Raw genomic sequence first — 124,587 nt, 5'->3', positions numbered from 1 at the left:
CATTTTGGACTTTTTTCTCTCACCTACCCAAGTGTAACAAGTAATTTCAGCTGGAACACCTTTACGTTCACATTTCACTCGGTTCATGTGAAAGTCCAATATGAAATTTTACTTTCATGATCATTTCGGTCTGGTCGAAAGAATTTTTTTTTTATCAACTATGCCTGTGTTCAGTAATATTCTGCTTACCAAAAATCACTGTTCTAAACAGAGTCTAGGGATTTTTCTGACTACTGTATTACCTGAAGATACTAACAGATATTTGAGCAATCTTAGCAATTAGCAAACAAATGAAGCTGTATCAAATAAAAGCTTCCTGGCACAAATGGAAGCCACGAGTGCCACTCAGCTTTCAGAAATTATGCATATAAAATGTCGATAATTTCACACGAGCAAACAGCATAAAGCCATTCACTGGTAAAACAGCACAGAAAACATCACAGAATCATAGAACAGTTAAGTTGGAAGGGACCTTAAAGATCATCTAGTTCTAACTCCCCTGTCATCAATCAAAGCTAACCTAGTCTTGCTGTCACTATAAAACAGTCAGCTTCAAGATAAAATCTAAATCAGATTTTCAGACGAAATAGGAATTCTAGGAGCATCCGGAATTGACCTAAATAACTTCAGTGTAAGCAACAAAACACTGCCACCCAGTGAGCCGAAGGAAAATCTGCTAGTATGTCGTTCAAGTAACTGCATCGTGAATGGCAGCATAAAATTTGGCTGGTGTACTTCCTACAGTCTAATTGTGCTTTTTCCAGTTAAAGAGTCTCCTGCTCATTTTCTAAAAAGGCACCACTTCAATACATTTTCTTTTAAAATAATTTGCTTTTCCTATATTAAAAATAAGGTCTATGTCAGTTTATGCTGTGGGGATCACAATGCACTCTGCTTTGGCTACTGTATCGACCAACCAGTTGGGTTACCTTGCATGCAGTTTTGAGGATCTCACAACCTTGTAATAACCAACCCTACAGTATATTTCACTCTTTACAAATTCAATTCCAATGTGGGGAAGGGAGGGCCCTACCAAGTGCCAGTTCTACAAGTTTCCTTCTTGTATCATCCTGCAGATTTCAAGATCAAGTTTTTCTGAGGCAGGTAACAAAAAGCCTGGTGACTACTTTTTAAGTAGTCTGAAAGCCTCTGTGTATGTGTAGTCTTCCATAGCAGAAAGAAACAATATTTGTTGCAAAGAAAGCATATATGGTTTGTAGAAAAAAAATTTATATTGTTTTGGTTTTCAGAACTGGAAGACATGTTGGCTTTGAATAAATGTATAGTAGCTCTACTGAGGCAAATGAAAGCTGCATCTGCATGTCTGTAGACAGAATGCAATCTTTAATGTCTAGCATAAATTGTGGTTTCATTTTGTGGGCTTAACATCTCCTTTGAGGCACTTGTGTTCACTGCCAGCTGTTAATGTCCCGCACAATTAAATTTCTAGGGATTGAAAAGCCCCAATATGAACATCTTAAACTTGCACAGGAGCCAATAAGTAGAGAAGACATATTTTTATTATGATTATTTGACAGCCTTTACCAAAGCTGACATCTCTCCCTTAAAAATATTCCAGTTATTCCAAACATTGTTTATGTCATTTCACACAAAACTAAATTTGATCTCTTCTTTGCCAGACCCAGACTGGCGTCTTGGAATGCATTTTTAACAGGTAAAACTTCATCAACAACAAACCTGCCAACCTTCTTTAGAAGGTTTCTTCCTTAAAAACTTTTAAAGTCAGTAGATTCCAAGGGATGGATTCCATTTAATCAGAAAACAGTTGTAACAGGTGCTGTTTTCAGACCTGCTGCATTACAGAATTAGCTTTTATGGATGATCCTGTTATCGTTTTTCCCGAGCTACTGAAATGCAGAAAAGACTACATTTAGGAAGAAGACATTGCTTTATCCAATTGTGTGCAGAATCGGACACTCGAGGGAAGTTCCCCAAACAAAGTGCAAACTTAGACAGAAAGCTTAGCATTATTTATACACTCAAATTTACATAATCTGTTAGTTTGGCATACACCTCACATTGACCACCCCTATCCACTATATTAACATATTGCTAATGTTGTAAAACTATACTACACATGCATGGGGGGGTCTGGGGTGGACGTCGGTAGTCATTTGAGTGGATGCCCCTACTCATTTTGAAGTTAATTCCAGGATACCCCACAACTGTTATTCTCGCCAGATGCTTTGTGGGTATTCTGTAAGTATCCTGGTCTTCCTTAATCGCTAAAGTCTATATGGCCATTTTCTAAGATAAGTTCCTTTTACAAAAGTTCCTGTTACAAAATTCCATCCTTGACATCCTGAGTGTTCAAAGTTACAATAGCTAAAGCGTGTGTACATTGAATTTGAACTCTGTCGGTATCAATCCTGCACTTACTGATACATTTCTTACGGGAGTTGCTATTTTTGTTGCTCTTTCCCCACTGGCACTGCTGGTGACACTGCTTTTGAAGCCATTTCCTTTTCTGCTGATGCTACAGATTCTCCGGAGGGAATGCAATTGCTGTGGTCATTGCTAATGGCCCCGAATGGGTACTTCTTTTGTTACCCAAAGTACTTCTATTTTTATTCTCTGATATACCCATCCGGGCCCTGGAAAAAAATCATTGACAGACCGCACGCAGGTAAGTGCTTCATGGCTCTGTGTGACAACAAACGGCAGCGAGATGGTGAGATGGTGCTGCTGCTGCAGCCACCCCGGGCACTGCCTCAGCTCCAGACCCTGCCCCCGGACTGGAGTAGGTCCTCCCACCTATCCCTCCTCCACCGTCAGAAAGGGGGGTGTGTGTCCGTGTGTTACACGATCGACTGCACCCGGCAGAGCTTTGCCTCTTCTCGGCACCGTGACAGAGGTGTGCAATCGGTGTGAGGGGGATGGGGCCCACTACACCAGGGAAAATGGAGGAAAGCTCCCGAAGCCCCGGTCCCTCAGGGGCAGGCCCTCCCTCACCGACGAAGCCCCGGTCCCTCAGGGGCAGGCCCTGCCTCACCGAAAGGATCGGATCAACAGATGCAGAGGAGTCAGAGGAAAGGGGAGAGCGGGGACGCCCCTGCCCCACCGCACCTTTGAGGCGCCGCTGCCCGCTCCGCAGGAACCTCGGCAGCGCCACCGCCCGCGGCAGCTGCCTCCACGGGGCCGAAGCAGTGCGTGCCTCCTCCCGGCCCCGCCTCTGCGTTAACCCCCCTGAACTCCGCCGTGGGGCCGGCACTTGGCGGCACCGGCGCTCCAGCCCGGGCCCGCCGCGCCGTGAGGGAACTGCCAGAGCGGGCGGCGGGAGGGGCGGTGCAGCGCAGCGGCTGTCCTGGCGGGGGCGCTGCCGCCCGCCGCCCCCTCCCCCCCCCCCCCGGAGTCCAGTCACCCGCCTCCGCCTCCATTTCCCAGCGCGCGGCGCGGCGGCGGGGCAGGAAGTCCCGTGCGCCTGAGTCAGGGGAGGAGGGGGAGCCGCTGCCGGGCGCTGGTCATGGCGCTGGAGACCCTGTCCCCGGACTGGGAATTCGACCGCCTCGACGACGGCTCGCAGAGTGAGCGCTGGCGGAAGGCGGGGCGGGAGGGCCGGGGCCAGCGCCAGCGCTAGGCCGGCGGGGCTGCGGCGGGAACCGCTACAGCGTGGGGGGAGGCGCGGGCTGAGGAGACCCTGGTCCCCTCCCGGCCCCGGCCCCCTCCCGGCCCCTCACGTCGCTGTATCCCCGCTGGGAACGGGCGGGAGGAGGAGGCAGCCGTGGGAGCTGAGCGGCGCCACCCTCCCGGCTTCCCTCACGGACCCTGCCCGGTGAGGGGAGCCGGGTGTTCGCCGCGTCCCTTGCCCCGGCCGCCCGCCCCGCGCGCATCGTCCTCCGGTTGGGCCCGCGGGGGTAGAGTGCCGTGGTGGCCTTTTTTCCGGCTACCACCCAAGTTGTCGGGGATTGTTTGGGGTGGGAGAGAGGCTTTTCCAACCCATCATCTTTTAACCCCCCTGGGGGGTCGCCTCCGGTGCCCCGGTGTGGCAGGGGTGGGGGGTGGGGTGGGGTGGGGGGGTGGCAGTCTTGTGTGACCTTCCCTTGCACGAACCAGGCAGGGGGAACAGAGGTTCTCGTCGTGGGGACGGTGTTTCTTTCCTTCCTGATCATTTCTCGTGGCTCACAAATTTTTGCAATTGCTTCCTCAGTTAGCCAGAGAAGTCATACCGGGATAAGTTAGTTATCTGCAGCTTCCATTGGTAGAGGTTTGCTGGCACGGAGTTGGGTGGTCACTTGCAGTTTCACCTTTAAAAAACAATTAAGTAAGACCTTGTGATACTGAAGTCTTTGATAGTGGGTTTGTGTGCCCATCAAAATCCACGCTTTTCTCAGCCTGTGGAGGTGACCTACTTTCTAAACAGGGAATGTGTATGGTTGTCACACTGTAATACACACTGTAAATTGAACTCTGCCAAAATAATTACACCAGGTGTTGCTGTGAAAATATGTCACTTATGGACCAACTGTTTCACATATAATGTTATCCCAAGGGATGATACTGTTTATACCATAGTAATTTAATTTGGATTTCAGTGGAAACTGAAGCTGGCCAGAGCCAAGGTTTTTACCAGTTCTCCAGCTGTAGAATGGAAAATGTACCTTTTACTGAAAATGCCAGATCTCTGCTAGTTTGACCATGACATTAAGTGCAGCTGTGAGAACTTTACATGACATAGTATGCTTCGTTACCACCATCTTGACAGTGAACAAACAGGCCGATCTGTTGAGAACAGCACACAGTGTTGTCCTAGAGAAAAGCCAAAGAAAAATCCTGTGACTTGAAAAACATTTTTTGTTGTTATTACTGTCTACTTTCATTTTATACCTATATCACTAACCTTTAGCGATTATAATGTCCTCAACCGAGGACACAAGATACTAAGTAAGTTTGTTGCATTTCTGTCTTAGGTATTTATGGACATGGCACTTGCAAATCCTGCTGTGGCATTAAGTCCATTGACTATTGATATTGCTCATTTTATGGAAGAAGATTGAGTTGGGGAATCTGTACTGCTGAGTAGATCTCTCTCATTGTTCGAATTATAATGTTTTTATCACCTGAGGAGAAACTAAATCAAACCTTATTGTAAATGCATTCTACCCTTTGAAGTATGTCTGCTGCTCTAAAGAAAAACTATCTGATTTCTGTGATTTCTTTTTCTTTCTCTGTGTGAGCCAGTTTGTTTAGGAAAATTTTTCTGCATCTTCCCCCATCTCCAAGTCCTTCTTTTAATCAGTTCAGCCATACCTGACTCTGGCTAGCTAGAAGCTTTCACTCTCTTGTCTGTCTAAAATAGTGAGAAATTATCCACGCTTGTCTCTTATTTTGTATATAATCAGTACAAGGTGGCAAATTGATGGCTAACAATAGTTACATATTGGAAATATTTAACATCAGTTAAGTTGAGCTATAGCATTGTTCAAACCCAACATTTGGCTGCTGGAAAGGGGACGGTTTGTGGGTCTCTAGCACAGCACTGCTGCAAGATTTTGTTTGAGAAATGCTGCCTGTTTCATGGGGAGTTGATTTGAACAGCAGTGCTAATTTACTACTGTTGTATGACTTGGAATCTTCTGTTCTTCTGATAAAGCCCCAGTATCTCCCATCAGTTTTGCTGCTTAGTTTGTCTATTACGTGAAGGGAGGAGATGGGATTAGGGGTATACTGCAGCATAACTCTATAATGGTAAGTCTCTATACTCTGCGTTTTCTAGCAGTAAAGTACTGAAGCTGACATGGTGGCTAGTTAAACTTCATTCTGCAGGGCTCTGCATCCATCAGTGTTTTACTAGTTTTCTGCAGCAGAGCTTCCAGAAGATGCACTGGAAGGAACTTAAAAGATGAGATGAATTTAGTAGAATGGAATAATACAATGATACAACTCAAGGGCTGCACATCAGTGTCTGGAGTGCATACTGCTGATGGAGAGGTTTTTTTTGTTCACTTGCTGCTTATCCATTTACATGAAATTCAGTATCCTTATCTTGACAGTGCCTGTGCACTGTCTAGGCTGCAGGTACAGGTAGAGGCCAACAGCACTAATGCAGAACTTGGTGTGGGAGAATTTACCGACCCTCTTGGACAGGCTTTTCAGTCTGTGTGCCCTTATGGTTGGCATTGCTGCTGGCTTCAAAGTAGTAGCTTAGAATTAGACAGAACTTCACTGCAGTCATTTTGCCTTCTCAGTCTCAGCCTACCTGTGCATAGTCCTCATCTTTTCCGTACTAATTTTTCCCCTTATGCCCGGTTCAGTGTCTCAGTAAAATATTTTCTTTCTCCAAAAAATGTCTAAGTGATAATTGATTTGGCAGTGCTCTCCCACTGAAGTACCCGTCAACTACCATTTGGCAGTTACTGGCAGTGTGGATGGGTAAGAGGTTAAATGTGCAGAATAAAAGAATCTAAGTGTGTTTAACTTTCTAGAGCAGCCTGCTTCCTGAAATGTGGAATGAGAGTGTCTAAAGCTATGTGAGAATTGAATTCTTGTTCAGAAAAAATTCAGTTGTTCGGCTGACTTACATTCTCTAACTTTTTTAGGTAATCCTTTTTTTGCCAAATAGCAGAAGGTCACAAGCTATTAGATTTGTTATCTAATTATGGGGAAGACACCTTAGTCTTCACACAAGAAAGGATTGTGCTTCCTTACTGAGTATTGAAGGCTTGAGCTGTAATCATTCACTCTGTAGTTTAGATTATGCAACTAAGTCAGTAATTGTATATAATTTGGGGAGGAGGGGGGGAGTGTTTTAATGTGGGAAGACGAAAGATCAGGATAGAGTGAATGAAACTTTTGTGCACTGATTGTCTTTAGACTTTCTTTGCTAATTAATACTACTATTCTTGGTGTTTGACTAGGTGGATGTTACCTTTCGAACCTACTTGCCCCAAATGATAACAGGACAGCTCTGCATTTCAGTATTCAGGTGCCAAGCAGAAGAAAAGTTCTGCTTGAAGATGGTGAATTTGCAAGTGGAGGGAATGATTAAAAGCCATAAACTTCCCATGTAATGCCTAAGTAACTTACTGAGAGGTAGCAGGGAAAGAGTAGGAGGATTGCTACTAATTCAGCTGCTGCTCAGGCTAAATGATTAGACCCTTTGCCTCAAAGTTCTAGTATAATTGTTTATGTACTGGTTCAGCTGATGGGTAGAATCATCTGTTCTAATTTCTACAGTTGTTTCTTTGCTCAGCATCTTTATGTGATTATTAGGTTTGTTAAGATTTTAGTTTGAAAATATATGTTTAAAAAATAATTTTCTGCAAACCACTTAAATATTTGGTATTCTTTAAGTAGTATTTGGATTTATTTTAAACTGATACTAAGTTGTAGGATTGTTTTTAAACAAATAAGAACTTTATGTTAAAGATGTGATTGTCTAAAGGAAAAATGCTGCAGCAAAATGAGGAATACAGTACTGGAGCTAAACAGCAACAGGTTAAATATTTTTGTGATAAATTTTTGAAATTGTAGTTTACTGAACAGTCTATAAAACTGTACGAATGTTATCAATTCTCAGAAATTCATGCTGAAGTGCAGTTGAAGAATTACGGAAAATTTCTTGAGGAATATACATCTCAGCTGAAGAGAACTGAAGATGCTTTGGATGACTCTGTTGGAGATGTTTGGGACTTCAGTCTTGATCCCATTGCATTAAAGGTCTTCATATATTTCATATGCATTGCAACTGTTATTTTCCTAGTTTCTCCTTCCCTTCAAAACCTGAGAAGTAAAAGCTTGATGCATTTGTGCTCTTAAAATTTTGACTTCTGTGTTTGAGAAACCTATCCAGTAGTATTTTAATTATCAAATAATTAAAAAATTGGTGTGTATCATAAGAGAAGTTGTTTTCATATTATTCTTTTCCAGTCTTTTGGATACTAGTGGAAGTTAAGGGAACTTAAGAGTTCTTCATGTGTTGGGAAGGCGAATTTCAGCAAACTTCTTCCCTATGGGTGTTGGGGTTCCAGAAGAGCTTACGAATAGTTGTATAACTGTAGAGCAAACTATGTGTGTATTTATAGTTGTCTTTTGACGTAATGGCCTTGGTACAGTATTTTCTGTCCTCCAGAGGGTGGCTATTTCCTTGATCGTAAGTTCTCTGTCCTCTGTGGAACATTATGGTTTTTCTCTGAATTTGCAGACGTCATTTAAAAGCACTTTTGTTACCATATGGAACTTGTCTGCACTGAAGATGCACTCTTTAGCAAGCATCTGTCTGAATAATTGGAATAAATTACGTGTAGGGCCACCACAGTGCTGGATATGTATGAACTAGTCAATATCATGGCTGACTTCAGTACAAAATGTCAGTGCCTGTATACAAATAATACAGTATGCATCCTGTTTCCTGCATTTGGGATTCTTAATTGATGTTTTAGGTTTCCTTTCTACATACTCCATAACAACCATGCTTTTGCTTTCCAAGTTTTGTAAGTAAATTGTTGGAAATGCTGTATAGTGTACCTAGTTATTTGCCTTTCTGCCTGGAGTGAAAGGAAAGGTATTTCCATCTAAATGTGAAGAGTGAAGGTTTTCTGCAGCATAGCTTACCTGTAATGGGCAATTATTGCTCTTTTATTACGGACCCTATCTGAGATTAAACTGGGGGGTGGAATACTTACCTAGTTGGATAAATGTATTTTTGACCAATATTTTCTAAAGTTGTTTGTTTGTTGGTTTTGGTTGTTTTTGGTTTTGGTTTTTTTTTTCTTCTTTTATTTTAGCTTTTGCCATATGAACAGTCTTCCCTGCTGGAGCTCATAAAGACAGAAAACAAGGTAAATGCTTTATACTTAAAAGAAAAAACAAAATAGAATTATTCTAGCTAAAACCAAGCCCTCTGAATGTGAATCTATTTGTAATCTCTGTGGTTTTCCCCCCCCCCCCTTTGAATCTAGGTTCTAAACAAAGTAATAACTGTGTATGCTGCTCTTTGCTGTGAAATCAAGAAGTTAAAATATGAGGTAAATTCAGCTGTCTTTTGTTAATATGTATGAAAATGTTTGCAGATTGTCACATGATACATAGATTTATTCTTTAGCAGTAAAGAAACAAGATATGTCTAAATAACTTTTGTAGCATGATTTCATATATCCTCTTTATTAAAAAACAATTTTCTGCTTTTGTTGTTAGGCAGAAACTAAATTTTATAATGGCCTCTTGTTTTATGGAGAAGGAGGTAAGTAGCTCCCTTTTACAGTAAAAGTTTGTAGTTTTACATAGTTGCTTCAGGTTATCTTAAATGCTACAATAAGTGTAATTTTATTATACAGGTACATGCTTTATTTGTATATTTGACTGATAACCACAAAGTCCATTATTCGGTGTTCATATGGATATATCTTAGTGTCCTGTAATTGTCCTGAGTTAGCTTAAGGTAATGCTAAGATTGATCTGTAAAACCCCATTACCTGCAGTATGTATTGTTACATTAACGGGAAGTTTTATTGCAGTCTTATTTACATGAGAAGTAGGGAGTACAGGCTGTTGAGGTTGTATTAAATGTATAACGTACAGCTTATATACTTTAGCAGCTATTTTTCAAAGTATGACATTGAAAACCTGTTTTTCACATGTAAATACACCCTAAACCAATTTATTTTCTACTGGGACAAGATTTTACATTGGTTGTAGTAAAATAATAGATCTGCAGTTCGATAGTAATAAAACAATGAAACCATTAACAAATAACTTGGACCAAGTCCTGCCTACTTTAACACACTGCAGCTTCTCTTGGAACAACTATGATTGCGTAAGTAATGTCACCTGCCTGTCAAGTGCAGGTAGTAGTACTTGCACTACTATTTAGATCATGACATAATACAGGGGCATAAGTGATTCAATTGACAAATCATGAAACCCTGCTTTAGGTGAAAGCTGGGTTTTGTCATGAAGTTAAATTAGCAACTCCTCTGAAGGACTGGTCTTAAGCTTCCACCTTAAAGGACTTCAGTCTGGGAATAAGTGCAGATCTTGGTCCTGAGGACTGGATATGTTAATGGGTTTAGAGATGTAACACCTAACTTTGTTTCCTATTTCAGAAATTTGAGAGGAAGGGAAGGCCTTTTCATAGTAGTCTTGTAAAGGAGCTTTTTTTTAAAGTTTTTCAAGACCCTTGACTGAGACAGACATATTGAGGAATATGAAACCTTTGAGCTAGGCACTGTTTATCATTCTTTTAGTGCTATATAAGATGACTGTTGTGGTTCAGTTAAGGAATATGAAGTGTGGGGTTGTGTGGTTTGGGTTTTTTTTTTCTTAGCAGATTCTCACTTCTTGTCAGACATGGTTTTAAATATCTTAAAAGAAAGTGATATGCTGCCAAAATGATACTAGGGGATCCCTGAAAAGTTCTCTGTGTCTAGCATGAAAAAAGTCAGACTGCTGCAGATTAGTGTGTTACAGCAGCAGTTTGTTCCTGATGGATGGTCTGCAGGGAATGATTGAGAATGGCAGGAGCTGAGAGGTCAGCCTTCTGTGAGTTAGGTAGAGATGCAGAAATTGTTCTCTGCTTCCGTATCCCTCCTTGTAGCACCTGCTTTGATAACAGCAAGCTTGCTTGCTTACTTAAAACAGCTGGCAAAGTTACTGACTGAAGGATGGCTGAAACTTAAACAAATACTCTACTGCCCTTTTCCCTCTGTATAAAGTAACATTTTTTTCCACCTTGTCCCTGAAGTGGCTAGGGCTCATCTTTAAATGGTTAATGTTGATAGGTTTTTTTTAAATTTAAAATAATGAACATTACATAAAATGTGTAAAGGGGAAGCATGGAACATTTAGAATGTCCCAGAGCTCCATCTCACAGAAGTATGGAGACTCTATTTTATTTTCTGGTGACCGCTCTAAAAGAACATATTCTATGAAGCAGTATGTTTACCTGCAGTTCTTAAGCAGCTAAACCTGCAATTGTAATCCATTTTTGCTCAGAGTGACCCAGTAAAAAAATTTCAGGTGTAGAGCATTAATAAGACTGTTTTGTCCGGTGGTATTACGACTGCCCCAGCTGACAGAAACAGTTTGGCATTGGCAATATTACTGTATTTCGTAGTGTGCTGTTAGTGTACTTTGTTATACAAAGTGCTTTGAAGCTATGGTGGTGAGCCGTTTCTTTTTGTACAGGATGATACGTAGGAAAAAGAAAATCAGTTTCTTGAGGAAATCATATGCTACACAACTTTTTTGTCTGACTAATCTTGTAGTATATTCTTTCAATAAATAATTACCAGTGGATGTTTCTTGCAATACAAATACCTAGTACTGTCACAGAAACTTCTTAAAATGGAAAATTTTATATGAAGTTACATTATATATATGCCTTTAAATAATGCCATTTTGTATTATTTTTTTTTCAGATGATTGAGACTCCCACTCCCCTCTCCCTGCTTTGTATCTAACTTATAAACAATGTAACTTTATATGAGAAAGAAACTTCAAAAATAAGTCCAGCTTAGGAAAGCAAAATTAAAAAGTTTTTAAAGCTCCATCAGTATGCTTATAATATTGTGTTCCACTTGTATGACAAAGAAATGGCTTGGAGGGCAAGCTTCAATGGTAATTTAACAGGTATAACGCAGGCTTTTGAAAGCGGTGACAAGTGTTTTGTCTTTTAAGCCACAGATTCCAGCATGGTGGAGGGAGATTGCCAAATACAGATGGGAAGATTTGTTTCTTTCTTGCAGGTATGGTATGTTTTGATTTTTTTTGGACAGCAGTTCTAATCTTGATTTTACTTGCGAAGTAGATTTAACCATCTGCAGTATCCTGCTTGCATCTTGCTGAAAGGCATTGCAGTCATTTGATATGTTACTATGTTTTGCCTGCAGACCTGTCACAACCAGCTGATGTATCACACATTGTTTTGGGTTTTTTTTATGCTTGTCTAAAACTCTGGAAGTCTAATGAGAGGAAATTACAGTTTGTCTAATTGTTGATTAAATATATTAGAAAATGTCAGTAAGAAGATAATTGAGGTTGTTTCATTTGATAGTAAAGATACCTGTTTTTATAATTTTGATTAGCAAGTTTTAGTTTTCATGGACACTGGGAATTGGGAATGGATTAATTGTTTATACATCTTTTTTTTTTTTTTTTTTTTTTTTTAGCTTGTAGAAGAAAGTAAAATTAAAACATGTCCCCAGAAAAAAATTGCTTGTGCCTCACTCAAACTTTCAGGGAAGAACACTTCTCTCCTACACAGTTTGGTTGTTATCAGGGTCCTTTTACATGAAAACAGGACCTGTGTTTGTTCTAAGGATTTCCTGTCCTTTTGGGTTTCAGTCTACTGTAGGATTTTTTTTTGTCTTTAGCATAGCTTAAGTGACTGTCCTGTCCCCAAAAATGTTCCTATTTTTATGCAGTATTTCTTGTAGTAAAATGTATGTGTTGAAGTAGAGAACATACAGGAAGCTTCCAGAATGTGTAAAGAAATTCTAGTTGAACAAAGGTTAAAATTCCTGTTCTTGCTGTATAGTAGCATGGCAGTAGTCATTTACTGAGCCGTAGGCTGAATGGTATAGGAAGCTGTTTTTCAGTCTTTTTTACCCTAACAGCTGCACTTGGGCATGGTATCTGGAAGGAGTGGGGGTTGAGGTGTCCCCATTTTTCAAGCTTTTTGTCCTATCAGTTTGTCAGTTTCATCCTTCATTCTCTATTTCTTTCTGAGCAGATGTTTGAGACATTTTACTAATTCTGAAATAGGGCTACTTACACTTGTGGTTTTCCAGACATTATACAGGTCCTTTCCCCTCTACAGATGCCCTGTCTGGGTGGAAGGTGACATCAGGGTGACTGGCTGTATGGATATCTATGTACATTGCAAATCCGCTCTGTATAACAAGTTTATGTTTGTTTATGGGGTATATGCTGATGTGTATAGTTGCAGGGTAAACAGTGCACACAAAAATAGCAGTATTGCTTGTAGCCAGCTTAGCATGCTAGGATGGCTTGCTGATTATTGAGCAACTTTGGAAAGAAGGGAGATGCAGGATGTTGCCCTGGAGGGAGTATTACTCTGCTAAGAGGTGTGTATTGCTTTTCATAAAGCTATGGGGAAAACTTTTTCCTCATTGAGTTTGTTGTTTTTCAACTGTTGTATTCTCCTGAACCCACTCAGTAGTAGTCTATATCCATAGACTTGAAGTGCTGTTCTGGTCAATGTTATAAGCAGATCCTCAAGGGCCATTCATGAAAATATGAATGAAGATGACAAAAGAGGTGAAATGTTGGTTTCATAGAGCTGAAGTCCATTGTTGGTTTATTGGCTTTTCTGAGTTGGGGATTTCTTGATTAACTAGGTGTAACAGCCTCAAATTTGCTATGTCAAAACATTTTTTTAAAAAAATAATGCTGTGAAACACTAGTTAAATACTCTTGACCCTGCAGAAGACAGTGATAATAAAATTACAATCTTGTCTGTGTTATGTAGCTGCTAAAGTGCATGTGCCATTAAACTGGACTAGTTCCTGGAGGTTTTGAAATGGCAGCTGCTTGCCCCTTCCCCAGGAAACATGATCTCATTTGTCTATTAATCCATTCCCCTGGATTCTGTTGCCTTGTTTCAGCTGCATTTATTAGAGCAATACAAGTATAAGAAGTAATGACACTTACGTTTTGTGTAAACTGGTGACTAATAGAAGGCAGAAGCCCAAATAAGATCTATTTTTGATGGAGAGGAAGATGGAATTCAGCTGTTAGCCAGCCTTCTGGCAGGAATGGCATGCTGGCTGGTTAGCCGGTGTGGGCTGTCTGTTATGAAGCCATCTGTGTGCTGACTGGCTCTTCTCATCACGCACTGATTTTTCCCTGATGAGGTTTTAGGGTGCAATAATGAGCAAATATTATTGCAGTTAAGGGCAACTCAGATTTGTTCATCCTGTTGCTCAAGGAATACCTTGTTAAAATCCAGTATAGATATTAAGGTAGTCCTTTATGTGGTCAGAGTTGACCTGTTCTAACTCATTTTGTACTATGTAATTGAGCTTAAGTTCTGTTTTAGTCAAGCATACCTCTGAAAAGTATTACCTTTATTATTTTTTTTAAAGCAGTATTCTGTGGGTTATCACACTCACAGTAGGTACAGGCTTCTGTGTTAACTTCTAATTTGAATTCAGCTATCACCAGTTCCCAGAGCATGACCCTTGAATCTAGTGGGAAAAGGCACAGCCTTTTCCATTAGGGCTATTTCCTCTGAAGGTACTTGGGCACTGTTGTCAAGTCACTTCTTACTGTCTTTGATAAATTAAATCAATGCTATAAATAGTCCAAGTTGTACTGGAAGCTTGTGTTCAGTAGCTTCTTAGCTTAGTCCCAGATTCTTTTTTTGGAGCTGTTAGTAGTATTTTTTCCACCATGCTGTAGGTCTGTCCAATGACTTGGATTAGGGATATTGCTGGAGCTTGGGCTGCAAGCTCAGTGATTTATGTTCAGTTTTTTGGGTGTCATGACAGCTTATGTATGAGGAAGGTCTATACATACATATGCATTTTATTTTCTTGTATTTCAGGAGCTGTCTTGCTTTGTTACCCGGTGTTACGAAGTGGTGGTGAATGTAGTGCATCAGTTGGCTGTTCTCTATACAAGCAACAAGTAATTATTCCCTAAAATACTATATTGGTTTTATGTAGTTAAGCAAATACATAAAATATGAATGTTCTCTCTAAGATATGTTCATTTTTGGACTATGGTTGTCTAGAGATATGGAGAGTGTTTTGCTGTGCAAGTTTAGACTTCATAAGCTGTTACAGAAGTGGATCTGTTTTATTTTCAGAAAAGGCAGTGCTTCTATATAATGAGATGCGAGTTTCTTTTTTTGTCATTTTTTGATAGGATTGATGCTTCAGAGGCACTTAGTCTTTTCGATTAAGATTAGTCTTTCATCCTTGCCATGTTTGAAAGAAAGATTCCTCCTGTTGACTGATACAGTGGATACCAGTAGCTTTAGAAGCTTAAAAATCGGATAATTTCCACGGTCTATTTTAAATATGTAAATGTTAGTATATATTTCTCATGGAACAACCATAGTTTTAACACCTGAAGTTGAGCCTTAGTAAGGACTGTTTTGTTTAGCTCCTCTGAAAACTGAGGAGAGTTTAGCTCTGAATAGAGTTGTTGAGTTGAGCTCTGAATATAACTGCAAGGCTCTTGATTCCTCCCCTCCACCCCAGATAAGATAGCATCATTCTTCTCAGTTTTGTTTGTTAGACTTTCTGTATGGTGCTGGATGTGTAGCTTGGACATGGATTTTATTAAATATGTGAAGTGATTTTGTACTTTTGGGCTACAAGGCTGTACATATCAAGGCTACTTGCTGTTAGCATAACTGAATTGGGAATTGCCAATACACCTGTGCACTGAATCCAAGCAGTGGTTTGAACCAGTCACACATGCTGTACATTTAAAAATGCAATATTAAATTTCATGATAGCATACACATTTCACATAGCATATACTTTTAATCAGATTTTGAGGTTCTTTTGTTTTCTGGAGTTACTATTTTAATGAAGAAAAATGTACCCCAAAAACCAAAGAACACGCTGTGATGCAGAATCCATAAATATGCTCCATTCTAAGGATCAAAAAGGCATTAACATTTTTTATTTTATTTACAGGAATGCACCTAACATTATAGAGACATCTGGAGTTCATTTTCAGGTGGGAATAATTTGGAACCCTTTTGCTTATGTTAATATATGTTAATCTTGATCATTAATCCTGAGAAAAGCAGCAAGAAAGTGAGTTTTGAGTACAACTTTCAATCGGGAATCTCCTTTAAAGGTTTTATTTTTTCTGGCATTTTATGTGGAAAGGTCTGTCATCTCCATGTCTGTCATATTGTAGCTTTCTTAGCTGAAAAGTGTTTGCATGCTCCCTTACTGTGTGCAGTATGTACTTCTGCATGTAGACAATTTGAAAAATCCTACATTCAATGTTAAATAGATCAGTGAACTTAGTGATGCCTGTACGCAAACTGATGTTCCTTGTGTCACTACAGGAAATACTAAATCTTAAAGCTACCAAACCAAGAAATCTCTGATTTAACTCTCTAGCTGATGTCTTGTTGGCTGATAATATATTGAAGGGAACTGAAATTTTATATGCCACACATGACTGCAATAAACTTTTCAATAACTATCGTCCTTTTCTTTTTTCTTTTTTTTTTTCTAATTAAAACAGGCAATGTATGAGCATCTGGGAGAGTTGCTCACAGTCTTAATCACTCTGGATGAAATAATTGACAATCACGCCACTCTGAAAGATCACTGGACCATGTATAAGAGGTGTGTCTCTGAAGGTGTGAAAAATACCCCTACAAGATAACAGCATGTGTGTATGTGTTTGTGCCAACAATGTCAGTGTGGGAACGTGGATTTTTGGTAGCCCCGAGCGTTTTCCAGAAATCTTAATGAAGAGCAGGGCTAAGCTCCCACTGTGTCCTTACAGCATCACCAGTAAGTTTTTAAAGTGCTGAATGTTACATTTACAATTCACGGTAAGCATCTTGACAGAGTTGGTGGGGTTTGAAATATATTCAGTAAGATCTAATTTTATACAGAACTGGTCTAAGACTATCCCTATCTCTGTTGATCATGGGGCTGGGCATACAGATTTAAGTAAGAACTCTATCTTAAAAGCTAGAGAGTCAACAATTTTAAAGGTAGTTAAATTAGTGGTACAATAACTGTTTCATTGAATACCTAAATAAATGGGAGTTATTCAAATGCACATGCCTTATACAGTCCTAGTGGGTTTTGTTTTGGTTTGTTTTTTTTTTATTTATTTTGGAGTTGCTGCTGGGCACAGATATGGGCAGTTAAAATCTGTTCTCAAAATAGTACAGGATATGATAAAACTGTCGGTGTGTTTTAATTAAATGTTTGTATGTATGTGTTCCATACCTACTCCTGTAGGCTGCTAAAATCTGTCCATCACAACCCTTCTAAGTTTGGGATTCAAGAAGATAAACTGAAGCCGTTTGAAAAGCTGTTGTTAAAACTGGAATGCCAGTTACTTGATGGAATCATATTTCAGGTAATAAAATTAATGTTCCCCAGTATGACAGGGGAAACTATTACATTAAAGCGACAGTCTTTTTCAAATGGTTGGTTTATTTGTATTTGTTTTGTTTTGCTCCAGATACAGTGATAACGTGAATTTGGCTCTTGGATCTGTGCGTGGGGCCTGAGGGCAGGGGTGGGGAAAAAGGCTTTATTGTAAGATCCTTCCTTGCTCTTCTCATGTGCTAGAGCTGTGCCAGGCTTTGAATGGTAGCAGTCAAGAAACACAGACAGCTTGGCATGAGGACTGTGTATTATCAGGGAGTCTGTTTTTCACCAGAAATGTTAATAGTGGGCAGACTTACGTAGCATAAATATATAGCAAAATACGTTAAGTGTGACCCCTTGTGACATATTTTGTCTCATTCCTAGCATATGAGAGAGGTAGCTGAGATTAGCCACTATTTCTGTGGTGTATCCCCCTGAAACATGCAAGAAAACGGGGGGATGAGAAGGACTGTTACTTTTTTGATACATTTAACTTAAATGGGTTCCTACAAGATGCCATCTTTTTTTAGATAAGCCTGTATGTGAGACACTGAAATCAGATGTTGTTGCATAGCAGGCAGAGGACTGCATTGCTGAACCTGGTCACAGCAGAGTCAATTGAACAACAGTACTGTTGCTCAGTTCTTACATCTTAAATGGCATAGGGAAAAAGGTTTTGTTCTGTAAAAGCCTTCAAAAGGGAATTTGTAGAATAGCCAAACTGTGCTTAATTATTTATTCTTTCAAACGTTACTACCAGCTATTCATTTTTCATTGTACGTTTCTTTAATGTTGCGTTAGTACAAAACCCTCATTATATGTTGACTGTTGTGTGGGTTTGGTAATTTTTTTTTAAACCGCTACCAGTGGTGCAGGGTTTTATGCTACAGGCTCATGAACCCTATGCTATAAGCAACTTGCATGATAATCTTGTTTAGTTGATGGATAGTTAGTAACATATTATAATGTAGTAATGCAAATACCTATCCGGTTTCTTTAAAATTCCCCCTTAATAGAAATGTAAAGTAAATAAAATGTTTTTTTTTAATATTATGTGTAAGAGAGGTTTTTAACGTTTTCTGTTACTATACTAAAATAATTTAAGCATAGTTAAAAATATTTATGTTGTGAAGTTTAGGACTAACTACAGGTTAGTCTTAAATCAGTGTGCTCTTACAGTATTATTCTCTTACAAAATCGGTATTCTTTCAAGGTCAAAAATTATTATTTTTTTTCCCCTTTTTGCTCAGGCCTGTATAGAGCAACAATTTGATTCTGTAAATGGTGGAGTGTCAGTGTCGAAGAACAGCACGTTTGCCGAAGAATTTGCTTATATTCTTCGCACAGCTTTTGCAAATGTAGAAGCCAAACTTGGTAATGCAAGCTCATGCTTCTCCTGCCAGCTTCAGTTTCTAAAACTGTTTGCCTGGGAGTAGGCTTAAAACCGGTGTGTTTCTGCAGGTGAACCTTCAGAAATTGACCAGAGAGATAAATATGTAGGCATCTGTGGCCTCTTTGTACTGCATTTTCAGATTTTTCGGACCATAGACAAGAAATTTTACAAGTCATTGTTGGATGTCTGCAAAAAGGTGAATGCTTTATTCTTTTGTCAGTAATTAAGGGGGAGAGGAAATCTTCAGTAATGAAGTAGATAGTTTTCTAGTTGTGTAGCATAGACTTGGGAAAAGAAAGAACACATGATTTACCAAAACAAGGCAGAAAGCAAAGTTAAGATATTTCAACTTTTCAGAATTCCATACCCGCCCCTCCATTTTCTTTTAAAGATGGTTTAAAACCTGTGGACTCATGTCCACAAGATAAAATAACTTGAAATTACCGTTTAAAAATGTTTCTTCTCAAATTAAGGTGGCACTGAAGACAAAAATAATTGTTTGAGTTGTGAGTATTGTGGGGCTGAATAAATGCTGTAGGTTTTGACGTTGGATGTAAGTACGTATTTTGAAAGACCTCTAAGGCCAAAGGTGATTGGAATTTTTTTCATATCAGGTGCTATTAAGGAATTATTAAATTCTCTAATACAGTTTAAAATCACCAAAAGTGTAATAACTTTGCTTCTGGTGTCCTTAGTGGGTTTATAGGGGAGAAACCTTTTTTCACGTTAATTTAATACTTTGTAGAAACTAGGTATGCAGAAATAAACTGAATTGGGTGTTAGGGTTCAAAAGAGGCATAAGAAACATGCGTGGTGCATAGTACTTGTTGTAGTTACTTATGTTTACTGCTACTTTGTAGTATTTTCACCCCTCCCCCCCTTTTTTTGTTTTGTACCCACACCCCCAGGTACCAGCCATCACATTAACTGCTAACATTATCTGGTTTGCTGACAACTTCCTGATTCAGAAGATACCAACTGCTGCCAAACTTCTGGACAAGAAAAGTATTCATACAGTTAAAACACAAAGGGAGAACTTTCTACAGCAGAAGGCACAGTCACTTACCAAGTAAGCTTCCTAAATACTGCTTCATGATGCTGTTTGGCAAATAGTTTATAAGCGTACTAGTGTGTGTAGTGTGGCTCAGTGGTGTTAAGCAACTTTTCTCCTGCACTGCAGCAGTATGTGTGTGTTAGTGTCGCTGAAAAAGTGTTGGTCAAAACAGCTTTCTTTCATGTCATGCTTTCAGAAGAATGTGTGTTATGTCACCAAAATAAGAATGTTTCTGGCAAATCTAAATATTTGATTGTTTCAGTTCTTTATTTCCATACTTTCAACTTTTTTTTTGTTTTTGTTCGCGTTTTTTTGTTTAAATAAGCTAGTGTCTAGTAACCTGAGCTGCTTTGTTTTGTATTAGGGCTCTATGCTTTTTATGTGTTTATGGAGGTAAGTCGCTAGTAGGCTTATAGAACAGTTTTTCTTTGCTTGGTGATGATACTTTCTTTGTAAGCATTTATTTTGTTCATGACTGTTTTAATTGCTTGTTTAATGGTCTTTGAAATTATCTGTATTTGAAAACGCTTCTCTTGTTTTGTGTTCTGCATGTAGTTTTCCGGTCAATTCTCTAAGTTCTTTCTAAAATGCGTTTAAAAACTAGTTGAAATTTTTTTTAGTTGTCAACTTGAGGCTATTTCCCTATTGTTGTCAACTTGAGGCCCAATTGTCCTACTGCTTGTACTTTCGAGGAGAGACCGATACCCACCTTGCTACAATCTCCTTCCAGGCAGTTGTAGAGAGCAATAAGGTCTCCCCTTGGCCTCCTTTTCTCTAGGTTGAACAACCCGAGTTCCCTCACCTGTTCCTCATAAGACTTGGAGGTGCAGTTTTAAGGATATTGCAATAAAATCCAGATGATTTGCATCTGCTGATTTGAATTCTGCCAGTAACTTTTTCTTGGTTTCTTACAAATTCTGTACTGCCTTTAATAATTGGACTGTTGCCTTAAATATGAGTACTCTTTAAAGTGTATTTTTTGGTGTCATAATCAATGAACTAAATAAGTTCCTGCTGTAACTGCTACGATAAGTACTGTTGTACTGGCACAATTCTGTAGCATGGAATAAATAGCAATTTTAAAAGTGAACTCTAGTTAAACATTTAATTACAACTAGTGTGATCCAAGCAGAATAACTTCTGGAGAATGCCGTTATTTAAGAGCAGTCCAGTCTGGCATTGATGTAATGACAAGTTATATTTATGTGTGTATATATATGTATGTGACAGAAATCCAGACTTGGAGGGAAAAAATTAACATAATGTGTAGGACTTTTTTTGTCTAGTGTTTAGAAGCATTTTCTGGGAGTTTTATTTACTAGTGTCATCTAAAGAAGCATAGTATACATACTGCTAAGAGGGCCATTTATTCTCTTGAAAGATAGATGGTTTTGACTCTTCAGGGTATGCTTGTACAGTTATAATTGGCAGAGTAACTAATCCTTACCTGTAAAGAATTCAAGTGTAAATGAGTATGAGGCTCTGATACTTTTGGGAATGGCGAGTTACTGTTTTGGGGACTTGAAGATATAACATATTTCCCTTGTAAGAATTTAAGCTTTGGAAAGAGAAAAGAAAATCCTCATACTCTTTTGTGAAGCAAGCGACGTGTTTTGTTTCCTTTTCCAGAGATATGCAGTCATATTATGTTTTTGTGAGCTCGTGGATGACAAAAATGGAATCTATCTTGTCAAAGGAGCAACGCATGGATAAGTTTGCTGAAGATCTTTCTAACCGTTGCAATGTCTTCATCCAGGTGTGCAGTCTTTTAATGTAGTGATGCAGCAAACTGGTGTTTTGGTGCAAGTTGTTGAACATAAAAAAATCAGATGTTTTGTGATTATCGGTGTGTTATTTTACAATGTGGGAATTCTTCTAAGGCTTTTAATGCCCAGGAGATATTATTTTAAGTAAATCTGTAAAAGGTCTTTCCATAAGGCATATATGGAAAGTGAGTATGACTAAATATTCAGTGGCTAAAATTTTTAACTTTTCTCTTGAGTTAGGAAATCAGAAAGGCTTAGTTTCCTCCTGTAGTAAAGGTTTTGGGTTTTTTTCCTTTTGAGTTGGTTGTGAGGTACATAAGTTGGACTGAACCAGTGTCTAATTTAGTTTTATTTAGCACAGTACATACTTCCAGTAAAGGTTTGTGTTGTTTCATTGTGCTTTGCCTAGTGATGGTACTTTGCAAGAATCTTACTACGTTCCGAGGCAGCTGCTTTTCTTTTGGCCTACTAACAGCATGTAGTCTTAATGTAAGATGCATCTTATTTCTGAATTTATTTTTTTGCTAGTTTTTATATGTATCTATCTGCCTGACAGAAATCTGTTGAGAATAGGTGCGTGATAGAAACATTATCCTGAATATTCCATATCTCAAGAATTGCATGTACTAGGATCTGTGGCTTTTATACTTCAGTTATTTGTGGTGGGCTTAAATTTTTTGCTATGTAGCAAATTGAGTTTCCTACACCACTTGCTGTCTTTTCCTAGTCTCTTTTTATTGTTACTACTTTTCCTTTGAAATAAGTTGAGTAACTTTTCATCATGCTGTACGTAATCAACCTTGTGTTTAAAATCTTAGCATACGTTGATTTAGAAATAAATGGTTGCTTTTTTTATTGTGGGATGGGCAGTTCTATTTAGAAAGTGTAGAAGTGTGTAAATACTGTCAGTGTATTTATTTCACGGAATCTGGAAGGTTTAGACTACTTTTGTGACAGGCTGTTTGGGGGATGGGAATTGTTTGGTGGGTTGGTTTACCATAGGTCTGAAATTATTAGACCTTTGAGGCTGTGTGAATAATTCACTGATCTGTATTTAATTTGAGTGGCTCTAGAAGAGGTTAATGATCAGGTGATCTAATGACTCGTAGGCAGTTTCATAATATGTGTCCAATAAAAGGGTCTCATTCAGCTTTGGGATCCCAAACTTTAAGTGGAGTGGTAGGTTGTGTAGTGTGAAGAGGCGGAAGTTGCTATCTGTCATGTAGGAAAGAAAACAGTGAGGATTTTTTTGATTGACATGTCGTGAAAATAGTCTTTTCTCCCACACCCCCAACCCCTCATTTTATTTTTAGGGTTTTCTTTATGCGTACAGTCTTAGCACCATCATTAAAACTACAATGAATCTCTACATGTCAATGCAAAAACCTATGACCAAAACCTCGGTGAAAGCTCTGTGCAGACTTGTGGAACTTCTGAAGGTAGGTCACTGGATGAAATTTTTTAATTTTATGTAGGCCTTTATAGAGGACATTGATCAAACATCACATATTAAATAAATATTAAAAAAACCCCACCTTAACCAAAACCCACTGGCTGGGAAGTGTTTTTGCATGCATGGCTTCTTGCTCAAGAGTGGATTTGGTTAGAGAACATATTTGTGAGGCTAGAACTGATTTGTATGTAACTTCTGTGACACTAACTAAGGAAGCCAGTTAGAATGATTGAGGTTGGAAGGGACCTCCGGAGGTTGTCTGGTTCCGCCTCCCCCTGCTGAAGCAGGGCTGCCTAGAGATGGTTGCCCAGATCTGTGTCCAGATGATTTTTGAGTATCTCCAAGGATGGAGATGGCACAATTTCCCTGGGCAATCAACCTGTGCAGTGGTCAGTTACCCTCACAGAAGGTGTTTCCTGATGTTCAGAGGGAACCTCCTGTGTTTGTTTGTGCCCATTGCCTCTTGTCCTGTCTCTGGGCACCTCCAAAAAGAGCCTGGCTCAGTTGTCTTTGAATCCTCCCTTCAGGTGTTTATATACATTGATAAGATCCCCCACTAAGCCTTTGCTTCTCCAGGCTGAACAGTACCAGCTCTCTCAGCCTCTCCTCGTATGTGAGATGTTCCAGTCCCTTAATTATCTTCCTGGCCTCTCTCCAGTGTGTCCATGTCTCTCTTGTATTGAGGAGCCTGGAACTGGACACAGCACTCCAGGTGTGGCCTTATCAGTGCTGAGTAGAGAGGAAGAATCACCTCCCTCGACCTGCCGGCAATACTTTTGTCTAGTGCAGACAAAGATACCACTAGCCTTCTTTTGTAGCACACTGCTGGCTCACCTTCAACTTGGTGTCCAGCAGTTTCTTGCTTTTCTGCCAAGGTGCTTACCAGCTGGATGACTCCCAGTATATATCGGTGTATGGGATTGTTCCTCCCCAGGTGCAGGACTGCACGCTTCTAGTACATTTCCCAAAAGGAAGATACTCTGTTTTGAGATAATCTCAGAAAGCAATGGTGAACAGAACTGGACTATTTTAAAAAGCAAACCAAAAAAGCCAACAAAATTTGTATCAGTCCTAAAACTTTTTGACGCTCCTGAATAGTTTGATTTTTCTCAGTTTCTAAGGTTTAATTAAAATTGCTACTAACAGTAATCACGAAGTAGAAAGAATCTCTGTTTGCAGTGCTGATGAGTCACCCATCATAAAGCCAAATTCTAAAGACGACGATTTTGGTAACTACATGAACTGTTGTGTTTTGGGGTTGACTTTAGGCAATAGAACATATGTTTTACCGAAGAAGTATGGTTGTGGCAGATTCTGTGACACACATCACTCAGCATCTGCAGTATCAGGCTCTTCACTCTATTTCTGTAGCCAAGGTATGTAATTCAAGTTCTAATAATTAATCATCCTATCTAAGTGTCTAAAAAACGTGTTAATTTAAAATGTGAAGTATTTTTATTTACTTTTGCAAAATCTGTAGTGAGTCAATTACAATGTCATAGTCAACCTCTTTCCAGTAGGTCAGAGCTTTGCCCTAAAAACTGTACAGCATAGATGGTTATCTGTCTTTGACCAAGAATAGCTCCTCTCTTCCCTTAAACTGCTGCATCTCTTGTCGTGTTCCTCTTGTGTTCTTTTTAGTTTTTATTTCTAGTGATTTTCATAAGCTGACCTTTTGTTACTTTTTTTCTGATGCACATTCTTAAAGCAATCTGTTATAAGTCTAAGAACGGCCTGTTAGTTATGTAATCTTTGTCTGTTTGGTGAAATAGCAGTGGTTAATACATGATGGCTTACCGGAGACTAATGCAGACATAAGTTCATTGTTTTGCTGTGGGGTAAAATATCTTATGATGATGAGACACTGTAATAGCTCTGTATTATGTGTCTCTATAAATGAGATCAGTTTACTACCTGTTTTGCTTACCAAATCTTCAATTTCTGAAATCAGGGCAGATGGGAAAATGAGATTTTAGTATATCTGTTCTGATGTATTACTGATTGTTTTATTCCTTCATCACATTCAGCAGCAGAATTATAAAGGACATGCTATTGATATCAGTGCAGCTATTAAATTTTCCTTTTATTTGGCTGTAATCTCAATTTTATTTATCTGGCATCTCCATGTTTTCTAGCATAAGAAAAAACCCAAGTTGTACTTCCCGAGTGAGTTATATATCAGGAGTAGCGTGAACTGAAGAAGTTCCAAGCTTCAAGCTACTAAGAAAAACTGTTTATCTTCAAATAAACAGTTCACATATGTTTAGATAACTTTCATAACATTTTCAAATTATATCTGTAATTACATTGCAAATTATTTCTAAGTGCATAGAAATATGCCATAACTTGTGTATTAAGGGCTGACAAAGAGAACACATCTGTGAACAATACTTAGTATTTTGATGACTACTCAGAAAATATGTAAAAGGCAGATGCTGGTAAATAGAAGGGTTCATTAGTACTAATCTTTTTTTATCTGCACCATTTCTAAGTGGTGTAAGGTCTAAGGCATATACCTAACACAGATTTAGCATGTAAGGTTAGGAGCTTCATGTTGAGCATACTTTCTTAGAACTGGGAGAGGTTTTCTTTAACTCTTCCATGAACCTGTACATCTTCTGAGTTATGCTGCTACTCACAAATGTGTCTGACCTCAGCTTCTTAGCCAGAAGACTTGGTTCCCTTCATTTGTTCATGCAAAAGTGTTTGCACTTAATCTTTCTGATAACTTGCTTTTCTACAAACTCTTATTTATCATTATTACCATGTTTATACGTCTTCTGGCAATTCAGTTGTAAACTGGATTTTGTTACCAACAACACAGGGATTAAAAATAATTCAAAACATGCAGCTTGCACAGTATTTGTCTACTGCATGACCTGAGCAATGTTCATGCTGAACTGCATGTATTCCAAGTGTATAGATGGGTAATACCACTGAATTGACAGAGTAAGTGAATCTGGATTAATTTAGCTCTGTTCACAAAACATGCTTTCCAAAAATACTCAATTTATGACAAATCCATAAGCTTTGGAAAGAACAAGTAAGCTATTGTTTTTGGGCTTAGGTAACTTTTCTCTGAATTTCTGTGTCTCTCTGTCAAGAAAAGAGTCATTTCTGATAAAAAGTACAGTGAGCAACGCCTGGATGTCCTCTCTGCTTTGGTGTTAGCTGAGAACACCCTCAATGGGCCAAGTACAAAACAGAGGCGACTAATTGTTTCCCTTGCACTAAGTGTGGGAACACAGATGGTAAGTGCTGTGATTATTCCAGACCTTTACTTGCTTGGTATAGTATCTTATAAAGAAATATAATCTTGTCTTCTTTTGTCCCTCCCCCCCCCCCCCCCCCCCCCCCCGGCTTCATTTGCACAGAAAACTTTTAAAGATGAAGAACTCCTTCCCCTTCAGTTAGTTCTGAAAAAACTAGACTTGATCAGTGAACTTACAGAGCGGTAAGCAGTGGCACATAATACATAGAAGGCAGGGTAGCTGCCTGTCACTGGGGGAGCTGGATCTTCACTGTGTGATTTTCAAAATCTGGTAGCTGCATGCCGGTGGTTATTTTTGCATGTATTGTAGACCAGGGATGGACAAAAAGAATTCCAGAGCTAAGCCTGAAGCTTGCTGGTGTTTGGGCAAGTCATGTTTTACTTAACTGTTGCCAATTAGGTAATCAACTTCTCTGAGTGTTTAGAAATTCTGTCACGTTCTTGGATGACTTAGCTTTATATTAAGCTAAAGTCTTCCTCTTAACCCAAACCCAAAAGTTATGGGTTAATACCAGTCTGTCTGGGAGATCAGTCTGTTAGTTCGCATGTGACACCATGTTTTACTGCTGCTGTAGTTTCAGTGGACCCTCAAGTCATGTTGGCCATCTGAAAGCCAGGGGGTTATCTGGGTTCCATTGCATACAAACACCTTCAGCAGATGACCCATGGGATAAATTTCTGGGATGAGTGAGCATTGTACACAGGTTGTATCAGGAGAGGCTTGTTTCTGTTCTTTGACTTACAGGAGAAACTTGGAATATATGTTTGACCTCTAGGCTACTAATTGCATGGTTTAATTCTTTCAGAGAAAGAGTAAACCTCTTTTCTAAAGCAGGTACCTTTTTTTAATAAGTAGCCTAGTGGAAAATAAGAAATAAAAAGTTCTTTATTAAAAGAACTTTCTTTTGGAGGACAATGCATCTGGAACAATAAAGTCACCATGTAAAGCTTAGGCTCAAAAAGCAGTTGTCGTTAGTTTCAACACACTAAAATGAATACCACTGTGATAAAAGAATGGCTTCTTGCAATTCTGTGACTAATATGTCATCTCTTATTCTAGAGTTCGAGCACAATGTGACTGTTGTTTCTTATACTGGCATCGAGCAGTCTTTCCAATCTATTTAGATGATGTGTATGAAAATGCAGTTGATTCTGCTAGACTGCATGTAAGTAATAATGTTAGCAACTTAGTTTAACAAGCCACTGTAGTGGGAAGGATTCAGAGGAGAGGACGAAGCTTAGACTGAAACTCTTAAGGGGAAAAGCTCAACAAACAAAAAAAAGTAAAACCCAGGCAAAAGTCACTGAGGCAGAAATTTCTCCTTAGTCTGGAGGATGTAAAAGCAATCTTTGTTGTAAGTCTAATTAAAGTATATCTGTTGATTGCTCTAAAAATCTTAAGTTGCTCTTCTTGATACTGGGTCTGTGTGTCTCTTTGTTCTTCTCTTCATTCATTCTGAATTGAAATTAACACCTTTTGCTAGACTTGAACATTAAATGCCTTTGTTCCACATTGTGGTTACATATTTCTAAAGCACATATCACTAAGTTCAGTGATGCTGTGTGGGATAGTTGTCCTGTAACTTTTATCCACCCCTCATCTCTTTCCCCCCTCTTTGAAGGATGAAGTGTTTGCTGCAGAAATGAATCATGCTTTGGCATACTAATCCTAATAAAAATCAATCATCTGTTCCAGTGTTGTGTGTGCCACGGTCAATTACAGTACTAAAATGAGTATAGTGCAAGGAGTTTCAGATGAAATGACTAATAATTATGACCTTCCAGCAAATGGATTAGTAGCAACTAAATACTTCAGATGAACACATTAAGGACAAGGAGACTTCAATGGGGTTTACAAAGTCTATTTTTAATAGAAGTGGGAAGACTACTGATTTTGATTTGTTTGTTGGCTTTAAACGCTATTTGAGATGCTTGTCATCTTGAGATGCTGTCAATCTGTTGGTTAAGCATAATAGTTTCTTTTTTCAGTATATGTTTAGTGCACTGCGGGACTGTGTACCTGCTATGATGCATGCAAGACACTTGGAATCTTACGAGGTGCTTCTGGAATGCTATGACAAAGAAATCATGGAACTGCTCAATGAGGTAATTTGTTGTGAATAGAAATTAAAGGCAACACTGTGCTTGGAATATCTTACAGGCCAGCATCTATTGTACCAAACTTAATATGATCTGTAAAAATAGCACAAAGACCTTTGAGATTGAAGTATTTTAGTAAGTGAGAAAGTGTTCACTGATGATTTTGGTTATTTAAGACCTGTTGTTAATGGTATCTGTGTTGGCTGGGAACACGAAAATACTGCAGTCTAAATTGTGTAAGTTGCAAAACCTCAGTTACCAGATTTGTCTATGCAGACAGAGGAGTGCTTTTTGTCAGATTAGCTTCTGCTTGTATGAATGCCTAAAATAAATGCTACTATTCTTAGCGTGTGTTGATGGCTTTTAGTAGTGAAGGCTTTGTAAATGTAGTTGGCTTTTTTAGTGAATTATTATCTAGAATTATGAAGGATGTTTGACAGAGAGAAAATGTGAATTCAGATTTTCCAAGTCCTAGGTTTTAACCTTTGAACCACTCTTTGACTAGTTTAAAACCAAACATTACATATTCTGCAGAAAATCAGGTGATTTGCTTATTGCAAGAGTCTTCCTTACTGAGTTAGGTCTTATTATTATCTAGACAGAGAACCCTAAGCCTAGTTCCCCTTAAGATGAGAAGTGAGAATACTAAAGTTTAAATTGTGTTAAACTCCTATGTAGAAGTTTTAATCATGTACAGAATGGCATTAGGTAGCTAAACCTTTACTTTTTCTGAGCTGTATAGCTTTTTCTTCCTATTGTGTACTAGAACAAGAACACGGGAAATAAATATCCTTCTGTTTTCTAAGTATTGATTTACTTTGATTTGTGTGACCTTGCTAAAGCAAAGCAGTCTTCATTAGTCTGATCAGTCTTTTGAGACTTTAACAGAGATGTTAGTGCTGCTAACAGAGTATTGTAAATGGACACTGAAAATCACGTTTTTATTATTATTTATTTCCCTGAATAGCACTTGCTGGACAAGTTATGTAAAGAGATAGAAAAAGACCTGCGCTTATCAGTTCATACACACCTGAAGCTGGATGACAGAAACCCCTTCAGAGTTGGTATGAAGGATCTAGCTCACTTCTTCTTTCTGAACCCAATACGTTTTTTCAATCGATTCATTGACATAAAAGGTGAGGAGTTACACATTTTCTTGATTCCGTTACTTTCATCTCTGTTACACTTTGGCTTAGTGTATCTTTTCACTTCTTTCCGTGCTTCCCTAACTAAGTAGTAGTATTTTAGTTCATCCTTCTATGTGTTTGCAGCTTATGTAACTCACTATTTGGACAAGACCTTCTACAACTTAACAACTGTAGCTCTTCATGACTGGGCCACCTACAGTGAAATGAGAAACCTAGCAACTCAGCGCTATGGTTTAAGTATGACTGAAGCCCATCTTCCCAGCCAGACTCTGGAACAGGTACAGTGCCCACAGGATATGAATATAATCTGTTCCATTACATTGTCATACTAGCTAGCTATTCAAAGGGCTTTGTCATTGAAGTAACAGTACCCAAGAGTAGAGAACTGTTTGGGAAAAGTGACCTTTAATTTCTGGTTGACTTCTGAGACAGGATCTTTAACAACCTTTGGAGATAACGCCAGCATCGGTCAATTTAATGTTGGATTTGTATCATTCATTTTTTTAACGTAAGACTTAATAAAATGAAATTGGGTATACAAAGTCAGAGGATGTTTTCTTGAAAATTTAGTATCAGCAATGTAGCAAGCAGTACATCTGGAATACAGCTGTCACAAGTCTGGAATGACCTTTGGTTGGTAGGTCTTTTCCCTGGTTTATTACTTGCTTCTCGGCAGGTTCTTCAGTGATCATCAAGAGGAACTGTTTCACAGGCTGCTCATCAAAGACTTTGGGACATCTGTGCTTAGCTTAATAGGAGAGTGACTCAGAGCCTCCTAGAAACTGCTAAACATGGTTACATATAGAGTAAAGTTGTAGTTTCATCAAGTTAATTGTGGAGGCGTTCACTGTTACAGGGTTGGTGCAAAGGAAACACAACTTGCATATTTCTGAAGACTTTCCTTCAAGAGTTTTAGTATCTTCAATATTTTTGGCAGTTAGCTTCATTCCCTCCTTTGGGTTAGCACATTGGTGAGAGCTCTTAAAAATACAGCCTTTTTTTTTTTTTTTTTTTTTTTTTTAACATTCATGATGGCAGTGCCTTCCTAAGTTGAAAGAGGTTGTAGAATTAAGAACTGTAGCTGCCTTTTGGTATAAAAGTGCTGTGGATTTGTTTCTATTTCTGGCTTTGGCTTTCTCTTGGCAATATTTGGCCATCATATTGTTATAAAGAATTAAATCATTTCACACCATCGGTTTCATAACATTCATTCTGGTGCGAGCTTTACTTCAAAACAAAGACACCCTATGCTTCATTCCCTGCCAGCCCCAGCAAAATCCTGATAAAAACCTTGGCACAACTGAAAATAGAGAGGATGCTATTTATTGTATACACTCTATGCACAGTGATACCAAAGGGACTCCTTAAAGCAAAACAATTGTAAAATTTGTGTTGTAAATACAAAACTTCAGTCTTCTAGACAGGTTGGTCAAAACGGTGTCAGAAGGTAGCTACAGAAGGTGTTCTGTGACAATCTGTGTGTCTGTAGAAATCTGCAAGGCAAGATTCCATTTTCTGGAACCTGAGGACAACCAGATCTCCATTTTTTTTTTTTTTTATTTTTTTTTTTTTTGTCAATTGGGGCTTGTAGAATAGACTGGACGGTTCCTTACTTTTGGGGGAAGCTGGAAAAAACAGGCAGAGGTATAAATGTTAAAACATGAGCTGAGCCTTTTTTCTCATCTAAGCATTACAAAAATTGTTGAAAGAGTCTTCATTTTGTGAATCGAAAGCATTACTTTCTAAAATGCTTTCAAATAGCTACAGAAATAGTATTTGTGTGCCTTAGTAGTTAGGCATGCTGGTAGTTCTTGAGAATTGGTATTATAGTAATTCTCAATAGATAATATTGTTTCAGGGACTGGATGTTCTGGAAATCATGAGAAATATTCATGTTTTTGTATCTCGCTACCTCTACAATCTGAATAATCAGGTAAGGTATATCCCGTTCTTTTTTTTCTGGATTTGGGTCTGATTTGAAGGCATTGAGAAATGTGGAGTATACATGTTAAGAAAACCCCAAACTGAACATACGTAATACTAAGCTGTGAAATAGCTGTTGCAGCTCTAGAAGAACATCTTTGGAGATGCTATAGATATGTTTCAGAGTATGATCTCTAAGCATATGTGGAGCATGGTGTCCCAGTAGGATCATTCCGTGTCAGATATTCCAGTGAAGCTTGGAGAAGGCAGCAAGGATAATTGGCTGCTATATAAGGACATACTAAGTACGTGATTTTTCAACTTGAAAAAAAGAGTATCTGAAAATGGGTTATTAAAGAGATGAAGCAGTGAATGAGATGGAGAGCAAGTACAGGGAACAATCCTTTGTGGTTTCTCACAATGTGAGAATGAGAGGCCCACTAGGAAAACAAGCAGCTTCCTTAAAGAAGAGGAAGTACTTGTGTTCGGAGCACATAATTCAGTAGTGGAGCTCATTGCCATGGTATATAGCAGGGCCAAAAGTACAAACAAGTGCCAAAAGAGTTTAGACCAGTTAATGTAGGATGTAGTTTTAATAAATACAAGACTTGGGGTGCAACATCTGCCTTGGAATTGTTGAATCACCCACTTTGCAGAAATTGGAAGAACCTACCAGATAAAGTTTATTGTATGCATGCTGTGTTTTCTTGGTGGTTTCCCTATCACTTGTTATTAGCTGCTCTCAGAAATAGACTATGGATTACCTACACTGGTAATTTATCACGGAATCAGTTTTGGGTAAATAACTTTCTTTTTCTTGCATGCCACCTCCCCCCCACCCCCGTCTCCCAGATCTTCGTTGAAAGAACAAGTAATAACAAACACTTGAACACAATCAATATCCGACACATTGCTAATTCGATTCGAACTCATGGAACAGGAATCATGAACACAACAGTGAGTATCTTTTGCACTGCTGTTGGATTATTTTTTTTTTTAATAGCACACAAAAGTCTCCAACCTCTTGCATCTCCTAATAGTTTATTTGGTTGTGCAGTTTTAATAATGTGATAATAATGTTCTGTGTGTATTAATAAAGCAAATCAGTTCTTGGACATGATACAAATCAGTATCGCAATCTCTTGGGACTTAACGCCACTTCCAGCTGTTACATAAAAGTTAATGAAGAGATCTAAACACATCAAAGAAGATATAGGTGTTCTGGTGGGACTCCAAATTTCATTAAAGATTATACTACTTAACTGGCACAGTAAAATATTTTGATTTCTAAGATGCCTGCTTAGATTAGCATGCTCTAAGTTCTCCTCATTGACACGAGGTAGACAGATAGTTTTGCCGCGGTTAAAGCAAATCTTGAAGAAATGCAGTAAGTTCCTCTTGTAATCATTAAGTTTAAGAAGCATCAGCTTTTCAACTTGTAAAATAAAAGCTACAGATTTCTCATCATTTATTGGAGGACTGTGACTTCTTACTGCAATTGTTTTGATGATGTCTGTAGCGTAGATGGTCATTTTAACCAGCCAAAGGCATTTACCTCTTTGCAAGGTAGATAAGGGCCCTTCCTGTGGCCTGCCTGCTGCAGCATGAATGTGTCATGGTTCTCAAGTTTGGATATGGTGCCAAAGGTATTTTCAGGCTGGGGCTTCTTTCTACGTCTGCTGTTTTCTTTTTCCTGTTCTTCTGGCCCTATTAAAAAAAACCAACAAACCCAACAACAACAATAAAAAACCAAACAAACCCCAAAACCCCCACACCAAACAAAAATAACCCAACTTGCTGAAATATTGAACCCACTGTCAAGTAATTTAAAAGTGGAAATTATTAGGAAAATAAGGTTTTTGTGGTTTGTTGCGCTATTGGAAATAACTTTGCACTATTCTTCTGAGAGTAGGGACTTCAGTTACTAAAAAAAAATGCAGTTACTTACATTATTTCATGGTGATGTAGATCTGTTCACTTCTGATTTTGAGTAAAGTTATTTATGCAGACATGAGATGTAACTGAGATGTGTAGGGTGGAAGTGTGCTTCTGCCTTATGAGAAAGTGTTTCAGAAAACTTTGAGGAAGTGAAAAGGTTTGTCAGGAGGTTATGCAGATTCCGCAGCTTGACTGAGGAAGTTGAGCTGCTTTGCTCTTTTCAACCTGAAAAGTTTGTATTGCTTCAAAAGGTCAGTTACAAGATATTCCAAACATAAACTAATGGCTTTGTAGGGCAGGTCATTGAACTGAAATAGCAAGCTTGTCCCTTGGTCCTTCTGCCCTTCCTGAAAGAGAGCAGGCCTTCCAGGAGAAGGGTTTTCTTAACTTTTTCATTTCACTGGTTTAAAAGAGTAAAGTAGAGAATAACAAATAGAAGTAAACTGAGTAGAGGGTTTCATATTCCATATGAATACAAATTACTCGGGAATCTACTGAAAACGGGTTGCTAGATATGCTTGTTACTTTGCTAACTTTCCTGATTTGACTAGGGTTTTTTTTCCCTTCTAGGTAAACTTCACTTACCAATTTTTGAGGAAAAAGTTTTATATTTTTAGCCAGTTCATGTATGATGAACATATCAAATCCAGACTTATCAAAGACATCAGATTCTTCAGGGAAGTCAAGGATCAAAATGATCACAAGGTATAGTAATTCTTGAAGGATTGAGAGTAACTTGGCTGAAAAGTGCTACTTTCACGTGACTGAAGGTGTACCAAACCATAACAATCCTATTATTTAAATGTGTATTTCCAGAAAAAATGACAGCTTTTGTCCTAGCAAAATGCAGTGTTAAAAATGTCTGTATTCAGAATGGCTTTGTTTCATTCTGGCTGCTCTGTAAATAGGAGGTTGGCTAAAATAATTTTCTCAGTGACCTGAAAACAATGATTTGATGGAGCCATAGTCTATTGGAGGTTCTAAACTTTTGGTCCAAATCACGCTTCACAGTTGTTGTTAGTTTGGAATAATAAGATTATACAAGTTTAATCCAAAATGATGTAAACATGTAACACATATTCCAGTATGTGAAGTTTTGTGGTCTAGGGTCTGATTTTTTCCATGCTGGAAAATAGATTTCTCAAAAATGTGAGACAGTGTATTTAGTAAAATAGACTGTCAGCTTCTTTGTATGTCAAGTACTTATTTCTTTTAGGAATACTTTTTCATTCACAGTTAACACTTGTATTTCACTTCTCAGCTTGCAAAAGTGAATTAATATAGAGAGGCAGGTGTATAATGTAAAAAAAAAAAACAAACAAAAAAAACCCCAAAAAACAACAAACCACAAAAAACCCAACTGTAGATGTTAGGTAGGAATATGTTACAAATAGAACTGCATTGACATGGTGGAAAAAAAAATTAAGGATAGGTAATTATTCTTACAAATTATTCTAAAATATTTTTCTAGTATCCCTTTGAAAGAGCAGATAAATTCAACCGCGGCATCAGAAAACTTGGAATAGCCCCGGATGGACAGAGCTATCTTGACCAGTTCAGACAACTCATAAGTCAAATCGGTACGAAATCCTATCTAAGACAATGTTATAAATGTTATGAAATAGAAGAGATCTTCATTGTCTAGTAACTGAACTTTTAGCTCAGGCTAAAACTAGATTTAACACCAGTTGGATGGAAAGTACTTCATTTGTATGCCATGCAAAATAAATGCTCTCATTTAACTACACAGAAATGGCCCTTGCATATCTTAATCTAAAATATAGCTACAGCTTGCACATATGCCTGTTTCCTTTTAAGTTTTTCTTTTCTTTGTGACAGAACTGACTTTTACCCAGATTGAGTGTATTTCCCAGTAAAAAAACCAGTATTCTTAAGTTCATTTTTTTCAGAAAATAGCCATATATCCAGCTGAAGTAGCTTTGAGTGATGCATAATACTACAGTGGTATTTGCAGCCATTGATGCTGTGGATGTGCAGGACTGATCTGAACTTGGAAATATTTAATGTGCCCAGTGGAAACAGTTTGTACTATTTGGCCCTTATCCTATCATAAAAGTGAACACAATCCTGCTAGGTGATGCATTTATGATTTACTTCTCTACATAGACTTTTGATACCAGGGTTCAATGTAACTTTTTTAACTTGGCTTTCAGAACAGTTTCTTTGTGAGAACTACATGGCAACTTTAATTTACACTTCAGAGCTTGTAGGAGTTATGAAAAGTGTGTGTATTTATGTAATTATGAATTGCTTCCTTGTTTTTTCTTGTTTTTAAAGGCAACGCTATGGGTTATGTACGAATGATAAGGTCTGGTGGACTTCACTGCTGTAGCAGTGCGATCAGGTACTTCCACAAATATTTCATTTTTCTGTTTTCTTCTTCTCATTCCTTTGCTCCTTATTCATGCTCATATTCTCTAGGTTCTTACCCAGCCCCCATAAATCTTGAAAAAGTCTATATTTATGCCTTCATTGAAGTGGAATTAGCAAAAACAATGCTGGAATTCAGAATTGTACAATCATTGCCATAAACCACTAAAAATAAAATAAATTCTATCCAAAAATGCTGCAAAAGAGTTGATAGAATTTACATGTAAGTCATTAGTCTTTAAGTCAGTAATTCCTGATGTTTATCACTTCAGGGGTGCATTAAGGAAAAATATTACAAGCCTTGAGGAAGTTGGAAAAAAAACATTTCTTTGATACTTCTTCCTGTCTATAGATGATTGTGTTTTATATAAGGTCATTAAAACATGGTGACTTTACATTGCAAAGGAATAGTTGGTTTTCTTGCCAATAACAGTAAACTTACAGTTATGAAAGGCAGTGAGTGCTAGAGAGAGGTGATGGTAGCCTGGTAAAAGAAGTATAAGTGTTATGTATGTTTAGAAGTGAATTTAATAGTGCCTGGATGAGAATGGCATGGCAGGTATAACTTCAAGTAGTTCAAGCCTAGCAGACTAAATTAACTAAATTATAAATTACGGTAGATACTTCAGTGAACATAGGCAGTTGAGCATAATCCTGACAAACAGTAAGTTTTCAGGTTCGTTCCTGATCTGGAAGATATTGTGAACTTTGAAGAGCTGGTGAAAGAAGAAGGACTCTCAGAAGAAACACAAAAAGCAGCGAGGTACCCTAACATCATACTTTTGAGGTCTGGGGTATGGATGGGATGAAAGAATTGTAATTTTCAAGTTACGAATGCTGCTGTTAGGAGCGTGTATGTGTGTGTTTTAAAAGTTCAAGTAACTTTATACAAAAGTATTTGCTACTTTTCAAATCAGAGAAAATAGAGGGAGTTGTTTTAAAAATGCAAAGTGCATTTATACTAATAGACTGTTAGAACCTGGTTTCTTGATAAACTCCTTGTGGTTTAAAGGCTTACAAGCTTTCCTCAGCATGTGCCTGACATATACTCTTAGAATGTTCAGGGCCTTAGGGGGAAAAAAGATGCAAATATTCTATTCGTAGACCTTTTGTGAGAAAATTAAGTCAAGAAACATGATTCAAGGTGGCAACAGAGGTAGGGTGTAACCTTGGATACTCTAGGTCAAATACGGGATTGTGGGTGTAGCCGAAGGGTGACCTAAGGCGTGATAAAGCAAAGAAACTTCTAGCAGAAACAGAGTAACACACTGCTTATCCTTCACAGGCAGTTGGACTCTGTTCTCAGTGACCTCACACGTAACTTTGCAGAAGGAACGGAGTACTTCAAAATGCTGGTGGATGTATTTGCTCCTGAATTTCGCAGTCCAAAGAATATGCATTTGCGGAACTTCTATATAATTGTTCCCCCACTGGTTAGTACTTGTGTTGTGTGTACCAGTACTTAGTTTTTTACAAAATGTATTAGATCAGGTTTGTGTCTAAATGTTTTGTATTAGGCTGTTGACGAGCATATTCTGCTTTCTTCCCTGATGGAGTGGGATCATTTGGGGCATGGCTCTGTTGATAGTTGTCCAAAGCCATGTTTTTCTTTATTTACATCAATTCAGGTACTAGCACTCAAAAGGTAACTTTAAAAACTTCTCCTGTTTGAATCAAATTTGGAGAAGCCAAGATGAAAAAGAGGAATAAAAACAACAAGGATGAAGGGAGTTTAAAATTATGTTCTTCAGCTTTCTCGTGTGTGCTCTTTATCACGTTAGGTATCTTTAGGGTCTTTTTAATGCCGTGTTCTAATGCCATAAAATTGGGGCCTTCTCTGTTGCAGTTGGACCTGCTTTTGCTAATAAGCTTGGTTTCAAAGGAGGTAATGCACACTTGAGTGGAGCAGAAATTCTGGGCATTTGGAGGCAGTTCAGTTTGAAGACCTAAATGATCTAAACATTCATGTGTAACATCCCATTTTAGAAACTAATTTTGGAAAGTCAGTGAGCCATAAACTTCAAACTGTGAGAGGACAGGTGTGTCATGGTGACAGAAGCGAGGGAAGGTGAAGGCTCGTGACAAATACTTTTGTTCTTTTTCCTTTCCATTTGTGGAGTTTTTTCTGACAAGTACAGCATTGGGAATATACCATCCATTTCAGGTTTTAAAAGGCATTTCATGTAGTTAGATGTTTGTGAAGTTGTTAATAGACACCCATTTCCATGTCTCAAGAGTAGTTATTGCATACAAACACATACCCATCGCTCGTTGTTACTGCTTGGATCTATTGTTCAACATCATTGTAAATGTGAGACTATTGCAATAGCTTTACTGTTTTCAAAATAGAGTGAAATAATGTACTGTAGCTTTAAAACACTAATATCTTTAAGCTTTCCAGGAACTTGGACTATTTTAGTTATCCTTCACTTGTTTACATGTTTACCTCTAGTAATCACCAAGAGAATGCAAGGTAATAGTATGCAAATGTTTTCCAAAGCTTAACTGACTTTCTTACCAAAAAATCTAGGAAAAGGACATATTGTCATGCAAATATGCCTAATGGGTGTGGAATTCTCTTCATAGGTAACAGCGTGTATGTGAATACCTCTTAAAATTTGTGAGTCTTGATGATTCTGAGACAGCTTTTCACTCTTTCAGACCCTCAATTTTGTAGAGCATTCAATCAGTTGCAAGGAGAAATTAAATAAGAAGAACAAAAGTGGAGCAGCTTTCACTGATGATGGGTTTGCCATGGGTGAGTTTCAGCACACTGACTAGCTTTTGGGTAAGCCAACATAACTGATATTTGCAAGAAAAGTTTTATTTCGATTTTGTGTGTTCCCATAATTAACAATTCCATAATCAAAATTTGGGTTGTCTTGGCTTCAGCACAATGGATTTGGGGGCTATTGGTGTGGTCAGAGTCTCCTGAGCATGGAGTGTGGCTGAGTATGGGAGCACACAGTTTTGTCATATGTCGGTGCTCCCCGGTTTCTTTCAAAGCTTGCACATCTTGGCAGATAAGAAGGTATGCAAGTCTTTGGGTAAGTTGTGAGGTTTTCCAGAGTTGAAGCTTGTTCTTTATTGTGACTTTTTTCCTGTTAGATTTAACTGTAAATCAATTGCCATTCAAACTTTATTTGTGTGGGAGTTACCAACTTGGGCTGAACCATTAAAGATACTCATAAAATGTTTTACAAATCGCATGTTGACTTTGGTATGTGGTTTGTTAATGACTATAGGTGTGGCTTACATTCTGAAGCTTTTGGATCAGTACCAGGAGTTCGATTCTCTGCACTGGTTCCAGTCTGTTAGAGAGAAGTATGTGAAGGAAATAAGAGCAGTAGCTAAGCAACAGAATGTGCAGTCCACTAATCAAGATGAAAAACTACTACAGACTATGAACCTTACTCACAAGCGACTGGAAGTTTGTTTACAGGTATAACATGGGTCTAGTTACGTTTTTTGTATTGAGTTCTGTGCTTATCCGTCACAATCGAGGGATCTGTTTTCTGGTGGAACTTATCAAGAGCAAAAACCATAGGGCATTGTCTTACAGCAGCAAGGCAAAAAGAGTGTAAAGACTTGAGGTCTGTGATCTGGAGGGGCTGTCATAAGTATTTATGATATTTGAGTGACGCAGGAACTTGACCTGGTTGATTGGAAGTCTTTGTCCCATGGAGTCTGAAGTCTAATGCAACTAAAACCTAAATGCTTAAAAAGAGGAGAGTATAACTTTTTGGCTAAATTCTTTCTAGCAAAGTTTTTGCATAACACTGTAAGCCCCAAAGAGTTGCTTCGGTGTTAATTCTGAGCTGCTAAGTTGAATGACATACTAGCTGTCAAATAGAGGGAAGATGCATTTGAATTTCGAAGCATAGCATTTCAGATTTCATCAGTGTGTAAATGCCTTCTCTCTTTCCCTCTGTTCTTGATTTGACAAGGCTATGGGGCAAATCTGTAGCTGACTATTTAGAAATAGCCCATGATTACATTCTGCAAACGCAAATCTGTTGTTGAAATAGATAAAGCCCTGTATGTCCTCATGACTGCCATGAGTGTTCACTGTGTTGGGTCCTATGCTGTTAAAAGCCCCACGTCACTGAGCCTTGTTCAGGAGCTGCTCAAGCTTGTCATTAAATTACTGGCTTTGCATGACTGTCCGTGGGCAAGTTGCTCCAAATTCTCACTGCTGCTACAAACCTCATTTTCAGCTTCAGTAGATTAGTGACAGATTTGCTGCACTGATGCTGCTTTGCTTAAATTATCCTTTAATGTTTTTGGATGACATTTGCTTTGTAAAATGCCTGTGAACAAGGTATGAATGGAGGAAGATTTTCAAAAGCTTTGAAACGATTTAGGTGTTGAAATCTTGTTGCCTTAAGACGCTTCTGAAAAATCCCATTTATATCTGCCCACAGAATCATTCTTGTGATATGCTGACACTGCTCTTCTCTATCTTTTCCCTTAGGAATTTGAACTCCTATATTTCTCCCTAAGTAGTGCAAGAATATTTTTCAGAGCAGATAAAACCGCAGCAGAAGAAAACCAGGAAAAGAAAGAAAAAGAAGGTGAGTGAATGCTAGATGTAGAACACTGGCTCATGAGGGAAGGTACTTTTCTTGCTTTTTTTTCCATAGCTGCTTTCCCACTACTGTGCTGATTGAGTATTCCAGAAAGAGTTTTATGGGGTCAGGGGTCATTGAGTAGTCAAGAACAGCTCACAGAGGCTTTCTTTGGAATGGGTGCATTTCAAGCTGGGCTTGGGGCAGGGGAAACCCAAAAAAACCCAACACCACAAAAAAGGCAACCAACCCCAAAAAATCTGAGACAGGGAGAATTGCTCACGTGCCATAATAGGAATTTCAGTAACTTCAGCACCATACTTACCTGCTCAACTACAGATTTTGACAATGACAGGCTTTTTCTACACAACCTTAGCTGGTGTGAAGTAAACTGGTGTTTTTCACCTGTTGTTTACCAGCTGTTTTTTCAAATTATGCAGGCAGATAATGCAGATACTATACGTGACTTTCAGATATTTATGGTATGTTTTGGTCTACCATTGAATTATCTTCAAAGGGTAAAATCTAATCTGTGATGTGGTCTGTTGACTAGGTAACATGGGTATTTTGCATTTTATGTCCATGCTTATATATTCTCCCTCGTGAATTCTGGAAGATTCTCCTGAGTCTAGGAAAATTCTTTTCAAAGAATTGAGAACGCTTCTAAGGATTAAGGTATAGAAATGCAGTTCAGTCACAGGTTACTTAAAAACTCGGGTAGCAGTACATTAAAAATGGAATTGGTAAATAATTTTCCACTGTAGTTCGGACAAAAGCACAAGTGACCTGTGAGAGATCAGTCACTGGTGCCAGAGATCAGTTTTCTTCTGCACTAGGAAAACAGTTTGAGAGAAAGAAGTCCTTTAGCATGAATTTATATTTGATCATATTCAGTGCAGTTACTCAAATAATTGTTCAACTAAAAAAAAAACCCAAAAAACAAACAAAAAAACCCCAGCCAAACAAAAAAAAACAACCCCCCAGAAAACCCCCCAAAACCAACCACAAGCATTGCGGTGAGTAAGAATATACGTATTACCATGGCTTCTTCAGGAGAGCATTCTGTAGAACATCAGTTACTTAATTATATTTTAGGTTAAATATTCACTGTTGTGATATGTGGTCACTTCTTTGAAAAATGTGTTTTGTGGTGAGAAAAGCTTGAAATGCATGCCAGGGTGAAAGGTTTTGAGTAGGGTAATATCTTTGCTTTCTACTGTAATACTGGGGCAAAATGTATGAGCATGCATATGTAATCTTTACACAAATTCTACTGATTGAAGAAACTTTTCGCCCCAAATGCAGATTTCTTCACAGGGTCAGGACCCTTTGTGCTGCAAGGTCAGTTTGTATATGCTGACCGTGGTATACTGTATCAAGTGTTTTATGATATCAGTGTAATAAAATATATGTTAAGACATTATTACTGCCTTCAATAAAGTGTTAACCATGATCCATGTCTTTATTTTTTTATTTTTGTAGAAGAATCTGTTAAAGCAAGCAATGGAGATCTTCCCAACTCTACGCCTGCGGATCCTGTTGTGAAATGATATGGCTGGTATGGGTGATGATTACTTACTCAAATAATTCATGTTCTTGTTGTTATCAGTAACGCTGTAGGGGTAAAAGCTCTAGACTTAATGTACTTGCTCTGTTAAACCCAAGAGAAAATGTACAGTAGTATACTAGCATCTAGTGAGGCTAGGTCTGTGTTTGTATATCCTGTAGGAACTTCTGTTTTTCAGGAGTTGACGTTATTTCCAGCACTTTCTTTAGATTGAAAATAGTTATATAAAATGTTGACCTTGGAGGCCATTACTTTGAAGTACAGATATAAAAGACTTACTAATTTTTAGATGCATTCTTGCATCTCTAACATAGCATTAAACAAAAAACCCCAAACTCTTAGGCCATTGGTGTGGTATTTGAACTGGTGCATCTCTTCAAGCACTTCAGACATCTTTAATCAAGATACTGTGCGTTATCTATTGTCAAAAAATAATTTGGATATGTTTTTATGCAGTCCTGTTGTATTCAGTGCAGTCACAGATTACACTGTAGGATTTAACAGTGTATGTTGTGAATGTGTGTTAAAGCTGTTACACAAAATGGAAATCCTTATTAATGTCTTATGCCATAAACCCTTATTATTACTATAGCTAGTATTTGCGTTGTGGGAACTTAGGATCCTGTCAGACATCTATTTTCCCCTGCTGTTCCCCCCCACCCTGCCCTGCTCCACCCCACCCCACCCCCATCAGAGAATGGGAAAACCAGAAAAGTTAACATAATAAATTACTTTTCATTTCATACCGAAGGTCTGATTTGCATCCACAGAAGCAAGGAAATCCAGAGCCAAGACAGAACCACAATCAGCTCTTCCTTTTATGACCAGACACTGTGTGATGGGTGTCTGTAGCTATTAAGTGATCTTACAGTTCATTAATATGTTGTGCCTAATTGCAAGTTTCAGCCTCAATTCCGTATTTCCTAGCCTTTGTAGGTCTGTTGTGCTGTTTGTGTTGTTCATGCAGTCTTACATGCCTGACGATTAACAATAATTGCACTGCAGGCTCAGAAGCTGCTGAACACTGTGAGAACTCTGTATAAATCCAACATCTGTCAATGCCTGCAAGTAGAGGTTCTATATTGTGCAAGAGTTACTCAGATTCCTAACTTAAGTAGCTAGACTTAGCTTAAAAGTAAACACCACTTTCATTGGAAGATATAGGTGTATTTTAATCTCCAAGAACATAAAACATTTCTAGGTTTTACTAACTAGAATAAACTACTGTAGTCAGTCCAACTGAGAATTACTTTTGGGGAGCGTTTTTTTTGTTTGTTTGTTTTGGCACACTCAACTGTAGTTTTAGATCATACTTGTCAGCTTCTTTCCTCTCTTCTAATGACAAAAAAAGGTAATTTTTAATGGTTCAAATTGTTCCACCCACCCTTGTCACTGATTAAGACAATTCCTGATACACTTCTGATTTGCCCTTTCCTGCCAGTCACTTCAACATTCAGAAAGCTAGGACAAATGTTTTGTTGCAACTGGAAAGACCAGACTGATACGAAAGTCCTTTTTGTTGGTTCTGAAAACACGACACACAAGCTTTATGGACTGTTTAATTCAGCTGGGCTCATTAAAGTTTTTAGTTTAATTTCATTATAACTGCAGAGGCTGCCCTAAAGAATGCTGCATTACTTGATTTCTATTTTTGCCTTTTTATTTTGAAACAGGTATTTTTTTGTAATTTGTGTACTTTCTTTTTTGACCAAATTGTGCCCGCACTGAACACTCAGCAGTGCTGCCGAGATCTGCATTCTTGCTGCTGCTGCTGGCTTCCACACTGTTGCAATCGGCAGTCGCAGTGTATGTATTTCCATGTTCCTTGTCTCAGCTGAAGTCGTGCGAGTTCTTGGCTCGGAGTGGCCAAGTACTGCACTTCCTCACAGCGACTGCAGAATCACATCAAGATGGTGTTGGCTTCCCCCAGCATGGGTTTGCTAGGTAGCTCTGTACGGCCAGGACGTTACCCATGCTGTAATAAAATCTGCTCTAGTGTTTTCCCCTTCTCCTCTTTTTTTGGAAAGACGCTATCTTGGATAGGTGATACTTTGCAGTTGAACATAAAGTGAATTGTGCATTTTCCTAATGTATGGCGGCTAACAAATTCACGTGGTTCTGGTGATGGAAATTCCACAGGAAAGACGTAAGCCTATTTTTATAGAACTGTGTTTAATCTGGGAGACCTGACTGTATACTATATGTGGCAAAAATATATACATGCACACAAATATGTACAGCGATAATAGAGCTATTCTTGCTAATACAGGATCGTAGTTTTATTTCCTTCTTTCTTTTTGTCATGTAGCAGCATATACATGCAGAAAGCTTTTCTCATCTGACATACAAGCTGGGTCCTGGATTTGGATGTCACACACCCCTCTGTCAGCGAGAGTCACACTAAATTCTTCTTTCCCCACAAGGATCTGGAAGGGGTGCAAAATTCTTGCTGTGGTGCTACTACTATTGTCATTGCTTTTACCCTCCAGTTCCGATTACAGGAACAAAATGGACCCCAACTAGTTGTCTACAGATGAGCTGATGGAGCTAAAACAAAAAGTGCCCCAAACTAAACTGACAGTGCTCACTGAAAATCCCAAGGTGATAAAAGGAAAGTGAGGATGATGAGTTTGCTTCAGGGACATAAAACGGATCTCTAGGCTTTTCCTTCAGGACAGGGGCAAAATAGGCTGAGGGCCAGTCTCTCTCCCCAGGAAGGCAGCTGCCACCACAGCTCTCACGCGTTCAGCCTTGTGACAAGGCTTGCTGCGCGTGGGAGCGGTAGCAGCTGCCCTTCCGGAGGTCTTGCAACCTGCTTCTGATGTGGTGCTGCGCCCTTTTGTGCCAGAAGCCATGGGCTGCCTTCCCCTTCCTCCTCGCGGCACTGAGGGAGGGGGCGCAGGGCACAGCCAATGCCCAACGTACCGTCGGCCCCGAGGTGCTTGCCTCGGCTGGTGACAAGTGATGGCCCTGGCAGCACCCAGCGGGTTTGTGCCTCGCGGGGAAGCGAAGGGTGGGTGCTGAAGGGCAGATTCCGGAGGTCCTACTGTGGTCTGTAATCAGAAGTACATCTGAGGTTTCATCTGATGTCCATCACCAACAGCTGTCTTCAGCTTCTCAGGTATAAAGGACCAAATGTAACATTTTGTTTCCTAACCCATTGTACAAAAGGGTATTTTGTTACCTCAGGCTCTTTTGGTTTGTGAGAACATTATGTACATAAAACTGTGTTAATAAATGCAATTTTGAGAACTTCATTCTTGGTGTCTTCAGTAACAGCAGTTCAGCAGGTCTTGTTGTTTTTGGTAAGACAGCTTCAACTTTTATTTATTAAGTTTTTGTGTCAGTTACTAACAGTTTTCTGCTACGGTTCTTCTAAACATTCAGCAACCAGCTAAATGGAATTTATTCCCCGTCAGACACTTGCAGACTAGGATCCTTCAGGTGCTGCTTACAGAAAATCTAGTTTCCTAGTAAGTGAAGTTTGAGGAATTTCAGCCATTTGTTCCAGTTAGCTTATCTTGATTAACACAAACTATGCCACAGATTACACACCTGCCCCCCCAACTGCTGTTTATTTTTGTTTGTTCTTGCGAAGTACAGTTTCTCACATTTTCAGGTTAAACTGGAGGGGAAAAAACTAAACTTACTAGCCAAATATAGTATCTAATTTTAGGAATAGTACTATGAGACTAGTCAATACATTGTGTAGATTTATAATTAGCATTTTATTGCTCAGTTTCTTAAAACCAAAGATTGCTGGTAGATTCAGCTGCTGCATGTCACCGTAATGTTAAAAATGCAAATAGTTCTTATTATAAAATACTTACTTGTCCTACAATTATGATCTCTGGCAACTTCAACTTTTAAGAAACCTAACCACAGAAAAACCGCACACAACTAACACGCCACATCTGCTGACTACTTCTGATGTTTGCATGTCAGTGGTATTGAGAATAATAAATCAAGGAGGTACATTATGTCCATTATTTAATTACAGAACAGGGTGAGCGTGGTCTTCATGAAGGTACGAGTAGGCACTTAGATTTGTTTTGTAAGCTTATTCTAGATGCAATATAAAAATAGATTATATTAATAGGAAAAATTTACTGTTTAACAAACTTTTGTAAATAGGCTAGCACAAAAGATAATATCTTGTTACGCTTAAACTAGACTAAAAATAACTTCATCTGAAAATAAAGTAAATAGTGCATTTTTAACCTTCATTCAGATGCACAGGATCATGCAAACTATGAAAACTGACTGTGGTAGGAAATATGAGGCCTGATACTTGTTAAAGGAGCTGACAGCTTGCACCCAATTCAGTGGAACTGTAAATCTGAAGAAGTGCCATTAACCTTTTGTGGCTGACAGCTGTGCTGTCCTAACCGCCAGCAGGCAAGGGGCTACTGCTGACACAAGATTGTCCGCTTCCCCGATGCACCTACACACCACACAGTCACAAACGCAAAAAGCCCGAAAGGCCAAGTCCTGCTGCTGCTCCACTGTGAAGCCAGAGGAAACCACTGTGAAGACGCCACGGTTGTTCCGGCAGGAGAACAGAAGCTGGCCCCCTGCGTGCGCCGGGGATGGAAACCCAGAGATTCTTGCAAAACCACTCCCTGGTTTTCCAGCTCCCACACAGGCTGCAGGAGGCGACAAGGGTTTTTCTTACGCTTCCGATTCCTCCCCTTCTTCACGCATGGCTCCATCCTCTTCTGACTGATCGTTCAGAAGCACGAACTTCCCATCATTTGTTAACGGCACAGACTTCATTAGCTGAGCTAATGCTTCTGGGTCCTGAAGAAAAACAAAAGACAGTCCAGCAGGCTGCAGCAATATTTGAGGAGCACACAGTTTTCCCAGTACTTCTTGTTAAGGTTTGCAACTTTTTTTTATTACAACCTTTAGACTAAAGGCTTGAAACAAATAACCCCTGTTGGTCCCGTAAAACCACCCCTTGGGTATATAAAAAAGTAATTGATTTTAAGCCTTTATTTTGCTGCTCTCATCTGGCACTGATGTAATTAGCAAAAAACAAGGAGAAAAGTAACTGTCTAAATAAATCATTTATTATACCTGTGCTTAGTGCCAGTAACTAAAAGCTCATTCCCCTGACTTGTTCTGAAATCTTCGCAGCAAAAATATACAGCAAATGTCAGTGTATTAGTGTCACATCTTTACATAAATAAAATTTATCTACAAGGGGCTAAGTAACTTTGCGTTAATTTTAAGTGGGAAAACGCAGTGGTTTTTGTCCCCAAGAGAGGAAGGACTAAGAGTTTCTAAAAGTGAAATAGCAACGTGTGTGATTTACACTTCATCCCAAAGAGTTTATTTGGGTTTTTTTGAAAATCTTGCTCACAGCTTCCTTTCAAACATTAACAACTGGATCTGTATAGTCCCGAGTTTGATTTGAAGTGGTGAATTTGATCTCAGATCCAGCTACTGCAAAGTCAGTCTGGTTTTGCATAACCAATCCAGGGGCTGTGTTAATCATGGCTGCAAAACTTTGTCGTTGGGAGGCACAGCAGTTCTTTTTTTCTTACGCACACAAGGTACCTGGATGATGCAATCAAAAGCAGAGTATGAATATCAGAACATAGACATGGAGAATGAAACAAACTTACCTTCTGTGCCTCAATGATTTCTTTTCCCAAGCTAATGGCATAGCAAATCTAAAAAAAAAATAATATATATATATATATGTGGAGTTCAGGTTTGGTTTGGGTTTTGTTACTTAATTGGGACTTAAACACAGAAGTGTCAGTGCAAACTTAGTCTTAAATACAGGTCTAAGAGCAGAGGTGAAATACCAACTCACTGTGCTAACTAACTCCATAAAAATACAACTATCTTACGTTCTGCTTCAAGGTTCACTTAGGCTCGTAAATTTTTGTACTCAACTCAGTTTTGTTCACCAAACTGTAGTTCCAAACCTGGGGGATCTTTTCCAGTGCATCTAAGAGTGTTACAGTTTTTTTAAGCCAAAAGTTTTCCAGCACATTCCTTATTTCTTATAGTATGTTATTGTCACATGCAGCAGGGACCCAGCACATTACCACAGTAGGGCCGTCCATGTCTCAGCTGACATTCATTTTTGTTAGTGCTGGTGCTAGACACACACTTTCCCCCGTCTCTTAATGCTGGTATTAACGATCACATCCTTTCCTCCTTGTATATATATGCTGCTGCCTTACCTGTAAATTCAGTCCTTTTTAGATACAAGCCATCAAAGGCTTGCATGCTAAGGCCTGTTCTCTTGGCAAGAAATTGAGCTACTCCTGCTCCTGTAGCACTGCTTCCCAGATGTGTAAGCCAAGAAGCCCAAGACCTGTTTGCTAAATGAAGTATTTTATCAAATGTTACACAAACCTTTTCCCCTTCTGTGTTGCTCTCAAAAACATATGCGCTCATGGATTCTTCTCCCGGTGCCTCGCTGAGATGGACCACAAAGCCAATCAGTCGCCTGTTATCCTGATGAGCAGCAAACTGTGTCACAGTGGTGAGTTCAAACTGGAAAAGCGTAATAAAGAATCTGCTTGTTTTAACCAGTGTATGGTTAAGCTGGTCAAGAGCTCAAGTGCATGCAACTGAGTATTCAATGCTGGGCAGAAAACCAGATACAAACGTTACTTACGCTTGTTCGTGTAACTTGGGTTTGAGGATCTATTAACCTGCAATTATGTGTAGGGGGGGGAAAAGAAAGTATTTTAGAGTGATTCTTAGTAATTTCAAGGAGCGTTATAATAGTAAGGCAATTGCGAGAGCAGTTTTACAGATGAGGAGACATGCACAGAATCAAAATGCTTCATCTGATTTCAAGTTGGTCAATGAAAACGTTCAACTCTCGACCCTGTCTCTCTGCTGCTGACGCATACAGGTCATGATACCTTTCTGCATCACAACGTGGTAAGCAGCCTGTGCGCATGGACCAACACATATGGACACCAGTGCGCTCCAACTAAAGTGAATGTCTTGTATCAACATATTCTACAGCGATAATACTGACAACAGGACAGCAATGGCTCTCTTGCTGTTACTACATGTAAGGAAAGACAACCTTCCAAAGCATTTTTTTGGCATCTTTTTTTGTATCTTGTGGGGCCTTATAGCCCCACTGCATCCCCTAAATTTCAGTAGGATGTTCTTACAACTTAGTCAGGAGGATGCTTTCTAGGTACTAGAGTAAGAAGAGAGACATTTTTACTAAATAAAGTGAATCCTGGGACCTTACTCCCTCCTCAAAGGGTGTAACGAAACCAAAAATACTTTACTAATCGCAAGCTGTATGAAGAGAACAGAATGTTGACCAGGTGATGGTTTTACAGTACCTCAGGTTCTTGCTGGTGACCATGAGGTGGGATTCAGTCATACGGAATATGTTGTGAATAGCACGAGCAGCTAACACTTGTCTCATAGCTTCATAAATCACCTCACTCGTGTCGTCTGACTGAACAGCCATAGATCCTAAAAACCGAACTACGAACATCTGCTGCAGGAGTGAATCTGGAAGACAAAAAGGCATAACTTCCTTCACTGTGCTACTTCAATTTTTCAGTAGGTGACGTTATCAATGAACTTATTTTCTTCACTTTGGAAATTCAACAGTAAACAGAGCCAGGCAGCGCTCTGACCCAGTTTTACAGTGCTTGAACTGGCAGCCAGTGTGGAGAAAAAAAAAGAAAAATCAAAGTTGCTTGGAAGCTTTAAAAGTATAACTGTTCCTTTGTGCCTCATTGGATTAGCTAGTAAAATTCACTTGCCTGTCTTTTTATCAGGTGCACATAAACGGTGATAAATTTGATTGTGCACAAGCCTCAGCTTCCATCAAATTAACTCTTATCTTTAAACTTTGTACATTTCTCACTTTCTTCTATGTCCTGATCTTCCACATGGCTGACTCCGGTGAGGTTTTCATTAAATCCTTCCTTGCTCGCTATCACCACAAACTCCTATTTACAACTAAGTAGCCATTATGCGACAAAGCCATCATTTGTTCGCGCTCCCGGTACAGCTGGCGGTAAGCAAGGTGAAGCAGGGTAAGTCCTGCTGAATGTGACGGTTCAAAGGCCACAACAGCTGTGTCTACGTTGCACAGGCACCACAAAGAGGGTTAAGCGTCAGTCCCCTTGTGCAGTACGAGGCGCAGGGCGGTCACCTAAGCACTGTACGCTCTTCTGCGTGCTGCACAGTGCAGCAGGGTGCTGCTGCTGCCGCCGCCAGCGTGGAGCTGCCCGCTTCTCGCAGCCTCTCTGCTGTCAGGCCGCTTGCAGCCATCCTACCTCGCGATGGGACAGCACATGCAAGTGAGAGTGTTCAAACTGGTCAGTCTTGCTTTGGTTCTGTGAGCAGCTTCCTGACAGGGGCTGTAGGTTCCAGGCAGCGGCTGTAACTGGCACAGGGGAAGAGGGAACAGTCAGGGTCTAAGCCCTGCATGTGCCAGTAGAGGAAGGTCAGAACTGCTGACTTGTACTAGCTTGTCACTGGGAGGAGGGGAAGGGGGCAGCAGTAAGAAACTCTCCCTTTGTTGAAAGAGACATGTTGCTGCTGCTAGCTAGCTACGTGCTGGGCCTCTGTGAGATTTAGATTGTGGATTTCAGAGTGCACATGGGTAAGAAAAGGCTACTAAGCAGTACCAAACTTGAGCAGAATTATAATAGTCCCATCAAACCCTTTCTAAAGAAATCAACAGATACTTTATAAAAAAAAAAAAAAAAGAAAGACTAAAATCAAACATACCAAATCTTTCTGCCTTTAAACATTTGACATAAATCTAATCTGGACTACAGCTTGGAGCATCAAGAAAGAAAAGTGTTTGTTTTCACACGTAGTTAGCTTCTGACTGGCTTCTGAAAGCTAACTACCTTCAGCACTACCATGGATCTGTTACTGCTGCTCCATGGTGTCAGGTGCTTTCACGAAGAGACAATGAATAGCTGCCAGCTGAATTAGGCCTAAAATCATGACTAATTTTATCTGGAAAAAGGAAGCACTGACCTTCCTCCTCATCTCTGCTGCTGTCTTCAGATTCCCCAAACGGGTTTGCACGCCTATGAAATAAGAATAAAAACTAATTAGCGATTCTGGTCATCACACACACATGCTGCAGTACTAATTGTCTCCCCTGAAATCACTCAAAGTAATCCATCACTGTTGTCTCTGGCCGTACCTGCCACCTCTGTTCTGGTCCAGGAATTCTGTGGCAGGCAGTACGATATCAAATTGAATCGGTGTTCCAGGAGCAATGAGTTGTGTGGAGTCTTGAATGCCAGCCAATTCATTAGGAATTACTTTATTGTTTTCTGTATTCTTCACATTCTGGCTAAAGTGAAAATGGAAAAGAATGTTTCAATCAATCAATGACATCCTATCTTTGCTGTGGGAGACAAGATTATTCAAAAATCCAAAGCAGGATTGAGCCACTATACACAAATATGGAATATTTTCCTATTTACCCATTACTGAGAACTCTAATAAAATCTCAGGTTTATTTTTTTTGTATCTAAAATTATTTTGGAAAAATGTAAATGCTGGTATATTAAAAGTGAAGGCAGGTAACTCTGTGGGGGGGCTGACTTTCAGCCACAGGTTGCTCTTAGCCTCCCTTCTCTCTAATGGCCACATTTACAGCTGCATTATCAGTGCAAACAGCAGAGACCTGACTTGTGCCTATGGGTGTAAATGGCAATCCTGACATCTTTTTCAGATCTTACTTGGCCGCAGGTTACAATGTGATAGTTAAAAAGAAGTGTTACACAGGTCAGATTTCTTCCTGCCACTTTTCTTAAAGAGAATGAAATTCTGTGTTTCCCGCAGCTACAGAGGTCACAACTACACCCATCGCTACATATGGTACACCGGGTTTACTAGCAGCATCCTTCTACTTCTAGAAAATTTCCTGGTTGCATACAGATGTAAAAGTGACTTTGGAGATTAGTTGTCAATGAAATAGGTATTTCCTTTGCCCAGTGAAATAGACAGCAATACTCCTCTATTTATAAAACTGTAATCAAAGTGAAACAGTTGTACTGTGAATAAAAGTTGAAAGAAATAGACTGGCATTCCCCATGGCTATATGGAATCTTTGGAATCTGTAAGCAATCATAATAAAGGGAATCATAAACCATAGTAAAGGCACTGGCCTGACAGGCAAAAGATCTGGGAAAACTTGAATTTATACAAGTAAACGTCTGAGTATGAATTTACAATTTTGTGACAAAACTTGCAGAGAAGTCCCTTCATGGTGAAGTCAGTGTGACACAGACTTGCCCTATTTTATTTATCACACTGCTTCTTAAAGCAGGATTTCAGTCCAGCACTGGGCTTGAAAGCCAACGATGATGGTGTAAGTCTGAAGAGTTCCCATTGAGCAAGATGCTAGGATCATGCGGACACAAAGAAATGATACATAAAACACTTATTTTGCATATAAGCATATCCTAAAACACTATTAAAAATATTTGAAGGAGGGAGCTTTATTGATTGACCTGAACAAGCACAAAAGAACAACAGTAATTATTCTGACAGCAGCGTAAGGCATATTCCTGTGACAGACTGACAGGAAATGCTTGAGGTAATATGCAAGAATATACTCACTTCTATGTATACTGGGGACTCTGCTGTATTATCTGCATTACAAGTCATTCCCTTACAGCAAAGCACTTGGAAATAAAGCATTGTGTTTGTTCCCAAAGAAACAGCGAAATCCCAACACCAACCACAAGAAGCTTCAAAGCTGTGATGTGGAGCAATAAGCACTACCCTCAACACTTGCGTTTCTTACAGCTTTCAACAGGAAACACCAGAAGTAGAGGAATTTGCTGGAGAACACAGGCCTGTAAAGCCAGGGCCTTGACAGGGCTTTCTCCCTTGGTCACTGCTGCCCTGTAAAAAAAGCAGGACTGAGCACACAGCCCCTAGCCCGTGCAAGTGAGAATGCTACCTGGGGTAATGAACTTCGTGTTTTTTCCCAAAGCTGGTAATGGGAGTCACTGCTTGTAGGGCTGTCTGATTTAACTTGATTGCAGCTGCCTACAAAAACAAGACAGAACAGCTCTTCTACACACTTACTTTACATTGCCACATAAAGAACAATGTGATAGCAAGTTGGAAGGAATGAACTGAAAGACAGAAACAAGCTCCTACCTCTGGATTGTCAGTGAGATAGATCTGTCTGGAGATGTTGTTGATGGCACATATCCACTGGAAGGTAAAAATGCAATTGAACTCTTCAAGTTCACTTGTATACAAGAATAACAACTTTAAGAAAATATTTTTACCTCCTCGTATTCTTTCTTGCTTTCTGCTTGAAGGGTTATACCCCTGAAATATAAACAGCGTATCAGTGCTAATAGCGGACACCAGGACTGTTTGACTCCAGGTCTTACAATAACATCACCAAGCTTTGTATCTATTAACCATGAAAGGAACAAAACCCACAAATAGGCTGCAGCTAAAGGATAGCGCATCTGCCGTTCAGGCAGTCGTGGGGGAGGACGGGAAGGAACGTGCTTTTAATTTGGAAACACCCTTCTGGAAACCCAGAAAGGCTTACTATTACAGCAAACATGTTTTACATGAAACAGCATCTGAAAGGGCAGGTGTGACTGGCTGTCCTCAAATAAAACCTGTCTCATACGCTTTGCCTGTAGGAGTAGTGATCTGAAAGCAGTATCTTCTGTCTTCACAGTCTACAGCCATAACAGAGCAGTTGTCCAGGTCCTGAATCAATCCTCCAGCTACTGCTCCCCTTGGCTGACACATCAAGTTGCCACCTTGAGTGAAGAAATACAGTCTTTCCCAAGTTGTAGTCACCAGACCTGTTTTACTAAGGAGAAGATGCAGTGATAAAGACTCATTACTATTTAGAAATTACTCCAAACATACGAAACTGCAAACATATTCTGATGCTAATCTAAACCTTACGTCCGACCCTAGAATTTTTTTTCTTATGATGAGTCTCTGTTAAGAAGTAAAAGCAGCACCTATTCCTAGCAGAGACTAATCCTTACAGAAAGCTGAAAAGTTAAACTGCTTTGAAACAACCCAAATTAAAAACATTCGCTGCAGTATCTCCTTGTTAAGGAATGAAAATTATTGGTATTGAGTGACTGACATGAAATACTATTAAGCTAGACCAAAAAAAAAAAAAAAAGGTATTTTCAAGCTGAAGAGCAGCATGAACAATTTCAGTCAAAGAATCATCATTTTAAAAAGTATCTTCTGCAAGTAGTATCTCACAGAGTCCATCTCCTCCCTAGCTATGGAGTCCTATTACATTGTAATCCAGCTCTGAGAATGCATGCCTTGAGAAATTAATAAATGTCCACTCACAACAACAAAAGAATTACTAGTCAAATAGAAACGAACTGATATTTAATCAATCCCATAAACAGGGTTACTATATGCCACAAATGTACATAGCTCCTGCAGAGGTTGATGGAAGGTATTACTTGGAAAATTTGCAGAAGTAACTCTACGTATAGTATACATTCAAAGTTATGCGTTTGCATTACACAAATAAAAGCTTTATGGACAAAGGAGATTGTTTATGAAAACATGTACTAGCTACAAAGTATAGCTGTTTCTTTTTGTAAACACTATGTTTTCTTTAGCCTTAAGAACTGGGAACAATCTGAACCCAGCCCCATCAGTTTCTAACTTTAGCCACTTGAACACAGGAAATCATCCCTGTAAGTGAATTCAATCAGAAGTAAACTTCTGTTTTCAGGAAAATAGTCTTAAATGCCTCTGATTTGGTTTAAGCTTCTAAAACACATTTCCAAAGATGACAAAGACACTTAGGAGCTGAGGAGTACAGCTACCATAGTCATTCAGGAGCCTCAAACACCTTACTGAGGAGTCTTTACGACCTAAAAAACATGTAGCAACTAGTCAGCAACTAAACAAACCAGTAGGTAGCAACAGTCTTACTTTCTAAGATTAAGGTAGCCAGCCTTCTGGATGAGATTTCTATTGATAGCAGGTGAAGTTACATCAGAATCTGGGATGTAAACAGATTCATTAACTGCAATTAAGTCCTGCTGGGATACCCTCATTTTTTCAGCTTCAGCATCCAGCTCTCCCTGTATGCTGGGAAAAAAAACCAAACAACAAACAATATAAGAATAAACCCAAAGCCACCATTAGTCAATTTATACCAGGATATAGCTAACACCTGTAAGCCAGAATGAATAAAAATACTAGTTGACATTACACTGGAGAGTCATTCAAAGGCAGAAGTTCATTTTTAGGACTTTACAGGAAATATCATGTAAGACTGCATGTCCAAGGCTTTCTCTAAGGACTAGATAAATCACTGCAGTTAGGAATGAATAGAAGGAAGAAGCATACAACAGGGAACTATACTCCCAGAAAATGTCACCTGAGCCTAAAGAGACAAGATGCACATACTCTGCCTTTGGCAGGCGGGCAGCAAAATTGCAGCCAGGATTTCCCCTTGCCCTTTATTTTGCAAGCCCAGCTAGAAGACATTATTCTCCGTATGTCTCATACAGTAGCTATGCTTTCTTTTCTTGCAATTTGTACTAAACAGTTATCTTTTCCTCAAACAATATAGAGATCAGAATTATAAGCTTGTTTTTTAAAACCAAAATGATCACACAAGAAATGCTTAAGTGTTGAGAGGGAAATGTTTGTATGAATTTACAGTGCTGAACATATACAGCTGTTGCCCCAGGATAGCAACACAGCTCAAAGTAGGCTTTACTATACTGTATCTTGGCTTTCACAAAACTTTTTCTAAATGCTGCAACTGTAACATGTAGGAATTCCTGCCAGGAGACCACTGCCATGGACTTTCAACAGCAAGTTTTCCATGAATTCAGAACAACACAGTAACAAAATCTGTTGTTCAAGTCCCATTTTAGCTTTACGTTCCTTTATAATACTGTCTTCCACTTCGGTGTGATTCAGAAAACATCCTTGGTGCAGGCTGGCAAAACTGAGCTCTTTTTGAACATACCTGTAAAATCCAGTTTGCTTAAAGTGGTAACTGTGAAGGGGTATCTGAGTGCAAAATTGAACTCAGAAAGTAAGTGATAATTTGTTGCAGAAGCATCACACATATATATACAGACACATGTGGCATATGGGGGAAACAGAGCAGCTATTTCACTAGAACAAGCAAGCAGAGAGGCCACAGTCGGTCATCATATGACAGTGAAATATCGTCTTTTTTTTTCAGCTCTGCTGTCAGACAATCATTGGGAACCACATAATTTTCAAAGGTTCCCACTGACCACTTGACAAGCCCACTGATAAACCTGCCTTGTTTCCATCAACATCAGTGTTTCATTTGTAGACTCTTGTGATCAATACACACCAACGCAATGGGCATAATCAGAAAGCAACAAACAGCCTCCCATTTTGAAAATGTGTCGTAATTAATTAAAAAAACACTATTAAATATATACTATAGATAGATAGATATACACCATACATAAAAGGGCTTAGATCTCCATGTCAGCTGCAAGCACTATTTGGCACATCTGTTGACAAGGAAGTAGAAGATGGTTTTAGACCACCTGCTTGCACTTGCCCTTCTGAGAACCTGAGGTCTGGTTACACGTTCTGTGAACTGAGGTCCTGAGGGAGCTAGCCAATGTTCCTGCAAGGCTGGTCTCTATCGATAATCTTCAACAGTTCGCTGCAGCAGGGAAGGTTCCTAATGACTGAAAAAAGGTAAGTGTCACACCTGCCTTTGAGACAGGTAAGAAAAATAATCTGGGGAACTAAAAGCCAGTCAGCCATATGTCAGTCCCTGGGAAAGTTACAGGGTGAATTCTCCAGCCATTTCCAAACACACAAAGGACAAGAAGGCAACTGGGAACAGCCAGCACAGATTTAAATCATGCCCGACCATCCTGATCCTGATCATGACCTTCTGCAATGCAATGACTATCTTGGTGGACTGGAGAAGAGCAGTGGATGCTGTTTCACTTGGCTTCAGCAAGCCCTATCACATGGTCTCCCATAGTATGCTTATAGCCAAACTGGTGAAATACAAACTGGAGAAGTCTACTACAAGATGGGTAGAAAACATGTCTGGGCTACTGAGCACAAAGGGTTGTAACCAGTGAAACAAAGGCCAACTGGCACCCAGCTATTAGTGATGTCCCTCATCAGTCAGTTCATCGTCACCACCCACAGGCACACCCAGCTGGAAAGGCTGACTGGCAGATAGGGCAGAGTGCGGGCTGCTGTTCGCAGGGACGCTGGCGTGCTGCAGAAACGGGCAGGCAGGAACCTCACGAAGTTCAGCAAAGACAAATCCAAAGTCCTGCCTGGGACGGAACAACTCCCTGCAACTGTAAAGGACGGGAGGCATCTGGACAGAAAGCAACTTTCAGCAAAGGACCTGGGGGTCCTAGAGGACAAGCTGAACTTGAGCCAGCACCATGTCCTTGAGGCAGAATTAGGACAGTCACATCCTGGCCTGCAGGAGCAAGAGTACAGCCAGCGGGTCAGAGGAAGTAATTATTCTCGTCTGTTCAGCACTTGTGAGATTCCAGCAGGAGTACTGTGTCCGCTTTTGGTGCTCAGCACACGGAAGACAGAAACAAAGTCAATGGAAGAGCTACCAAGATGGCTAGTGGGCCAGAACACGGGACATGAGAAGAAGCTGCGAGAATTGCTTTTCAGCTTCGTGGGATGAAGGCTAAGGAGGGGATCTTAGTGCTTAACCACCTGACTGGAGGGTATACAGCAGATGGAGCTTGAGCCTTCTTGGAGGTGTGTAGTGAAAGGATGAGGGACTGGACACAAGCTGTAACCAGATGCTGTGTGTGCCATGTGTGAGAGACAGAGATGCTCAAAATTTGCCTGGCCACAGTGCTGAGCACTCTGCTGGAACTGACCCTGCTCTCAGCAGGAGAGTGGACTACATGACCCCTCGAGGTCCACACGGCAGCAGCTGTTCTTTGACTTTCAGAGAAACAATACCAGCAAATATTTGATTTCTTTATTAACTTTTCCAGGCCTGAGGAGTTATTAACTGTATCCAGGCTACTAGGAAAACTCATGGGGTGGAAACATAAGAGTACTTGTCAATGCATACCTTAGAAAGTCCTTAACACCTGCGCCTATAGAATAAGCAATTTTCTCCCTACTTCCTGCCCCAGTGGTTAAACCTTTTGAAGAACATGGGCACATAACCCAGGCTGTAACAGCAGGACGAGAGATCCATGTCGTCCACTACCTTGTCTTTCACAGTGGCAAAAAGCCTGTGGAAAAGGACAAGGCAAGTACACAAATACATATGATTCTTCCCTTTTCTCCTCCCCAGTCTTTTGTTGGTGTTTTCCTGTAACTGCTGAAGTAATCTAGAGACACAGTGCCGCATTTAAGTCAGCACTAAGCAGTATCTGGCTGGCCAGATGAAGAATGACTCTTGCATCATGCTGCTAGTCTGTTTCATATTACTTCCAGCTTTTCCACATCTTTGGAAAGTTGAGACTTCCTAAGCTCCCATATAATTTCCAGAATGAGACCAGCTGCGTGCATCTTACCACCTAGCCAAGTCATATGAGAGGCCGAGTTATAAAGGCTGAGTAATACCATCAGATCTGAATTAAATTAAGCCGTATTTTGCAAGCTAGTGCCTTTCAACATAATCATTAAATGTCAGAGTAAGAATTATTTAAATTTCATTTTGAAATAAAGTGGAACAGTACTGTGAGTTTTTACATAAGTGCTACTTCAATGAATCTTTTAATCAGTCATTGTTGTTGCACCACAAATTCCTTGCATCAAAACTGCCCTTGCATCTTCATGGTTCCTGAGATTGGATTCCACTCCCTAAGGCTATTTCTCCTGTCTCCAGAGTAGAAAGCAGAGAAAAGCTGATAATTCTGAAGTTATATGCATTTGTGGCAATGAGACCAACTGGTTACTGAGAATATTTTCATGATCTGTCTTATGTGTTTTCACACTGTTAGCAATATTCACTGTATAAATGAAAATATTTCCAAATATGAAGACTCAGTGTCACAATCCACTTAAACAGATGCAAGACTACATCACTGCTGAAATTCTGCAGGTGCACAATGGGTCTCATCAGCTTATTATTCCAAGAAAACAAATCTGATAAATAAAACACTTTTAGCTTGATTAGCAAGCAGATCTGACTCACTGAAGCCTTGTGATCCCCAGCACTAAAGGAGGAATGGAGTGGGCAGCATGGTTTTCAGTGGCTGTATAATCTTAAGTCATGAAACTGTGTCCTGTGTCAGTAATTGCTAAGCTGCACAGTGTCATTCAACTTTTTGCAAGCTTCTCTTTTTGTTTTTTTTCCAAAGCCATCACACTCCTGCACTAATTACATTTGACTTGTACTTTCAAGCTCTGCTGTGTGACAGACCTAAAATACAAAAACCAGACTCAGCAGAACAAGTAAGCATCCTGGTTTTGCTTCCATTTAGTACTGTGCACTATCCGGAATTCAAATTCATCAGACTTTGGAAAACAAGGAGTTATTCTATGGTGAGGATCCAGTGGCAGGATCCTCACTGTGCCTGTAAGACACAAGCAAGATGCTCTCTGCTTATTAAGTAAAGGGCACTATTTCAAAGGGAGTTAAAAATCTGTCCTCCAGTTTATACAACTGCTGTGTAGACGGCAGGGGGATTTATTTCAGAAGTGAGTGTGAAAAGATAAATAAGTAAGGTACAGGAAGTAAAGAATCATTTAGTAAAAGAACTTACTATACAGGGAAATTAATTACAACACTGTTCTCAAATTAACAATTTATTTAAAATGCCACCAGTCAGAATAAGTAATGATTTGGCTACAGTCTGATATGAAAGGTATGAAGCAATAAAGTGAAGGACTCGGTCTAGTGTTCCAGCTGATTTAAGATCAATTATTAATGTTCTCTCTGATTACATTTTAAATGTAAAGTTTACATTTACAGGGACTTAATTATAAAGCAAATGCCAATCTTCACGACAAGTAGAGGACAGGGTGTGGGGGTCACTGTGTGTGTATATAAGAAAAAATAATCACAAAATTAAGAATACAGAAGTGGGGCAGTTTAATGAAATAAAGCCTTAGTTAGCCAAAGCAGGCAGAACTCAGTAAACTGATACAGCCTATACTGAATGCAATGAATATGTTCTCTAGGGGAGGAGTTTGCCTTACGTAGCTACAACATCAAACACTACAGGACCTAAATCCTTACTTGAGAAGTTAATGGATTATTGTTACAGTATTATTACAGAAGATCCAGTAAGTATAAATACCTCTAATTCAGAATGCAGTTTACCTCTATTATATTAATTTTGTTAACGCACTTCAAGCCCAAATTCCATGCTTTTGAGTCCAAGAAGAGACATAGGGATATAAGCATGTGAACACTTTGTAGTATATAGTTCTTGACTATCCTGTAAAAATACTCTCTGCAGTTCACTGACAGCATTTTCCTTTACATGCATAAACATACCTCCTTTCCACCTGCTGCTTTAACAAAACATGCCCAATGACAAAAGGGAAAGTATTGCATTACCTTTGAACCATGTCTGAAACAGATGACAAAAAGCTGTCCATTCTTTTGGAAAACATTTCTGCTCCTTTCTTAAAAAAGTTGATCTGAAAAATACCAAAAGATGGACAATGGAAGCTGTCTTGTTTTTGGCAGACAAGTAACAGATTGTGGGAACTGTGTTAACAGCAATTCCGTTATCAACTGATGCATCTGGCTGGCGATCACATGGTCAAAACAGCTGCATTTCCTTTCTTTGTGTTTCTCATTTTTGCAGTCTTCCACCCTTTCACACACCCTTTTCACACACACAGAAGCTACTGGCTGCTGACAGGTACGTTCCAATGAACTTGCTGAATGACTGAAATAAGGGAACAGGTAGCCTTCTCCCATAACAGCACTGTGCAGAATCGGGTCTAGTGATGCCACGAGCATGCATGGAATGCCACCACATTAAAAGGAATGGGACACAAATCATCCATTAGATTTAGCAGTCCAACCTGGACTACCAACTCCAATTTGGAAATTTTTGAACTGCTACAGCAAAATCAGTCAGGAAAGAGATGAAGCATAGCTGTGCTAGCAGAAGCCTCCAGCACAATCAGTTATATCAACTACAGATTTACCATGGATTTTATTCTGCTGCAGGAACTAAAAAAAGCTACTAAGGCCAAAGTGCGCATTTTGTGACAGAAGACGAATTCACTTAGCTGGTATGGCTCAGCAGACACGCAACAGCAGCAAAGCACTCAGTGCAGGCTTGACCTTGGATTACCTGCTGTGGGGTACACAGTCATCATTAGGATCTACTGGCAACTGTGTGAAACACAGACACGCTAGTGCATGTGTGCAATTAATTAGCTTTAAAATAATAAATCAAAAAATGGTGAACTACTCTGGAAAGAAGCGTAAAAGCAAATTCCTGGCTGTTAAGCAATTTATTAGCTATTTCATCCCATTTTACTTGTGATTCCACTCTTTTTCTCTAACCCTGGGACATGGGATTCCTCTTACTTTTAATTCAGATTTCTGCAACCATGTTAACGACCACAGACTCCCTTTACAAACAAAGGAGAGGAAGCATGCTCTCTTAAAGAATGATTCACCTATTTACTTCAGAAGCCTAGTTCAGGAGGGAAAAGCTCGAAATTCCACTGATGATAGACTGATATGCCTAGCTTAGACATTGATGTCAGTTTTCAGTCAAATAAACCTGCTATTAGCCACTGCGTCCAAAAATTCCTTATGGCCTGCTCATTCATTAGAAATGTGAAACATGACACATTTTGAGTAATTAATACAGAAAATATATACTTACGCTGAAGATTAACAGTATTTAAGCATCAGTATCAACTGGCTTCTGGCTACTCAGTCATTCCCATGACAACCTAAGACTTTCCTGTATAAAGCACTAAGATATGGCAGTTTTGCCAGATAAAATACAGGGAAAGAAAGTTCTGTTTGGCTTCCAGTAAAGGAAACTGACACAGCTCTTTCATTAGGATAACAACAGCAGAGAAGCAGTGTGAACTCCCATGGTGGGGAAAGTGACTAAATTCTCATTTAATACCTGTTCTATATGGGGTCCATGATCTGCAAAAGACACAGGACAATGGAGATGACAATCCACACTACAAAGATCCGTATTTTCTGTTTTCACAGCCCAATTCTCATTTTCCCAACACTTTCTTTCATCAGTGTCAAAGCACAACAGGCCCTTAAAATCTGTGGCAATGAGAATCAAGTGCTGTGAAAATACTAGTTTGCTGATCCTCCTGACATTCTGGAGAGTTAGATTAACAGTATTACTACTGCATTTTACAGACCTGAGAAATGCTCTATCAAATTGCTAGCAGAATAAAGATTAGAAACAGGATTTGCCAGCCTTATGCTCAATCCACTCCATTGTTCTGCCCTTCCAGTTCTCTAGTGCATGCTCTGTTCCCTATCGTGTACACTCCTCATCAGTATGCTGAACACTATGTGCCAGGAAGGGAACTGCTACATAAGAGAGTTTGTGCAGAGTAAACAGTGGAAGTAAATGCTGCTCCACTGATAGCTTAGCTGTGAAAAAATTAACCCCAGGCTGATTTTGCATATAAATGTACTGGAATTTTTTTTTCATTGATGTCTTTCCTGAATATCTAAACTACGCAACTACATCTAAACTACTCAACTAACAGTTGATTTATTCTAACAAAACTGATTCTAACAAAACTGTTGTTAGAATCTAAGCAAGCTGAATAAAAGTATTTCCTTTCCCTGTTATCATTTGTCAGTTCTCAAAAAAAAATAATAATCCAGAGCTACAACGTTTTCCTTTTCCCAGGGACATGTCTAAGTGATATAGATGTGTTACTGTCCATACCTGTCCTCGTGTATATCCTAGCATGGGTTCCATCATTGCCACTCTCTTCCTGTATTGCAGAGCATTCAGGGCACAGTAATACTGCAGAGATGAAAGGTGCTGCTTTCTTCTTGCATTTGCCACTTCTTTTGCCACTTCTGCCTTAAGCTGAATAAAATTGATCATGGTGTTACTATGCACAAGGATATATTTACATTTACTGATTATTTTCAAATTATCTTTAAAACAACTCTCATTACAGAACTTCTTCACATTAAAGCGAAAGATGAGAAACGAAGAAAGCAAATCCAAAACCCAAAGCAAGTACTTCAAGCCCTTCTCTGGCAAGGTACTAAAGCATTTGGGGAGCCCCTGTGACTACAAACTATGTAAGTACCACAACTAAAATTCTGTATCTGATCTCAATGCAAGAAGTCTACTTGCAGCTGAGATCACAACACAAGCCTGCAAGTGCAGAATTCAGAGATGAATAATTCATAATATGCTGTATCACATTCCGTTCTGTAATGCATTTCCTTTAATGGCCATCTTGTAGAACTGATGCACCCTTAGGATAGGGCCAATCACACTCTTTTTGGCATACAGGGATATATTTGGGAACAGTGGTCCAGTGGGCAAAGAAGAAGAAATGTAAAACAATCCCACCAACAGAGTTACGTGTACTGTAAGTGGAATGACAATCCATACAGAGAAATTTAGGAAGAAGGTAAATGCGAGTAAATGGAATGCTTTATAAACAGCAGACACAAGGCTTCATGACAGTTCACAATGAATTGTACCCATTGATACAGCATCATCACATCAGCTGTACAACAGTAGGCCTATACAGATCTATTTATAGTCATTTGGATTGCCCAAGAGCTCCCCTGCATCTGAAGGGCTCTAGTTCAGCACAATACTTGATCACTTGCCTAACTTGGGGAAAACAGGTATAACTTTGCTGAATTCATGTTTAAAAGCTTTGTGTCTGCTCGGAAACGAAATCACAAGCACTCTTGAGCTACTGTGAATTTAACTGAGGAACTCTCCAAAGTTCATAAGTGAACAATGATGCAGACAAAACGGCTGATGAAAACTTTTCCTTTTCCCTTTCATGTTCATTACCTTTTCATTTTCTTTCCTTTTCGGTAACCTGCTATACTTTGCCATGGACACGTCATGTTCTGTAGACAAGGAATATTATTTTTTTTAGAAATGTGATGTGTGTGTGCGTAGATTAAAAATGTCTTATGTGATATAACAGGTGCACACCATTAGAAACAAACAAAACAGGGAAACATACCATTGCTAGCAAGGCCAAAAAGATCCTTCAACGTGCTTACTTCTGGAAAAGAGAAATCAAATATTCAAAGTAAAACCAGCTGTAAAGACTTTGTTCAACTGAGACCGTTTATGGCATATTTAATGCCTAAGTCACTAAGTCCTTTCACAGCAGAGATGCATGTTGTGCCTGTCTTGATAATGATAAACCAGATCAGCTGCTAGAGAAATGAACAGGCAGATAGCAAATGAAAAATTGAGTGTGTTTACTTTCTTAATAAAGTTATCACTATGAAAAAGATTCCTATCTGCCAGTGTAGTTTACCCAAAGAAGCACCATTTCAGTATGCTTGTTATGACAAAAGGCCCAGCACTATCATAAAAGACCGGCAGTTCTGAACAACTTCCTGACAATGCTTATGTGATACTGAGAAATCCAAGTCCCAGAGACGTAAGTAAGCCCCTTTACTGTACATGAACCTTCATCAATGTGGAACATTTTTTGCTAAATTTCTCTGTGAAAAGAAATACATATCTAACACATCTGACTGCTGGCTATAATGCTTACCATAACAAACACTGGTCATGAGTTTCTGAAGCTAAACAGGCGACTTAACTCTGTGCTGGGTGCAAGCTACTCTCAAGTGTGCATATCTATGTATGCTGCAACTGGCAAAACCCTTCTCAAAAAGCTACAAAGCAAGCACATTCACAAGAACAGACATTATGCAACAGTGAAAAGGGGAAACTGTAGGATGTCATCATGGTCTCTGATTACTTGCAACAACCTACTCATTGATCAGCTTCGCACCACCTTTGTCTCCCTGGAACACTTCCTCATGACTGATGCAGAAAGACAGAAATTCTTCCCAGGTGTGACTATCTTTAACCTAGAAGTTTCTATAGTGTTCAAGACACAGACATAGGAAGATCAAAAGTAAAAACAACAACATGGTCAATCTTCCTTGCTTCATCCTACAATGAAATGTCAGTATGGCCAGGCCTCTACTAAAAACTGTTCTACAGCCTCTTGTCAGAGAAAAATGGAGGTTGTGATGGATGGATAGAAAAAAAAACAACTTTGACATCCAGAGGCGTTGAAGAAAATTTCATTTTTTGTGATGAAGTAGTTGAGACTTTGATTGCAGGCTTCACTTGCATTTTCTTCTTATGTCTTCTTTTATGAACCAGGCAGCAGAACCCATAAAGATGGAAGCAGAATCACTGTATCAATGAAGCCACATTAAAGAGGGGGGAAATTGTTTATAGATCTTACCTTCCAAATCCTGCATTATATTTGACATTGTATGATAAACAAGATATCCATTAAAATAAACACCTTGATGTCTTCACTTCAAATGAGATGCTACCATATGAGGAACCTAAACCAGTCATTATTGTGCTGTAGTTGTTTTGTTTCCCATCAAAATGATGTCTTTAAAAGTACATAAACAGGACTGAGATTAGCTAGATTAAAAGTGGGTTTAAAAAAAAAAAAATTCTGCAGTAAAAACTCTTATTTCTTTTGCATGAGTAGGTTAAGATATCGTTGACCTTGAATGTGACCTTGTTTCTTCTGAAATTAACACCAAACATTTGCATTATTGCTTTGCTGTTTAATGAATGTCGAAGTTTGTACAATCAGGTTACTTGGAACTACCTTTGCATGGCAAGGATTTAAAGACTGACTCCTTGAAAGGGAGGGAAAATACTATACTCTGAAGTTAAAAAAACATTTTTGCTTGTTTTTTTACAAACAAACAAATCCAATCTTCTGAAGCTGCATAAATACTACTTGCAAGTCAGATTAACTGCTAAACTTCGCTTCTTCAGGCAATCATAATATCAACGATTTCAGTGAAATTACACTAATGTAAAAGCAAAGTGACCCAGCAAAGAACAAAGCCGTGTATTTTCAAACTTGCACCATATGGTGCATAAAATGTGATGTGATGAACTTGCACTGTTTATGTCTGAGTAAAAGCATGCACCTGTCAATGAAATTCTGTAGCAGGCAATAAAAAAAAAAATCCACAAAAAAAAACTTTTCTGTGAATCATCAAAGAACAAACTATTACATGGCACTATGTCTCCCCTTACTATAAAATAAGCAAGAAGGAACACATGAGGAAAATTAAAGCTTAAAATAAAATTTACCTGTGAGATCCTTTTCCCGAAATTGTATTATTGGGAGAACCATTGTATCTGCAAGCTGTTTTGCCAGTTCAGAATGAAGAATATTGAGCTGAAACAGAGAATAGAGCAATACTCTAAAACACAGTGTAAATAAAAAAATTAAAAATAACAGCACTCTGTAGCCTGCCATTTGTGCCCAGCAGACAAAAAAAGGGTATAATAAAATGTCGATTTTATTATAAAAATAAAAGAAAGGGTACTTCAGTGTGCTTCAGTGCTTAAAATACATTTCTCAAGATATCAGAGACAGACGGGGATTTTCCCCTAAATGCTTAATTCCTGCCTGGTGTTTTCCAAGGATCCAAGAACTTCTTGGTTCCTGCATACTGTTATTAGGGCAGTTCACTTGACCATTAATTCTAATGCTTAACAAATCAGGATTTAATCTTAATTAGCTTTATTAACCAGTTTTTGTTAGTGTCTACATCACAGAGTTACAGTACCACCACCATGACTAGAATCTCTTTCCATTCACAAGGGTTATCCAGGACACAATCACAACAGGGAGCAACCACGGCGAAAGGTCCCATTCAAATGTTTTACCTTTAGAGCAGTTTCCCATTCCTGTTTTTGTAAGCATCTCTCTAAAATTCAGCACATGGAGACCTATTTTTAAAGCACTCATGTGACACTGTTTAGGATGAAGGCAAGGCTCTACACACCAGCAGTGGCATGCTAAGAATATTAGATGGGTTCAGGTAGGACAAGTAACAATCACACTGCCAGAGCGCCTGATACTACAAACCAGGAGCGCACCACATGCTGACATATTCTGCCCATTTGCTCACAGTAACCTGGAGGCCTCTAGGTGAGGTTATGCATGTAAGGATGAAGTACTTCCCATGAGTAGATACAAAACTAAACAAGTACAACTCAATCGTGTAGAACAGATAACTGAGGAACAGGTACAAGGGGTAGCTAACACACAGAAAAGGAGGCTGAGGAATGGAGTAGGTTCTTGTGAAGGAAAATGTGACTGACAGAACTGAACAGAGAGCCTCGCGGCTCTCTGCTCCCAAATGGGATGTCCTCTTGCACCCGGGAAGGAGAAAGTTCTGGTTTTGATTCATTCATAGTTGCAGACAAGTACAAGACTTGTGACAACAAACATAACTTTCAAGTATCCCCTGAGAGCACATGTGCAGTAGGAGAAGTCTAATCGAAAAGTTACCCTTTGGGATTCCTCTCACTGTAGTTAAGTTATCCATGTGCTCTAAAATTTTTAACTTGTTTTTTGCCCCACAAAACTCTCCTCTCCAAAACAGCAGACCTCAATCCACCCTTCTGCCTTATGAATGGAAGCCAAAAGTAGACTAACAAGAACAGCACCTTTCTGATGGCACAGCCCTGCTCACAACAGAAAGTGCAATGTCACAAATGATACTTAAGCAATAAGGACCTAGATACCAAGATTATATTGAGGTGTTATATGGGCAGGTCTAACAAAAGCATTTAGAAAGATCCCCAGTACTTAGCAGCAACCTACAGGGAGTAGAAGTGTTCAGCACACACAGCTGTAGTACCCCACCTGCCTTCAGCAGGCATTTCTGCCACCTCCCCCAGACACCTCTGGGTTATGCATGATCTCACAGCAACTAAACTGCAACTTTACTAATTTATAGCTGCCCTGCATCCATCCCTGGCAAGTTTTGGCTCAAACTGCAGTGTATAAATGGAAATGTCATTCTTAAATGAAATCTAATAAAAAATGGCCCCTACCTAGATGACAAGTCCTGCTTCAGCTTCTTTTCTAATTCTCCTACTTAGAAAATTCAGCTTTGCTCTGAGGACAGCATGTGGGATGAAGCCACAGAAACAGCTCTAACCATTATGAAAGGCTGATATTACCATAAATGATTCTACAAAACCCAGGCACAATCTAGCCTTCAGTGGAAAGGCTCAGAATCAAAAGGACAAAGCCCAAAAGAAAAAAACACTAATATTCTATAATGTAAAAATAGAATATTGGCAATTCAAATTACCTCGTCCACAACTTTTGAAAAGTAATGAAGAGTGGATATCACTTCTTCATCTCCTTTACCTAAGGCAAAATGCTGGAAACAGAAACACACATTTGGTCCATAAATCAATAAAGGTGAGTATAAAATACGTGTTTTACTACAAAGGTAACGAATGCTCCTACAAAATGCAATAAATGATAAAAATAAATGGAAAAACAGTAACTCATTAGTATTCTTTTACCCTTTTACCCTGCTCCTCTTGTTTTAAATGAATGGATTTTAGACAACATATAATTAATGCTTATTAAACTAATTTTAAAGTCATAGTCATACCATAGGAACAAACTGGCTTGCATCTTCATAAATTTATTAACTCACATTTTGCATTTTATTTCTTTTAAAGAACAGCCTTCACATGAAAACAAGTAAAGCAAATGAACTTGTGGACACCATAATATTTACACAGACTTCTTCACAAGTGCTGAGGCTGAAAAGAAATCCGAGTCGTATGTTGAACATACCTGCTTTTCATAAGCAAGGAGCTGCTTCGAAAGCTGCTGTGTGGCAAGACACATTTCATTCTACAAACAAAAGTGACATGTCAATAGAAATAATGAAAGGTCTTTAGCTCTGCTGTTACTACTACTTTGTTACCAGCTTCTTGACTGAATCTGCAACTACTTACACAAACATTCAGCTGTATGTAAACAACTAGTCCCAAAATACCTGCATAGGGAAGCAGTAACAACAGGTATGCTTCAGACCTAATCAACACACAGTTTCAATTTAACTGCTTTGAACAGAGGTAGGATTTGGGGTTTAGTTTTGGGTTTGGGTTCCCCCCCGCCACCAAAACAACAAAGCCAGAACAACCTCAAACATGTAAGCTGTCATACCAGGATAAGAATGTTTCATATTGGTACATCATCTTTCCCCAAAATGTACAGCAATGAAGAAAACCAGCAGATGAGTCTGTATATCATGCATTCAGGCTCAAGGAACGTACTGATGTAAATACAGTGCTTTAAGTTGATACAGAAGCACAAACCAGCACACAGATCTGTACTCTCATGACTAAACTGGACAGCGAAAGTACACACATCCTCAAGATGTGCTTATGCAAAGCAAGACTTGTAGTGAGGGTATTTAATTTTGCTTGACAGCTGGAAACAACAGACAACCATTTGGATACGTCAATCTTTAATCAATGTATTCCTAACACTTGTATATCAACTATTCTGTCCCCGATTTGTTAATAATGACTTACAACTGGAACAAAAGCAAAAGAGGATGGGGGGAACTGGGATCTGTCTTAACCCTCATCAAATCCTTCTCCTCCTCAGTAATGCAGAAAAGTAATCACTTTTAATTTAATTTAACTTCAAACCTTAACATAATCTGTTCCTCTCTCCAAACATGCAAGTTTGTAAAACTCAGAGCAACATCTGAACTGCTTTAATAGCACCCCTTATGCTGGGGCTGGTACAGAAAACCATTAAAACTGGGACAGAGTTTGTGTGCTCTCTTATTGTCCCTTGTCATCCTGAGCAAGCAGATCATGGCACAGTTAACCATCTGGGCCAGAGATTCTGAAGCACCATTTACTTTGGCCTGATTCCATCTCTGACTGACATACTGCATTACAGCCTTGTGCTTCTGCACCACCTTGGCATGCCAGGAAGGAGGGTTAATCAGGATAGCAAGGCCCAAACATTTAGCCAGAGTCTTAAGCGTGCCCAAGTGTTTAGAGAGAACAGACAGAGCCATGGTCTAGGTCACAGCAGCTGTATGTGAACACATGGCAGGAAAAGCTGAGTGAACGACTTCTGACCATCTTAAAACACTATGGTGGTAATACTCACTGGTGGCTGGAGATGGGAGAGCAGAGGCTTTCCAAGGTATAAACAAGGGCTCAGAACTGAGTTAATCTGGATCCAAACTCAGATCATGCGCACCCCATGATTCTTCTCACCTCACGGTGATGGATTAGTCTTGTCTCAGACCAATTAGTAATAAGCATTACACTTTCATGCAGTAACAACACCAAGGATTTGCAGGTTGGTTATGCAGACTGTGTACTTTTTAATATGAAAAAGCTTTACACAAACACTTGGCATTTAAGTATTTCCTGAGCCAGTGGATTGAAAAGGATGTTGTTCCTTATAATACATTAACAAACCTTGTTAAGGGCTTAGGCAAGGACAGGAATGAGCCTTAACTATCTGCCCCCAGGCTCTAAGAACACCTGAAAGACTTTGCCACTTTCAAAGTGGGAGCTAGCAAGCAATGACTTGATGACAGGAAGGATGAGACTCCTTGCATGTGGACAGATGACATTAAACAGGTTGGTTTGTATGTGTGTGGGTAGTGTCCAAAGTTGAATTTAAGAATACAAGAAGCAGCAGAGGTTCTTAGACCCGGGATCTTTTTCATAAACACAACCTCAAAATTAGAGCTAAGAATTGCAAGATTAAGTCCTCAGACAGCAACTGTGATACCACCTTTCAGTTGTACAGCTGGGTCAGGGTGAGAGAAATCTTTTGAAATAAACAAAGTGTTAGAAACATGCCTCTTTTTTCCCTTTTTGTTTCAGTTCACTTATTCCTGCAAAGCCTGCAGCTGTGGTCTGTTCTGAGTCTGTAAAATAAATCCTTCTGCCTTAAACTTGCCGACACTAAAAGAAACTTCAGAACAATGGGTTGATACCAAAGGCATCCTTTTCCTTTCTGTTAGCCATTCTCAAAACTTGTTTTTTAGAGACTACCAGATCCTCAATTTCCTCACCCAATATCCAAAGAGTAACATACAGCATCATTACTTATCTGTGTGAGACAGTATGAAGATAGGCAATACAAAGAAGCACCGCCCAGTGATCACCACTCCCCAATAGCAGTTTCCAGTATATGACAGGATAATGGAGGGACACATATGAGGGTCTCAAAGGGACTTAAGTTAACAACATCATAGCAAGTATATGATCAGGTGACAACAGTCACATACAGACCTCAAGCAGACATGCATGGCATGCTACTCCAGCTACAGAACAAATTGATGGAAGGGCCTGACAGAAAATTTACTTTGGAATTTTGGGCTGATTTTGGGACAACAGTTCCACACATCACTGATATCCCACTGATGCCAGCAGGTCACATTTTTCATTTATAGACTCGGTTCTTTGCATCAGAACACCACAAACTTGTTGGTCAATCTCTGCCCATGTGGAAGAGTTAATCCTGGGTCCTTCATCCTCCCTCCCAACCTCTGCCAGACTTTGTTCCCATTAGAGGTACAAAATCATTTGTTCTATCGCTAGGAAAAAACAAACCAAAAGAAAAACCACACACCAATCAGTTGTAAATAAATCAAATTAAGCTAGCAAACTGAAACACAGCTACATTGCGTAAGGAACAGGAAGCAGGCAAAGTGCTCTGCTGACCTAGTGGTAATACTGCATTGCTAAGCACACTAATCTGGGGAAGTTTGGTTTAATCCTCCTCCTATGTCTTCCTAATCAGGCTTCTCCAACCACCCCCATCCCTGCCCGGCTGCTAATCAGTCTCAAGACTTAGAAGTTATTTGCATTGCTTCAGTTGACAGATCCACTACATCCAGGCAAATTATTTTAACAGGTTTTAATCTATTTCAAAGACATTTTCCCATGGAATACAGCAACATTCACTCCCCTTACCCTGAAGTATCTGAAATTCAGTACACCACAGCAAAAGAAAAGCCACGATACAATCCTGACTGCCTGCTTCACATCTCTTCCACATTACCTTGACATTTCAGAATTCATCAAGCATTTATGGAGTGGGAGAGCTATTGAAGAGATGATTTATCAGGCAGAAACTCAAAATACTGAACAGAAATCCAAGTATTCTAAATGAAGGCAAAATTAACCTGTACTGGGCATCACAAATACATTCATTTTCATCAGATGGCTTTACTTAGCAGGCAAAACATCACTGCAGCATTAATGTAGAAAAGTATACTAGAAGGAAGGCTGTATGCAAACAGGTATCAAGCAATCAGTTATGATTACAGATATGTAGACTTTTTTTTCTTTTTTAACATCAGCTGGCATACTAAGGCATGCTAGCCCTAGGCATAGATTTTAATAAAGTTTGCTAACACCAGTGCACATAGATAAGGTAATAAAAGCGGTGTCCTGAATCTAGCATTAATCTACTAGAAATGAAAAATCAACAGATTAAAAAAATCATTGTTTAATTCTCAAGTTATTTCAGTACCTTGCCTTTAAATAAGTCAGCAAGAAAATGTCCAACTTATTTTCTGATCTAGCGCCAGAGCAAAGGCATGTGATTTTTCTGGGCTGATTCCACCTTCTTCATTATCACCTTTATTCACCAAGCTGTACATATAATCAGAAGAGTATGATTTTTTCATACCCATTTGTAACAAAATCTCTGCTGTTAACCATTTACCAGTGAGGCAGTCTATCCCTTTTTAGGGTCTCTTTTTGTATTTTTCCACAATAAACTCTGAGGGCTAATACACTGAAGTCCAAAGATATTTCTGTAGACAGTCATCTAACAGACTACGGATTTGAGGGCATGTAAAAGATTAAGCTGAGCTATAAATTAACTTCTAAAGACAGAGAACTACTCCAGCGTGTCCAGTTCCAATCCCAATATAATGAAGCTTTCTGCAAAGCTACTTTCCTACTCCAGCTAATGCTGGCATTTTTAAAACTGCAAGTAACCAACAGACAGAACTGCCAAAGGATTCTGCATGTAAACAAGTAAAATACTGCTAAAGGTATTTATTCACGTACCCTGTACCCTGTACGTGCAGAATGACATGTAATAAAATGTGGCTTGCATCTGGGAAAGCTTAATGCCTCATAAATGAGGAAAAAAAAAAACAACCCAGGTAGGTGGTTGAAGGAAGAGGTCTGTGAGGCATTTACAGCCTTCTATTCCTTTCAGAACTAGGGAACAAATTCACCTTCAAAACTAGGCACAGCAAAGAAAGAACTGGGTCTTGATACAACAGTTTTATGCAGCATGTGCATATCATCTTCCTACAAAACAGAATTTTCCATCAATCTAGTAAATGCAACAGCCCTACAGGCTTCGGTTTGCATATTAAATGACTTGGAAATGTGAATCTAAGGCTGAAAGAAGCTAAGCCTCACATGGGTGCTCAGGCTGCCCAGCACTTTATAAGATCAAGCTAACATACAGCTTGCCCTGCTGCTGATTCACAGCATGGCACTCAGTCCTCACAAATGTGAATGGTTCAGCAAAGGATCAACCAATAGCTTCAAGAAATAGAAGACACGAGTCAGAACTCTGCTGTAAAACGGCAAAAGCAGCTACAGTAGGATGGCTACTTCAGTAGAGTAAGAATCTTCAGTTTCTTGCAAAATTACTATCAGCAGGGCATCCATACATCTACACCTCCTTGTAGGACTCAAAGCTCCAGGTATCGCTTAGTGCAAAGTTAACCTGCTTCCAGGTATGGTGACAACTCCAACTTCACAGGCAGTATTAAAAACAACTCCCATGGTTTTGTAAATACATTCTTATGTGATAAGGCTCTGCTTACCTCTGTTAGCAACATATGGTGAATATGCCTCAGGAAGTACAGAGGCATATGATGCAAACTTACAATGAATATGAAACAATAATATATATGCTATTTCACAGAAGTCAGTGCTGACAACTGTAGTAAGTGTTTCTCCTATCTAATACTTTGTTGAAGCTTCTTTATGTGGAACTTAAAATTTACAAAACGCTCATTTAAACTTTAATGTTTCAAAAGGTTTGGGGAAAAAAAAGTCTTACCATTTGAAAAGACAACACAATGTTCCCTCAGACACAAAAAGCAAGCAATTAAAAGAAAAACTACCAGTGCTTACTTGTCAGTTCAAGCACAACTAATTTAAGAATTCAGAACACCTGGGGTTTGCTATGCAACATAATAAATATGAAAATACATGCATGCCCTAGACAGCCTGACACTTACCTACTGAGTTATAACCTAGTGAAGTCAATACATTGAAAGATGAAACAAGCAGCACTGCTGAAAAATGCTGACATGAGGTGTCATGAATTTGGGGACAGAAGTAACACTAGTATAAAGCACTACCTAAAATAGCCCTGGACAGATTCAAGCTGTCCTGATACACATAATGTGGTACATATAACCCAGGACTATCCCATAACCGTCAAGAATTTCCTTAAGAGTCTGGACATAAAAAGGCAGTGGGCCCCTGAGGTTGTTGCCATTTTGCCCATGTGACTCTGGAATCACAAGACAACTGCTCACAGAGACACAGATGCTGACAATTCCCATGCTGTTCTCTCTCTGGATGTACTGGTAAATGCAACATGGGTTTCTTTTTATTCCTCTTCTGCCATCACCACTCTTAGTACCCAGACAGATTTGTCAGGAATAATGAGATTGAAACCTCTTCCCAATGACAAAATACTGAACCTTATTTTCCTCTAACGTACTTAACTGTTTATCCCTTCTAATAGTAGAGACACAACAGTCTCCAGAGTTTCTAAATGGCATTTTGTTTCAAGTGAAGATCCCAGCTGAGCCATTTCTAATATTATGATGAAGAACTGGAGATAACAGTAAAGCTCTGAAAATAGTTTACTATGGCAGTGGGAAGTCAGGAACAGAAACTGGGCATACTTTGCTCATACACCGCTCCAAGAGCCGCAGCGTGCAGCTTAAGCAAATGAAGTTCTAATAGTTCCTGCTAGCTGCATTATGTATTGCTCAGGTAATAGAATGTCCAGAATGATGAACACAACATTCACAGAAATCAGACAGCAACAATGCCAGATTCAGCACCAGGACTTGCTTGCAAGGACTACAGGAATAAACTCTGCAAGGAAGACTTCCTCTATAAGACCACAGACATGAAAACTACTTCAGGGTACCGCAGCACAGATGGGAGAATCACAGCAGGAAGTACAGTTATGTATGCACACAGATGTGGTTTATTTGATGAAGAAATACATAAATGCTTCACTATATTTACACACATGGCCTTGCCAGATCAGCTAAACCTCACTCCTTGACCACAGCTCATACACTTGGTTCCTGTGACTTCTTAATGACCGCATCATGCACTGCATCTGCCTTGTAGCACTGCAGTCTGTTTTTCACTGAAGAACTGCATGTGAGAAATAGTCACCACCCCATCACACCTGGTGTGGGTGCTCAAAGAGGTAAAAGCACTGTCCTGGTCCTGCACAGCAACCAGGGACTTGACACATTGAGGGCCTTGCAGCCAAAGGCAATCTGCCAGCAGTGCATCACCCAGCTGCAGCCTAGTGTTATCGGGTCTTCCACATCAAGTGGCTCCAGGTGCCTAGGCAGTGTATCCACTGCTACACCCTGCAATGCCTCCGCCCTGCAACAAGATGCTGCAGATCCATCCTTCCACTCTTGGGACAAAGGTTTGTCATTTCAAAGGTCTGCCTACGTTGTTTACTGAAGCCCATCCCAACTGATGCACCATCCCAACGACTGTCCTACTGTCATCAGAAAAGTTAAAGGCATGCAAAATGGTCCTGCTTGAATACATGTTAAGTCTGAAAAGTTAGGTTCCCAGCACCTAGCAGAAACCTGTAGCTTAAAAAAAAAGACGGGAGAACAAAAGGCACATTCAAAAAGTTCTCTACTTTCGTAAGTGTTTTAAAAAGCTCTGGGCAACTATTTCTCTTTCTCACATTCCTTTCAAACATGCTGATCCAAGAGTTTAGAGCAGCTTGAGCTGTCCATTTACAAACTTACTGCTCTGCACATGAAGCAGTGTTCTGGGACAAATATATGCATATATCCACATGGATAACTTGCAGCATGCAGTTGGTACTAATTGCTACTCCCCTGAGACTTCACACTGCATCCTTTCAGAACCATCAACCCTGTTATTTGATCACAAGCTGCAGTGGCTTGAATGACACTAAAAACTGAGTTTTCATCAAAACGAACACCAAACTTCTAGTAAACTACTAAAAAAAATATTGAAAATATGGTTGAGATCTGGGAAATTTTAAATTCAGAAGGTAGTTAGGAAGAAAACAAGATTAACATTTTTAAACTGTCTTAACTCTTTTGAGGGGACAAAAGCCCCAATTTTTCAATACTGTGGACTGGTAGAACCCACTGCTGTTTTGTCTGACTGCCATGACTGTGATTCCAGCCATTTTTACGGTCACTGCTTCAAAGTAGGTCAGTAATTGTAATACCTATTTTACAGATAAGGAAACCAGAGCAGGGAATGACAATGACTTGCAAAGACAAAATTCAAGTCAGGAAAACAAAAAGGCAAACTCAGAACCTGGCTTCTCAATACTCTCAACTTCTACACTCTCTCTACTAAATCACATTCCCTCTTAAAATGCGTTGGTAGCACTTCCTAATATGCTGCTATTGAAAGTGTCTCCTAACAAGAGCAAAAGTTGATTTTCTCTCAAGTTGTGATTAGGTCACACAGAAATATTACACACAGATTCTTCTTAACTGTCCATTCATGTTTAGTGGACAACTCAGTTTCACACTTCTCTTTCTACAGCAATTGCAATCATAAAATTTTGTAGTAAGGTGTGTGCCTCAATTTTTGAGGGTGAATCCAGTCAGAAAGTATGTTCTCCTTTGAAATATTCAGAAATGGCACCTGGAAAGAACATATTAATATATGCAAAGTTCAGTAAAATTAGGCAGAAATCAATGTTAGCCTATACAACACCTCCATTCTCTTGGGAATTAACCACCATATATGGCTGAATTAAAAACTTCCATTATTTTTTATTTTTTAAAAAATAACAGAATTTTGCCCCAATTTCAGTGTATTATTTCAAGTCTCATGCAAAAATATCAAGAACTTGTAAAGTATATATAGGAAAGAAGAACCACAAAAGGTTTCTTTTCCACTTATATAATATGATCTACTTATGCTTTACTGCAGTGTCTTTTTTTGCCACTACTGGATTCTAAGATCATAAACCCAAACTGAAGTCACAACACACAGAGATTCCCAAGGAATTAAACAGCAGGAGCAGCAACATGAAGAACACTAAATATTGAGCCAGTGTACTTGGTAAAGTCCCTAACATCAGCCACCAAACATGAATTTTCCTAAGGCAATGGCAGCATAGGGTGGTGCCCGCCTCCACATCCTTACAAATTTTGACTGCTTTGCACCTCCCATCTCAAAACAGCATCAAACTCTCATGAGGTTTTTCAAGGAACACATCCCATTTTTACAAGTGACTGAGTATTTAGTGCAAACTAAAGCAGGAAGCAAGTGGCCAAGAAATGCTGGGAAAATGAAGTAGACTCAGTAGCACTGCAAAGTACAGACGGGTAAATGCGCTGAGACAGTGAGAAGAAAGAGGAAATGTCCTAACTGTGGGGCAACAGAAATGGAGAAGGCCAAAAACTGAGACAAAGAGGCCAAAAAACAGCAGACAAAGCATTTTTTCATGAATCACAGGCCAGAGTAAGCTATCCCTAAAATGCCATCCTAAAAAGGCATCAGCAGGGGAAAGTGACATGTGGTCCACAAGCTGGACACTTCATATTGATTATGGTCAAACCAAACCCTCCTGACTTCCTTCTTTCATCCATTTCAATCCAACCTGCTCTTTGGTCTCAGATTTCTACCATCCAGCATGCCCAGACTCTTGCTACTCTTCAAGCTCTGTGACTCTGATTTCATGTCACCCCTTCAGCCCCTGACTATGCACTGTACTGTTTTCTAAGCATCAAGCATCTAAGCTGTGCTGTAAGCCTCTGATTGCGCTGCATTTGCACAGGATCCAGGACACGAAGACTTTGAAGCTCTCCAAAGCTGCATCTTCCAGGTGTAGGTAGCTAGATCCCAGGCAGATGGCTCTTTCAAGGCATATTATCAGTCACCCAAAAGAGCAATCCCACCAAATTAACACACTTCTAGTATTATAGCTGAACTGATTCCTGATAACATAAGAATCAGGTACTGAGTCTTCCAATAAATTCAAAATACCTGCAATCTCATCTCTCTGTCTCCTCGGATTTACCAGTTCAATAGAAGAAATGTTTTTTCTAAGGAACTCAGGTATGTAACCTACATAAATACTAGCAAAGTTCCATGAGATACTGTGCATGTCTTTAAAGACCTAGATAGGGTACTTTGAAATATCTAGTTTTATGCACATGGGAATCCTAGATTCACTGAAAATCTCTCTGATTTAGAATAGTATTTTACAAAGCACTGGATGTAATTTACCTTACAAGTTTTACTTTCAAAGGGATTTAGTCATCTAGGTCATGTAAGTACTTTATAAAAAGTGTTATTTTTTTCTGCTCCTGCTCCCATATTTTTCACACTGACTACCTTAGGTACTCAACTTCAGTATGATTCAAAGTGTACATTCTCTTTGTAATGAAGGGACATAGTCCGTTCCTTCCAAATGGTGAGTCGCAGCATCAAAGTCAGATGCCTAAAGTCAGTGTGAATACTTACTTATCTGTGTATTGTGTCTACGTTCAGGCAAGTGATTTTGTCAAGGCTGGCCTTCCAATGTACCATAAGTCAAGGACATAAAACAATTTTTATTTCATTAATTGTTTGGAGACAGACAAAGCAGGGAGTTTTTGCATGCATATCACCTTTCTGAACATCAAAGCAGGAAGAGGCTGAGATACCAGATGGAAAACATCTGCAACTCATCTTAAACCACAACAGGTGCAGTTACTTGGCAACTTTCATGTACATAACAGCATCATAATAGCAATTTATCTTCTACTCCACATCAAACAAAAGAAACACAAATAAAAAATTACCTGAGCACCATAGACTCGCTGCATTGCCTGAAGCAACTGGTTTGTATATTCAGTAAGGGTTCCTGCATCTTCTTCGAAGACACTAAGCAAAGACCGAGTCTTCAATAAAAGAAAAAAAAGCAAATGGTTTTAGTCCCAAGTGAAAATATTAAAAAGAATCATAAATGATTGTAAGTAGATGGTAGCAAAAAACACAAATCAGAAATAAGCCTTTAACACTGCATGATTCTCTTTATTCAGAATCTCAAAATATGTAGAAATTAGTCCTCCTATTATGGATAGGTAAACTGAGGCAGAAGGAAGCAAAGTGATAAAATGCTATGGCCAAATTCTGACTCCCTGTTTCTTGCTTTAACTAATAGACATTCCTTCCAAAATAATCAGGAATGTAAAAAATCCTGAATATCTGCCTGCTGACTACAGTAATCCAAACCACGTTAAGGACTGGGTCAAACACCACTGCTTGCTCACTTTACTTCTCTAATGTCAGACTGCATTAAAAGCACCCCTTTCCATGAGACAATTTACAGAGTATTATTCACTCTCAACTGTCTTGAGCAACTCTTAAAGGGCCACTGCCAAAGCCAGCTGATGTAATCGACCCAAACAATTGAGCGTTCATCTACAAAAACAGGCATGGAAGTAATACACCCACTCAGAGATACCCTGTACTTTCTCCATTCTGCTAGCCCACCCTTGTCAGCAAATGGGGTGAAAAAAAAGAGCATAATGATTTGTGTTATCTTAAAGACATGAATTCCTTTGGTTTGTTTTGGTGAATCGTCAGGCACAAAGAATTACATTGCTGACACAGCTCCTGAGACAGGACACAAAGATATCTCGGAATAATGCCGAGCTCCAGAATTTGCTAGATCATTGCAATAATGAAAGTGGGACGGCTGTCCCTTTAACAAAGTCATGATCCATCCTTAGTCCTAACTTTGGTAAATCCAATCTATTTGATGCTAACTGGCAATGTCTTTCCATCTGTACAGCTAACATATGACATTAATTAGTTTCATCTGCTTATGTGAGGGGCATGCATAAACTCCAGTACTTTCATAATCACCTCAGTCCTGTAACAGAGCAAAAGCTTTATCTATCCTCCTATTATGGGAATTTCCTATGTACCTGAAGTATCCAGACCTGAATCCAGGAAATTTATTTCCCCAAGATTTAAGATCGTTTTAAGAATGCTCTGCTGTTTTAACAGAAGGCACATGTACTTCCCCAAGGCATTTATTCTTCTCTGCAAAACCCTCTACCCAGACTTTATATTTGTCCTGAAAAATTCAAAATCAGCATCCTTCATGTACCCTGGTCTACGATCAACTATCACTTCATCTCTGCCGAGATGTATCTAAGCCAGAAATTAGTGTTGCTCAGCAGTTAAAGTACGTAACTCGGGAGTCAGTCCTTGGGTTCTGTTCTATATGCTGCACGGGAATACTCCTATACTCTGAGTAACTCGAAAGCTCTCAAAACTTCAGTCTACTAACATGCTAAGCTGCTACAACACTTCCTACCTAAGAGTCACTACCAGTCATTGCATTTGGGAAACTTGTTTGAGATCTTAGCATGTAAGGAGATACATAATAGTGTACTGTTTTCAAATAAAGAGTACATAAAAACTAAAGAATGGAGAGAAGGCCAATTCAATGAAATGGATACCAAGAACCCAAACTCATAAAAAACCTTTGTGCAGAACTTCCCTACAAGGACAGTGGCAGGATTTTGAGTTTTCCACACTAAGATAATTCAGTAATTGAGAACATACTGCTTTTCAAAATTATCTGGGTTTAAATGTTTTATCTTAAACGATGCATTAAACCAAGCAAAACTAATGTCAACAAACTATCTTTTATCTAGACAGTGCTCATCTTCCTTGTTTTGTGTTACAACAGCACATGAAAAGTACTGGGTATGAAGACAGTTAGTAAAAAAAAAAAATCTAGGGAAGGCATAAACAATAAAACTTCACACAATGTTTTATCAAGACAAATCTCAAGCCAAGACGAAGAAGTTATAAAGAAATTGCCTGAAGTAGGCTCCAGATCAAACACTTCTGCATGCTGGAAAAGTTTTCCAAACACAGGAATATCAGCTACATTCTTAAATCTTACTAAATTTTTGCAGGTTCAGTTTTTCAGATGTCTAAATATGGGTTGAGGTAGACCAGCTCTGGGAAATAATTTCTGAAAGTCTTGGCCTCAATTATTAGCACATTGTTCAAAAATAATAAAAACAATAAATGATTCAAACCATTTGGAAGTTATTCTTGGAAACTTTTACCTTTAAGAACACCATTTTGAATCACTGCAACAAAATACCAGCATGTGTATATTTTCATTGTTGCTGTTTTGACAAATTCTGGAACAGCAGCTAATGCTGCTGAAATAAACCAGTGGTCCAAATATTAAGCTAACATTCAGGAGGCCTCATTAATAGCACCATTATCTTGGCTTCTGGAAACAGGAAAAAATTCTCTACTTACTTGAAAGTATTTCCCTTGTTTTAGCATGACTGCTTACGTAAATTTCTCTATTTTGTGGCCAAACACCTCAAAATTAAGACACTTCTTAAGGCCTTTTTCAGCCAGCGCTTGGAGACAAGTCAAGACAAAAGAACTATATTGTTGCAGAGAGAGAAATCAAGTTTCAGAAAACTGATGAAGAAATAACTGGCCTAATTCTGTCTTGCACGTAATTCACATACTTCACACAGTTTACGCGAAGTGAGGTTATATCCTCATTTTACCATCCCTTTCATTACTGTAAGTGAATGCACAGGGCAGAGGAGAAGTAGGTCACTACACAGAAGTAAATGATCCCATAAGCTGCTACACTGTAAGTTCTGTGGGACAGAGACTGCCTTTTTGCTTTGATTTTGTAGCACTTAGCTCACAGGGGTACCCTGTTGCTAAACAGACAGAAAAAAACACATCCCTGTTTCATTGCATGAGAAAATAGATGTTAGCAACACTGGGCCATTACAAAAATTAAACAACGCCCCTCCCTTCCAAAGCTCTAGGACTTGAACAAAAAGTAATGACCAAATCAAGCCAAAACATCCTGCAAATACTTGGATTTATGCACGGCTTGGTATTTCCAGTAATTGCAAAGGAGATGTTAACAGCCTTCATTTCAGGTCAGAAGAAAGATGAAGACGTCCAAATTCAATTCAGTGCATTGTTCAACTGCTTTCAGTCAGTGTTACATTTTTAATCATTGAAGGAAGTGTTGACTGAAGAGGTAAATGAGTTCACTTATCCTGTGTGTCAAGTTCTTCAGCTCCAGAACGCAGTGAGGAGGTTAATACTAAAAACATATTAAATAAATCTAGTACATTTTGGCAAACTGTGGAACACGGAACAATTCAGGCTGGCAAGGAACTCTGCCGGTCACCTTGCCCCAACTCCTGCTCAAAGCAGGGCCGACTGACATTACAACAGGTTACTCAACACTTTTTTCCGTCAAGTTTTGAAAGTCTCCAAGGATGGAGATTCCACATATGCCACATAAAAGAGACTAGGAAAATCATTCTTACTAGGATGAGAGTTCATGGAACCACAGAAAAACAGGGTAAGAGGTGATCAAGATGAGCCCCAAGACTAAGTCCTGACAGGTGCATGTCCAGTCCTTCCTTCAAAATGTTTCATGACAGACTCCGTAACACCTTTTAGCAATCTGCTCCAGAGCTTACCTATAATTTCTCCTCCTGATCCATCAGCTGATGAGTTAGGGTTACAACATGGAGATAATTGGGAGCAGGATCCATGATGATCCACCCTGCCCTCTCTTCTTTCCCTCCTTCACCAATAACTTTTGTGTCTCTACACCACACTTCATCCTCAAGTGCACCTTCCCCACCCCTCCACAAAAGTACCACTCTTTCCCGTTCCTCTCTTCCACCCAAACTTTCTTCCTGCCATCCTCCTTTCCCAGCTCTCGAGGCCTCACACGTCTCTGCCCCCTGCAAACATCACAACATGGCGTGTTCTTCACTGCGGGGTCTCCACATCCGCAGGGGTCACTCCTGCAGCTGTGCCGCATCATGGCCCCCAGCAATGAGGCACAGGGAGCTACAGAGCCAGGCACAGTGCTGGAGTGAGGAGAAAATCACCCTCCCGTGCCTGCAGCTGGGAAGGGAAGGGCAGCAAGCACCTGTCCTCCTCTCTAGGACTCCTCCAGAAGGAAGTCATCTTTGGGGGGGGGGGGCACTTCACCTCATCTACCCTCAGAGGAAGCCCCTGTATCTGAACTACAGCCCCTGGGGTGCCTCACCACGAGAGGAAAGGAGCAGGCACGCGGGTGGTGACATTCCTTCAGCCCACTTTTGTCACCAGGGCCAGGTGACTCACAGCGCAGAAGTCTCCTTTCCCCTCAGGAACGTCGGTGGAAGCCAGGGCACGGAGCTATGCCTACCCATCCTTCCCCAACACACCTCGCCTCGTCGGGGCAACCCTTACAGCGACCGAGTGCACACCGAGGCAGGTCAGCATGAGGAAAACGCCAAGGAGGAGTTCCTCCGGGGGAGGTGAGGAGAAAGGGCGCTGTGCCCCGGCCTCCTCACGCCATGCACCCCGCGCTGGGGTCCAGCCCTCTTCCCGGCGGCCCCCTAGGAGCAGGCACGGCCTGTTTTTCCCGGGCAGATGCCCAGTAGGAGACGAAAGCCTTCCCCCGACGCCACACGGGTGCCGTTTACCTGTTTCACAGCACCTCGGCTCCCCGACGACTCCGACAGGCGAAGTCACCCTGACCCACTCCGGCAGCCCGCCCCGCCGCCCTGCCCTGCCGTCCCGCACACCTGCCGAGAGCCCCCCACCCGCCGCAGGACGCCGCTCCCGGCCCCCCCGGGCTGCTCGCCCTCACCGCCGCGGCCGGAGCCGGCGGGCTGCCCACCGGCACCGCCAGCCCAGGGGCGTCACGCCGGCGGGTGGCCGCGCTGTCCCTGGCGGCCGCGGCGCCGGTGCGCCCCCCGCCCCGCTTCGCGCCGCTACCTGCGGGCTGTCCTGCAGAGCCTCTTCCAGAAGGAGCTTGTCGACGGCGGGCATGTTGGCGCTGCGGCGCGGCCGGGCGCGGCGAGCTGGGTGCGCGGCGAACGCCCGCTGGCACGCCCCGGCGGCGGGGCTCGGCCACGTCCCTCCCCGCGGGCAGCGGGGCACGGCGGCTGGCTGGTTCCGCTGGCGGGGCGGGGGCGGCGGCCCGGGGCCGCTCACTCCTCCCAGTTCCCGTCCGCCGGAGGAAGCGAGTCACGGGGAGGGCCGGCGGCGGAGGGAGCGCGGCAGGCGGGGGGTGGCTTCCTGCCGCCATTAACTGCGGCCTGGCCGGCGCTGCGGCGGCCTCGCCCGTGGGGGCGGAGGGCGTCCCTTCCCCTCTCCCCAGCAGCCGGTGGCAGAGGCTGGAATGGCCTCACGCCAGGCCCGCGCTTGGCTCCGTCCCCTGGCCAAGCAGCGTGATGGGAGGGAGGGATGCAGCCTGTGGGATGCCCCCTTAGCTGAAGGAGATGGCCCAGGCTGTGAGGGTGGGTAGGTGTGATGGAAACCAAGGAAGATCGCGTTCTCCAGCCTAGGTTTGTGTGGTATGAGGACCCCTGGCTGTGGGCGAGCCCTTGGCAGCCGCCCTCGGGTGCACCCCAGTGCTGGCCGGGGGCTGCTGGCAGGGTCAGCCAGCTCGCCCGAGCCTTGGGTGGCTCAGGGAAGCACCCCTGGGCCTCAGCCATTTTCTAGGACCAGTGGAGCAGCTGGCTGAGGCGGCCCTGCATACCTCATTTGTGGCATCTGCATGCATTCTTGGTTATGGGCACTCCACAAGCCAGACTGGGACCGCAGAGTGCTCCCAGCAGGTCAGTCCCCGTAGAGCCATATCCCAACACTTGGCGGGTTAGGAGGGATGTGATTAAAGCTACTGGCCCTTCATGCACAAAGCCATGTTCTTATTACTGTCTCACTGCTGTCTAATTGCGTTTGATAACTTCAGCATTTGGACATTAATTTAGATGCTTAGTTGAACAGAGCTGGTATTTTCAGCATAAGCAGAGTCTTGCTTTGATCCATAAGGATTCCATTATGTTCAGGTTTTTGAAGGGTGGCTACTGTTTTTGGATGCCTCTGTTGAAGAGTCCAGTTACTGATGTGCAGAGCAGTTGCTCCGTGTTCAGCAGCTGTAGTTTTTGTTGCACCAGTGTGGCTTGAGACAAATCTCGCTTAAGAAATAAACGTTTCTGAAGAGTTTAAAAAGGATCCTGCCAATTAAACAGAATATGCAACAATAATGACTGTAAAACAATGTTACAGCCTTCAAAGAAATGTCACAGTCTTCAGACAGCTCATGTTGCTGCCTCCTTTTAAAAGAAGAAAGATAATTTTTTAAAAAAACAGCTTTTGTTGTGAAAGTACTTCAAACATAAGCATTGGCCTGCTTTGCCATTGCGGTAAGTGCCTGCTCTTTGCATGTAATCCCAGTGGATTTTTCCAATTCTGTCATTCTTAAACAATAGTGAAGATTTTATGTGGTAAGAAAGGTGATTGCTAATACAGATTTCTTTTTGCTGATTAAAAGACTACACAAGCAGGTGGCCGTAGGAGAATTTTGCAGATCAGCTGGATAATTGTTTGCTTTAATTATGTATGAGAAATGATCATTGGACCCTGTAATTTTGGCTAAGATATTTCTGTGCGTCTGACATTGATTGGTATTGCTTCTGAAGCTTGTGATAAGACCTTTAACCCAATGTGCCAAGCCTGCCGTGGTATAACTGCTCCACTGGTCCTGGAGCTGGACTCACTGTTCCAGGCTCTTGAGTAAGAGCAAAGTTCTCACGTTCAGTCCACTTTTCCTGCCTGAATAAAGACACTGAACCATAATAAAAATCACTAGCTAATACCAAAAATTCCAAGTATGACAGTATGTATTTACATAATGAGAAAACAAAAATAGATTTGGTTTTGTTATAGTAATGTTGTTTCAGAGAATTTTAGAACATTGGAAAGAGGTCTACAGAATATGAAGTAAGGCACTAGCTGGGCATTAGACTTAACAATCCATGACTGCTTCTGAGCCAATTTTGTCAGTCTGTGTTAAAGTCTATATTCTCTTTCTTAAGAGATTTTGTAAAAATTATTTTAAATTCACTGAGGAAGATAAGACCATGCTTTATCAGATTTTTTTGTATCTGCTCAGGGTATTTTTGAAAATTTCCCAAGTACTTCTGTTACAACTCTGCCCTTTTCTTTCCCCTTCTAGTCTTGAAATCGTTCAGCAACAGCTCTTCCCCATTGGGCTGAAGTATTTCCGTCACCAAGAAAAAACATCTGCCTGGTTTGTGTTTTCATTTCACATTGTCTTCCCTCCCAAGAGCTACAGCCTTTAAGCTCATATATTTTCCTTCTTGATGGCTTTGTTTAGTCTAAGGTTCCAGGGTGGAAGCCTGTTGTCATTCCAAACTTGAGGATAGCTATTTCCAAAACAGGTTCTACTGGTTTTATTTAATAAAACAAAAAGCACTTTGGTAACTACTGAAGAGTGATGCTTTTACTATCTGTCATTCTTTATTGCATCATTCCTTACACAGCAATAAACCTGGTGGATTGCTTATTTATAGTGATCAAAAAATTTTCATTGAACTTTCCCAGTACAGTCCAGGTGGTTTTGAATTTAAAAAAGAATCTTGCCTATTAATAATTGAAATTACCTTTTCCTTGGATTACTGATAATTGCAATTAATTTCCCAGTCATCTGGTTTTTTATTAGGTCTCAAGAATTATTCTTCAGTCTTGGTAACTCGAAGTAATGTTTCTAAAATAATTAAAATAACTCATAGTACTACCACCAAACAATTTGACAGTTTATTTGTAGAACAGGAGTAATATTATTAAAAAATTAAGTATGTGTATAGGCAGACCTTTGGGTAGGGGGTGTCTAAGCCTTTGACATGAGATGGTGCTACCTCTGCGTTGTATGTGTTTTGGTGCATGGTACCAGTGCTACAGCACTGGGTTGCCAGGCTTACCACAGCATGGTGCAAGCAGCCTGGCCAGTCCCACTCCAGGTGGCGTGGCGTGCTTCCAGGGCACTCTGTGATACCTGTGCTGCATCTGGTACCCAGGGTAGTTTCTTTAGAGCTGTCTGGGTAGCTTCACAGTGTACAGTGTTTTATCCCCATCTGGAAAAGAAGTGGCACGGCATTTATTTGGTGTGGTCCAGGAGCTGCTCGCAGCACTGGGCTAACAATACTTCAGTTCCTGTCTTCTAGATCTGGGTATTGAATGCAATGCTTTGTTACTACAAGAAGTCTTGCTAGTGAAAAACACTCTCAACTATTCTTCAAAGTCAAATTCAATGGGAACATTGTACATATGGAAAGAGAACAGGGAAACAGCAGACACCTAGCAGACTAAAATCAATCACCTGAATGTTCAAAAAAATTGTCACGGCAGTGTGAGCTGAGCTGGAGAACACTTCCAGTAAGCAGGCCAGTTAATTTTTATGTGCGTATTCTGTAACCTACAGATGACCTGATTATGTTAAGATAAATACCTCTTAGAATGTGAGAACTCAAGGTAAAACCCCTGGAATGGTCAAAATGAAATTGATACATACTACTTACAAAACTAGTAAGAATTAATAGTATCAAATAAGATCAATAAATAATTGAGCATTGAGTATGAAGTAATTTGTTATGTGAACTGTACTGTTTCTAAGAAAAGATGGTTCCTTTCAGCAAAAGCCTGAATGTAGCCCAAAAATCTCATGGTTGAGAGAACGAACAATTTTAAAGGAAAGACGAAGGAAGTTTGGACTCATCTGTAAGCTTGAGTTTTGTCTGATGCATAAATCTCTTGGCAAAGTGATGTAAAATCTTCCAGTACTACTGCAGTTTTGCAGAAATTGGTGCCTCTTTGAATGTGGGGTTTTACATATGACAGTCTTGTTCCTATTTGAGGCTGGTCAGGAATATTCCTTGGTAACCAGCCAGTCAAGTGTGGTCCTCCCCAGACTGCCTTTGCTTATGTGACAAAAGGGACCACAGCGTGAGATGGCAGCTGGGGACTCTGCCTTCTGCAGGACTGGGGGGTCTCAATGCCATGCTTCCAGGTTTGCCCAAGTGCTTTTCCACCTAACTGCCCAGCAGCAGCTGGGGGCTGGAAGCAGCAGTGGTGAACCTGGTTGGTGCTGTGCATGAGTTAATAAGCCCTGCCAGCTTTAATTGGCCTGTTTGGAAACAAGGCAGCAGTTGTGCATCTTTGGCATAATATAATTCCAAATTTGATAATCCACCCAGTATTAATGGAGAGCTGACTATAATTATTTTTTCTGGTTAGACTAGTTACAGGGTAAGTCATATTGCATTGTGTTTTCTTTCTCATATGTTCCATTGTAACTTTAAAGAACATATTGCATTATATTTCCTTTTTGGCTTCATACCTTATGCTTCACAAGAAATTTCTCATCAGTAGCGTGCTAGTCACATGTTTGCTAAGTCAGCTGAGTCTGTTTATGCATTTAACACAGTGTCTAATTTATTATTCTTCGTACTCAGTAACAAAGAAATCTTTGAACTACAGATGACTTTTAGAGGTGTAATAATTTACCCTAAGATGTGCAGCTGTCCTGCATAAATATAGAGGGTATATTAAATGATAGTAACAACAAATTGCTTCAAATGCATTCTTTACAAGTGAAAGATTTGAAAAAGACTTTAATTACTCTCATTACCAGAAGCATTCCAAAACAATTTTTAAATAGTATCTGAATAAATTACTGGTTAGATTAATAATAGGGCTTCTAATGTACAGGAGAACTTGTGGACACGTAGAGGAGTATCTTGTGATTTTGTGTATGACCCACAAGATAATGCCAGGCCGAAATAGAATTCCACTGAAATTATTAATTGCCAGTGTAACCAAGATACCGTGTTCTTTGTCTTAATGTAAAACACATGGCTTTGTTTATTTCCATTAAACACATTAGTAATATGCCAAAACAGATATGTACAGATGTACTGACTAGTGGGATGAATGGAATTAAAATCTTTTTGAAGGTGAAGGGTGTAACTGCCATCTTTAATTTCATGTAATTTAAAGACAATTAAGTTCCCTCATGTAAGCAAGTACAGCAGCAGCCTCCGTCCAGATCCAGAATAAGAGAATGGTTTCAAAAGCCAGAATCTCTGATGACAGTACCGGCTAAAGGTATTGCCACCACTTCCTCTTCCCTGTGGTACATGGCCTCCAGTGGTGTTGGCACAACTCATTTGAGAGCCTGCCTGATGAAGGCATCTGATTTAAGTTTGCATTTGCTTTGCAAGGAACAGGAGCAAGCAGACAATGGGTGGGTGGGTGGTAGGGAAAAGCACTGAAATATTTTAAGCTAATATAACCTTTTGTCCACACTTTTTGCAGTGCATGTGCAAATGCTAAGATACAGGCTCCTCTCCTTTTAGATGTGCTTTCTGTAATGAGTTGCTCCCTAACGTAGCAGAGACTTCTTCTGTTTAAATAGGAGTTTGGGGATATCTGAGGTACAGTGAAAAATGTTACTGCAAACTACAAGTGACAGGAAGAATAATACAAGTGCAAAGAAATGCACATGTAGTATGATTCTGTAGATTAAAATAAGAGCTATATAATGCCTGGCATATAATTGTTTTATGAAATGCTAGTAAGTAACCTGTTAGGTATAAAGGTTACCAAGCATCAGAATACCATGTTGCAAATGCAGGTTGAATCTGCAGGTAGGGCTGTCAGTTTAGTGTCAGAGGGAGCATTGACTCAGAGCCTTCTTTTATGGTCTTTAAAATACAACATTAATGCATATATCATAAGCAGATGCACTTAATGTTGTTACTGTGTCTAAAGCCAGCTTTTGGCCTCATTTTTTTATCGTGAGATCACCTGAGCCAACTAGGCCTGCACTCTGTGTTTTCTTCTGAACAATAAAATTGAAAAGCTCATGTCGCTTAACTCTGATCACTCCTTTTGATTCACCTTCCCTTGGCATCTTTCTGTGGCCGATTAGGCTAAAACGGCTGAATGATAAAATCATAACACTTACATATAGCAGTACAAACCCTAAGGCCTATTAGAAGTCCACAAAAGTCTGCGAGCATTATTATATCCCTTTTGGCCTTCCCGCTTGCTGTTTGGGCTCTATTTGTTCTGCGTACATAGGGTAGCACAGGGGGTCCTTTTCCATAACCGAGGCTGCTGTGTACTACAGGGGCCCCAAACGGCTTCCCTCGTTGCTTCCCCCTTGAGCAGTGCCTGCCTACGCTGCCCAAGGCAAAAGCAGAGCAGGACGTGGTGGTGCCATAGGGTGTCATTCTGTGGTTTTAGAGGAGCAGCAGAAACCCCAGAGGACGATGCAGAAAGCAATAAGGAAGCTCTAGGCAGCGCCCAAATGCACACTGATACCACAATGTGTTTGTTTCCTGACGGGGCGTGACTTCTCCAGGCAGGCTGCCAAAGCAGCATCACCAACATGTGTGCACAAGCAAGTGCTGGCATACCAGGAAAATACATTGCTGCATTGCTGTCGGGACAGAAGGTGGGATGCCCCCAGTGTAGCTCAGCAGCAACCATCTCACTGAGCTCTGTGTTCCTCCACAGTGCCCAGATGCTTCCAGCTTTGCACAATCAGACCAATTTTTCTTCCTGTGACATTCACTTAGATACAGGGGTCCTCAAACTATGGCCCGCGGGCCGGATACGGCCCCCCAGGGTCCTCAATGCACCCCCCGGTATTTACAGACACCCCCCCGCCCCCCCCGCCGGGGGTTGGGGGGGGGGAACCAAGCAGCCACAGATGACTGCCTGCCACTGCATCCGCACGCCGGCCCCCTGTTAAAAAAGTTTGAGGACCCCTGACTTGGAAGTTCTTGGGCTGTCTGGAGAAAGCCAAATACTGGAAACCCTTTCCTGTCATATGACTGACCCTACTGCTGCAAAGGCAGGGCTTGCTGAAAAGCTAGAATTACGCAGCGTGTGCACTGAGACACTCCATCCAGCGTTGCTGCTGGTGGCAGATCATCAGCCCGGCACACTGGTGACTTGCCTTTGGGGGGGGCCAGTCAGGAGTGTAAGGGGAGCAGAGCTGAATGATTATAGTAGAGATTGAAAGCCACATACTGTTATTACCTTTCACAGTGTTGTAGCTCTTAAGAGAGTCTTGTCAGATGCGCTGGTCTTACAACATGGGTACGTGTACGGCCCCTGGGAAGGCTGGCAGCAGAGCCAGGCTGCCACTGTTAGCAAAATAATTCTTCCAGTTGGCAAGCCTCTCTGTTTTCCCAGGATAAAGGCCACTGTGAGCAAGGTAGAAGCAAGATGAATTCTCTCCCTGGGCCGTGGGCAGCTGGCTTGCTGTGAACTGCCCGCCGTATGTGACTGCTCAGGTACCTCACATCAACTTCTGCAGAATTTGCCTTGCAGCGGAGAAGCTGCCCTGCCTTTTTGCTTTCCACCACGTGATTTGCCATGCAGGCAGGTCTTTTGTAACCCCTGTAACAATGCCATATGTTACCTGTGCATGTGACTACCTGGCTCCCGTCCTGCAAACACAGGAACTTGTGTTTAGCCTGTCAAATTCCTGGAGATTAATCAGACAATAAATGCTGGCCAGATGAGTAAACAATTTTCCAGTTCTTTCAAATTAATTTATGGTAACGCATTGCTTTTCTTTGTTTTTCTTTCACTATTCAAAAAGAGAACATTTAGTTCAAGGGTCACATACAGTCATTATCTTTAAATACAATGCTTATGTTTACATAAGCGCTGACAAGATCCTAGGTCAGCAAGCATCTCTGTTTGTGAAACATGAAGTGTGCAGACAACATGTACAGCAGAGTCGATAGGACCTAATACTGTACATGAGTTTTTCTTAGAGGGGACCCAAGGTTCCTAACTAGTTTTTCACCCTCTCAAATCAAACCTGAATGAAATAGCAAAAAGAAAAGAGCTCCAGGCAGAACAGCAATGCGTATCCTTGACTGGGAGAACATGAATAATAATGCAATGGAAAATATTCTCATCAGCATTTAAACTAACTTAATTACCTTGAAAGAAATCTATGACAAAAGCAAAGTCTCCAGAGTTTTTCAGCCCTTGCCTGAACAGAACTGCTTATGCATATAGTACTGTAGAGGTTTTGTTACTTTTGATTTACACTGCATCGTAGCATTGCCAAATGTTCAGTACTTTGAAAACTATATCGAGAAAGAGTGGCTTGGTTTCAAATAAGCATTCTGGTTATTGTTAGGTTTGAGTCCAGATCTATTCTCATTTACACTGTTGTACATTTGGATACTGGTGCTGCTGGCATGTGTGGTTTCACCGTGTTGCAGCCTTCTAGGGAAGGTTTGCTGCGAGGGGCTACCAGGGCTGTCAGCTCCCCATCAGCCCTCCGCCGAGCAGCATGTGCTTCTTATTTTTGGGTTTGCAGGAAAAGGACTACTCCTTATTGTGGAGGAAAGAGCAAATGCAAGTCCTCAAAACGTAAATACTCGCTAATCAGAAATCAAAGAAGTCAATCTCCACAGCAATTATTTTAAACTAAGTTCATAATTTTTATGCAATCCAATGCATTTTAAGAGCCCCAAGTCATGATTTTTGGACACATATACAGATGCAAATACTAGTAAACAAAATAGTAGTGTTACCGAAAATTGTAACCAAGAAAACTCTCCAAACCAAATGATAGTTAGAAAGCCAACATGGTTTACTGCAGTGCTGGGTGCATGGAGGATCTTCCCTCCTAACATGCACACCAAGTTACGTGAGGGTACACATTATATACAGTAGAGTACTTGCATATTCATATTACATTAAATACACATTTTTATTCATGCACAGGATTGATCACAAGTTTCTCACTTCTAATGCACATCTTTAGATAGCACTGCTGAAGTTTTTTTACCAGCATACACGTGCTCCCCAAGTGGGGGTTCGCCCTCTTTTGGGGGGAGGGGGGGCAGCTATTTGAGTTGGAGGTCACAATCTCCCATTACCACAATTACTTTTGTACTAATTTTCAAGTAGTTTTCTGTGGATTGCCACACTTTATCAGCTGGTCAGAATTTTTTCACTTCGAGACTTCTTTCTGCATAATTTATGTAATGGTGTTCTTATCATTATCTGTTCTTTGTTTCCCAAGATTGACTCCCTTGGTTGGAAGTCCTTTCATTCATTGGTTTAGAATCCTTGAGATGGTGGGTACTTGAGAGGGTGAGTCATTTAACAACTTGAGAAGGTGGGTCAGCTTGACCTAAACTTTGTGCACATTCTTGTTTAACACTAAATCAGAGTTTGGTAATTCGGGAGTTTAGGCAACACTAGTGTTTTGGGAGTAATTCCAAAATTACTGATCGAGGTTTTCAGTGTATTGCCTCCATTATGTTGTTAAACCTATGTTGCCATGTAATATAGTCTGTTTTAGCTTTGCAACTATATGGTTTGTTTCAGTGAAATCACTATGGAGGACACGTACCGACCCTGGTTGTGTAATTTTATGCCAAGAGGGAAAGAGTCGTCTAAAATTTACAATCGCTGAGGAGACTGTACAGTAGCTGCGAGACCATCGTATAGGTAACTAATGGAAGAAACTTGGACTCTCCTTGGGCTCTTCATGTAGGGGAAGTAAATTAAGGTTCACTGATGGGTCAGCTGTAACTATAGGGTTGACTATTGTTTGAGAGCCCTTAGAAGATGCTGAGATACCTGTAAGAAGCATGTGCAATGCTTAATTAACATCGTACTGCCTATTGAATGAATATGTATTATTTTTCTGAGAAAGGTAATGCATAAACTTAAGTGTGGACTATATAATTTAGTTTGAATGCAACCTACAGCATGCATGTTAGGTGGAATGATCCCTGCTGCATCCAGCATTGCCGTAAAGGGATGCCTGCTTCTTAACGCTACCTTGGTGTTAAGAAGCTTTCTTATTCCTGGTTTTGGTGACACCTGGAATGAATGTAACTAGATAAAGTGTTTAATGCAGAGATCCCCGAACTCCATCCATTTCTGTGTCTCTCTCTACCTTTTGCCTTTCCTTGTGGATCCAGAAGCTGACTCCATATTAAAAAAAGGGTGAATTGCTTAATCTTGTTAATATGAGTAAGAGGAGATTGTCAGCTTTATATAGGTGTGAAAAGGATGTCTCCTATGAGTACATCATGTAACTACACATACTGATTGCTTAATAGTTTTATTTCATGTGTACAAATACTCTGCTCTTACAAATGATTCAAATTATGTATACAAAAGCCTTCTCTAAGCACTTAAAAATTACTAGTATATAATCTGTCAAAAATCACATTCTGATTAAAATTCAGTGTTAAAAACATACTTCTGCTTTTTGTTAGTCAATGCAAAATAATATAATTGGTGTACCTGGGTGGTTTTTTTGAATAAGCTAGCACACACGGCTTCCACGTTGCTAATCATGTGAACAACTTCCATGTACTGTATGCCTAATATGACAAATGTTTCTATTGATCAAAATGAAACACATATTTAGTTAAAGAGGTGCTGGTTTGGTAGGCATAAAATTTTTCTCTTTTTTAACCTGGCTGCTATTTGCAGAATTCCATTTTTTTCAATGAAATGGCACATAAAAGTTATGAAAGTCCCACCCAATGTGAATTATATATAACCACTGTAAAAATACTGTAAAATTCTAGCCTACCTAAGTTTTCAAAAGCTAAGGTGCTAATTAAGCAGAAGTGGATAAGTATGCAGATTTGATAAAGATATTTTTCAACATGAGGATGTATCTCCTGTTTCTACAGTCGGCAGGCACACTGCATAGAAAAATGAGGCAGTGACTGTGATATTTGGCTTTATTACTAATATAAAGCAAAAGCAATTACTATGTGTGGAAAACTAATCAAAATCTATAGCAACAACAGAGAAAGAATTTACATCTGAAAAAGTGCTTGAGAATGAAAATCAAATAAAGCAGGGATACCATCTTCCCATGATACTGAGGAAATAATTCTGCCTTGTGTGCAGAAGGGTCTCTTTTGAAATAAAAGTGTAAGGGACTGTAAGACAGACTGGTACATTGTGCAGAGGACCATCTCTTGAGACACATGCCTTTTCTTGTATACAGTTCTGAGGCAAGGAGGTTTTTCTTTCAGGGATCTATACCATCTTGTCTTACACCACTACTTGAATACTAGTTTAGGCTTATCAAATGGTACAATTGTGTGTTAAGTACAAGTCAGTGGGATTAAGCATATGCCTAAAATGAAGCTTATGCTTTGTTCCAAAGGGATGCACTGCTGCACTGGTGTTTCAATGACATCTCAGTATAAATGTCCTTTCTCTAGCATTTTCCCTTTTTTTAATCTTTACATTCTTGAGATCCCTAAGGCTCTAATACAGCATATATATCAACCTTTGGGGCACAGAAAGGATTCCAAACTCTTTCTGAATATACAATGTAAGTTTTTATCCATTTGTAATTTTCAAGGGCACCTACCTTGAATTGTAGCAGCAAATGCACCAACACTAAGCCAAGTGTCACCGAAATTCGGGAATAAAACTCCTTAACACCAATGTATTATTGAGATGCAAGTATTATTTATTGCGGTGCCGGATGCGCGGGGGATCACTCTACCTACCATGCATCCCCAACTATTTCATGGGGACCAGTTTTGTTACATAGCTATACATATTTGTGACATTTCCAGGAATTATCTGCATATGAATGAGTCTGCGAGGGGGCCTTCATTAATATTATAATGTCTGTTTTAGGCTTGCATCAGTTATGCCTCCAAGTGGTCACCCCCCGACGAGGGTCTGGTAGTTATTATTGCCTCTTCACCCTGTTGTTTGCCCCATAACCCTTTAAATTCTTACACATATCCCTTACTTGACACTCCTTTATAAACCACAGAACCAAGCCTGGTTTTTCTGCTGTAGACCCTCTATGATCACTTAACACATTCCTTGACTAAGGTAAATACTTCCATGTATGGTTAGTAGCTACATACAGGAACTACAAAGCCTAAACAGTAGCTGGTTCCAAGGACATAGCTGACCTAAAACTAAAAGTTAGGGGGTTTTATGTACTGGAACAAAGGATAAGTTCGTTTCTTATACACTGGAACAAAGGTTTATGAAGCAACTACGGCACAAAGGAGTATGAAGCTACTACAGCACTGTATCACAAGCATCTTTTTCAGATGGGAGGGAAATTAAGGAAAATGTGCCCACGAATTCAGAATTTTAATAATTAAAAGTCACTGGGATTCTCTATTTGTATCTGGAAAGGGAAAATGTGAGATAGTTACCTAACTGATTCTGAAGAAATAAGACATGGAAGGTTAGAATGTGCATTAAGGTAAAGATCTCCAGGGAGGTTTTCTTGTTTTCCTCTGCCTTTCCCAGGGAGCACTCTGATGTCTCAAATGTAAGCACTTCTTGAAATCTGGTAATTCAGTCTCCTAGGCTTGAATTTGCTGCAGATGCTGGAACTGTATTTCAGTGCCACTGATATGAATACAACTGTTTAAGAAGACTGATAAAATAGACCTTCTAAATCAACTTTGAGGTTGACATAGTGATCCTTACTCAGATAGGGGTTCCATGAGCTTGGCAAATGCTTGGTTCCATGACCCAAAACTGAATCATCCTTATGGCTCTGAAAGAAAAATCTTGCAGGGAGTAGATAATAGCTGAGCTCGGGAACAGATTCTTCAAAAGCTCTGTACAGGTCTGTATGCTAAAATATAGACATTTTTAGGAACAGACATGACACTGATATAAACATACTAGTGATGAATTATGATTCTGTTCTTTGCTGTGTTGCCTTGATAAATTATGTCACATGAATGATTTAAGGCTAGCTGGTAGCTGGCCCATCAGTGGGCTGCTCAGTATGGTGACGGGCTCATGGTGAGACAAAACAGCTTAGGTCCCAGAGGAGTGTGGGACTGGTGCTGAGAAGCTCCCACAGCAAACATGGGGCTCCCAGGCAGCCAGAAAAGAAAGAGAAGGGGATGGTGTAGAAAACGGTCCACATTTTCCCATTGCTAATGAGTGTGGGGGACACACACTGCATGGATTACAATAAATTGATGGTGGGCAAAGCAGTTTGGCTGCTCCCCCCATGCAGGGTCCTTGCACTGCTTCTTGTAAGCTTGGTATTACTGGCAGAATTTAGTTTGTAGAATGGGGTGTTTGAATCGTTTTGCAGGAAGTCTCTTTCAAAGTATTTTAACTACCTATTGATACAGCTGTGAGGAAATGACAACCATCACCGCTGCTGACTAAAGATTAGGATAGGGGTTATGCCATATTGATTTTTTGATTCTTTGGTGTTTATTCTGCTATGAAGAACAGAACTCATGAATAGTGTTAAGTGAGGGACTGGTTCTTCAGTGTTTATCCTAATACAAAGAACAAACCATTAACAGCTGAAGTGAGCAGCAGCCAGGTTCAAAGCAAACAAAAGGAGGTTCTTCAGATCACATGTGGCTGAGAAGTGGAACACAGGATGCTTTGGGTGCTAGGGGCTTACCTGGGTGGGACAGGCTCATAGAAGAGAAATGTGTTAAGGTTGCTAAAGATACAGCAACTCTGTCTGTCTCCGGCAGGCTCTGCAAATGCTGGAAGACGGGAGAGTTTTGTGGGCACCCATCATATGAGTTTCCTGTGTTCTTTGAGCTGGAATCAGAGCAGGATCCTGAGCAAGGTGGATGTTTGCTTTGACCTGATACAGCATTTTTTATGTTCTTGTTAGGCACACCTTTTTTTAAAAATAGTAATCTTATCCCACTGCTTCCTGCTTTGCCTTCTCTGTTATCTCATCCATCAGCTATTTATTGTCTTTCTGACTGCCAGCAAGGATGGAAATTCATTATATGTCCAGATGGTACCTTGCACAGTTGGGGTCAGACTGATGTGATCATCAAGTGCTATCACATAATAAGCGTTACTAGGGAATACTGTAGAAACATGGGGATTGTAGGTTTTTTCTTTGTGGTGGCCTCTGGGATTTGTTGTAATTGTCATTTGGCTTCCATTCCCCAAATCAAATTTGTTAACCCTTTTTGTTAAGAATGCAGTGGGTTTTCTGAAAAGTTCACAGCAATGTAGAGGTCTTCTCTGTATATAACATTCTGAAGCATTTCCCATTGCCATGTAGTGGGCACCTTCGATGATTGTGGAATCATGGTAGTTTTTACTAATAAGGTCTTGATCTTTTTTTTAAATTATTATTCCCCTCTTTATATCAATGAAAATAACTGAGTATCTTGATGCATTGGGCTTTGTTCACTGAGATGTAAAAGCAAACAACCCCCAGTTGACCCAAGGGTGTCTTTGTTCGTGGTAGGCTGGAGCTTGGACTACTGAATTTTTCAAGCAGAATCATCCTTGCAGGTTTACTGGGAAATTGGGGTGTAACTGTCTGACCTTTGATGGCCAAGTGATCACAGCTCTCCTCTGTGCAGCACCATGGTATTTGAACAAATCTGTGAACACAACTAGCCCAGGTTGCTAGCTGCAGAACAACAGTGCTGTAGCCAGACTGTAGAACTGTCTGGGGAGAAATATAATACCTGGTAGCCTGAAAACAGGAAATTGGAATTTGACAATACTGGAACTGAGACTCTGCTGTGAACAAAGTGATTGCCTTGTTTAACTCTGACAACGATTTGTAGTGCAACTCTTCAAGTGGGAAAGTTTGGTCTGAATTAAATTCCTGTTGTAAATTTTATTAGGAAAAATTAATCTCAGTTAAGCTAGCTACTGATGGAGAATGGGCAATATCTTAAGGACACTTGTGGTTTTGGAAACATCGATATTCAAAAAGGCATTCTTCAAAAGAATATACCCAGAATATGGTAATTAGCACTGTTATTTTTTCTGTGCTTGTATGAGCTGAGATGCAAGCCTTTGGAAGCTTGCTCTGTTAGAAAAAATCATGGGTGAATAAGGTTTCTATATGGATGCTTAGATAAAAGAGAATTCAGGGAAGTATACATTCCTGTACAAATAAGGGCCGTTTCCTAATACACAGAAGTAACTATAGGATTTTAAAATCCTTCTCCATAGACCTGCATACCAGCTTGACTGACAAATTGTTGGGATTTCAAACACTCAGACTAGCAAAAATGTCCAAAAAGAGAAAATGACTGGAATTTCAAGTTTGGATAATCCCGTTAACTGACCAGTTTTCCCAGATGCAGGGAATACATCACTCCTTTCCTTTCATGTAAAGTGTTTGTTTAAAAATGAATGCTTACATAACTGTATTTTGCTACCGGTTATTTTCAGTAATAAAGTGTAATACTCAGTTTGTGTAGAAAACAGGTAAAAGTTAGGAGGGGCTGCCTCATTACAATCCCAGACATACAGAAGAGTATCTCATGTTCCCTTAAGTCCCCTGGAATGGCTAGTAGCTCGCTCCAGCTTTGGATGGGTGTGCTGGAAGTTTCTTGCTTTACTGAACTTGGTGCAGCCCTTAATCTTTGCACACAGGGTGCTCAGCTTGTGTACAACACAAGTGAGGAGTGAAAAGCATGCAGAAGGGAGTTACAACATCCTTTTGTCATCTTTAATACTACTGCAAGTTTCTGAACCAGTCTCATATCTTCTCCTTGTGGCCAGGGCAGTGAAGGCATCTCCAGGGTTTTTTTGCTTCCCAGCTGCCTCTTCTAATACGTGAGGACATGGCTTGGCTTCAGTGCTCACCACAACTGCTTCCTCCCAGGTAAAGTATATATTAAAATCATGTTCATGGGTTATTCCACAGTGTGGCAAGTCTGTGGTCAGTGTGGATTGCTGGGGTTTTTTGTTTGGTTTTGTATTAGAAAACCATATGGAAACTTAAGCAGCACGATTTTCAGCCTTGCTTTCAGAGCACCCTTTCTTCGTTTTTAACTCTGACGTTAAAAATTCACTTTGGGCTCATGCCTGGCACTTGAAAGCTCAGTCTGAGAATTTATTTTTCTATATGTGATTTTCAGGAGATTAGCAATGAAAAGGAGGTGGCTCTGAACTCTTGTTAGATTTTTTTCTGAAGCAAAATGCACACAATTGCACTGCCTGTCTGCTTGGGGGCTGCTGGTGGTGAAGGAGTTCTGTGGCCACGCATACATGCCAGGTAGCCGTGCCTTATTAGATTTTGAACTTTGTTCAGGTTTAGGCAATTTGCCAGGAAGGTATAGAAAAAGATCCTGAAAATATTGACTTGCTACAAATGTCATGAAAATTGGTGGGCAGCCAGAGAAGGGAGATCCTACACATGTCCACCCTGTTCCGAGGTGTTGACGCTGCTGGTTGGACATCAGTGAGTCCATGCAGGTATGCCTCCCCAGGGCAAAGATGTGGCCGTTACTGACTCTGCTGCTTCTGGAGCTGCTTGTTTTTAATATGTGCTTTTTGGGAAGTCTGTAAGAGAACTGTGATATACGTCTTTCCCTTCTCTGAACAGACTAAGATCAGACAGCAGCATTTTATATCTGGTCCTTTTCTAGTAAAGACAGTTATCAGTCATATGCGTACGCGATGCTCATACTGATGTGTACATGACAGTCCTAAAACATCTTTCTGAGCCCTTAAACAGACTTTTTGTAGCAGTAATATTTAGCTAGCGAGAGTATTTGTGGTTGCATCTGGCTGTATCCATTGGGTTTCAGCTCCCTGGTCATTTGAGAGGACTAAGTATGAGTAAGCCCTCAAGGTTTGGAAGTATTTTACTCCTCTGTGTGAAAAAAAGGTTTGGGTTAGCAGAAAATAAGTAAAAAAAAATTTTGGAATAATACAGATTTTGAATAAAAATTGATTGCTTGCAGACTTTGTGAGTTCACTGTGCCCATTTCTGAGGGCTGTTGGTATTAATTAGGCAAAGCTCTTACCAACCCAGTGGGTCTTCAGTTTCACCGTCGTGTTTCTGTGAGAAGAGAAATCCTGAAAGCAACCAACAAATTATTTGCTGAAAATCGTGACCTGGACGCTGCCGGCAGTGGCTGTAGGGCTGGCAGCCCGGAGCGGCGGTTACACCGGTTTCCCCGAGGTGGATGAGGGGTGTCCCAGAGCTGCCGGGAAGCGCCAGGCGAGGGGCAGCCCCGCTGCCCGGGGGAGCTCCGAGCTCTCGCTGCCGACGTGTGGGCACCGCTCGGGGTCCTGCAGGCTCACGGCTGCGCGGAGCCTCACCCCGGCCGGGCAGCCCCAGCGCGGGGGGCCCAGGGCAAAGCTCGGGCAGGTGGGGGGCTTCCCTGGGGGGGCGGGGAGCGCAGCGAGGGGCCGGGGCTGGGGCCGGGCGGCGGCGCTCGGGGCCGGCCGTTTCCCGGGCGATGGGTGGGGAGAGGAGGAGGAGGAGGAAGAAGAGGAGGAGGAGGGGTCCTCTCGGCTTTATCTCCCACCCGGCTCCGCCCGCAGCTGGCTGCCTCCTGTCGCCGCTCCGCACAGCTCCGCTGCGCAGCGCCGGGCAGGGCAGCGCCCATGGGCTGCGGCAACTCCACGGCCGGCGGCGCGGGCGGGCGAGGTAGGGCCGGGCCGGGCGGGAGGCGGCGGTGTGGGCATCCCCCGGGCAGCCCTGCGCGGGGGGCGGCGGTGGGAGCACCCCGCGGCGGTGTGAGCATCCCCCGGGCAGCCCTGCGCGGGAGGCGGCGGTGGGAGCACCCCGCGGCGGTGTGGGCATCCCCCGGGCAGCCCTGCGCGGGGGGCGGCGGTGGGAGCACCCCGCGGCGGTGTGAGCATCCCCCGGGCAGCCCTGCGCGGGGGGCGGTGGGGCGGGGGGCGGCGGGCACACCCCCACCTCCGCGCAGGCGGCAGCCCCCCGGTTTCAGGGGTGCCCGTGCGAGCGTCGGGAGTCGCTGCCCGCGCTCTTGCGAGAGCATCTTTCTTTGCGGAGGCTGGTCCGCTTGCCCGGGGGAGGAAGGGCGGTGTGGCTCCGGGGGGCACCGGAGCCTTCCTGCCGCCCGCCTTGTCGTTAGGCTCGCCGCCTCCAGCAGCAGCTGTCCGAGGCATGGCGAGCCCGAGCGAGGAGCTGGACGTAAGGATCCCGCCGGGGGTTTAAGCGCCATCCTCTTTGCTTCCCTATAAGGCCACGAATGCCACTTCTGAAATGATTTTGTGCCACTTCTTCTCTGCTTGCCGGAGAAGTTGGAGGATATGCCACGTTTGAGGGGTTTTTGCACGTTAATGTGTGCCACTTGCTGGTGCCTCCAGCTGGCTCCCTTATTTGTTCGTTGTTATTTTCAAACGAGATAAGGTCTGGAAAGATGGTGCTACTGTGCTCTTCCTCCCCCTCAGCCCCCGCAAAAAAAGAAAGTATATAGAAATTGATGAGTGGACCTTCACCATATAATTAGAAATACAAGCATTTCTCAATCATTTTTCATCCTAACTGCCCTTGGCAAACATTGCCACCTGCTTCGGTACCTGTGTTAGGTCTTTCAGATGCACTCATTAGCTTCATAACCTCTTGAAAATAAACAGCAAAATAGTGGCTGGACCAGCTGGTCCATCTCTTAACTGTTTTGATTCACTTTATCCAGAGCTTCGGTGGTGCCTCAGGTGGTGCTAGTCCTGATTTGAAGAACTGGGCATATTTCTGAGTGTGAGTGATACCTTCTCCAAGCTGTGTGTATGTGTGTATGTTTGTGTGGTGTGTTGCAGATTTACCCACTGAACTCTGCAGTTCGCACTCACAGGGGAAGAGGAGGCTTTCCTGCCATTAAATACTTACTTGATTTCTGTTAAATGATTATAAATGAAGTTTTAGGTATCATGTGTATCTATCAGAGGCCTCTCCCATCCATAAGGAATGCACTGTATGAATTCGTCAGACCTTCCAGCACTCTTATTAGAGATGTCCTGTTTACATGCATTAACTCTTTCCCATTAGTTGATTCCTGCATTGCTGTGACTGGAAGTTGCTTCAGTATATGACCCATGTAGCTTCATACTGCTGGCGTGATGCTTGTTCACGTCCCATTTCTGTTTGCTGCATAAAAGCACCAGAGCATGCATCGGAGACGTTCAGAGGAAGATTTGGAGTTGGTTATTAGTCCCTTTGTGGTAGCTGCTCAATTAATCTTGATCTGGCCACCCTGTGGAACTTGTACCAGGACACAAATGGATAAATGTCAAATAGACTAACTCTGACAGCAGTATTATTGAATGAATTATTTTGAACTTTAAGTTTGTTTGTTTAAAAGTGTCCACTGTTGCGTTAAAGGCTTCTTGTTCTTCAACAGTTTTTGGCTTGTAGATTCGTACAGTATTTTCACGGAAGGTATGACCACTTTGGTAGTTTAACTTACCTGTACTGTAAACACTTGAACTTGCATTTTGTGACAACATTTTGCCTCCTCTTTAGAAATAGTTCACAGATCTCTAATGGCTTAGTGCAGGTGAAAAAAAGCAATGCCATGTAAAACACATAATTAGTATAATGGAATTATTACTGTTGCACTAATAGACCTTTTCAAAGCAAATACAGCTCTGAAAGGTCCAGTTCTTTTCACACTTTCACCACTGTCAGTCAGGAATAACCCTGTGCACTCTATGGTCCTAAAATAACAAGCAACTGCTAATAAAAGTAAGAAGTCAGATGTCTACTTTTTTTTCTTCCCATTTAGCATTCCTTATAAAGTGTGTCTAATAAAAATAAAATTATTTTATGAGGAGAAGACATACCATTTTTATCCGGAATCCTAGAGCTTTTAAGGAAAGTGCAACTCAATATTTTACCAAAATATGTGAATACTGTGTAAATACAAATTAATTTGGTGGCATGCACAGCATGACTACATCTTTAGTGCTAAAGTTATGACTATTCTGCAGTCAGTAATGTCAAAGCTGGAGGTACATAACATATAATTAACCTGTAACACTCTCTGTCATATTATATGACTAAGGATAATATTGTAGCATACTTCACGGAATTCATTAAATGTGTTTCACTAGTTCCAGTTTTCTTACTCTGGTAAAATTTCTGTTGTAGTCTAATTCAATTTTTCCTAAGCAGACGTATATGTAATGATAGTTCAGCTAATGATATTACCTTCAGTTTCACGGCATAGAATGACATCAGAGGAGCTCTCAGCCCTATGGTCTGTGAGATCTAAGCTAATAGACATGATCTAGAATAACATTTCTCTCTGTGGTGCAGTACTCCAGAACACCGATACAACTCACAGAGTTTAAATTTTCCTTCCAGACCATCAGACACTGGCAAAAGGCTCCAACTGAGAAATGGCAACTTCTGTTGCCCAAGTAAACTGATGTATACACACCCTTCTTAAATCACTTAGCTATTTTATGTGTTATCGATGGATTGCACTTATTTTTTAAACTTCCCATTACCCGTAGAAGGTTTTATGAACACATTGATCTTTTCCTGATGTTTTGTTACCTCGTTTTACATATCCTTCTTTCACGTTACTTCCTGGTGTTTTAAAAGCTCCAAAATAGCTCTTCTTTTTTGGTCTTTTAAAAATATGCCCTGAAGCATTAATATTTTTTTTTCAGAGTTAAGGCATTTCCCTTCATTCTAGTGTTGCTTCACTAACAGCTTTTAACTGCCTCCTCCTTTCTCTATCAATTGTAGTAGCAATGACAGCACCTCAAATTATGGTACACAGTGGAGGCTGGCAGTCTAGCCTTAATTAAAATATACAGGGAAGCTGTTAGTCTGTGGAGAACTTAAAATACCGCCAAATTAGGATGGAGAACTTTCACAGCAAGTTTAAACAGGTTTATTAACTTCAGGTTCGGTGGAATGCCCAGGAAACTATCCTGCCAGTCTATTTAAAATGCAAGTAGTCTTTAAAATTAATGTTCAATCAGGTCAAGTCTATGTACAGAACTGCCACCTGATGAGATGAAGAAGTAATCAATTTGAAGTAAATTGATACAATTCTGTCCTTGGTTACTCTGGGGTATAGATAGAACAAATTCATTGATGTTAGGACTTGGTTCCATATTGCTGTCTTGGAGCAAATCAGAAAGGAGCCTACAACAGAAAACTCATTTGTAATCTTAACTGTCGCACGCGTGTATGTGTAACTTGAGGTTTTTGTTTGATTTTTGTAACAATTTGAAGTATTTGCAAGAACATTAAAAATTAATGGAAAAATGGGAAAAGTTTCATAATCTGCTTTGAAGTCAGATACTGGCATTTTTTGTATCCATGTTTTTGTCCAGCTAAGTGGTTGCCTCTTATCTTTTTTATGTTTTTTCTGAAATTTCTGTCTTCCACATTCACTCATGATGTATTTCTCAGCACAGAGGAGTATCATTTGTGGCTATCAATTTCTTTCAATCATCTTTTGCATTTGTCCTGCATTTACTGAAATCCTGCAATGTCACCAGTAACAAGCTGCTGTTGTTTTGAAAGTGCAAAACTCACTCTCACTGAATGGAAGATGATTTGGAATGTGTTCTTGTCCTTCATTTGTGACTGTTTAAATGCTATGGGTTTTTAAGGGATCACAGCTCCACTACTCTAGACAGAATGTTTTTCTTCTGTAATCACTTGGCCTCAGAGTGATGTATGGCTTGTTTATTCTGCAAGCTGTACTTTTCCTTCTCCAGCAGCTCTAAAATGCCACCATGCACCCATGGTCCTGCTATGTAGATGGTGAGAGCAGAGAGGTCACTCAGCACAATTCAGTACTGCCTATTACTTGTGGGTGCAGCTTCCTGGCTACCCCTCAGTCTGTTGCTGAGGTTAGGCAGGTTTTGGAAAACCAGACCACCATGAGCCGATCAAGACATGGTTTGTAGCGTCAAGTGCTGCCTTTGTTTAGGCCAAGCTGCTATAGTGGGAAAAAATGGACAATCTTTCAAATATATGAGGCTTTTCTCCAGTCACATATCTAAAACATTGTGGGTACAAGAGCACTAAGCCTTGGTGCTATGGAACTATGGTGCTATGCATCATTTGTGAATTGGTAATAAACAAGATTCTTTGCCTGAACTTCTGGCAGGAGGAACTTGAGCAGCTATAAAATAATGTGTCACTCACTAAACATGGAAGGGTTAGAGAAACATGTCAGTGAAGTAACAGGGGTGAGGGTGAATGGATTTGACTTTAAAAACAAACACGCCTGTACATACTGAGATGTTACAGGGTTCCTTGTGAAATAAAATCTATGTATAAGGAGTGTTCAGGCTCCCTAATGAAGAAAACCTTTAGCGTTACTTAAAGGCCACCTAACTAAAGTGATGTTCATTTGCAAGCTCAGAACTCTTCCAGGAGTAAAACTGTTTTGTGAACTGGAAATACTTTCAGATCTATATTCAGGTACTCTAGTGGAACTCAAATGAATTTGGACCAAACTCTTGTTTCACTTTTGCTAGTGAGAATATCAACACTGAAATTAATAGAATCCTGTCAATGGAAGTGAGGATAACCTGGTTCTTTGTGCTTATAAAAACAACAGAAAAAAACCTTTTTGTTTATTATATTTACTTATTTATTATACATAATAAAAACAACCTCTTAAAAAAATTAATTTATTTTTATTATGCTTGGTTCTCCATGTTTTTGTGTGAGGTGCATTTCAAAACACTGCAGTGATTTTCCAGCAGTGGTACCCTCTTAATATTCAAAGGGAACAAGTGCTGCTGGGTGTGAACGCTAGTGGGGCATCTCCATTCTCAAACACAGGTTCATAGCTGTATAGTTCTACACGAAGCCCAAGGGGATGGGTCTGAGATACAGCTCCTGTCCTCAGAGCGCGGAGGTATGTGTTCCATAGTGCCCTGCAGACAGCTGTGGCGTTGGACTTGGGCATGGCCTTGAGGCGTGCCTCTGATTGACTGGAACTTGAGTATCTCCGCCGGGAAATGTATCGGTACTGTGGGCACACAGTTCTTCTCACTCAGCTAAGGTTTCGGTTTTAACTTTGTACTTTTTGTATACTTCTTGCAAGGAAGGTTTTGGTTATTCAAATGAGGATCCAAAGTGCTGAGACCTCAGCTCAGACTCGAAAAGGCTCAGCAAAGGCCTCACAAAGGACTATGAACCATTCTGGAGAAACTGAGTTTGTTTGCAGTGAGCTTAGGCTGACAAAATGAGAAAGTTGTGGTTCTGGTGCAGAACAGGCATAGCACAGGAATAGTTTCTTCTGGGGGAAAAAACAAAGTCCTGCTAGCTACAGCAATGGATCTAGGCTTCTCAAGGCATACGTTGTCTGAGGTGTTACTGGTGCCTAGGCTTTGACTGGATGCGCAGGGTGGTGCCCTGAGGGTACATGGCTGAGCTGACTCTGGAAGAACTAGCCTGGGTAGCAGAAAGCATCTTCCTACATTGGCTGAGATTGAGCTTGCATGCAGTGCTGCAATGCTAGCCTTTTGCCTGGACACAATTAATTTGGAGGGTTTATATGTGGTACTATGTAGATGTGCCTATAAAGCCAAAAAATCTTAGAAAACTGCCTGGTAGAATAAAGTTTTAAATTGAGGACCTGAGCTTACTGTGCTTAGAGGCACAAGCTTCCAGCTTAATTAAGAGTTTCTTCTGACACATGTAGCTGTACTGAGATTTTTCTGACTTTGGAAGCAATACTAATAAAACAAATGTGTACAGTCTTAAACAAGTCTAGTCTATTTTGTTGCTGCAAAAGGAGGGATAATCAAGCCATAGGAATTGAGAGTGATACTGTGTTAAAGAGTAAAGGGAGATGTTTCCTGCCATCCAAGCCGTTCATTCAGGTAGACAGTGCCGGAAGGCCTTGCAGGGCTCTGTCTTTCTCTCTGCATTCAAAATAAGGATTCAGAAGTCATATTCTTACACATTAGAGCAAGATGAAAGGTATTTGCTATTTATGGATACTTTTCAGCAGCAAAAATAAAGTTTTTCAAGAAATGAAGTGTCATGGCTGAAAAAAAATCCCAACCTACCTCCAAACCCATAAAATCTTTTAGATTGACAACTGTCGTTTCTTCAGAGTGAGCTCAGATAACCTCTTCCAGCTAAGTACTGTGAGGAAGAGGAAAAGAAGTGAAAGGTTTTCTAATGTCTGCTTGAGCTTGTGTAATTAATAGAAGGGATAATTTGCTGGTTACTCAGCTGAATGATACACCAGCAATAGCAACATGGCATTAATAACTTGGGAGGAACAGGAAAGAGTTTGTACTTGAGTGAATGTTCCTCTCCCAGCAGGAAGCATCTGAATCACCAAAAAGAAAAAAAATCAATCACTGAGATCAGGCAGCCATGTGGCAGCTTTTGTCTTTTTGTTTTTTTTTCGCTAAATAGCAAGATGAATTAAGGGGTGGTTGATCTCTTTAGATGTCCAGGGCTTCCGAAGGATTGTGTCCCAATGTTTATATTTGTTCTGTCTAGTTGTTTTATAAAACTTTGTTTATCTGGCAGGAAGAATGGAGCAGCATTTTACACATGTAGTGCCAAGTCTACAACTGAATCAAATGGCAAAATAAACAGGCATTCAGGAGTAACTACTTGGTTACTTGTGGCGACTGTGTAGCAGGCAAAACCACCAGAAGACAGAAAAGTGAAGAATATAAAATTCAGAAAGATGGATTTTATCGTATATTGCTCTCATCCTGAGTGACTGCACCTGGACTCTGGTCCACATCAGCATCATTTTCACCCACTGAGAATCTGGCCCAGATCTAAGTGTGACAGACTTAAGAGATAATATAGATAATTATTAAGGATAAACTAGACAATCATGAGAAACTTATTCTCTGGCTATAGAAAATTCCTGTTGCTATTTCTGCATTAAGACAGAAAGGCAGGAAAATGCTTACTGTACTGTTGGTTAGTGTAGAGGATTATGCCATTATCTTGTAAACATGCACTTTTTTTTTGTTTTTTCATTCTAGGTGCCACAGGGACTACTAAAGATGTGTAAGTACTTTATCTTTCAGATATGTAACTCTGGCCTTACCTTCAGTCCTACTAGCCTTATACTAGATTTAGTCATACATGATTCACATGGCTCCTAACATATAATCAACACCACCAGATGTTTATTGTCTTTAATGAGAGCTTTCATCTCCACAAAACAACTTCATGTCTTGTTTACTTTTCTACAGATTCCTTCCCTTGTTATTTTGCTAATAGAAGTGTCTTTTCTCTGCTTGTGTTCAGAGGGTTGTCTCCCAAAGGTGGTAAAGCTACTTCAGACCCCTCTTCCCTGTCACGTACCAATACACTTTCTTCCAAAGGCCATGTCATTCTTTGAAGCGACCACATAAATTTCCCCCAAGCCCTGTGAGAGATTTAAAAAGCCACTGAGGTTTCCTCTCTTTACAGGAGTCCCAGTAACCCATCCAGACTTCCTTTTCAAAGTACTCACCTTCCCTAGCTGTTCACTGCATTAAAGATAGTATCTATGGGTTCCTCTTTCTCTCCTTTATCTTTGAGTATCTGTTGAGTAGCAGAGGGCAGCCCTACCCATCCTGTTTTTCTTTAAAGGGGGAAGGTCTGAACCTCTAGTGCCTGTTGCTTCTTGCCAATTTCTGGTTTTCAGAAAAGCAGCAGCAGCAAAAGATCAGCCTTTCTCAGCCCATTTTTCATTTGTGGATGTGGAAATGTGCAGGAACAGCTTTATTCAGCCATAAATTTATTTTCCTGTCAAAGGAAATATTGAAGAAGTCCTCCTGAGGTCTTGCTGCCTTCTATTTTATATAATTGTATTTGCCACTAGAGTATGAGACTGAGAGACTGGAGAAAGATTTTCATGTTATGAAATAGGAACATTCTTCAGTTTTATTTACTTAATTTAGAGTAACTACTCTAATTAGATGGAGGAATCCTGGTGTAGAAATTAGCACTGTCAAGTCAGATAAACAAGTGGAGAGAAGAACTTAACAACAGCCTGATCCTTGCTCTTACAGAGCACAGCTGAGAACTAACGACAAGTCTCACATGGCAGATGAACACTTGTCACACATACTTTTGGGATCTGTGTTACCCATGTAGTCACTTTTCTGGTGTCAGACAATAAATTACAGAAGGCAAGCTTATGAGGAACCTCTTCTTGATACAGCCTGCGACATCCATGCCCTCAAGACTTTTACATATACAAACCCACTGATTTGAATTTATATTAGGGCCTTTTTTAGTTGTTCAATTTAGATAATTTAAGTGACTGACTTAGAACTGCTTCTCTTTCTTTGCTTTTTGGTAGTTTTAAATTTCAAAATTCCAAGCACTGTTAAATTAAATCATGAATTTAGTAGGCACGTTTCTGTGCTTAAAGCTATGGGTACATGTAGAACTGAGTTTATGTGTGTATAAGCGTTTGCAGGGCCAGGCTTTAGGAGTTAAACTGGGAACATCCTACTTATTGGTGTTTGATCATCTGTCATGTTTCAAAAAAGTATTGGGATAACTTAGAAAAAAACTGATTACTAGTGCAGACTTCAACAAAGTGTCAGGGTCAATCCTGGGATCATTACTCATTCAGATAAGCATAGTGGAGCCAGCCGAACAACCTGTGTGAGTAATAGCATGGTTGAGCCTTCTTGTCAGACATTAGAAACATAGATCTATTAATGAGAATTAGCAGTGATGACCTGAAAAGTCCTAAATCAATCATCCTAATATTTAACAACAAATTTTTATGAAGCAAGTGAAATACCAGAAAAACTATATTAGTTTCATGGAAATGAGCAAAGCAGGCTTATATTAACTAACATTACAGATCCACACAAGCTTTAATTTTACACCTTTTCAGCTTTACACTTTTTTCAGCTAAAGATTAAAAAACTCCTTTAAAAACCCACATGTGTTTTAGCTGTCAAATTTCAGTTCATATTGATTCTGGTCCAGAAAAGCATTTAGGTGTGTCCTTTCTTACAGCTTACTTTTTGATACAGAATCTGGTCATTCTAACTCCAAGGATTTCTCATTTCTTACTGTGACTCAGTGCTGAGGCACCAGCTTCTCCTGGAGTGAGCAGCCATGCAGAAGGAGGGAGGGCTGGATCCCACTCTGAGCCCTCCTGGGGATGACTGTGGGGAAGCTGCTTTGCCCTCTGGGCTTTGAGTTTCTCCACCAGTAAGATAGGGATGATGGTACGATCTTCCTGTGCTAAGTGCTGTGACACCAAGGGCTTTGTGGGGACAAGAAGGATGTATGTTCTGGGAATGTGATCTTTCCCTGTGTATTCTAACCCTCAAATCAATGGTGAATCTGTTGTCCGGCTTCAGCCAGTGCTCCAGCCCCACTCATAAAGAGAAGTACATCACTGCTAACTGGAAAAGCTTAGATATAGGAGGGGTAAGGTATATGCTAGAAAATAATGCAATGCCTGTGATATTCAGAATGCGGCTAAATTCAGAGGAAAATTAATAGCAGTAGGAAGAAAAGGACACGGCAGTTCAAGGCTGTTTCAAAATACTGGGAAGAAATCCATCAAATACAAATGACAGGCCCTTGTTCCCAAGAAAAGCTGAGAAACTAAGAAGTAGTCTGTTGTTTGTGCAAAGTTTAGTGAACCATTTCTGGCAGAACTACTGAGCATGGCCAGAAATAATCTGTATAATGCTCAGCATGAACAGAGTTGTAAAAGTAAGGCAAATGTGGATGGAATGAGTTAAGCTGAATGCCTGTCATTGGATATTTAAAATATTGGGTGAAAAATGGCAGCTTCTTTTACCATCAAATAGATATAGGACTGAGGGGTGTAAAAACTGACAGTGGAACCAAGTGTGGTTTTCAGACTTAGGAGGGCAACAGGAAGCCTCTTGGGATAGACAGATCCTTATGAAAAGAAACATTTATTCTAGCTGAAAACCGAATGCAGTTATGTGGATTTGCTGTTAAATCCGCCTGCCGGCTACAGGACTCCACCTATGCTACCTGCTGAAAATCACGTTCTCCGTTCCTCAGCAGTAGATGTCAACAGCATCTGAGGGAAGATGCAGCGACACGGCAGCAGATCAGTACAAAGCACATTGGACTGCTAAGGTCCTTTTGCTGTCTATTCCTGGTGCAGAAAAGCTTATTCTAGCTTGGTCTTCCTGGAGGATTCTGTAAATGGAGATATTTAAAGAGATTTTTTGTGCTAGGTTCTTCCTTCATCCCTGGCATAAGAAGAAGCTAGAGACACATTGGAGGTAGGGAGGGAAAGGATGTGCTGGGCTCCCATATCCCCACACCCTGTCTGTGAGTCTGGGAGATGAGGCAATGGGAGCACTGCCGAAACCAAAGGAACTTCTTGCCATTCTTGTTCCCATGTGGTTGCAGTTGTAGCTCTGCTTCCTGGAGCCACCCATGTTCACCCCGCCTGGGCACAAAGCGGCACCTGCCACAGCAGCTCAGCTGGCACCTGGACGTTTGGACATGTGGAGTTAGTGGGCATCTTTCAAAATGGGGCCTTAAGCTACAGTGTGTGAAGGCAAGGGGTGGGTGAATATGTGTAATGCATAAACTGAAGCAGCACCCCTTCCCATGCTGCTTAGGAGTCCCTAGGAAGGGGTGGAAAATTACTTCTTCCTAAAGTGCCATCACCAGAATTTTTCTTTCTTTTCCCTCTCAAGCTCCCACATTCCTCCTGTCTCTGCTCACCTCTTTCCTAGCAGGACTACAACAGATTGCACCCAGTCAACACCCGGCTCAAGAGCTGTGGCCTGTACAATCCCAGATTATATTCACTGTTGCACATTTAAGGGAAAAGATATTTCAAAATTAGACTTTAATTTGTAGCTATCAAGAGGAAAGGAAGAAAGCAAAGTATTTTTTAAAAAACTAGTCTGCTTAATCATAGGCTTGGATAATTTGTTTTGGTGAGAGAGTGACAGTAATGGTCATCACTGGATGCCCCATTACAAAGCATTTCTATAACAGAAGAAAATAGCCCCATTGCCTAGTAGACTTTTTCCTTAAAAAAAACATTGACATTAATTTCCTGTTGGACAATATTGATTGTTATTCTTACAACTCCATTTTAAGGCTTGGGGCTGAGCATGAAGTTGCCAGTGCTTTTAAAGGATTCTTTTCTCTGGACAATGTTTAATCTGGATTATAGAAAATGTTTCCAGTTGTATGATAAAAGCAATTCTGTGACACGTTTGGTTGGTTCAACAGAAATGATTGTTTGTGGTCTTTTGGCACACAAAGTCCCTTTCTTAAAGTAGTGTCATTCATTTTTTTTACTAAAAATACAGTCCTTGTTTCTACCCACTGATATACACAGGCTTTCTACTTTCTTCAGCTGGAATTGGCCCACATGAGGACAGAGCAGCTTCACAGTCCTCAAGGAGAGGTGTCCCTGCATGCGTGAGGGCTGACTGCAAGGTGGTTTAGGCTACGTGGGGGCAGAGGAGGTGGGAAATGCCTTCTGAAATGGCACCGGCTCCTCCAGGGAGGAGTGGCAGGAGGGCCAGAGAGTGAGGAGTGTATTGCTCAGTCTCTTAAGTGGTAGGTTGTAGACAAAGACAGCAGACGAGGAGGCTCACCCCACTCCGTGCTATGCCCTGTGTGAGCAGCATTTAGCAAAATGGCAGCATCCTTAGGTTTACCCCAAACCTCTACTATTAAGAGGACCTGTGTACCCTTACACTGTGCTGACACAGAAAGCGTAGTTGGTAATGTTCTGCTGCTTAGGAAGAAGGTAAGTGTAAGGTAGCTTCCAACTTGTAACAGTATTTTTCAGGCATTTGTTACGCTGCCAGGAGCGTGCTGACTGAGGTTTAAGGGATGTTTTCTTGCATTTAAGGCTTCATCTTTCTACGAGTTCTCTGCAACTTCAGGCCAAAATCCCATTGGCTTCAGGGGTTAGTAATGGCATACAGCCCCGATGATTAAACAGTAGGCACATCTACCTTTTAGAATAAATAAATCACAGTAAAAATATATTATTGATCAAGATCATAGTTAAGAAATGCCTTTCAAGTCTACAGTATCAATTTAGCCCTAATGTTGGGTAAAGACCCGTTCTCAGCTTTATTGCTGGGGAGCAGATGAGAAATTAATGGATCAGCTCAAGATGGGGAGTATCTTTGCATTGCCCACATAGTCCAGGCAACTGGTCCTTCAATGGGGATATTCAGGTGAGGATATCTGGGTGAAGAGCCCATGCATGAGCATTTCCACAGCAGAGCCCTCCTTGGGTCATGGTGTTTGCTGTTTGCAGCCTTCCCCGGGCGCTGCTGTGGCCATGGCTCGTGGCTCCCCGAGCGGGTGTGGTGGAGGACTCCTTGGGCAGTTGTCACAGTTGCCCCCAGCTAAGGGAAGGAGTGAAGGATGTCTGTGGATTTAAGAGCACCCAAGTTATCTTGCCTCTATTTTTATTGCTAGGTTGGTAGGTGGCAGACCGAGCTAAAGCACATCTGCTGCCCTGATCCATACCCAGCCATGCAAGCAGAGCCCAGAGTCCAAGTATTTAATCAAAGGCGGGTGAGTGGTTTGTGTGAAGACTGACACTGGGGCATGGACTGAGACTACAGCACAGGCACTATACCCCAGGGAGTAAGAATAACATTTTTGTCTTTTCCATACTATGTTTGCCTTCACATCGATGCCAATTACTTTACACCCTGCTCCAGTTCAGCTACGCTGGACAGTGTTTTAGTGGGGGGAATCAAACCTCAGTGAATCCCTATCGATTTACAGATTGACCTGTGATTTTACCCTAAAGGAAAAAGAGAAGTAATTGCCCATTCATAAAGGATTAGTAACAGTTACGTGGTTTGCAAACAACTCTGACTTCAGGAATTACAGTACCTTATTTTGTGGAGAGGCTCCATAACATATTTTGGCACAGCTGCTGTGAAAGTTTATTTTTCTTCATCCTCATTCCCATGCCAGCATGGATACCCAGTCCCTTCCAGTCCTCTTTTGGTGGAATAGCAGCCCAGACCCGTTCCTCTTATATGCAGAGCCTTTGTGTTCCTGTTATGTGTGGGGACTCACTCAGGAAGAGTGTTATTTACCTGTTGCAGCTCCCAAATCTACTTTCAGGCATCACTGGCAGGGGTCATGAAAAGTAAGCTGCATGTATTCTCAATCCTTTTCTTCCTTCTGTACATTAGATTGGAAAATTGTAACTGTTTTTGTGCCTGTGTGAATACTTTGCTGAATTTTTGATGACCTGAATTAAACTGGGATCAGTAATAATCCCCTTCTTCCCTTGCTTCTAAATCTACCCTGATGATCATGGAATACCTGAAAGAAACAATCTGCTAATGTGCTTTGTATCTTTTGATGTTACAGAGCAGAAGAGTCCGTATCAGATGATGACAAAAGGAGGTAGGTGCTCTACCAGGGCGGGCTTTATCTGCAGCAGGCTGCAGTGAGTTCTGCTGCCAGATGTACAACCTTCCTTCCCTCCTCCTAATTCCCACCAACACTGAAGCAGAGAAAAAGAAAAAAAGAAAAGAGAGGAGGAAATCTTACACAGAGCCCAGTATTGATGCATCCCCCCACCATGTTAGTGAGATGAGGAGGGGGGAACTTTGTGGAAAGAAGAGCACATTATCTCACGGCTGTGGGTGATGTGCTCAATAAGGGCCAGCGACCTCTTCCTGCACACCAGCCTCACCACAGAAGATGGCATCAGCACTTGTGTGAGATCTCTGCTGGGCTGGAAATCAAAGGAAGTATGACTCTATCATCAAACAAATCAGGAATCATTCAGAGCCCTGGGGGCTGGAGGAGGTGTGATTTATTTGGCATCTAACGGGGCAGAGCAGTGTGATGGGAGTCTTTGCAAGTGGCTCCAGGCACAGCAGAGGCTCTGGAGGACCCGGGTTTTCGACTCCCTGCATCGGTCCCTGCCTTTCATCCAGGCCTTGGAACCAGAAAGTATGCTCTGCAAGGCCGTGAAGGTGAGAGGGTTGGGCTATGGAAGTACCTAACACCCTTGTGCTCCTTCCTGCTAACAGCCTTCTCCAAGGGTGGCCCTAAGCAGAGGCATGCAGGTCCAGTTTATTGACGAGGAGAGGTCAAAGTGCTTTTTAATTGGTGTGTGTCGTTTGAAGTGAGGTGCCTTGGTGGTCCCAGTGTCAAACATTACTATCGGATTGGCTCTGTCCTCAGACTGTATCCTCCTTGGATGTTTTCAGTGCCTAGAAGCAGCTGGGCAGGCAGGTTTTATTGTCACAAGACAGTTGGGATTTCATGAAGAATATTAGAAACTTGAGTGAAAAATAGCTCCTTTCATGGGCTTGGGTCCCACTTACGAGTTACAGATAGCCTCAAGGGTTTTTTTTGCCTGGCACCATATTAGCAAGCACGTGGCATTTCATATGCACTTCTCCCATAGCCATGGGAAGGGAGGGTTCCTCTGCGGATGCTCATGCAGAGATGCCCTCCTCTCTGACCGTCCTGGTCTTTGTAATGCTGCTGTGTGATGTTGACATTGTAGGGAGAAGTGTTAAAATTGAGCTCTGATGTCTCCTTAATTGTTTCTTTAAATCAGGAACTACGGTGGTGTGTATGTTGGCCTGCCATCCGATGCGGCTGCCATGGTTTCTGGTCAGACGAAGGCTGCACCGAAAGGTATCGGGAGGTTGCGTATTTCATTTCTGCTTTCTCAGTTTAATTTTATTTAGTATGATGTATTTCCTTTTAAAATCAATTATTATTTCAGACAGATTGGCTAGCCTTGGAGCCTCTTAAAGCAGTGGGGCTATTTATAATCATTAAAGTGATTGTTCCCGTTTATTTAAATTTTAACACACTTTTTGCAGAAGGATTCTAGAGCAGAGGCTGACAATGTGGTACATTGTCTTCTGAACAGCTTCTCCATGATCTGAGTGCTCTGTGAATTCAAACCCTGTTAGGACTAAGAAGCTGTGATAGGCTTGCAGAGCCTCAATGCTATTTTTAGTTTTGAAGATGTTTACTTGCATTGTGGTGAATTCCAGTAATAACAGTTAGTAAGTGCTTGCTTTCAGGTTTATTTCTCTTATGAAACCCAGTGGAAACTGTTTCTTTTCCATGAGATATTTTCGAACAGTGGGAAAAGGCATCAGGTTTATAGGTACTTAATAGAGAAGTTGTAAACATACAATTACGAAATAATGTCATATTGTTTAGATTTAATACAACATACAGCACAGAGTTTAGTACTGGCGGATGCTTCAAAATTGACTGCAAAACAAAAAAATTAAGAACAATAACACTATTAACCAAAATAACAGCTGGTTTTGGAACATTAGTACCTTCGTTGCATAGTTTTTTTAAACAGTGTTCTAAATTAATGATATGGTGTAATGTATTGACCATCTTTATCTTTTATTTTCTAATCAAGATTAGAAGGAAATGAACACCTCAAGATGCAAGCAGCTGGAGGTACGGTATGTCTTAATTAACCTTCTGTGCTTGGCATGTATTTGTCGATCAGAAACACGGTGGCAGTGCTTCCTGTGCTGCTCTTGGGTGGTCTAGAAATTGCCCAGTTACTTCTCCAGCTGCAACATAACTTGTCCAAAGGCTGGACCAGGGGCAGGATCTTGGTGGTGCAGACATAAATTAGAAAGTGGGTAAAGTCACCTTTGTTGTGAGAAGTGAGAAGCAAGGAAACTCCGTATTACTCCATTTGGGAATAGATAAAAGTCAAATGTCTTTGTATTCACCTTCAACCACACCACAGCTATTCCTGCAGCGGTACTGAGACATCCCATGAGAGGCGAGGTGCATCAGCAGTGCATAGACCAGCATCTGTAGAGACAAAGCGTTTCCCAGGAACTAATAGTTTGCAGTCAAAAAACATCTTCTCTGAGGGAGGACCTTGAGGACCGGAGAGGCACCCATTATAACCTACGGGAGCTTTCCTTTTGCTATGGGAGAATCTGTGGGGACTTTGTTCTCCATCAGCCAGTATAGGGCAGTGAAAATTTATAGGCTGTATTCCTGACTTTAGAGTTTCAACTAACTAAAAAAAAAAAGTCCTTTGCAAGTTCACGCCTAAAGAAAAAGAAAACAAACTTAAGTTTCCATTCAGAATTTGATCTAAATAAACATTGACAAATTTCAAAAGGGAGCTGTTTTAACGTCTAGCCAGTGGGGAGGGGGAAATTATAAAACTGCCAACAATTTCCATAGGAAGCAGAACCCTTTCCTAATTCAGGTGAAGAGCCAGAAACAGTTCTGGCTGTCCCTGGTGCTGGACGCAGGCCTAGGAGAGCAGAACACACATATACTGATTATCTTTAATTGTGGGAATGGTTAAAGTTCCATGGACTCTGCTAGGAGCACTCATATACAGGGAGACCTTCAGCTGGTCATCACTCCTAATTTCAGCAACCTGGCTGAGATGCCTAAGCTAGGAACGCTGTCACCCTTGACCTGGGCAAGAGTGAAGCACTTTGAGGTTGCAGCTTTCCATCTGTGGTTGGTGAATAGGGCTTGGGTTAATTAGGTCCATGTCTAGGTGCTTTAGTTAAATGCCTGACGTTGGGTAGAATCAATGACTGGACAGTTCTTGCTATTCAGAGTAGCTGAAAGTGCACTTTGCCTTCCTTGGTGCAAGATCAGGCTTGGCTGCTGACTTATGCAGGTGAGCACTTTTAAATCTGCAAAGGATCCTCTGAGCTCCACAAATTTATGTTTGTGACTGCAGGTCACAGACTGCAAGTCTCTCAGCTTCTAATGATGCCCTAGTTCTGTGGTTTACTTATAGAGTGTAACTGTATTGCTTTACCAATATTGCTTTACCAATCTCTCTAAATATGCTTGTTCCTTTCTTTTTTTGAACAGTCTTCTACTAAGACCGGTCACCAGTGCTTTACAGAGAGCTGTCTTTGTGCTGAAGATTTTTATATTTACGTAGCCTTCCGGAGAGCAAGAGAGATCAGAGCACCAAAAAAATCTAAACTGTTGCAAGTTCCAACTACGGGTACAACTTAAAGTACAGCATTGAATCAGTTTCCTATGATGGTTGCATTATGGAAACCTCCTGCTGTTCTCCAGTGAAAAATGAAATTAGTGAACTCGTGGTGGATGTTTCTGCACAAGAGCTAACTTTGATGATCTGCAACTTATTTCTCTGTGGCCATATTGCAGATTTCATCAGCTATCTGCTACGCTTCATATATTTTCTCCAACAATTTTTGATAATTTTATATAGAAAACCATTACTACTGTCCATTTAATAGTTCCTATGGTAGGTTCCTGTAAATTAATTGTTAATTTACTTCAGAGTAATATATTTGACAGGTTTGCATCTTTTTGGTAATATTGCAAATTTTAATATTTTTGCTGTGGAAACAAGAATAAGATTAAATAAGCATAAGACTGTCAGGTTCTTTATAGTTATTACTGTCACTTTTATACAGTGAGACAAATATTAGTGTTTAATTTTCGCCTTTTAAAAAGATATTGCTCAAGCAATTTTATTTAAATAAGAACAATGTACTTCATTGTAATATTCATGTGTCCATTTTTATTTTCTTCAGCTTTATCTCTTTTATAAAGCATTACATGGAAAAAACCACACATGAGCCAAACTATTATGTCTTCTGTTCTGTGTGATATTACAGTGACATTTCCTTGCGTAAGAATGAAGTGATAGTATTTTCAGAGATAGCAGGACTAAACTCCAGTGCTGCATCCTCCTGAACTGTAGAGGATTTTTGATCACTATTAGAGTTTTGTATCCCTGACTTATCTCCAGGATGGCAAATTGTAACACAATGAGTGTTACTATTACTTTAGCAAATTGTTGTATAAAATAACATATGGGAGGTTCTAAAATTCAGTAAGTTTAGAGCAATGTAGATTTCGCACAGAACATAAAACAGATTGTACATTTCCATATGGCTGAACAGGTATTTAAATTATTAAAGCCTTTTGCATAATTCTTTATTCAAACTTTTTTTAATAGGACATGATATGCCATACACTTTAAACAAACAAATAAACAAAAAGAGCCCAACTCACTCCACATGAATATATTACTGTAGATTAATAACCACTTTTAAAATCAAAAGAAAAAAGCAAAATGGAAAATTTGGACACGAAGTGATACACTGGTGAACCATGAGATTCCTGCTCATTTCACCGATATCTGTTAAGACCAGTGAACAACCATTGACTGTGGTTTCCAGTAACTTGCAGTTCTGGCTTTAAAATGAGGCATAGTTTGTTCAGTGTGAGGCCTCTAAAAAGAAGTATTTAAAAATACTCCTTCCTTGTCATCCTTTAAGTATCATCTGTGACATTATTTACTGCTATTCTTTAGAAATCTGCTACTTGGGTTATCAACAATTTCAGGCTTCCAGCTCCTGAAGACAAATACGCATCTCATTCTTGACCCCTTCAACCCTGAACCAAGATGAAAGAAGCTTGAAGAGATGGTGTTAAAATATCTCAGTATGAATGAATGTCTGTAAATTACATCTGCAGAGTCTTGTTCTTGCAGACCAAGCTGATGAGAACTCAAATAGCCCTGAGTACTAAATGTGCAGGTCTGCTTCCCACCTGCTTCCCACAGCATAAGGGTATAGTTTGCACATTCCACATATAGTCTAAGTGGTTTGCACAGCACAAATTTATTTAGTACAAAGCAATTAGGCCCATGCGTGACCTCGTCATGATTGCCTTTCCCAAAGCAGAAAAAGTACCAGTCATCCTAGGATACATCATAGTTCAGCTAGTGCTCGAAAAGGCCACAACAGATGCCAGTAATCTCGCCAGTTATTTGTCCACTTTATCCTTCAGTTGCTGAGAAGAATCATCAAAAAGGTGGACAGGGCTAAATTCGAACTTCACTTGTTCTGCTACTGACATCTGAACTCCCGTGTGGGCTGAGGAAAGAAGGAGGTGATCTTTAATGAATAGCTCCTAGCAGCTGGTGGTGGGACAGCTGCAAAGGGTACTTTTTCTTTTTTACGTCATTGCTTAATTTTTCCTGTGCAGAGCTGCAGAGAAGTGTAGAGCACTTTGCAGAATTGGCCTCTTAATGATTCATCCTCTGAATGTGTGGGAGGTATGGTGGTTTCTTAATATTTTTGTTCCTTTGCATCTTTTCATCTCAAAAGCTTACTGATCAACTGACAGATGTTTCAGTATGATGGACTGCAGCCTCTGCAGTAGATATAAGTTCATTTGTGCCATTCAGGCCTGTACCCATCAAACTGGAGAGCTAGGGCCATGCTCTTGTCTTAGATTTGCAGACTCCTGTCTTTTGTTTGCCCAAGGACTCACAGATCTAGAAGCTGTGTGACAGGACACTGTATTCTGGCATGGCCAAATTCCACTTAGGGAACTGACTTTTGGCTCATCAAAATTCCTCTATGGTGAGCAGCATTTCTTAAGCCTTTGTTAATAAAAGGACATGACATTTCATGGACAAATGAGTATATCTCTCTTTCATAACTTACAATCTATGGATATTTCTGTTAGGAGGAGGAAAACAAAAGGAACCCTATATGCCAGCTGCCAGCTGTGCATTTGATGGCATCCTTGGAGGATATTTAGGCACTCAAACGATGGTTCAATGTGAGAACTGAGAACAGAACACAAGGAGCCATTGAATGACAGTGTTATTATTAAGGAATATACTTTATTTTTGTCAAAACATCTTGAATTACCATTTGTAAAGAAGAAACATTTAATATTGGGGTTGTAATACCATTTCCTTCGCAGTTATCACTGTTTCTCCAGCCAGAGCTGAGGAGCCAGTGACAACAGTTTAGCGAAGATGGTGGATTTAGGCTTTAGAATCTCAGACTCTCAGATTTGAGATTCTTTGACAGCCCAGAAATATTATGCTTGAATTCACATAACTCAGACAGCTGAATCTTGAAAAATTCTGGAGTATCAAAGCATAGGATTGAAAGCATGGTTTGTGATTAGCTGAAAAACAATCCAAATATCTTGTTAGATTGCAAATTTTGGTCTAGTAGTGCAAACTATTTCACCTTGAAGGCAGCTGCTCCTTTGAATTACAATGATGAGACAATGCATTTATTTTGCTTTCTTAATGCGGAACCTGGAGCTTGGTTGTAAGGATCTGACTTCTCAGTTTATGGGTAGTTCAGCTGGAGATCCTGGCCCATCGTGTGTGTGCCATCCACATCACAGTGTGGTTCAGAGGATGTGACATAGCTTCAAACCTTTGTGCTTCTCATGAGTTAAATCTGTCACTTAGAGGTTTGCAGAAGACCTGCTAAAGCCCCGTGTAAGCTCAGTTAGGACTTCATTCACCAGAAGTGAAAACGTCCCATAGCAAAGAGTCCACACAAGGTGCAGAAAAACATACAGGTGAAATTTGTCTCTAATGAACAGAAAGGCGAAGTACTAATTTACTTGATTTCATCCTGCATGTCTAGCAGAGGAGTCTCTGTTGTATTGGGCTGTGGTTGACATGACATCACTAGCGTATTGTTCCCTGTCACCCACACAAGTCTAGTGATTCTCGATAATCATGCTTCCCAAGCAACCAGTGAGTCACTGCTGATCTTTTTTTCTGCAAAGTAGACCTCTGGTTCCCATGGTGATTAGAAGTGACAATTATTACAGACTGCTACTACAGTTCCTCGGTTGTGTGTACCCACTAAAAGAAGCTCTTATCTGGTTATATTTCCTTGGAGTTTTGCAGTACATCATTGTCGCTTCCTATTGACAGCAATTGGAACACTTCAGGTGAATTGGCTTTGTGGAGCACATGCTGGAGGAGGGTGATTTCAGGAGTATTTTTGATTCGCAATGTATTTAGAAAAAGACCGAGAAAATAATGGCTCCGTAAACTTTCCATAGAGCAATAGTGTGCCAGTATTGCAGGAAATCTTTTGAGGCTGGGCTAAATGTTTCAGCCCTTGTTTTGACAACAAATGTGCACAGAACGTAGATTTATCATAATAGGAGTGATTTCATTTTACATGATCTGACAATTTTTACTGTAACCCTAGGGTTTTCAAACATAGGAGGGTTTCCCAGACAGAAGAAACCTGCTTGTGGGTGCTTGGAACAGCTGTCACCCATATCGTGGGAACTTCTGTCTGCTCGATGCTTATCTGGTCGTTATTAAAATACCCATAGCTGAAGACAGAACCGTGCTTGTGAAAGAGATCATTCCATGAAGTGCCGTGAAACTCTCATTAGCTGAACTGTACCAAGAAAAGAGTACCATGGGATGGAGCCTGGGTGAAAGGGACTTCATGTGCCAGAAAGGAAGAAACACATAGGAGAAGGAAGATTATAATATTACGCAGTGAAGACAGATGCAAAAGCAGGTTAGGATCAGAAAATGACGTCAAAAAGGAAATAGTTTGATTAAGTATCTGCTCCATTTCTCTGTGATTCTAATCTCTTGAAAATAGAGCAAGCAGACTGCTGCTTTATCATTTTAAGACTGAAGAGAAATGGGGATTGGTTTATCAGTTCATTCCAACCCTCACATGTCTGAGATGATTGCAAGCCTTTTGGGAAATAACTTCTCTCATTTTTGTTTGCTTAATGCCCTGTGTGATGAACCCATGAACCTTATATGTCCTTTTCGATGTTACCAGGATATATAAATATGCTGCCTTCTCTTTCAAAATTTATGTTGGTGTTCCCTTTGTTTAATGTCTCTCTATGCAATTGCTTTGGAAGTTTGCATAACGCTTGAAAAACAATTTAGTAGACTGAGAAAATACACAAGATTTAAAAATACTTAACAGGCATAGTACAAGGAAAGATTATAGAACATGCAGAAAGGAAGCAAGAGCTTAATTTAAAATCCAGAGTAGAGTTAGAACCAAAGCTTTGGTTTAGTTATGCCATGTATTTTACATTTCTTATATAACTAAGTAATCACTGTGCAAGTGGTCAGTTTGGATCACAGCACCCTGGGAATTAGCAGCCCACTCACAGAGTTTTGGTTCTGGTCTTTGGTTCTTATGTTATAGGAGACAGCAGTAATGTGAAATACTAAATTCCACCTTTACCTTTGTTGGTCATTTTTTATGTTGGCCAAACCTCAGTGTTGTCTGCAGGATGGTTTCAGCTCTGTAAAAGCTGAGCTTGTTGGATCCTTATTGTGTGGCTGTGATTCAGAGCGACATGTTAATTGGAGGCAGGTTATATTCAATAACTGTTTTGTGGGGGATACCAGACTGTAGGAAAATGTAAGACTGTTTATTGGCGTTAGGGAGGTATTCAGACTTTGGAGAGAGTCCACACGGTGTCACTACCAAACTCTCCATGACAGAATGCAAATGTAACACCACATGAATAAATAAATAAAATCGATGAGGTAATGCACACCTTTCAGCTTGTATCTAATATCATATTTATGGTTATATATTACTGGACATTGACTGTAACTTTGAGCTGCCAGTATTTTCCTACAGCTAGGGTTTGCACTCCCCAAATGATATTGCTGTAAGGAAAAAACTTGGAATGATTCCCACTGCCTGGTTTGTCCATAGGAGCCTTACATGCTTTTGGGAAATCAGCCAATAGATTTTCTTTAAAATTAAAAGTTTTAATTAGATCTTAATGTATGAGTAGTATCAACTTGAGCAAACTCCAAGTATCTCGTTATTATAACGATGTACTTCATTTTTGAAGTCTCACAAGAAACCAGTTGTCTACTTTTTTTTTTCTTCCAAATTATGGGTTACTTTAATAAATAAATGATTAAATTCTTTTACTGTTCTATCAAAGGAACTGCTTTGGATCATCAGATAAAAACAAACTATTTTTGGCAGGGAATTAATTTGTAATAAGAAAACTGTGCCAGTCAGGGGAGATGGAGCTTCTATAAATTCCAAATTCTTTTTAATAGAATGAATAATGGTTGCAGAACTTACACAGCACTGTTAAAGAGTCTTTGTTCAAGACATCATTGCTTGTATAAGTATTGCTTCTTGAGAAACCCAAGATTTCCAGTGAAAAGACCCTGAAAATCACTACTTGTAAAGTAGTTTTTGATTTCTGATAATAAATTGCCAAGAGCAGCATTATATTTTTCCCTTCAA

The 124,587-nt window shown here is 40.4% G+C and overlaps 3 protein-coding genes and 1 long non-coding RNA gene across 8 annotated transcripts; 2 read left to right on the top strand and 2 right to left on the bottom strand.

Annotated features, from left to right (window-relative positions):
• Positions 1-3,415: 3,415 nt before the first annotated feature.
• On the top strand, positions 3,416-44,892 carry WASHC4 (WASH complex subunit 4). 2 transcript variants are annotated; one of them, XM_037390634.1, is made up of 34 exons: positions 3,416-3,545; positions 7,538-7,677; positions 8,745-8,798; positions 8,919-8,984; positions 9,154-9,199; positions 11,635-11,702; positions 14,525-14,607; positions 15,630-15,672; positions 16,195-16,298; positions 16,929-17,049; positions 18,314-18,437; positions 18,525-18,652; positions 19,365-19,525; positions 21,140-21,266; positions 22,590-22,715; positions 23,998-24,105; positions 25,834-25,980; positions 26,104-26,183; positions 27,061-27,166; positions 27,990-28,106; positions 29,068-29,236; positions 29,372-29,526; positions 31,107-31,181; positions 32,024-32,128; positions 33,680-33,814; positions 34,581-34,689; positions 35,408-35,474; positions 36,177-36,263; positions 36,786-36,933; positions 38,162-38,258; positions 38,746-38,942; positions 39,975-40,074; positions 41,551-41,626; positions 42,387-44,892. In XM_037390634.1, the coding sequence occupies exons 1-33, from the start codon at positions 3,485-3,487 to the stop codon at positions 41,616-41,618; spliced, it is 3,522 nt and encodes a 1,173-aa protein (XP_037246531.1). In that variant the 5' UTR covers positions 3,416-3,484; the 3' UTR covers positions 41,619-41,626; positions 42,387-44,892. The 2 variants fall into 2 exon arrangements, with proteins under 2 accessions (XP_037246531.1, XP_037246533.1); XM_037390636.1 differs by lacking the exon at positions 3,416-3,545 and adding an exon at positions 7,328-7,455.
• APPL2 (adaptor protein, phosphotyrosine interacting with PH domain and leucine zipper 2) lies at positions 43,650-83,881 on the bottom strand. The gene is made up of 21 exons (XM_037390637.1): positions 83,734-83,881; positions 78,735-78,833; positions 68,444-68,503; positions 67,944-68,015; positions 65,923-66,010; positions 63,788-63,829; positions 63,610-63,668; positions 62,506-62,652; positions 60,162-60,244; positions 54,572-54,730; positions 53,277-53,465; positions 52,918-52,960; positions 52,784-52,840; positions 52,581-52,669; positions 50,808-50,960; positions 50,636-50,688; positions 48,970-49,144; positions 48,276-48,312; positions 48,011-48,151; positions 47,266-47,313; positions 43,650-46,435 (listed from the first exon to the last, which is right to left on the bottom strand). Exons 1-21 carry the CDS (start codon positions 83,785-83,787, stop codon positions 46,307-46,309), a joined length of 1,977 nt encoding a protein of 658 aa, XP_037246534.1. The 5' UTR covers positions 83,788-83,881; the 3' UTR covers positions 43,650-46,306.
• Positions 83,882-86,558: 2,677 nt separating this feature from the next.
• LOC119149408 lies at positions 86,559-91,268 on the bottom strand. Its single transcript, XR_005104681.1, has 2 exons — positions 90,871-91,268; positions 86,559-86,897 (listed from the first exon to the last, which is right to left on the bottom strand). It is a non-coding gene; the product is annotated as an uncharacterized LOC119149408 (long non-coding RNA).
• Positions 91,269-101,070: 9,802 nt separating this feature from the next.
• Positions 101,071-123,881, top strand: C5H12orf75 (chromosome 5 C12orf75 homolog). 4 transcript variants are annotated; one of them, XM_037390314.1, is made up of 6 exons: positions 101,071-101,230; positions 108,550-108,574; positions 114,890-114,925; positions 116,097-116,176; positions 116,936-116,971; positions 118,379-123,881. In XM_037390314.1, the coding sequence occupies exons 1-6, from the start codon at positions 101,188-101,190 to the stop codon at positions 118,387-118,389; spliced, it is 231 nt and encodes a 76-aa protein (XP_037246211.1). In that variant the 5' UTR covers positions 101,071-101,187; the 3' UTR covers positions 118,390-123,881. The 4 variants fall into 4 exon arrangements, with proteins under 4 accessions (XP_037246211.1, XP_037246210.1, XP_037246213.1 ...); XM_037390313.1 differs by having other exon boundaries at positions 116,936-116,976; XM_037390316.1 differs by having other exon boundaries at positions 116,931-116,971; positions 118,379-118,462.
• Positions 123,882-124,587: the final 706 nt, after the last annotated feature.

This window comes from Falco rusticolus, chromosome 5, assembly GCF_015220075.1.
Source record: "Falco rusticolus isolate bFalRus1 chromosome 5, bFalRus1.pri, whole genome shotgun sequence".
Classification (NCBI taxonomy): domain Eukaryota; kingdom Metazoa; phylum Chordata; class Aves; order Falconiformes; family Falconidae; genus Falco; species Falco rusticolus.
This window is presented reverse-complemented; position numbering and strand designations above follow the sequence as displayed.

Coding starts and splice junctions, on each gene's coding strand:
- WASHC4 (XM_037390634.1), top strand. CDS start 3,485: ATGGCGCTGGAGACCCTGTCCCCGGACTGGGAATTCGACCGCCTCGAC. Junction 31,182..32,023: donor TCTACAATCTGAATAATCAG/GTAAGGTATATC, acceptor CCCGTCTCCCAG/ATCTTCGTTGAAAGAACAAG. Junction 32,129..33,679: donor CAGGAATCATGAACACAACA/GTGAGTATCTTT, acceptor TTTCCCTTCTAG/GTAAACTTCACTTACCAATT.
- APPL2 (XM_037390637.1), bottom strand. CDS start 83,787: ATGCCCGCCGTCGACAAGCTCCTTCTGGAAGAGGCTCTGCAGGACAGC. Junction 78,834..83,733: donor CTCTGCAGGACAGCCCGCAG/GTAGCGGCGCGA, acceptor CTTTTATTGAAG/ACTCGGTCTTTGCTTAGTGT. Junction 63,830..65,922: donor TCGGGAAAAGGATCTCACAG/GTAAATTTTATT, acceptor TCTCTTTTCCAG/AAGTAAGCACGTTGAAGGAT.
- C5H12orf75 (XM_037390313.1), top strand. CDS start 101,188: ATGGGCTGCGGCAACTCCACGGCCGGCGGCGCGGGCGGGCGAG. Junction 114,926..116,096: donor TCAGATGATGACAAAAGGAG/GTAGGTGCTCTA, acceptor TCTTTAAATCAG/GAACTACGGTGGTGTGTATG. Junction 116,977..118,378: donor TGCAAGCAGCTGGAGGTACG/GTATGTCTTAAT, acceptor TTTTTTGAACAG/TCTTCTACTAAGACCGGTCA.